At 36.0% G+C, this 144,179-nt stretch overlaps 1 protein-coding gene across 1 annotated transcript; it reads left to right on the top strand.

The window, feature by feature from the left end:
• The first annotated feature begins 23,393 nt into the window (after nt 1–23,393).
• Nucleotides 23,394–132,272, top strand: LOC149940616 (uncharacterized). Its single transcript, XM_090178963.1, has 3 exons — nt 23,394–24,957; nt 127,758–128,121; nt 130,039–132,272. Exons 1-3 carry the CDS (start codon nt 24,500–24,502, stop codon nt 131,182–131,184), a joined length of 1,968 nt encoding a protein of 655 aa, XP_090035089.1. The 5' UTR covers nt 23,394–24,499; the 3' UTR covers nt 131,185–132,272.
• Nucleotides 132,273–144,179: the final 11,907 nt, after the last annotated feature.

Below are 144,179 nucleotides of genomic sequence, written 5' to 3'. Positions count from 1 at the left end.
AAAACCCATCAAATTTCATATTTTTGGGATTTTTAATCGAAATAGTTATTGCATATTTGCTATTGATTTTCAGGATAATAGCGAGAACCAAAAATTTCCCAAGATATGCATGAACATTTTAAGATCATAGAAATCCAGGGGGGGGGCAATGCCCCCCCTTGCCCTACCCAAATGACGTCCCTGAAGTTTAGGTATTTGAATTAATTCTTGGTATTATAATAAGGTCCCCATAAGCAAAGGTCTACCATAGGGGTCCATGGTAACGGCGTTGTCTTGGAGAGAAGAAAATGAACGTATCACTATAGGGCAGAAGCGACATCTTTTTAAAAATTTCTATATCTAAAATATTCTCTTACTTGGTTAGGCAGCCACGCTCGGGTTGATAAATGCCACACAAAACGCGTCTAAATCTCACACTTGAAAAATAAATACTTTCAGAAACACAACTCTTATTTCTAATAGCCAGTTTTAGGTTCTGATGAATCATTTTGCAAAGATAAGTGTTCATTTTAAGTTTTAAAGCGATAAAATTGTGAATAAGCCTTTACTACAGTGCTGAGGGCTCGCGGCGGAGATTTTTCCCGCGTGGTCTAACAGCTTGTGCATAATGCATTTCGCGAAATTTATATCAGAAATGCATAGTTGAGGACGTAGCCACTAGGAGGTGCAGGTTTTGAATACCTATCTCTTAATAACGGGTATGTGATCGTCAAAAATGTGGGGATCTTATGATAGGCTTATGGTATTATTAACAATCTCTTCTGACACACTTACGGTTAATTCTTTGTGTTAACGGAAGTATATAATAACATTTTTACGACAGAAGTTGCACAAAAACGAATTCCCCTCATCTCTATAAAAATATCATATTAAAACCAAAAAGTTACACCTAGCAGGAAAATCTGGCAGAAAAGAAATATGGGAGTGCTCCCAATTTCAGGCACGGATTAAAGAAAGCTAAGTAGTAAGAAAAACCCAAAGTGACAGAAGCACGAATAGTGTGCCAATTTGAGTGTTTTTGAAATTACTCTTCGGATGGGAGGGAAACTTTCATTTAAATGCCGCTAATCCGGAATTTGCATTGCGCTGGTTCGCCAGACCCGATAACGAGTGATAAATCGAATCCCTGGGCGGTATTAGACATTCGACTTTTAAGTAAACCGTTTTGTATGCAAATTTGGTATCCTTTACCGCTCCGCCTTGTATTGGTTATAGGAAGGGTTGCTTAATCCCCGGTAATGACCCCTATAAATGAGGCTGGTAGCCATTAAAATTTAATTGACCCCCGCCCCACTGGTCATTAGGATATCGCGATAAAAGCCGTCTTAATACCGCGCTAATTAAGTTTAATTGTTGCAAATTGAGATAATAAACAATTTTTTCTAATATGTAAAGGGAATATAAAGAAATGGTTTTTATCCCAACATTTAAAAGGATTACAAATTAATATTTTTATCCGAATATTTAAAGGGAATATAACTAAATGTTCTTATCCGTATATTTAAAGTGAATATAAATAAAAGTTTTAATCGAATATTTAAAGGGAATATAATTAAATGTTCTTATCCGTATATTTAAAGTGAATATAAATAAATGTTTTAATCGAATATTTAAAGTGAATATAACTAAATGTTTTTAACTGAACATTTAAAGGGAATATAACTAAATGTTTTAACCTAATAATTAAAGGGAATATAAATAAATGTTCTTCTCCGAATATTTAAAGTGAATATAAATAAATATTTTTATCCGAATATTTAAAGGAAATATAACTAAATGTTTTAACCTAATAATTAAAGGGAATATAAATAAATGTTCTTCTCCGAATATTTAAAGGGAATATAACTAAATTTTCTTATCCGTATATTTAAAGTGAATATAATTAAATGTTTTAATCGAATATTTAAAGGGAATATAACTAAATGTTCTTATCAGTATATTTAAAGTGCATATAACTGAATGCTTTAACTCAATATTTAAAGGGAATATAACTACAATTTTCCGAATATTTAAAGGGGATATAACTACAATTTTTCCTAGAAAACGGAACGTCAAAACATCATTTTTCTGCAAGCCGTGGCCGAGGGGCTGATCACTCCCCGTAATCGGTGTACAGGCCTGTAGCTTTGACTGCACTAAAATGATTACGTAAATGAGTACAGATTTAGCACTACCAAAGGCTGTACTCAGTTTCATATTCCCCTAAAAGGTGTACAGATTATCAGAGAGTGGTTAGCCCCTCGGCCATGGCGTTAACTTTTTATAAGGTTTCATACTTATGGTGGATCACCTAATGTCACATTTAGGTCCAAAATAACGTGGAACTAAGGCACTGATCAGCTGCTTCTACGCCATCTAAAGGTTACGGTATGCAGGGAATAGAGCGCTTGATTAAAAGAGCGTTTTACAAAACAGCATTTTGTTAAAACAGCGGTTGTCGAAATAGTGTTTATCATTACAGCGGTTTGTCGAAAGAGCGTTTTGTTTAGTCAGCGTTTCTTGGTTAAGAGTTTCTCAGAAGAGCGGTTTGTCAAAATAACATTTAATATAAACAGCGTTTCTCAAATTAGCGATTTTGAAACAGTGATTTTTGTTAAGACAGGTTTCTCCAAATATCATTTAGTCAAAATAGTGGATTCTTAATACCGACATCTCCGGAAATTAGTGGAATACGAAAAAAAAAGCGCGTGAAACGTACGAATTTTTAGAACAAGCACCGTTTTTCTAAATATATTTATATTTGATTGGCTAGGTAGTCGAAAATCGTTCGGAAATGTCTAAGTTCCACAGTAAAAAATTAAAGAAAATGTTTTGTAATTTACTGCAAAATAGATTGGTACCACTTCTCGGCCATTCGGCTATGTATAGAATGTCGTATCTGTTGCGCTATGAAAAGGCTATGTATTTTATTCGATTTTTATACATAACACGTTAACAATTTTAATATTTTCCTATAATAACCCGCTCGGGTAGATGGTTCTAGGTACTTAGGTTAGGTTTTTTTTAATGATTTTTGAAAGCAATATTTTTGTACTTTTTACGTTGCTTTTTGATACGGCGTCATTGTATAATAGTAATGAATTTGTTTCTTAGTCAATAAATGTATGAATTCGAAATTTGAAATTTTATTTCAAAACCAATTTTCTAGTTAGCACTTTTAGCGCTATAGAAAGCAGCGCGGTTATGACAAAGCGCTGTTTCGACAAAATACTGTTTTGAAAACCGCCGGTTTGACAAAGCGCCGTTTGAACAATTTGTTGTTTTGAGAAATGCTGTATAGAGAAACGCTGTTATGACAAAGCGCTATTTCGATAAAAAGCTGATATGAAAAACGCTGTTTTGGAAAACGCTGATTAAACAAATGCTGTTTAGGAAAGCGCTGTAGTCCCTACAAATCAAAGGTTACAAAACTAGGATATTTTAAAGTTCGTCTGTTTTAAATTTTTTGTGACTTTCTTTCACACAAACCTCTATGTTTAGATTTTGTAACTAAAAAGGAGACGAACTTTCGCTACAAAGTAAGCACCAGAATGCATTTTCGGTAGTGAAATTAGGAAGCTTAAATTATCGTATGGCCCAAAAATTGTCTCGTAACTATCGTCGAGTACGATAATTATCGCGCATCTGGCAACGCTCCTAACTCTCAACTTTCCGTCTTCAGAAGAGCGAGATTTTGGATAAAATTATACTCGTTTGTCACTAAGGCTCATTTTAGTTGTTGACAAACTTGTCGCCCTCTTTTAATTAAAGATTAGGGTTCTTCGTTTAAATTTAATTCGAGGGGTTTAGTGCCATCTAGCCTTCAAATCTTGAACCGATAATGAGATAGACTGGAGTGAGGCTTCAGCACTGCCAAAACGCGTGAAGAATATAGCCTTAGTCGTACATTTCCTAAGCCTAACGTAAAATAACCCGCTTTTCTTTAGGCTTAGGAAATGTACCTACTAAAGGCAATAGGTTACGCGTTTTTCTCGAAGTGTTTGTTAGCTCTTAAACTCCCTAATAAAGTGCTTGGCCGTTTAACCGAGATAAGAGGTACTCCACTTATAATCCTATTCGATTATAGAGGCTTCATCACTCTGAAGAGACTGGCTGATGCTCGGCCGTTAAAATATCAACTCTCCGCTGCAAAATGAGGAACACTTGTCGTTATATGGCTTAAGATAGCTCCCACAGAATGAGTGGGCGTTTGATCCCATTTTAATTATATCGGCTTGCCTCGGAACCTATTGTTGTCAACCTTTCATATCTAGCCGTTCATTATATTTAGTTTTCTGCGGAAATCAATTTGAATTTTCCGTTCACCAAATAGGGTGGTTAATCTTCCCGAACAATAAAATGTGTAAAAAAACCGTAGGATAGAGCTTAAAGAGATTATAAAGTAACATATTTATGGAGGATCACTAAATCAACATTTCTGTCACCCGATTTATCAGAAACAAGGGTGATTAAGGTTTGCTACTTTAAAAATAAGTCATAGCAGATGATTTTTCGACTTAATGTATTCTACTTATAATATTAGACTCAGTAAATTAAAATTTTTCATCCTGCTGAGAGGTGTATAGAAATTTTTTTGGGAGATATTCGCTAGCGACAGAATTTACTATAACATTCTAGACTGTCGCGCCACGAGTTAATAATGGCGGAAGCTTGAACTTTCCTTCTAGGGTTCTATTTCTTTAAAAAAAAAATTTCGCTTAAAAATTAAAATATCTTCAATAAGTTCGATTAATTTACTTCCGAAATAAGCGCTTTGAGAAACAGGTTATTCATCTCGATAGTGGAATAAATTCGAGAATTGAAGAAACACTTTACAGGGGTAACGCCATTAAATTTTCAATTTTTAAATGTCTTACTAGATGGTGCCACCAAAGTGGAAAATATAATTTCTAAATTATTTAACAGTGAAAAAGTTCATGCTTTTTTATTGTAAAATATTTTAAGAGTTGAAAATGTTTCGATAAAATAGTTTTAGAAGTTATATTTTCTAAAAATGTTTTAATAATTTATGAATTTTCCACGAAAACGTATATATGAATCCAATCGTGGCGTCACTATAGTGAAGTAAATGTTTTAAGCAGAAAACATTTGAGAAATTCTATAGTTTTCTCCTTTGATGGTTTGGATCACTTTTTTGAAAATTATACAGTAAATACATTCTTGGTAGAAATAAACTCATTCGTGGTATAAATAACTACGTTCTTAGTACAAATAAACTCATTCGTGGTATTAATAACTACGTTCTTCGTACAAATAAATTAATCCTTGGTACAAATAAATAAATCCTTGGTATACATAAATTCAGACTTGGTACAAATAAATCCATTCTTGGTAAAGATAAATTGATTTTTGGTAGAGATAAACTGATTTTTGGTAGAGATAAATTGATTTTTGGTATAAATAAATTCATCCTTGGTACAATAAAATCCATTCTTGGTACAAATAAATCCATTCTTGGTAAAGATAAATTGATTTTTGGTATAAATAAATTCAACCTTGGTACAAATAAATTCATCCTTGGTACAAATAAATACATTCTAGTCCCTAACAAATAAATTATTTGTCCTAATAAATACATTCTTGGTACAAATAAATACATTCTTGGTAAAAATAATTTCATTCTTGGTCCTAATAAATAAAATCTTGGCAGAAATAAATACATACTTGGTATAGGTGCTAACTACAGTCTAAGGCCCCATATTCTTAAGTACCTGATTCTCTAAGAAAGAGCTAATTTCGCTTGTGTTTATTTCGACTCAGTTTTGGCGTCAACTGATGGATGAGACTTGCTTTCCTCGTGAAGGATTATCCCCATTTAAAATATGCTCTTCCCTTCTCGGATGAAATAATTTCGCAAATAGGCGCTCTTTCTGAGTGTCGACGAAGGTCCGCTTTTGTTTTGATTGTAAACGGTTTTCCTCTTCCAGACGTTTGCCTATGATTGATTTCGCTCAACTTTTTTAACGCGATAAATTTGGCTCACGACACTGCGACTTCGCGCCTCATAGCGGCAACGACTTTAAGGGGAATACGCAGTGACTGTGAAAATGGCGTTTTCTGATATATTCTAATCCAGAAGAATTAAGATAGAATTGGTTTGATGTTTGCAAGGCGAACTACAATAAGCTTTCTAGGTTTCAGTGCAGGCCCGTAACCAGCCGCAAAAACTCAAATTTTTGATAACGGTTACAATGCTAGTTTTTTTAAGTACTTTAGCCTTTACAACAACTAATATTTAAGACGATTAGCTAGTAGTTTTTTTTAATATAGTAGGATACACGTCGATGAAATAGTATGCATGAACGTTTAACCAATTTTGTAGTATAGTATTGTCCAATCACTTTTCTCTATTTCGTGTATCCTGGTGTAGCCCAAAAATACCAAGGCAATGTTATATCCGTTGAAACACTTTTGATTGGCTAGTTCGGTATTTCTTCAATTGAAATATTTAAACTTTTGGTGCAGTGAAAGGCGCGAATACAAATATTTTCGAAAACTATAGTAAAAAGGTTTGAAATATTTACTGAAATTCAATTGTGATGTATTTCCTTTTTGATTAAAATACAAATATTTTAGATCATATCTTTTGGTAGCTGAGCAATCGATTTTTTTGCGGTTGGTTGGGTTGGGGATGCTCAAGTATTCATTTGGGGGCGCTGAGCCACCCCTGCCCCCCCCCCCATATACGAACCTGTTTCAGTGAGAGATCTGCTTATCTAATTAAATATTTTGTTTAAGAATACCAAATACTCAAAAATGCCATACTTGTTACTTTTACGGACAACTTTGTGAGAGACTGATCTAAGAACGAAGGTTTTGTTAAATAGATATGACGGTGTTGGTCCATTTGATCGAAAAATATGTGATCGACAGTCGATCATTATACGTTGCAATTGATCGAAATTCCATTTGATCGAATCCCATTTGTCATTTGTTTCATAAGATCGAACCTTCAAATGATCGAATACTATTTGATCGAATTCAAAAGTATTTATAGTACCAGTTGGTATGTTTTTATTTTACCGAATGTCAATATGAAGTGCAGAAGGAATAATGATGGAATAATTCATTGCTTAAGTGCAGAAGTAATAATGATGGAACAATTCATTGCTTTAACTGTATTAAGCCACAAAGACGAAGAGATTTTTACTCTATGATGGAATTTTTTATGACATCGACGATAACGGCCCGTTGATTTTGATATATATAAATAGGGTCAGGTTAGGTTAGGTTGATGTACGCGCGCCGTAGGCGCGTATGCACCGTTGCCTTTTCGATTTACTCCCAAAAACTAGTAGTTTTACCCTACAGTAGCTTTCGATCAGATTTCGTTCGATCAAATGCCATTCGATCAAAAGGAAATTTGATCAAATGGGAACCGTTCGATCATTTGGGAATCGATCAAATAGACTCAAAGCGATATGACACTACAGGATCAAGAGGGTTTACATTTTAAAATTTATTATCTTAATAACTTATAAAATTTTAAATAGTCAGGCGTATATCGGCTGAAAAATATGTTTTGATACTACCTATAACGCTTTCAACACTTCTAAGCATGTTCCATGTAATAACATTATTTGAATTTACTTTCTTAGCGATGAAGATATGAATTATTTAATATTGAACAGATTTTAATTCATCCTAAGATGTCAATATTGCGCGAAGCTGAGGGAGTTCATACCCCATCTAGTGTCTGATATCAGTACTAACCATTCGAGGAAAATCACTAGGAGTGAGCGAAATAAGCGAGCAGTCCACGTATGAATGTTTTATTATGACATGGTAACTACATCTATATTTCTTCAAAAAGATAAAATTTTATGATCTTTTATGCGTTCCTTAGGTGTACAGGTTTTGGTATAATTCTGGAACATACTTTTTGAAAGACCGAAATGAAACATTGATTTGTAGATAGGCACCTTTAAATATTTCGTTTTGAACAAAATAGATGATTTCGTATAAATACAATTTTTGAAAAGATGAAAAGAAAAGATGAAAGATCTTTTCGCATCGGTTGTTAAATATATCTTAGCACGTCCACCATGGAAATTAGAACGGTCTTTACGATACCAAGTCACGTTACATGTTTTGGCACTGGGTGAGTACGCCGCCGTTCTCTCCCAGGGGTCCGATTCTATCCTTTTATCCGAAATTTCGTATTCTACTCTTACCTTTGAGAAAAATTGCCCTTAGTAAAGAGCGAAAATATTCCTTAAAGGGGAATGGTCAAGCTTTAACCAGTTAGATAGCCCTATAGCCCATTAAAAACTAAAATTTATGGCGAAAACCGCATCAAAAAATATTGAGTGGTTAATTTTTAATAAAATAAAGAAATTTCGGGAAATCGAAAAGCGCGCGTCCGCCACGACACCTGGTGAGAAGTCAGTGAGAGAGAAAACAACGTAAAAGCGCGCGCTGCTGAAGACGCAAAAAAATTGTTTTGCACGCGCGGCGCGTTCCAGATATAGAGTGTTGTCGTCTGAAACCCTACGACGTCATCATTGTAATTTGCCTATTGATAAAAAACGGTAACTGTCATGGCGGCCACTATTAACACTACAGCTGTGACGTTACAAGTTTTCAAAATCGTATCAGACGACAACACTCTATACGAGACCTAAGCCTAAATTGCGCGATTTTAAAAGTTAGGATAGTTCGCAAATCGCTCATACGGGGTTATTTTTCATTTCAACTTTTTGGGCCAAAAGCTATTTTTTGAAGACAAAAAAAGGTACGTGTTAGTATATTGAACGTCTTGTTAATCTTTTGATACGGAAATAAGGCCATATTTGGAAAAGCTTGGCCGTTCCCCGTTAAGATAAAGTGAGGGTAAAAACTCTCTTCAGCAGCGTAAAGACAAAAAATTATCTTTGATAAACATTGAAATTTTAAATATAGTGATTGTCAAAAAAGCACCTAACAGCGATTTTCAGATAAGAATAATATCATAATTATTCAATTAATGACTACACTTTTGAAAATATTAGTTCCCATTAATGGCTTTAAAAGCCACTGGATGACTTAGGTCTAAGGTGGTGCCTTCGGTATTAGCCTAGCTGATTATTAAAGGTATATTGTATCTAACAGTAATTAAATTTGTTGTAATATCTCCTCTAAAATAATCGAACTTTAAGAATTTCACTATACTCAATATTTATTTTCATAATATAATATAACTTAATTTAAATCTTAAATAATGAGGCCTACTTTTAAAATGAATATATAATCTAAGTTGCCTCCGTTATTTATCATTTTAATGTGTAATCGTTTTGTGGATAAACAGTCTATGACAAAACATGTACGTGTTTCATTTTAATGGCCTAGATCTTTTTATCGCAAGAAATATTATGCGTGAAGTTAACTAAGAATATGGGCTAACTTCGTATGGAAAGTTCGTCTGTTTTTTAGTAACGAAACTTAATTATAGATGGCGATTGCGTGTGTGAAAGAGTGTCAAGGTGATTCAAAAGCAGACAAGCTTTTGATACAGAGTATTTGTGAAGTGTTTGTAATCTCCGTAGTCCGATATTATTAGCTACCTGAATGCATTTTTTATATCAGTCACTATTTCGACTAAATGAATCACTTATGATAATTTAATATAAACTTATGGCATTAGTATTTGATGAGCTGCGGAAAGCGACATCAACAACCGTTTGGCAACATCTGGACAGCTTGTATCGACATGTGACTCGAGAATTTGAAACCTAAAGAGGCTCTCTCTCGGGATGTTTGCTATTGATGTTGCGACACTTCCAAATATGTTAAACTCGGCCGGAACATTGAATTGGGAATAATACTGCTAGAATTACAATTACGATTTCGGTTGCCATGGTTACGCGGGACCTGTTCTGATAAGACTGTACGAAATTCATCTTTATAATTAGGCGGTAGCGCCATCTATATTTTGTAAAGTTATATGGCTAAAAATAAATAATTATTAGCTAACTCCCCGTAACTTGAGTTAAAAAGGATCGTGTTGACAGAATAAAATTATTTTTAAACAACTTTAAAGGTTGTTTGTTACGAGTAATCATACATTTCAATTTCGCATCAGATTCGCGAAAAAATTCAATTGCAATATAGTGGACACCACTAGAGACAGATGCCGCCACGATAGAACGATAAAGTTGATAAAGACCAAGGGGTCCTCATGTACGAAAATAAATGCTATTGGCCGAACCAGGTGACGTCACTTGTAACTTTGAGAAGCCTAGCATTTTCCGAACCAGTGACGTCATGTACTACAGTAGAAGGCTGAGTAACAGACCTAGAATCAGACGACGGGTAAATCAAAGCCCCCTTTTCGAGGCAACCTTTTCTAGTCCAAATTTTATCAACCTTGGATAAAGACTCCTTATTGAAGGAAATTGGTCCCGCGCCAGCCAGATTTAGTTGTACCTCTATTTATTCCCAACTCAATGGGCCGGAAGATATGTATTTTTGGAACCTGAGAAAGAAACACGACTAAGGTAGGGGTGTCCAAATTTGAAATTTAATAAATCGCCATTTTGAAGATTGAGATTAAAGTTTTCAAGGTTAAGATTTTTTTATAAGATTTTCCAAATAAACATTTTAAAGGTCAAAATGGATATTTTGAAGGTCGATATCAATATTTTGAAGGTCGAGATACCCAATTTTAAAGTCGGAATTGCCATTTATACCCGTGATTTTGTATTATAAGATTTTATAATATTTTCACAATTAAAAATATTTCAAGGTCAAGATTACCATTTTTATAACTGTGATTTTGTATTATAAGATTTAAGTATATTTTCGCAATTAAAAATATTTCAAGGTCAAGATTGCCGTTTTTATAGCTGTTATTTTGCAAGGTTCGTAAAAATGCTTGCCGCACTATAGGTTATTTTGTATTATAAGATTTTAGAATATTTTCGCAATTAAAAATATTTCAAGGTCAAGATTGCCATTTTTATAGCTGTTATTTTGTATTATAAGATTTTAAAATATTTCCGCAATTAAAAATATTTCAAGGTGAAGATGGCGATTTTTATAGCTGTTATTTTGTATTATAAGATTTTAATATATTTTCGCAATTAAAAATATTTCAATGGCCCAAAGAACAATACCACCAAGAATCCTTTGCTCAGTTCGCTGAGGCTACTTTCATGGTCCTTAGGCTGCCGCTTGGAGTTGACGACTGGGCTTGGATAACGACGTAGCTTCAAGGCGGATGTCGTGTGCCATTCACTCCAGAAATCACTTGGATCGCCCAACTTTCAAGAGTTGGGATCGGAATTAAGACTTTTCAATATTACATTCGTTATGGAGAAGGGTCACGGTTCGTCGTAACTCTACACAGTCCCACGACCAACCCGCTTTCCCCACTCCTGCGCCTTTTTCTCGTCGAAGTCCTTCTCACGTGACCTTAGACAAGCTGTTAATATCCAACCAACCGCGTTAGAATATCCACCCAATTAAGCTTACAAGTCCAGCTCCACAAATTATATTTATGAATGATATTGTCTATGCCGACACCATGGGACACTCAAGAGTAGATGTTTTTAGAAGTATATTCCCAGACACGCAAATACTATATATATATATATATATATATATATATATTATTATCTTGTGGTATCAGAGATGGGCAAAAACCGATTTTTCCGAGCTCGCGCTCTTTAACATTGAGCTAAATGGCGGCGCTCGCGCTCGCGAACTTCTCTTTTTTGCTCAGAGCGCGCCCACCTCTGTGTGGTATTACTAATTTGCTAACAATAAAAAATTTGCAGACATTACTCAAATTAAAAAAATTACCTCCAGCAAAGGGTTAAGCCACTTCCTTGAAAACGTTAAAGAAGGAACTTATAGGAGCGTAGATTCTATAGAATAAAGCTACTCCTACAAGTTTCCCTTACACGTTTAAAGAGATAAGGCTTAACCTGTCTATTCTAACGATTTTCATAGTTTGATCATTTTGGCTGAGAAGTTAAAATCTTTTAGTTTTGCGAAACGAAACAAAAATAATTATCTCCTTCGCAACACGAGCCCCAATTTTTAATTTGGTTAATTATCGCTCTCTTAGGGGCAGAGAGGTCTTCTTACAGGGAGTATAAAGAGTTTTGAAAATTGGTTCGGGTTGTAATTGTGCGGGTAGTCATTTCATTGCAAATCCCCATAGCGCCGTCAGCACCATCTGCACTCCAGTACGATGGACGTTTTCCCCAAGTTTACGCAGTGAGTGGATATTAGAGAGGTTAAGCAAAGCGCTCTAGAAGTTTTAACAAACAACGTCGGGAGTACCTCGACGTTCGAGGAGAAATATCCTTTAAATCGGTTAAGCGCGCTTTCAGTTCGCGGGCTAATATAATCCAGTACGTTTGGAATCGAATTTTAACAAATTGCACGCCTTTCGTTTGAACAAACGTACTTATTTCGCCAAATTCGTTTTAATTGTACTGTTTTGTACAAGGCCTAGGCGTATTTCAATTCAAACAAGTATTTGCGCTTTTTAACGAGATAAATAATAAGTTTTCATAGCTCTGTCTCGATTTGTGGAGTGGGAAAATTATAATTACCAGTATATTCATTTAAACAATATAAATATATTACGACGTGTCACGTAAGCCAGACAGAAATATGGCGTCGTCTTGAAGCTGTTAAATATTCGACTCCGAAGTACCACGGCCAACTTTGATCTCGCGCTATAGCGGCCAGCCCATTCTCCGAAATTACGTGAGCAAGGTTTTTCCCGCTATAACGAGCGTGGTGCGGAACTCAAACCGTTTTTTATATTGGCTTCAATGCAAAAACTATTCTAAAAATAATATTCCGCTAGGGGCGCTCAACTCATACAGATATCTTTTTATCGTATATTTCAACGAATGGATTGGCCGCTATGACGCGAGATCAAAGTAGGCCGTGGAAGTACAAACGGAAAAAGTAGAACGTTGAAAAATGGTCACGTGACTTTTTGACGTTAAATATTTACGTTTTAAAAGTTAATCGATAATCTAATTAAAATAAAAGAAACACTTTCATTAAACTAGCAAGTACGTTTAATTATTCCAAAATAGCTATTACAGTTTCGATATCAATCTGAATCGCTATAAAATCAGCTGCATTTTATTGTAATAGAAATGCCCTCGGAACTCTATCCACCGCGCCACTCGGCGGAAGACGCAAAAACAAACTTGCGTAAGTTAATTCTGACTCGCTCGCTATTTCACGAACCAGATCGCATGATTGCCGAGTCGAAATGGTTACAGACTGCACTCGGGGGGCTCTTTTTAAAACTGTTCAAAGTTTCCGAAGAGGACGTTGCGGTCGATGTGATTTGAGAAAATCCAAATTTTAAAAATTAATTACAAAAAACCGCTGAAAAGTTCTTAAAAGCCAAAAATTTCCTCGTTTATTCGTGACCAGAACAAGTCTAGGTGGCGTAACAGCGCTAGCTTCTCCGAGGTAGCGCCTATGATCTAGCATCTGCTATATACAAATTAAAAAGCCATGGGAACGTTTTTCCTTAAATAACTGGGAGATGTTAGCTCTGGTCAGGTAGGGGCTGGAAACTGAGTTTCGGCTCAGGCTAACGGAGAGGTTCCGTGCAAACTGGCGCGGATTGGGTAGCCGGCTGTGGGGTGGCGGGCCTCCGTATGAGGGCACGACGGTCATGTTTCCCGGCCTTTTGGAGTCACACCCGGATCTCCGGTGCCAGCTGTGCCGGGTTATGTGGACCGCTGTGTGCCCGTCGTTCCCCTTTAGGAGCTCTCTCCAAAGGGTTTGACTCTTTACCTACGTAGGTAGGGTGTCGGCTGGAGTTGGTACAGCATCCACTCTTACTCCCACTGCTGTGTGCGAAGTGGGAATTGGTCCACCCATTGCTGTATCTTCTGCTGGGTTGAGTGACTTGCATCAAAGGTGCGACCATCAGTAGTAGGGTACTACTCTGCCCTACAGATCAGAAACGCATTATGTTCCATAGATTAGTTTCAGTATATATGGTACGAGTAGCGATAGTTATCTTAATTTTTATACAATGACTTTAGAAATAATAAAATTGATAAATATGAGTTTTTTATATGGTTATTGCCCATGGAAGTATAATATTCGTGTTTGTGAAAAGTTTGTGTAATTTTTTCGATTTGACAATCGCTACTCGTATCGAACATAATGCGTTTCTGATCTGTAGGGCAGTACTACCCATGCCGGATTTGTCACCTGTCCGGGCTAGGTGGACGCTGGTGTAGGGCACTATGATGATAGGCCTCCGGTGGTATGGTCTCTGTTACTAGGTACACCGGGTTATAAATTTTGACACACTGTCGCTGGAGGCGCTAATCTTTTTGGGTATGACGTCAATTCTACATCACTCCACACATTCCTATCAATAATTATTTAGAATAACTGACACACACTTAGGGATCATAATTATAGACTTATGGTGGTAAGAATGGAGTGTCCTACTCACGTTTTCACCCTAGTAGCAGACAAAAACGTGGCATTCATTGATCGAAAGCCTACTTTATACTCCCTTTAATATCATTACTTTGGTCTTTTGGTATTTGAACAAACAAAAACACTTGTATTGGTTTTTGGCTCTCTTTTAACTCGGGGATGGTGATAACACAAAGTCAGCTTTTTCTATCCTTTCTCATTAAGACGAGCTAAATACAATTAAGCACCTTTTTTATTAGCTTTACTAGTTTAATTCTTTGGGGACCTCGTAAAAAGAGTTTCCTTTAAGCGTTTCAGTAGGGTTTCTTTCAGAAATTCGAGTTAATTCGTACGGGTACAACCTCGGGTACAACACCTTAATCCGACCAAAGATAATATAGAACTCCGTACCTCAGATTCAAATTCTGAGAGCTTCCTGATCGACGGTTTTGCAACGAAGCGTTTACCCACTTCCTGCACGTGAACTCCGAAAAATCGGTTTCATCGGTCGGTGTTTGGTCCTATCACGGCGAAATTTGATCAAAGTTGGTTATCTTTGGTCGACTGAAAAATTAATCAACGCTACAGAGGGTACGTTCAGCAGAGCTCATCGGACTCACCGATTACTAATCGGTGACATCGGTTTCCTACTGTACGCTTTGTCGCGTTTCCGGTTTTGACGTCACGATAGTCATCGGTTACTCACCGAAGTCATCGGCTGGAGGAGTCAGTTTTTCCGATGACTGACGTCATTTCTGACGTAAAACTACTATAAAAGCTACGGCATTTTAAAAAACACCGATGACTGAATAAAAGCGTTCAGCAACTTACGACGTCAATATGATGAAAAAGCTCATCGGTGGAAAATATCAAATCCATCGGGTTTTTTTTCGTTGACTGCTGCTGAACGTAGCCAGAGTGTAAAATTGTGACGTCATCAGTTGAGAATCGTGACGTCTAAAATTTATCTTGCGCCGACATTTTCATTGATTAGGCGCTTTGACAGACGACAAACCCAAATAAAAATCAAGCTCCACGATCTTTCAACGTTTCACTTCGACGTTGAATTTGTTGAGCAACCGCTGAGAATCGTGACGTCAATACCAGAGTACAAAACATCGTTCAACAACTTTCAACTGTTCAACGCTGACTCCGTTGACTAGTTACTGAACGTACCCATGGTAACTATGGAGCTAAATTTTTCCGAGTTACAGCCGGAAGTGGGTAAACGCTATTGACTCAGCGCGAGGCAAATAATTCGAATCTAGGGTACGACGTTTATATTATCTTGGATCTGACCACCAAATGCCATTAGCACTTATATAGAGGTTAAGGGTGATAGTAAGTGTAGGGAGTTGTTGGCTCGCGTGGCCTGAAGGGCTTGCCACCACCTTCCTACGCATTGTAACCCGGCCACCTGTTTAAGGCATTAAAAGTCGCTAGCCTAACTGATAACTATAGAGCCATGTAGCGGCCAACTTTGGGATTTTCATCTACTAAGCGGATGATTTGCTTTTATAAAACACAAAGAGTTTGCTTAACAGACGAAAAACCAACAGTTTATGAGCAAAAGGGGAGGAACAGTCTATGCGGTGGACTGTGATAAATCCTAAGAATAGTATCAAGAATTCAAGATAGACATTCTTCCGACAGTTTAAATACTTCTTGGTCAAACTAAAGCTAAAAAAACTAATACATTCAACTATTTTATCTATACTGTATACAAGATCTTATCAACCATCCCCCAAAGGTTTGGCTGATTTTTTCCTTAGCTTACGTATATCTTTAATGTACACCTAACCAAATTTGCTATGTTGTACAGTTGCCCCTAAGGCCAACTTAGCCGCATATATGGCCACAGAAGTTCGGTTTGGAATGGGAAAAGAACGAACGAAAACAAGCGTAAAATGTCTAATATAAAATAAAAAAATATTTCGCGATTTTTTTTCTCTAACGAAAAAAAGTTAGGTCTTTTAGATTCTGCTCCTGGCATTCAGTCTTTCCGAACGCTATAAATCTATGAATGAATGAATGAATATTTATTCGCTCTTTGTAAATTTACAAATCCTTTTTACATCAGGGAAGAAACCATTAATGGGTTCCGCGAGTACGCTAAATAACATTTACTATTCATTTTCATTTACGGAAACATTTACTAACTATTTTAAAGGACACTTTGTTTGTCAAATTTTTGAGAAAAGTACAAAAATTAAAATTAAAAGAATTGTCTATTTACAATATAATACATAAATACACTTAAGGAAATTTAGCAAAAGGACCACTACGTTTCAAATTTCTTATTTATCAAATTTTAAAATAATTCAAAACCATATAGGAGGAACTTGCAGAAGTGTCTTTGTGTGTACAGCTTGGATCATGCACGTCCTACAAGTTTCTGGCCGTTTTCTGGGGCTGGCTTAACCTGTCTAATATTACATTTTAATCGTATTTTTTTATGACGTTAAATGAAATTATAGTTTATATTTTAAACATAAAACATCGCTTATAGTAAAGAAGTCAATGATTGTTTATTTCCATCCTGCCAAAAAGTTTAAATTTGGTGACAAAACAACAATAAGTATGAGAAAACGGCAAAAATTATCATGGAACTAACTTTCAGAGTTTTTACACAAGCATGGTTTAATTTAGCACAGAGCTACTAATGTCAATCCGAAATATACTACTACCAAAAGTGACATTTTTACCAAAAGTGTGACAATTCCTGTACTTTCGTATACATGCTAAAGGTTTAATGAATGCTCGACTCATCATAGGTAGATGGCGATAGCATCTCCACAGAAATAAAAACATACACTAACTTTGACCAGTGCTATTAGTTCCTCCGTTCCTCACTAGGAGGCGTTAATTGTTGGTTTTAACTTCCTTCCCTCCCCAAGGCATACTTTCCCTTCTCCCCTCCCAACTTGTATTTCGCTAGTAACATTCATTAAGAAATAGGTCCGATTGACACACTTCTGGTAATTATGGCACTTTTGCATTAGAATGGAACCTCTAATGGCTAGGCTCACAATACGCAAGCAATTTGTGAATCGGTTTACCCGAGGAAAGGTGTATAAATATAATTAGATTCGCAATATTGAATTTTTGGTTTCGGAAAAAAATGAATCACTTTTTTGCGTGTATTAAAAAATGTGATTAGTTATGCCGTTTTCTGGTCACCGGTTTTTATACATCTTTTGTTTCGTTTATTCTTATAGGAGTTAGGGAGCATAAGCCCTCGAACATAAAACTTGTAGGAAAAACGTCTATGAGTGTAGAACTGTACGTAATAAAGCTTCGATTAGTGGTTCTCATTATTCCAATGAATATCTGCTTTTCATATCTTGTTTTATACAGATAACACATTCACCCTCCTTTATCTTATCTTAAATCAATTGGCCTTATTTTTATTTTAATTTTCTAATTGCTCTGCTTTTTAATTAAAAAGTCCGTAAATAAAACACTGCTTTTTAATTAAAAAAATTCGTAAATAAAACACTGCTTTTTAATTAAAAAATCCGTAAATAAAACACAGCCTTAGTTTTAATTAAAATAATCCGTAAATAGAAAATAGCTTTTTAAATAAAAAAACAGTAAATAAAACACTGCTTTTTAATTAAAAAAATCCGTAAATAAAACACTGCCTTTTAATTAAAATAATCCGTAAATAAAACATTGCTTTTTAAATAAAAAAATCAGTAAATAAAACACTGCTTTTTAATTAAAAAAATCCGTAAATAAAACACTGCTTTTTAATTAAAATCCGTAAATAAAACACTGCCTTTTAATTAAAATAATCCGTAAATCAAACACTGCATTTTAGAATAATATTATGTTAACTGTCTTTAATTATATGTTTTTTTGCCGAAACATGGCCGCCGCTATTGCACCTCACTATATCCGCCATTCGCGCTCACCTAACAATGATTGTAGGTGATGATTTGGAAAAATTCCGCCAATTTTCCTACAATCAGAAGCCTGTATGCTTCTGCCTTTTAAGTATGAAGGGGCAAGAATATTTGGCTAGATTTTTAATGAGTGCGAAACCTAAATCATTTATCGGTTAACTTTTTTTAAACAAATCTTTGTATGTAACCTAGTTAAATAGCGATATTTCAAAGTTATGTTAATATTACATTTATAATATTCGTATATTTTGAGAAAAAACTACTCTATTCACGTAGGTCACCTTAGCAATATACACGGTGATACAAATTGTATGATCCGGGCATTTTTCTCAAAAACCACTTACTGTAGAAAATTGAAATTTTCAGGATTTACGTAGGGAATGCGTTATTTCGTAAATTTCAGGAAAGGATATGAGGTCTTGAAAAAAAACCATTTGTTAGTAGGAGGCAATAGGTATTTTGTCAGAAAACTGTAAGCATCATGGCCTATTCGTAAGAGTGATTGTTTGAAAAAATTAAATTGATGAAATTTATTTTGTTTATTTTTAAGCTTTAATTTTTCCTCACTGGCCACTGGCTGATATAACGTGCGCTTTTATGAATCCTCAAAGGAAAAAGTCGAGTGGTGTTAGGCCATCTTGCAGGACCATTTCTTCTAATCCATCGATCTGGAAATTCGGGGTTTAGATAATTCACAACATTTTGATGTTGATGAGATGGTGCACCATCGTGCTGGAACCATAGGCGTCTGAAATAGGTCAACGGAATTTGGTCCAATTCCTCCGCTAGCTCGTTTTGAAGGAAGGCTATAAGTCTATCGCCTACAAGACCTGCCCAAACATTTGATCAAAATTGATGCTGGTGGTGATTGGGAAATCCCCAGTGAGGGCTTACGTCATTCCATACGTGGTTGTTTTGGTAATTAAACGGCCCATCCCTCGAAAATGAACATTCGTCTGACACCAAGAGTTGACGATGAAAATCAGAGTATTCGTCGGACATGTCCATAATCCAGTTGCCGAATTCTAATCGGCATTCCATGTCTGCGGCATGCAGCATTTGGTGGAGGGTGGATCGGTACGAATGAAAACGGTTACGGTGAAGAACTTTCCAGATATAAGTCGTTCCTAGAACCAGGTCGATACTTGCACGTCTGATGCTCGCACGAGGGTACGCGACAAAGTACGCTCGGATAGTCTCTTCATTGTCGATATTGTGACAACCTTGTCCCCTGAACCTCGGATTAACGTTTCTTCTGTTTGCTCGAAGCACAGTCATGTGGCTAGGTCTGCTGTTTGGATACCACCTTCTAAATAACTGGCTAACTAAATTAGCGTTACGATTACCTTGGCCATAGAATAACTCCACCACGAAGGCGCACTGATTGCGAGAGTAAGGCATACTAGAATAGCGTTAACAATCTGTTTAAAGGCATTATAAATCGCTAGCTGACTTGGGCCTAAGGTGGTGCCTTGGGTATTAGCCTAGCTGATTATTATTATTATTATTTATGAATATTTGATAATATAGAAGTTATCACTTTATATACTACATAAAATAATGACGTTTGTTCGTAATAAAAATTAATCGAGGTCAAAAACGTTAAAGTGTTCTATTTTTACCGCTGTATTATAAGAGCTTTTAACGAACCTTATTGGTAACAATTATTTATTCATTTCGAAGCTTAGAAATAAACAACATTGTTTTCCTCAATTTATTTTTTCAAACAATAATTCTTAAGAACAGACCATCATGCTTACAGTGTTCTGACAAAATAGCTATTGCCTCCTCCTAAAACCAACTTGTTTTATTTACAAGACCGAAAAATTGGCCTTTTTCAACCGAACCAACGTTACTAGTAGGTTTTTGAGTAAGCTCTACAAGTTTCTCATTGAAACTTTTCAACTAGCACCTATCGGTAAAAAATTAAAATTTTCACAGTTTAAAAGTTAACGATTTTTCTGAAATTTACAAAATAACGCCTTCCATCTGTATATGTAAATACGGGAAATTTATTGTAGAATAAACCAGCCAGTTAGAAAACACCATATTAAATTGTACTTTTCTTGCGGTCCATTTATACACGCACGGATTGTATAAAATGGCGACGTGCACATTTTACCTCGAAACAAAGCCTATTAAAATATTTAGAGAAAGATGGATTTGGTTATTTTAGGCTAAAAGCATTATCTCACGTGAAGTAAACTCCGTTTACTTTCTGATCTGATACCAAGGGTAAAAAACAGTTGATATAAATTCGGTTAAAGAAAACATAAATTTTATTTCATTTTAGATGACTGTGAAACATCTAACTGTTATTTGCAGATGGTTAAAAAGTAGGTTAATCTGATTATGATACAGTTGAAAAAATGTATATGTTATCAGACCAAATAACAGATACGCTATGGCGTTTGGAACTTAGACCATTTATATTCGAAGGGACTAGTAACGTTACACTAAAAATATTCCTCACCCTAGTGGCGCCATCATTTGTTCGTTAATGTGAACTTTTAAGGTGTCTTTGAAATATAATTTTTCATAATAATATCTAAAATATTATTTAATAACAAGTTGGAAAGCCAAAATATACCTCTCCTCGGAAGAATTGTTCCTAGTGGTATTAATCTCTCGAGATAACCCTTAAAGATATATCTCCGCAATTCAGAGTTATTTACTAAAAACGTAATCCCGGTTCAATCCCGCACGGTATACAATTTAATTATAATTTAAATAATTGAGACGAAACAAAAGAGTTTAATTTATTCAGAATATCATAACTTAAGTGGTTACAACACAAATTTTAAGTCGATAATAATACGCATTAATAAATTACGAACTTTCGACCCAGTTATAATCAAACCGCGGAGCTTGAAAATACGACGTATACACTTTGAAGGTTCCATCAAAAATGATCCTTTCCGAAAACGTAAATGTTCTCAAAACATTAATAGACAAAAAATAAGTGACAAAAAGGTTCCTCCAAAAAAATGAACCATTTCGCAGAAGAAGTAAATAATTTTAAAAGAATAAAAGATAAAACAAATATACAACAGCAAAAATAAAACGTCAAATAATAGAAGAAAAACTCTTTAAAAAAAAAGATTAGGCCTTAAAAATTTCATTCGTAAAAAATTCAAGACTTTATTAACTATTATGCTTACGATAAGTCTCTTATTTGCAGTATAGGTAAAGAGTTATCGTTGGTTCTGTGGTAGAGCGCTCGATTGCCTGACTAAACGACCCGGGTTTAAAACCTGGGTGGCGCATTTGTTTTTAATCAATAGAGAAATCGCTAAATTAGAATTTCTTCGATGTAATAATTTAAATCTTACACGAAATCTTGTTCTATTTCAATTAAACCAAAATTTCATACTCTATTAAATACGCTTCCGATAAAGCTGAAGGTCTAATTTTCAATGAAGCGTATTAAGCGTCGGTGGTTATGTGGTAGAGCGCTCGACTGCCAAGCCCAACGGCCTAGGTTCGAAACCTGGGTGGCGCATTTGTTTTTAATCAATAGGGAAAACGCTAAATTAGAATTTCTTCGATGCAATAATTTCAATTTCAATTCTATTTCAATTAAACCAAAATTTCGTACTCTATTAAATACGCTTCCGATAAAGCTGAAGGTCTAATTTTCAATGAAGCGTAACAAGTGTTGGTGGTTCTGTGGTAGAACGTCCGCCTGTCAAGCAGGAGGTCTCGGGTTGAGGTCTCGGGTTCAAATCCCGCCCGATGCGATCGCAAATTAGTACTAAGACGAAAGCCGTAAACAATTGGTGGAAACCCTGCCATTGGAAGTTGAGAGGTTGCCATAACACTCAGCACTCGGTCCGTCCCAAAAGTCAATAAGAAGGAGTTGGAGAATACGCACCCATAACAAACGTAGCGACGGTGGGCGTCAACGAAAAAAAAAAATTCGATGCGGTCCAAAATTTATCCGTTAACGCTTACCGTCACGCGGTGGTTTTGCCAACCTTTAAACTGCTAAAACGGTTGTTCGACTGCGTACGCAGTGATTACCCTTTGCCCCGAAAATGCGAACGCGTTCGCAGGCCACACACACACACACACACACACACACACCCACACACCCACACACCCACACACCCACACACCCACACACCCACACACCCACACACCCACACACCCACACACCCACACACCCACACACCCACACACCCACACACCCACACACCCACACACCCACAGACGGACACGCTGGTTGTATAACCCCTCCTAGGGGAGGTAAAAACCTTCAAAGCTCTTATTATTTTCGTCAAATATTTCGCATTTTAACAAAATACTAATTTACTAAGCACAGCCAAAGCTTATGGAAACTTACAACAGATGTCGTATCCCTTCACTTTAAAAACTATCGGAGTATCTTCGAGGATAATATATTAATGGCAGCATTAATCCCGTTGGATGTAAGTGGTCTTGGATGCACTAGCTACGTCTACACGTTCATCCTATTCGTTCTTAACCTCTCCATTATTACAATTATTCCTTGGTTAGCCGATTTGAAGTTATATGTAGCCGAGCTGTAGTGTCATTCAATTTAGTGCGCAGTGTCTCCTTGTCAATACATGTTTTACGCGAGTTTGTTGTTGGCCCGTCACTTTTTATCGCGGAGGGTATTTATTCTTTACGCTCGAAAAATGGATAACAGGTCGGCAGAGATCTGCCCGCGTCATATCAATGTCGGCAGCTGGATTAGGCTTGTTTTCACTTGGGAAAAAACGGCGAACGTCGACGAAAAATTATTCGTTACATCGAAAGTAACGTAATAACGTAAGTACGACCGAGAATGTATTTATTCATACTATAAGTACCATAATAATCATAATTATGGCACTTCAACAGTGACACTCTCACCGAGCTCCGAATTGGACCTACAACCGAACTGAGTAGTATATTATGGTCCTTTGTAATATATTTGAACCTCGAATCTCACAAGGTGTGGAGTTTTTGCCCTAGTGAAATCCAGGCTTTAGGAATAACGTGGATTTTTTGCGTCGAAATTCGCCGTCGCGGCGTTTTTGGCCTGGTGAAAACCAGCCCTTAACCCTAGTGAAATCAAACCTTTTTATACTGCACTTTTCAAGCGCGCCGTTCAACTCAAAATCCACACTTTATCGCTCACTGGCGCTCGCTTCTCTGTTCTCTCTCTCCGTCTATCTCTGGCTGAGAGTACCGCCTACGGACTGTTCTAGCACGCTTCTAGCGCCTGTTGTGAGCTCCCCAGTGTGTTCGTTCTCTCAGTCTGCCTTTCATCCTCAGTCCTTCGTAGCGTACGGATCACATTCGTCCACTTTGCAGCGACTAAGCCCGTGTGTCCCTCTTTATCGCTCTGTCGTTGTCGCTCGGTTTGGAGATGAATCGAGTTTTAGTCCCGCGTCCTTTCACGAAGAAACTCCCGGAGTAAATATTTCGTTACAGTCCTTTTCATCGACAAAGCGGAAAAAATGTAATTTACCAAACCACTTTGTGACCCGCTCGATTCGGATATTTCAGGTACAGAAACTTTCCGAGTGTTTTATTATTTCCGATACGCGACTCGTATTACCAACCTTTTAACCGCTTCTGTATGCAAAATTAGAATTGTATTTTCTTCCTTGATACGTGTAAATTGAACCTAAGATTGGATCGAGTTTGGCTCTCAGTGCGCGTTGGATTTCGTAATAAGGTGGTTGAATTTGAACGGTATTTCGCTCTGACAAGTTACTAGATGTTTTTTGCGTTTCCACTTCGATGTTTGTCTTGAATGTGAATCTGCAGATAAATATTTAGCGGATATTGAAATCTTTTCGGTTCCCGACTTGAGGTATCTAGCTTGGACAAGTAACTTGATGGTTTTTGTGTCGCCACTCGGATGTTTTTCCTGAACGTAAATTTTAAGGCAAATATTTAAGAGGATATTTAAATCATTTTGGCTCCCGAGGAGCGGAATCTCGCTCGGACAAGTACTTGATGCTTTTTACGTCTCCAATTGGATGTTTGTTCCTAACGTAAATCTGACGATAAATATTTGTGTGGAAATTAAATCTGTATTCCACTGACGCGTACTAAGAAGCTCCGGGAGCGGATTATCTCTGACGACGATGGTAATCTTTTCATCTCCAGACTCTCAGAATCGGATTAAGAATGGCCCATCTCTCTGATAAATGAGTCGTAATCGGTAACCGCCAATGGAAACGTCAAGCGCATCCTCTGTGTTTTTTCACGGCACCAAGCTGGCTTACCGTTACGACAATGGCAATACCAGTACGAGAGATCCTCGCAATGTGACCTTCAACTTGTCAGCGATGGACGAATACCCGGACTTGACTCAAATTCCGGCCGTTTATTTCGTATTCATCGCGCTGTACTTCGTCGTGATGGTTCTGGCCTTGTCTGGCAACTTCATGGTCTGCTACGTGGTCTTCAGCAACAGGAAGATGCACACTGCGGTTAATTACTACATCGTCAACTTGGCCGTTTGCGACTTCATGGTCGGGGCTTTCGTCCTGCCCGTGAAACTTTTGGAGACGGCAGCCCCCGCTGACTGGGGGGCCCTCAACAACCGAATCTGCATCGTCATGTACTATCTTCAAACTGTCATCGTTTTCGCCAGCGTCCTCACTCTGGTCGCCACGTGTCTGGAAAGGTGAGATTATTTATTCTATTTTGTGTCCCCATGTCCCGTTCCGTAGAATGATGAGACACTTTGGTATTTATGACCGAGGCGGTCTCTAATTATAATTCCAGCAATACGCTTTTATTTTTGTATTTACACTCGAGATAGAGTGCTTAAAATTTTACCACAAATTTAAAAACAATTGCATCGTATTTGGGTAAAGTCGAATTTATTTCGGTAAAGTCGAATTTATTTCGGTAAAGTAGAATTTATTTCGGTAAAGTAGAATTTATCTCGGTAAAGTAGAATTTATCTCGGTAAAGTCGAATTTATTTCGGTAAAGTCGAATTTATTTCGGTAAAGTCGAATTTATTTCGGTAAAGTCGAATTTATTTCGGTAAAGTCGAATTTATTTCGGTAAAGTCGAATTTATTTCGGTAAAGTCGAATTTATGTCGGTAAAGTCGAATTTATTTCGGTAAAGTCGGATTTATTTCGGTAAAGTCGAATTTATTTCGGTAAAGACGAATTTATTTCGGTAAAGACGAATTTATTTCGGTAAAGACGAATTTATTTCGGTAAAGTCGAATTTATTTCGGTAAAGACGAATTTATTTCAGTAAAGTCGAATTTATTTCGGTAAAGTCGAATTTATTTCGGTAAAGTCGGATTTATTTCGGTAAAGTCGGATTTATTTCGGTAAAGTCGAATTTATTTCGGTAAAGTAGAATTTATCTCGGTAAAGTAGAATTTATCTCGGTAAAGTCGAATTTATTTCGGTAAAGTCGAATTTATTTCGGTAAAGTCGGATTTATTTCGGTAAAGTCGGATTTATTTCGGTAAAGTCGAATTTATTTCGGTAAAGTAGAATTTATTTCGGTAAAGTCGAATTTATGTCGGTAAAGTCGAATTTATTTCGGTAAAGTCGAATTTATTTCGGTAAAGTCGGATTTATTTGGGTAAAGTCGAATTTATTTCGGTAAAGTCGGATTTATTTGGGTAAAGTCGAATTTATTTGGGTAGAATAGAATTTATTTGGGTAAAAAAATAACGTGTTCGGTAAAACGGAAAATATTCAGGTAAAAAAAAAATTATTTAGTTATAATGGAACTCATTAAGAAAAAGTACATATTTAGGTAAAGTAAATATTTTTTTATGTTCGTAGTTTTCGACTAAGTCACGAGATTCCGTTTCCAAAACATCCGATAAGGCAATGCTACTTAAGCGATATTATTTTACTTATGGTGGTAGTAAAAAAACAAACAAAAGTCTCTTGTAGTTCGTCATACAGGACGTATGTAATACATCTCTTAGGAGAGAAATATCCATCGAGGCTATAAAAATGAACACGTACCGTCAGCCGGGCTAGGATTGGCGCGGTTCGGTTCCGGTTCCTTCGGTTCACGGCAACCCTAGGTAGGCCCGTGGCAGTTTGCAACGAGCGCGATTTTCCGGATGTGTTTAATCTTGGCGAGGTCGTATCGGAAGTATTAAATGAAAGATATGATACTTCTTTTTGACGTTGATTAGCTGTATTGAATCCTCATAAAGCCGCCTTGGGTATTCAATTGACGCTTCAATAAAAAATTATCTCTTTTTAATTCCCCCTAATTGGCTAAAAGGGTATCGCTGAATGAAATATCTCCGGTTGGTCGGTTACCAGATTCGCCTAGCTAGCCAAAGAAGCCAACTACAATACATTTTCAATGCTAAATAAGTCGACTTGATTTGAATTTCACTTTATACACGCAATTTTTTCGTTATTGCTGATTGAAATTTTTCTAAGTGCAAACGTTGACGCAAAAATTTCTGTTAGGCCTAACAATTTGGTTTTTCTCGTCGACGCAAAAATTTCCGTAAGGCCTAGCACAATTTTTTTGTGTCAACGCTCTCATCATCGCTGCGTTTTTGCCCTTTTGAAAACCAGCTTGCACGTCCAAGCTTTATGTATTTATACTAACTAGCGAATCGCTGAATGCGTTTAATTGAAACGTCTATTGAGCTGGGAATCAAATAATATGAGTATTTTAATAATAAACAAATCTCTTAAAATATTTTATTTTAGGAAGCACACAAATTTGTTCGGTCAACCTGAAATGTTGGCCGTTTAATCAGAAGTTTGCTCTCTTAAGAAAAAAGCATCCATCTATTAAAATGAAACATGTGCCTTCACAAGCTCGATGCGGATTACATTCAACCCAATTTTCCCGCTAAAACGCGAATTTGTATACACCATCGCGCATAAAATTTACCGCCGGTATTACCATTTTAAACTGTGTAAGAATATTTACTCATTTATAAACCATGTTTTCTTGATGAAATAGTTAAAGTCCTCGTCTTAGTGACATCTAAAATAGTGACAATTGAGCTGTAATAACCTACCCAAATTAACCTAACTATAGCTACAATTTCTTTTTCAGAACGTATTCTTTATACGCGATCTTTAAATACGTAATGCGTGTTATAAAGACATCCATTTATCTGAGCGGTATACATCAAAGGTTAAACAAATGCGCGTGGTAAAAAATTCTTCTAGCTCGTTGTAAAGACTCATCTAAAATAACGAAGGACCTTATACCGAAATTATATATGAATACACTTGGAATGTAAGAGATGATATCCATTGAAACGGGCGTGGTTTACAGTCGTGGCATATTAAACTCATCCCCGATTCGACTTTAAGACTCGAATACATGTTCATTCATTTGCTCTTCTTTAATCATCTAAATAAGTGACTAGAAGAATTCCCCAAAGAACATGATCAATTCTCCAAGCATTTCAGTGTGAGGACGAATCGGTATTTCTGCAACGGTTTTTATAGGGGTGGGCAAATAATGAATTTCAGAAACGAAATGAATCCGAATCGAATAGTATTCGCATATTGGAAATTCGATTTGGGTAATCGAAAAATCGAATATTATTCGTTTGAATTCGATTAATCGATTTTTAAGAGGTTATTATTCGAATTTCGGATTAATCGTTTTAAAATGATTATTCGTTTTCAAAGGTCTTTGAAAAGTTTAGAAATTATTTACAATCTTTTCCATCTTTGCTTTAGGAATCAGAATTAATCGGAATAATTTATTAAAATAATTATAAGTAAAAGTTAGACATTGAAACAATTTTTTTTATTTTATTTTATTTTAATTTGAAAACAATTAAATTTTTCTCTCTCGAAGTTTACAGAAAAAATAATTAAATAAACCTTGTATATACCTTTAAAACAGAATAAAAATCTGGCAAGAAAGCAAGACCCAAAATTACTCTGGCTTCTTGAAAATATTGTAGTGGCCGCGTACTAATTTTTCGTGTGAGAACACTAACATTTCAACGTCGTCACTACAGGAAGAAAAGTTTTACTTTCATTTTCAAACGATTATTCGGCTTTTATTCGTTTTCAAACGATTATTCGGTTTTTATTCGTTTTCAAACGATTATTCGGTTTTTATTCGTTTTCAAACGATTATTCGGTTTTTATTCGTTTTCAAACGATTATTCGGATTTTATTCGTTTTCAAACGATTATTCGGCTTTTATTCGTTTTCAAACGATTATTCGTTTTTTATTCGTTTTCAAAAAATTATTCGTAAAGATAAAAGGTATTCGATTTTTTTCGAGTAATCATTTAAAAATTCGCATAATCGTTTTTCACGAAATTTAAAATTTGATTCTTCGAAACAAACGAATACTATTCGAAAATTCGATTATTCGCCCAACCCTAGCAGCCTTTTTAGCTAATAATTTTCTGTTATACCCGGTAATATCGCGTTGAAACTAAACCCGGCTGAGCTAAAGAAACTGGAATCGTCGTCAGTCATTATATCTTATTAGTGGCTGTATGTAAAGCAAAAAGATCCCATTTTCGACACCATCGAACCATCCTAACGAAGAGAAACAATTAGCAAAGTCCACCCCTAAATTACTTGACCCCTCAGTCATTATAGTATCATAAACCTTAAATTTCATACATTTCTTTCAAATAAAAGCAAATTGTTTATTGTTTGACCTCTAGAAAACTGAGAAAGCATTGTACTAAACTATGACTAAGTTATAACAGTTGATAATTTAGGTTCCGTAATGGAATTATGATGTGTAACTTAGCATTCAGGCGACCCCACTTCTTCCCCCCTGTAACATTTAGTAACGCCTGTTCAAACACCTTTCACCCTTACTGCCCGAGGTTATTTGTGAACGACCCCTTATCTAATCGACTATCCGATAAAATTTATTTCCGTTTAGCAGTTTTTCAATTTTAGCTTTAGTATTTAGTAATACTTCCCTTTAAGCAATTTGAAGTACTTACTATTTCATTGAATTGTTTTTAGCTCAATTTTTTATTTAAATTTTAAATGTTAAGCTTAGTAACTAAAATCGTGTGCCGCCACGAAAGCATATCTTTCCGAAGTACTGGCAGTTTAATTATATTAAGAGCATGGTTTTCAAAAACATTTTTCCTGATATTTCTAAAGAAAAAGCAAACCTACTTTAAGCACGAGAGTATTAATATTTAATATATAGACTTCGTTTCGCAGCCAAACCGCCCCTATTGTGTGTGACTGTAGTTACGAGTGATTGAAGGCTACCACCATCTTTGATCTCTTTTGGTACTTTGATTAGATTGATTTCTAGTATAATGTATATCTTAAGTAACCTACATGACAGCAGTGTATTCCAAAACCGATCAATATTTTAAATGAAATATTTACTTTGACCATCAGATTTCGTTATGATATTGTTATTGTTTGGTTTGCTTAAGACAATAATAACAATAAATCAATAAAAATTAAGAAATAAGTGCAAAATTAAAATTGACAGTTAATTATGATTACCGAGGTGAGGCGAGATTTTTTTTAACCTTAACTAGGTGTAAATTAAATATACTACCCACTAACAAACTACAATGGTACAGTGTTGCCCGTCATGTGTTGATTAAAATGGAGGCGTCTTTGTTTTGGTGTCAAACATTTAATATCAGCGGTGAAAACCACAATTCATTTTCATCACAAATATTCGCCAAAATGAAACTTTTAAGAAAGTGCAAAAAGTTTTATTTGACTTTCAGGCGAAATAATTTATTGACGTATTGAAAATTGATTTTCCTAAAATCCCCTCGCGAATTTTTACGTAATGACTTTTTAATTTCTGAGCTTCTTTGAAAGAATTAATTTCTTAATTTCTGAGCTTCTTTGAAAGAATTAATTTATCAATTTCTGAGCTTTTTTGAAAGAATTAATTTATCAATTTCTGAGCTTCTTTGAAAGAATTAATTTATCAATTTCTGAGCTTCTTTGACAGAATTAATTTATCAATTTCTGAGCTTCTTTGAAAGAATTAATTTATCAATTTCTGAGCTTCTTTGAAAGAATTAATTTATCAATTTCTGAGCTTCTTTGAAAGAATTAATTTCTCAATTTCTGAGCTTCTTTGGAAGAATTAACTTCTTAATTTCTGAGCTTCTTTGAAAGAATTAATTTCCTTATTTCTGAGCTTCTTTGAAAGAATTAATTTCTTAATTTCTGAGCTTCTTTGAAAGAATTAACTTCTTAATTTCTGAGCTTCTTTGAAAGAATTAACTTCTTAATTTCTGAGCTTCTTTGAAAGAATTAATTACTTAATTTCTGAGCTTCTTTGAAATAATTAATTTCTTAATTCCTTCGAAAGAATTAATTTCTTAATTCCTTCGAAAGAATTAATTTCTTAATTTCTTCAAAAGAATTAATTTCTTAAATTCTTCGAAATAATTAATTTCTTAAATTCTTCGAAAGAATTAATTTCTTAGCTTCTTTGAAAGAATTAATTTCTTAAATTCTTCGAAAGAATTAATTTCTTAAATTCTTCGAGGTAATTAATTTCTTAAATTCTTCGAGATAATTAATTTCTTAAATTCTTCGAGATAATTAATTTCTTAAATTCTTCGAGAGAATTAATTTCTTAAATTCTTCGAGATAATTAATTTCTTAAATTCTTCGAGAGAATTAATTTCTTAAATTCTTCGAGAGAATTAATTTCTTAAATTCTTCGAAAGAATTAATTTCTTAAATTCTTCGAAAGAATTAATTAAATTCTTCGAAAGAATTAATTAAATTCTTCGAAAGAATTAATTTCTTAAATTCTTCGAAAGAATTAATTTCTTAAATTCTTTGAAAGAATTAATTTCTCTAACTCTAGTCGATTTTTCCATATAGACGACAATATGTTGATCGCGTGTGCGGTTTAGGCCTTGACATGGTGAATAGCGCAATATTTGCTGTTTAAGATCGACCATTTTTTGTTATCCATTGCGAAAAAATGTTTCTCCAATAAATCACACCGTTCCCAATTCACATTGCGATCGATTTGAATTTACAGTTAGGGTTTGTATACCAATTGCTATGTACAAGCTTTGTAAAAACCTACGAGATTGCGCTTAGACGCTCTTGAAGTCTTTGACACGTGTTGGTTTCCACTTAAAGGTAACTTTCCGTCAGACTCTAAAACGAATAAGGGCGCTCAACTGTGGTACGTATAGAAACGTTTCTAAGCGCGTAACGTAAAATGCACGATAGTGCACACTAAGCTTGTGCGTCGACGCTCGCCGTCGTACAGTTTTTGCCTTAGTGAAAATCAGCCTTTATACATTTTCCGTCAGACTCTAAAACGAAATATTTTCAAACGTTCATCAGGCTCTAAATATAAATAATTACAAACATAAAGTCAAAGACTCAAAGTGTAAAACGAAATATATTTAAACTTTCTTCAGATTCTAAGAAGAAAGGCTTTTAAAGTTTTCGTCAGACTCTGAAAAGAAATATTTCAAACTTTCCGTCAGCTGTATTCTTTAAGGACTTTTTAAACTAGGGCTAAAACGCCACGACGGTAAACGTTGACGCAAAAAATCCCCGTTAAGTTTGGTTTCCACTAGCGCGCGTGTAGACGCGTCACTCAACTCTGAAGCTTGTTTTCCACTAGCGCGCGTCATAATGTTATTTTCTTTACGCGCGTAAAAACGTTTGAACGTTTCAAAGCTGAGAAACGCGTCTTTGCGCGCGCCAGTGGAAAACAAGCATGAGACGTACAAACGTTTTGACGCGCGTAAAGAAAAATGTATTATGAGGCGATCTAGTGGAAACCAAGCATAATCCTAAACCATTTTTTTTTCGTCGACGCTCACCGTCACCGCGTTTTTGCCCAAATGTAAAACAGCCCTTTTGGCCTTATTCAATATTTTTGCATCGACACTCGCCGTCGTGCCGTTTTTGCACTAGTATAAAGCAGCCATCAGACTCTCCAGCGGACTCCAAAACAAAATATTTTCCGCATTTCAAACTTTCTATCAGATTCTAAGATGAAATATTTTAAACTTTCTGTCGGACTCTTCAACGAAATATTTTAAACTTAACGGTGTTTCCTAAGAGAAAGATCTTTATATATACAGTATATTTTAAAAACGAATTTAAATGAGACCATTTTAAGCCGTCAAATGCATGACTCAAAGATAAGCCGAGTCGCGAAGGTCAGTGATAATTTTCAGCCAAGTTCGCACCATAAGAATTCCGTACATGAATTTTGCATAGAAATTATTAAAAAAAATCCTTCAGATCTCCATAGAGACTTTAAGCTGCTCATATATCATTTACAGAGTTCTAGAGATATTTCTCTAGAACAAGCTCTTCCTGTAATGCAATATTTTATTACTTTTAGAAAAATGGCTATTTTAGTACGTAGTTATTTCTTTTTGTGAAAAATGTTCGTACGAGTTTTCTAACATATAGGTCCCAAGCGTGGCATGAAGGGCTCGACACCAGGCCCACCACCCTCCTACAAAATTTAACCCAAGTCATCTAGCGACTTTTATTGTCATGGATATTAGCCTAGCTGATTATTATTATTATTTTTAAAATTAAAACCGAACCGCTTACTACAAAATTTAAACTACGCCTGTTTTGTTCCCCATTTAATTGTGAAATGTGATAACGAAAATTGAGAAAAAGTGGAAAATTTATAAATTGTTTGCAGGGAAACAAAAATACAGACCGAAGCCATTAAAGGTTCGATTTTAATGCTTCAATTTACATTAAATGGCACCAATTTTAAAAAAAAAGTTACCAGGAAGGGAACAAATTTGAATTATTAAAACAAAGCCAATTTTTAACACAATTTTAAGGGATGTTTTATGTAAAAACACGGGCCATACGGTAAAACATCTGGTATTTAAAAATTTAAATCTAATGGCGTCGTAAAAAATATATCGGTCTATACCAAAAATATTTCAAACGTATTCCCTATTCTTTAGAATTACTACCATAAGTCTATAATATTTTCCATAAGTATGTCACATTATCACTTCCTATCGGTTATTTAAAAATCGCTCTAACTGGCGTTAAGCGCTATGATAGGATCGTATATGTTTAATTTTTTAATTTTTTTTGATAGGATCTTCTCCAATGTTTACAGAGAAAATTGGGCCACAATTGAATAATAATAATAATCGGCTAAGCTAATACTAAGGGAGTCTAAGGCACTAACATATGGCCAAATCCACTAGCGACGTTTAATGTCTTTATTTTAAGGTTAAATTGCTTATTAGTGTGGTGACATGCCCTTCATGCCACGCCAGCCAACAGCTCCCTACACTCGCTATTACCGTTAACCTCAAAACTTTTTATGGAACCGCGGAACTCGGGGGTAAAACACCCTTTAATCAGTTGGCAAAGAACTTGCGAAAAGTATAGTGTGAATCAAACTTAATTCCGGACTTTTAATCAAGATCAGAAAATTCGTAGAATCGCCTAAGTGGTATTTTCGCTAGAAATGGAAACGTTATCCACGTATTACTTTTAGTCCAAAGAATATCTGACGTTTTGCTCGGAGCGGCGTACGTCAAACGATCACTTTCGGTTGCTCGCGCCTATTCAGAAATGCTGGCCTCCTGTTGTTTTACTCGCTACAAATAACTTCGTCTTTCATCATTAAAAGGATCCCTTAAAAGAGAGTTGCGAAGGATTTTCTCCCTGAATGCTCAGAAACTTTACCAAAATCTTTCTGAAGAATGACAACCCTCCGATATTTGGGTCAAAATTTAATTTTTTTTTAAATATTTACCTTTTCTTTTTGATGAACAATGTAGAAGGGAATTGCGAAAACGTGTCCTTTAGTTTAGATAGCCAATCATTTTGTCTAAAAATTGGGCTGAATTTCATTTTCATCTGAAAATATTGAACGTTTTGTAAGTAACCATGTTTCAAACTGTTTTATTTATTGAACTTCATTTAAATAACCCTGTTTAGACTTAAGTGAAAGTAGTCCCCTTTCGAAATTCATTTATAAGTAGCCTCATTTCTAAATATTTCTCTCGCCGCCCTTGATCGTTTTTCGCAAGTGAGTCCCCCTTTAGAACTTGTTGTGCGCAAGTGAGTCCCCCTTTCAAACTTTTTGTCGCAAGTGAGTCCCCCTTTCGAACTTTTTGTCGCAAGTGAGTCCCCCTTTCGAACTTTTTGTCGCGAGTGAGTCCCCCTTTCGAACTTTTTGTCGCGAGTGAGTCCCCTTTCGAACTTTTTGTCGCGAGTGAGTCCCCCTTTCGAACTTTTTGTCGCGAGTGAGTCCCCCTTTCGAACTTTTTGTCGGGAGTGAGTCCCCCTTTCGAACTTTTTGTCGCGAGTGAGTCCCCCTTTCGAACTTTTGTGCGCGAGTGAGTCCCCCTTTCGAACTTTTTGTGCGCGAGTGAGTCCCCCTTTCGGACTTTTTGTGCGCGAGTGAGTCCCCCTTTCGAACTTTTTGTGCGCGAGTGAGTCCCCCTTTCGAACTTTTTGTGCGCGAGTGAGTCCCCCTTTCGAACTTTTTGTCGCAAGAGAGTCCCCCTTTCAAACGTTTTTCTCGCAAGTAACTCCTCTTTTCAAACGTTTTTGTCGCAAGTAACTCCCCTTTTCAAACGTTTTTGTCGCAAGTAACTCCCCTTTTCAAACGTTTTTGTCGCAAGTAACTCCCCTTTTCAAACGTTTTTATCGCATGTAACTCCCCTTTTCAAACGTTTTTGTCGGAAGTAACTCCCCTATTCAAACGTTTTTGTCGCAAGTAACTCCCCTTTTCAAACGTTTTTGTCGCAAGTAACTCCCCTTTTCAAACGTTTTTGTCGCAACTAACTCCCCTTTTCAAACGTTTTTGTCGCAAGTAACTCCCCTTTTCAAACGTTTGTCGCAAGTAACTCCCCTTTTCAAACGTTTTTGTCGCAAGTAACTCCCCTTTTCAAACGTTTTTGTCGCAAGTAACTCCCCTTTTCAAACGTTTTTGTCGCAAGTAACTCCCCTTTTTAAACGTTTTGATCGCAAGTAACTCCCCTTTTCAAACGTTTTTGTCGCAAGTAACTCCCCTTTTCAAACGTTTTTGTCGCAAGTAACTCCCCTTTTCAAACGTTTTTGTCGCAACTAACTCCCCTTTTCAAACGTTTTTGTCGCAAGTAACTCCCCTTTTCAAACGTTTGTCGCAAGTAACTCCCCTTTTCAAACGTTTTTGTCGCAAGTAACTCCCCTTTTCAAACGTTTTTGTCGCAAGTAACTCCCCTTTTCAAACGTTTTTGTCGCAAGTAACTCCCCTTTTTAAACGTTTTGATCGCAAGTAACTCCCCTTTTCAAACGTTTTTGTCGCAAGTAACTCCCCTTTTCAAACGTTTTTGTCGCAAGTAACTCCACTTTTTAAACGTTTGTCGCAAGTAACTCCCCTTTTCAAACGTTTTTGTCGCAAGTAACTCCCCTTTTCAAACGTTTTTGTCGCAAGTAACTCCCCTTTTCAAATGTTTTTGTCGCAAGTAACTCCCCTTTTCAAACGTTTTTGTCGCAAGTAACTCCCCTTTTCAAACGTTTTTGTCGCAAGTAACTCCCCTTATCAAACGTTTTTGTCGCAAGTAACTCCCCTTATCAAATGTTTATGTCGCAAGTAACTCCCCTTTTCCAACGTTTTTGTCGCAAGTAACTCCCCTTTTCAAACGTTTTTGTCGCAAGTAATTCCCCTTTTCAAACGTTTTTGTCGCAAGTAACTCCAATTTTTAAAAGTTTGTCGCAAGTAACTCCCCTTTTCAAACGTTTTTGTCGCAAGTAACTCCCCTTTTCAAACGTTTTTGTCGCAAGTAACTCCCCTTTTCATACGTTTTTGTCGCAAGTAACTCCCCTTTTCAAACGTTTTTGTCGCAAGTAACTCCCCTTTTCAAACGTTTTTGTCGCAAGTAACTCCCCTTTTCAAACGTTTTTGTCGCGAGTAACTCCCCTTATCAAATATTTTTGTCGCAAGTAACTCCCCTTTTCCAACGCTTTTGTCGCAAGTAACTCCCCTTTTCAAACGTTTTTGTCGAAAGTAACTCCCCTTTTCAAACGTTTTTGTCGCAAGTAACTCCCCTTTTTAAACGTTTGTCGCAAGTAACTCCCCTTTTTAAACGTTTGTCGCAAGTAACTCCCCTTTTCCAACGTTTTTGTCGCAAGTAACTCCCCTTTTCAAACGTTTTTATCGCATGTAACTCCCCTTTTCAAACGTTTTTGTCGCAAGTAACTCCCCCTTTCGAACTTTTTGTCGCAAGTGAGTCCCCCTTTCGAACTTTTTGTCGCGAGTGAGTCCCCTTTCGAACTTTTTGTCGCGAGTGAGTCCCCCTTTCGAACTTTTTGTCGCGAGTGAGTCCCCCTTTCGAACTTTTTGTCGCGAGTGAGTCCCCCTTTCGAACTTTTTGTCGCGAGTGAGTCCCCCTTTCGAACTTTTGTGCGCGAGTGAGTCCCCCTTTCGAACTTTTTGTGCGCGAGTGAGTCCCCCTTTCGAACTTTTTGTGCGCGAGTGAGTCCCCCTTTCGAACTTTTTGTGCGCGAGTGAGTCCCCCTTTCGAACTTTTTGTGCGCGAGTGAGACCCCCTTTCGAAATTTTTGTAAGCGAGTGAGTCCCCCTTTCGAACTTTTTGTCGCAAGAGAGTCCCCCTTTCAAACGTTTTTGTCGCAAGTAACTCCTCTTTTCAAACGTTTTTGTCGCAAGTAACTCCCCTTTTCAAACGTTTTTGTCGCAAGTAACTCCCCTTTTCAAACGTTTTTGTCGCAAGTAACTCCCCTTTTCAAACGTTTTTATCGCATGTAACTCCCCTTTTCAAACGTTTTTGTCGCAAGTAACTCCCCTATTCAAACGTTTTTGTCGCAAGTAACTCCCCTTTTCAAACGTTTTTGTCGCAAGTAACTCCCCTTTTCAAACGTTTTTGTCGCAACTAACTCCCCTTTTCAAACGTTTTTGTCGCAAGTAACTCCCCTTTTCAAACGTTTGTCGCAAGTAACTCCCCTTTTCAAACGTTTTTGTCGCAAGTAATTCCCCTTTTCAAACGTTTTTGTCGCAAGTAACTCCCCTTTTCAAACGTTTTTGTCGCAAGTAACTCCCCTTTTTAAACATTTGATCGCAAGTAACTCCCCTTTTCAAACGTTTTTGTCGCAAGTAACTCCCCTTTTCAAACGTTTTTGTCGCAAGTAACTCCCCTTTTCAAACGTTTTTGTCGCAAGTAACTCCCCTTTTCAAATGTTTTTGTCGCAAGTAACTCCCCTTTTCAAACGTTTTTGTCGCAAGTAACTCCCCTTTTCAAACGTTTTTGTCGCAAGTAACTCCCCTTATCAAACGTTTTTGTCGCAAGTAACTCCCCTTATCAAATGTTTATGTCGCAAGTAACTCCCCTTTTCCAACGTTTTTGTCGCAAGTAACTCCCCTTTTCAAACGTTTTTGTCGCAAGTAACTCCCCTTTTCAAACGTTTTTCTCGCAAGTAACTCCCCTTATCAAACGTTTTTGTCGCAAGTAACTCCCCTTATCAAATGTTTATGTCGCAAGTAACTCCCCTTTTCCAACGTTTTTGTCGCAAGTAACTCCCCTTTTCAAACGTTTTTGTCGCAAGTAACTCCCCTTTTTAAACGTTTGTCGCAAGTAACTTCCCTTTTTAAACGTTTGTCGCAAGTAACTCCCCTTTTCCAACGTTTTTGTCGCAAGTAACTCCCCTTTTCAAACGTTTTTATCGCATGTAACTCCCCTTTTCAAACGTTTTTGTCGCAAGTAACTCCCCCTTTCGAACTTTTTGTCGCAAGTGAGTCCCCCTTTCGAACTTTTTGTCGCGAGTGAGTCCCCTTTCGAACTTTTTGTCGCGAGTGAGTCCCCCTTTCGAACTTTTTGTCGCGAGTGAGTCCCCCTTTCGAACTTTTTGTCGCGAGTGAGTCCCCCTTTCGAACTTTTTGTCGCGAGTGAGTCCCCCTTTCGAACTTTTGTGCGCGAGTGAGTCCCCCTTTCGAACTTTTTGTGCGCGAGTGAGTCCCCCTTTCGAACTTTTTGTGCGCGAGTGAGTCCCCCTTTCGAACTTTTTGTGCGCGAGTGAGTCCCCCTTTCGAACTTTTTGTGCGCGAGTGAGACCCCCTTTCGAAATTTTTGTAAGCGAGTGAGTCCCCCTTTCGAACTTTTTGTCGCAAGAGAGTCCCCCTTTCAAACGTTTTTGTCGCAAGTAACTCCTCTTTTCAAACGTTTTTGTCGCAAGTAACTCCCCTTTTCAAACGTTTTTGTCGCAAGTAACTCCCCTTTTCAAACGTTTTTGTCGCAAGTAACTCCCCTTTTCAAACGTTTTTATCGCATGTAACTCCCCTTTTCAAACGTTTTTGTCGCAAGTAACTCCCCTATTCAAACGTTTTTGTCGCAAGTAACTCCCCTTTTCAAACGTTTTTGTCGCAAGTAACTCCCCTTTTCAAACGTTTTTGTCGCAACTAACTCCCCTTTTCAAACGTTTTTGTCGCAAGTAACTCCCCTTTTCAAACGTTTGTCGCAAGTAACTCCCCTTTTCAAACGTTTTTGTCGCAAGTAATTCCCCTTTTCAAACGTTTTTGTCGCAAGTAACTCCCCTTTTCAAACGTTTTTGTCGCAAGTAACTCCCCTTTTTAAACATTTGATCGCAAGTAACTCCCCTTTTCAAACGTTTTTGTCGCAAGTAACTCCCCTTTTCAAACGTTTTTGTCGCAAGTAACTCCCCTTTTCAAACGTTTTTGTCGCAAGTAACTCCCCTTTTCAAATGTTTTTGTCGCAAGTAACTCCCCTTTTCAAACGTTTTTGTCGCAAGTAACTCCCCTTTTCAAACGTTTTTGTCGCAAGTAACTCCCCTTATCAAACGTTTTTGTCGCAAGTAACTCCCCTTATCAAATGTTTATGTCGCAAGTAACTCCCCTTTTCCAACGTTTTTGTCGCAAGTAACTCCCCTTTTCAAACGTTTTTGTCGCAAGTAACTCCCCTTTTCAAACGTTTTTCTCGCAAGTAACTCCCCTTATCAAACGTTTTTGTCGCAAGTAACTCCCCTTATCAAATGTTTATGTCGCAAGTAACTCCCCTTTTCCAACGTTTTTGTCGCAAGTAACTCCCCTTTTCAAACGTTTTTGTCGCAAGTAACTCCCCTTTTCAAACGTTTTTGTCGCAAGTAACTCCCCTTTTTAAACGTTTGTCGCAAGTAACTCCCCTTTTCAAACGTTTTTGTCGCAAGTAACTCCCCTTTTCAAACGTTTTTGTCGCAAGTAACTCCCCTTTTCGAACGTTTTTGTCGCAAGTAACTCCCCTTTTCAAACGTTTTTGTCGCAAGTAACTCCCCTTTTCAAACGTTTTTGTCGCAAGTAACTCCCCTTTTCAAACGTTTTTGTCGCGAGTAACTCCCCTTATCAAATATTTTTGTCGCAAGTAACTCCCCTTTTCCAACGCTTTTGTCGCAAGTAACTCCCCTTTTCAAACGTTTTTGTCGCAAGTAACTCCCCTTTTCAAACGTTTTTGTCGCAAGTAACTCCCCTTTTTAAACGTTTGTCGCAAGTAACTCCCCTTTTTAAACGTTTGTCGCAAGTAACTCCCCTTTTCCAACGTTTTTGTCGCAAGTAACTCCCCTTTTCAAACGTTTTTATCGCATGTAACTCCCCTTTTCAAACGTTTTTGTCGCAAGTAACTCCCCTTTTCAAACGTTTTTGTCGCAAGTAACTCCCCTTTTCAAACGTTTTTGTCGCAGGTAACTCCCCTTTTCAAACGTTTTTGTCGCAACTAACTCCCCTTTTCAAACGTTTTTGTCGCAAGTAACTCCCCTTTTCAAACGTTTGTCGCAAGTAACTCCCCTTTTCAAACGTTTTTGTCGCAAGTAACTCCCCTTTTCAAACGTTTTTGTCGCAAGTAACTCCCCTTTTCAAACGTTTTTGTCGCAAGTAACTCCCCTTTTTAAACGTTTTGATCGCAAGTAACTCCCCTTTTCAAACGTTTTTGTCGCAAGTAACTCCCCTTTTCAAACGTTTTTGTCGCAAGTAACTCCCCTTTTCAAATGTTTTTGTCGCAAGTAACTCCCCTTTTCAAACGTTTTTGTCGCAAGTAACTCCCCTTTTCAAACGTTTTTGTCGCAAGTAACTCCCCTTATCAAACGTTTTTGTCGCAAGTAACTCCCCTTATCAAAAGTTTTTGTCGCAAGTAACTCCCCTTTTCCAACGTTTTTGTCGCAAGTAACTCCCCTTTTCAAACGTTTTTGTCGCAAGTAACTCCCCTTTTCAAACGTTTTTGTCGCAAGTAACTCCCCTTTTTAAACGTTTGTCGCAAGTAACTCCCCTTTTTAAACGTTTTTGTCGCAAGTAACTCCCCTTTTCAAACGTTTTTGTCGCAAGTAACTCCCCTTATCAAACGTTTTTGTCGCAAGTAACTCCCCTTATCAAATGTTTTTGTCGCAAGTAACTCCCCTTTTCCAACGTTTTTGTCGCAAGTAACTCCCCTTTTCAAACGTTTTTGTCGCAAGTAACTCCCCTTTTCAAACGTTTTTGTCGCAAGTAACTCCCCTTTTTAAACGTTTGTCGCAAGTAACTCCCCTTTTCAAACGTTTTTGTCGCAAGTAACTCCCCTTTTCAAACGTTTTTGTCGCAAGTAACTCCCCTTTTCAAACGTTTTTGTCGCAAGTAACTCCCCTTTTCAAACGTTTTCGTCGCAAGTAACTCCCCTTTTCAAACTTTTTTGTCGCAAGTAACTCCCCTTTTCAAACGTTTTTGTCGCGAGTAACTCCCCTTATCAAATATTTTTGTCGCAAGTAACTCCCCTTTTCCAACGCTTTTGTCGCAAGTAACTCCCCTTTTCAAACGTTTTTGTCGCAAGTAACTCCCCTTTTCAAAAGTTTTTGTCGCAAGTAACTCCCCTTTTTAAACGTTTGTCGCAAGTAACTCCCCTTTTTAAACGTTTGTCGCAAGTAACTCCCCTTTTCCAACGTTTTTGTCGTAAGTAACTCCCCTTTTCAAACGTTTTTATCGCATGTAACTCCCCTTTTCAAACGTTTTTGTCGCAAGTGACTCCCCTTTTCAAACGTTTTTGTCGCAAGTAACTCCCCTTTTCAAACGTTTTTGTCGCAAGTAACTCCCCTTTTCAAACGTTTGTCGCAAGTAACTCCCCTTTTCAAACGTTTTTGTCGCAAGTAACTCCCCTTTTCAAACGTTTTTGTCGCAAGTAACTCCCCTTTTCAAACGTTTTTGTCGCAAGTAACTCCCCTTTTTAAACGTTTTGATCGCAAGTAACTCCCCTTTTCAAACGTTTTTGTCGCAAGTAACTCCCCTTTTCAAACGTTTTTGTCGCAAGTAACTCCCCTTTTCAAATGTTTTTGTCGCAAGTAACTCCACTTTTCAAACGTTTTTGTCGCAAGTAACTCCCCTTTTCAAACGTTTTTGTCGCAAGTAACTCCCCTTATCAAACGTTTTTGTCGCAAGTAACTCCCCTTATCAAAAGTTTTTGTCGCAAGAAACTCCCCTTTTCCAACGTTTTTGTCGCAAGTAACTCCCCTTTTCAAACGTTTTTGTCGCAAGTAACTCCCCTTTTCAAACGTTTATGTCGCAAGTAACTCCCCTTTTTAAACGTTTGTCGCAAGTAACTCCCCTTTTCAAACGTTTTTGTCGCAAGTAACTCCCCTTTTTAAACGTTTGTCGCAAGTAACTCCCCTTTTCAAACGTTTTTGTCGCAAGTAACTCCCCTTTTCAAACGTTTTTGTCGCAAGTAACTCCCCTTTTCGAACGTTTTTGTCGCAAGTAACTCCCCTTTTCAAACGTTTTTGTCGCAAGTAACTCCCCTTTTCAAACGTTTTTGTCGCAAGTAACTCCCTTTTCAAACGTTTTTGTCGCGAGTAACTCCCCTTATCAAATATTTTTGTCGCAAGTAACTCCCCTTTTCCAACGCTTTTGTCGCAAGTAACTCCCCTTTTCAAACGTTTTTGTCGCAAGTAACTCCCCTTTTCAAACGTTTTTGTCGCAAGTAACTCCTCTTTTCAAACGTTTGTCGCAAGTAACTCCCCTTTTCAAACGTTTTTGTCGCAAGTAACTCCCTATTTCAAACGTTTTTGTCACAAGTAACTCCCCTTTTCAAACGTTTTTGTCGCAAGTAACTCCCCTTTTTAAACGTTTTGATCGCAAGTAACTCCCCTTTTCAAACGTTTTTGTCGCAAGTAACTCCCCTTTTTAAACGTTTGTCGCAAGTAACTCCCCTTTTCAAACGTTTTTGTCGCAAGTAACTCCCCTTTTCAAACGTTTTTGTCGCAAGTAACTCCCCTTTTTAAACGTTTTGATCGCAAGTAACTCCCCTTTTCAAACGTTTTTGTCGCAAGTAACTCCCCTTTTCAAACGTTTTTGTCGCAAGTAACTCCCCTTTTCAAATGTTTTTGTCGCAAGTAACTCCACTTTTCAAACGTTTTTGTCGCAAGTAACTCCCCTTTTCAAACGTTTTTGTCGCAAGTAACTCCCCTTATCAAACGTTTTTGTCGCAAGTAACTCCCCTTATCAAAAGTTTTTGTCGCAAGAAACTCCCCTTTTCCAACGTTTTTGTCGCAAGTAACTCCCCTTTTCAAACGTTTTTGTCGCAAGTAACTCCCCTTTTCAAACGTTTATGTCGCAAGTAACTCCCCTTTTTAAACGTTTGTCGCAAGTAACTCCCCTTTTCAAACGTTTTTGTCGCAAGTAACTCCCCTTTTTAAACGTTTGTCGCAAGTAACTCCCCTTTTCAAACGTTTTTGTCGCAAGTAACTCCCCTTTTCAAACGTTTTTGTCGCAAGTAACTCCCCTTTTCGAACGTTTTTGTCGCAAGTAACTCCCCTTTTCAAACGTTTTTGTCGCAAGTAACTCCCCTTTTCAAACGTTTTTGTCGCAAGTAACTCCCTTTTCAAACGTTTTTGTCGCGAGTAACTCCCCTTATCAAATATTTTTGTCGCAAGTAACTCCCCTTTTCAAACGTTTTTGTCGCAAGTAACTCCCCTTTTCAAGCGTTTTTGTCGCAAGTAACTCCCCTTATCAAACGTTTTTGTCGCAAGTAACTCCCCTTATCAAAAGTTTTTGTCGCAAGTAACTCCCCTTTTCCAACGTTTTTGTCACAAGTAACTCCCCTTTTCAAACGTTTTTGTCGGAAGTAACTCCCCTTTTTAAACGTTTGTCGCAAGTAACTCCCCTTTTTAAACGTTTTTGTCGCAAGTAACTCCCCTTATCAAACGTTTTTGTCGCAAGTAACTCCCCTTATCAAATGTTTTTGTCGCAAGTAACTCCCCTTTTCCAACGTTTTTGTCGCAAGTAACTCCCCTTTCAAACGTTTTTGTCGCAAGTAACTCCCCTTTTCAAACGTTTTTGTCGCAAGTAACTCCCCTTTTTAAACGTTTGTCGCAAGTAACTCCCCTTTTCAAACGTTTTTGTCGCAAGTAACTCCCCTTTTCAAACGTTTTTGTCGCAAGTAACTCCCCTTTTCAAACGTTTTTGTCGCAAGTAACTCCCCTTTTCAAACGTTTTTGTCGCAAGTAACTCCCCTTTTCAAACGTTTTTGTCGCAAGTAACTCCCCTTTTCCAACGCTTTTGTCGCAAGTAACTCCCCTTTTCAAACGTTTTTGTCGCAAGTAACTCCCCTTTTCAAACGTTTTTGTCGCAAGTAACTCCCCTTTTTAAACGTTTGTCGCAAGTAACTCCCCTTTTTAAACGTTTGTCGCAAGTAACTCCTATTTTCCAACGTTTTTGTCGCAAGTAACTCCCCTTTTCAAACGTTTTTATCGCATGTAACTCCCCTTTTCAAACGTTTTTGTCGCAAGTAACTCCCCTTTTCAAACGTTTTTGTCGCAAGTAACTCCTCTTTTCAAACGTTTGTCGCAAGTAACTCCCCTTTTCAAACGTTTTTGTCGCAAGTAACTCCCTATTTCAAACGTTTTTGTCACAAGTAACTCCCCTTTTCAAACGTTTTTGTCGCAAGTAACTCCCCTTTTTAAACGTTTTGATCGCAAGTAACTCCCCTTTTCAAACGTTTTTGTCGCAAGTAACTCCCCTTTTTAAACGTTTGTCGCAAGTAACTCCCCTTTTCAAACGTTTTTGTCGCAAGTAACTCCCCTTTTCAAACGTTTTTGTCGCAAGTAACTCCCCTTTTTAAACGTTTTGATCGCAAGTAACTCCCCTTTTCAAACGTTTTTGTCGCAAGTAACTCCCCTTTTCAAACGTTTTTGTCGCAAGTAACTCCCCTTTTCAAATGTTTTTGTCGCAAGTAACTCCACTTTTCAAACGTTTTTGTCGCAAGTAACTCCCCTTTTCAAACGTTTTTGTCGCAAGTAACTCCCCTTATCAAACGTTTTTGTCGCAAGTAACTCCCCTTATCAAAAGTTTTTGTCGCAAGAAACTCCCCTTTTCCAACGTTTTTGTCGCAAGTAACTCCCCTTTTCAAACGTTTTTGTCGCAAGTAACTCCCCTTTTCAAACGTTTATGTCGCAAGTAACTCCCCTTTTTAAACGTTTGTCGCAAGTAACTCCCCTTTTCAAACGTTTTTGTCGCAAGTAACTCCCCTTTTTAAACGTTTGTCGCAAGTAACTCCCCTTTTCAAACGTTTTTGTCGCAAGTAACTCCCCTTTTCAAACGTTTTTGTCGCAAGTAACTCCCCTTTTCGAACGTTTTTGTCGCAAGTAACTCCCCTTTTCAAACGTTTTTGTCGCAAGTAACTCCCCTTTTCAAACGTTTTTGTCGCAAGTAACTCCCTTTTCAAACGTTTTTGTCGCGAGTAACTCCCCTTATCAAATATTTTTGTCGCAAGTAACTCCCCTTTTCAAACGTTTTTGTCGCAAGTAACTCCCCTTTTCAAGCGTTTTTGTCGCAAGTAACTCCCCTTATCAAACGTTTTTGTCGCAAGTAACTCCCCTTATCAAAAGTTTTTGTCGCAAGTAACTCCCCTTTTCCAACGTTTTTGTCACAAGTAACTCCCCTTTTCAAACGTTTTTGTCGGAAGTAACTCCCCTTTTTAAACGTTTGTCGCAAGTAACTCCCCTTTTTAAACGTTTTTGTCGCAAGTAACTCCCCTTATCAAACGTTTTTGTCGCAAGTAACTCCCCTTATCAAATGTTTTTGTCGCAAGTAACTCCCCTTTTCCAACGTTTTTGTCGCAAGTAACTCCCCTTTCAAACGTTTTTGTCGCAAGTAACTCCCCTTTTCAAACGTTTTTGTCGCAAGTAACTCCCCTTTTTAAACGTTTGTCGCAAGTAACTCCCCTTTTCAAACGTTTTTGTCGCAAGTAACTCCCCTTTTCAAACGTTTTTGTCGCAAGTAACTCCCCTTTTCAAACGTTTTTGTCGCAAGTAACTCCCCTTTTCAAACGTTTTTGTCGCAAGTAACTCCCCTTTTCAAACGTTTTTGTCGCAAGTAACTCCCCTTTTCCAACGCTTTTGTCGCAAGTAACTCCCCTTTTCAAACGTTTTTGTCGCAAGTAACTCCCCTTTTCAAACGTTTTTGTCGCAAGTAACTCCCCTTTTTAAACGTTTGTCGCAAGTAACTCCCCTTTTTAAACGTTTGTCGCAAGTAACTCCTATTTTCCAACGTTTTTGTCGCAAGTAACTCCCCTTTTCAAACGTTTTTATCGCATGTAACTCCCCTTTTCAAACGTTTTTGTCGCAAGTAACTCCCCTTTTCAAACGTTTTTGTCGCAAGTAACTCCCCTTTTCAAACGTTTTTGTCGCAAGTAACTCCCCTTTTCAAACGTTTTTGTCGCAAGTAACTCCCTTTTTTAAACGTTTTGATCGCAAGTAACTCCCCTTTTCAAACGTTTTTGTCGCAAGTAACTCCCCTTTTCAAACGTTTTTGTCGCAAGTAACTCCCCTTTTCAAATGTTTTTGTCGCAAGTAACTCCACTTTTCAAACGTTTTTGTCGCAAGTAACTCCCCTTTTCAAACGTTTTTGTCGCAAGTAACTCCCCTTATCAAACGTTTTTGTCGCAAGTAACTCCCCTTATCAAATGTTTTTGTCGCAAGTAACTCCCCTTTTCCAACGTTTTTGTCGCAAGTAACTCCCCTTTTCAAACGTTTTTGTCGCAAGTAACTCCCCTTTTCAAACGTTTTTGTCGCAAGTAACTCCCCTTTTTAAACGTTTGTCGCAAGTAACTCCCCTTTTCAAACGTTTTTGTCGCAAGTAACTCCCCTTTTCAAACGTTTTTGTCGCAAGTAACTCCCCTTTTTAAACGTTTTGATCGCAAGTAACTCCCCTTTTCAAACGTTTTTGTCGCAAGTAACTCCCCTTTTCAAACGATTTTGTCGCAAGTAACTCCCCTTTTCAAATGTTTTTGTCGCAAGTAACTCCACTTTTCAAACGTTTGTCGCAAGTAACTCCCCTTTTTAAACGTTTTGATCGCAAGTAACTCCCCTTTTCAAACGTTTTTGTCGCAAGTAACTCCCCTTTTCAAACGTTTTTGTCGCAAGTAACTCCCCTTTTCAAATGTTTTTGTCGCAAGTAACTCCCCTTTTCAAACGTTTTTGTCGCAAGTAACTCCCCTTTTCAAACGTTTTTGTCGCAAGAAACTCCCCTTATCAAACGTTTTTGTCGCAAGTAACTCCCCTTATCAAAAGTTTTTGTCGCAAGTAACTCCCCTTTTCCAACGTTTTTGTCGCAAGTAACTCCCCTTTTCAAACGTTTTTGTCGCAAGTAACTCCCCTTTTTAAACGTTTGTCGTAAGTAACTCCCCTTTTTAAACGTTTTTGTCGCAAGTAACTCCCCTTATCAAACGTTTTTGTCGCAAGTAACTCCCCTTATCAAATGTTTTTGTCGCAAGTAACTCCCCTTTTCCAACGTTTTTGTCGCAAGTAACTCCCCTTTTCAAACGTTTTTGTCGCAAGTAACTCCCCTTTTCAAACGTTTTTGTCGCGAGTAACTCCCCTTATCAAATATTTTTGTCGCAAGTAACTCCCCTTTTCCAACGCTTTTGTCGCAAGTAACTCCCCTTTTCAAACGTTTTTGTCGCAAGTAACTCCCCTTTTCAAACGTTTTTGTCGCAAGTAACTCCCCTTTTTAAACGTTTGTCGCAAGTAACTCCCCTTTTTAAACGTTTGTCGCAAGTAACTCCCCTTTTCCAACGTTTTTGTCGCAAGTAACTCCCCTTTTCAAACGTTTTTATCGCATGTAACTCCCCTTTTCAAACGTTTTTGTCGCAAGTAACTCCCCTTTTCAAACGTTTTTGTCGCAAGTAACTCCCCTTTTCAAACGTTTTTGTCGCAAGTAACTCCCCTTTTCAAACGTTTGTCGCAAGTAACTCCCCTTTTCAAACGGTTTGTCGCAAGTAACTCCCCTTTTCAAACGTTTTTGTCGCAAGTAACTCCCCTTTTCAAACGTTTTTGTCGCAAGTAACTCCCCTTTTTAAACGTTTTGATCGCAAGTAACTCCCCTTTTCAAACGTTTTTGTCGCAAGTAACTCCCCTTTTCAAACGTTTTTGTCGCAAGTAACTCCCCTTTTCAAATGTTTTTGTCGCAAGTAACTCCACTTTTCAAACGTTTTTGTCGCAAGTAACTCCCCTTTTCAAACGTTTTTGTCGCAAGTAACTCCCCTTATCAAACGTTTTTGTCGCAAGTAACTCCCCTTATCAAATGTTTTTGTCGCAAGTAACTCCCCTTTTCCAACGTTTTTGTCGCAAGTAACTCCCCTTTTCAAACGTTTTTGTCGCAAGTAACTCCCCTTTTCAAACGTTTTTGTCGCAAGTAACTCCCCTTTTTAAACGTTTGTCGCAAGTAACTCCCCTTTTCAAACGTTTTTGTCGCAAGTAACTCCCCTTTTCAAACGTTTTTGTCGCAAGTAACTCCCCTTTTTAAACGTTTTGATCGCAAGTAACTCCCCTTTTCAAACGTTTTTGTCGCAAGTAACTCCCCTTTTCAAACGATTTTGTCGCAAGTAACTCCCCTTTTCAAATGTTTTTGTCGCAAGTAACTACACTTTTCAAACGTTTTTGTCGCAAGTAACTCCCCTTTTCAAACGTTTTTGTCGCAAGTAACTCCCCTTATCAAACGTTTTTGTCGCAAGTAACTCCCCTTATCAAAAGTTTTTGTCGCAAGTAACTCCCCTTTTCCAACGTTTTTGTCGCAAGTAACTCCCCTTTTCAAACGTTTTTGTCGCAAGTAACTCCCCTTTTCAAACGTTTTTGTCGCATGTAACTCCCCTTTTTAAACGTTTGTCGCAAGTAACTCCCCTTTTCAAACGTTTTTGTCGCAAGTAACTCCCCTTTTTAAACGTTTGTCGCAAGTAACTCCCCTTTTCAAACGTTTTTGTCGCAAGTAACTCCCCTTTTCAAACGTTTTTGTCGCAAGTAACTCCCCTTTTTAAACGTTTGTCGCAAGTAACTCCCCTTTTTAAACGTTTGTCGCAAGTAACTCCCCTTTTCAAACGTTTTTGTCGCGATTAACTCCCCTTTTCAAACGTTTTTGTCGCAAGTAACTCCCCTTATCAAATGTTTTTGTCGCAAGTAACTCCCCTTTTCAAACGTTTGTCGCAAGTAACTCCCCTTTTCAAACGTTTTTGTCGCAAGTAACTCCCCTTTTCAAACGTTTTTGTCGCAAGTAACTCCCCTTTTCAAACGTTTTTGTCGCAAGTAACTCCCCTTTTCAAACGTTTGTCGCAAGTGACTCCCCTTTTCCAACGCTTTTGTCGCAAGTAACTCCCCTTTTCAAACGTTTTTGTCGCAAGTAACTCCCCTTTTCAAACGTTTTTGTCGCAAGTAACTCCCCTTTTCAAACGTTTTTGTCGCAAGTAACTCCCCTTTTTAAACGTTTGTCGCAAGTAACTCCCCTTTTTAAACGTTTGTCGCAAGTAACTCCCCTTTTCAAACGTTTTTGTCGCGAGTAACTCCCCTTTTCAAACGTTTTTGTCGCAAGTAACTCCCCTTTTCAAACGTTTTTGTCGCAAGTAACTCCCCTTATCAAACGCTTTTGTCGCAAGTAACTCCCCTTTTCAAACGTTTTTGTCGCAAGTAACTCCCCTTTTCAAACGTTTTTGTCGCAAGTAACTCCCCTTTTTAAACGTTTGTCGCAAGTAACTCCCCTTTTTAAACGTTTGTCGCAAGTAACTCCCCTTTTCAAACGTTTTTGTCGCGAGTAACTCCCCTTTTCAAACGTTTTTGTCGCAAGTAACTCCCCTTTTCAAACGTTTTTGTCGCGAGTAACTCCCCTTTTCAAACGTTTTTGTCGCAATAAACTCCCCTTTTCAAATGTTTTTATCGCAAGTAACTCCCCTTTTCAAACGTTTTTATCATAAGTAACTCCCCTTTTCAAACGTTTTTATCGCAAGTAACTCCCCTTTTCAAACGTTTTTATCATAAGTAACTCCCCTTTTCAAACGTTTTTGTCGCGATTTACTCCCCTTTTCAAACGTTTTTGTCGCAAGTAACTCCCCTTATCAAATGATTTTGTCGCAAGTAACTCCCCTTTTCAAACGTTTTTGTCGCAAGTAACTCCCCTTTTCAAACGTTTTTGTCGCAAGTAACTCCCCTTTTTAAACGTTTGTCGCAAGTAACTCCCCTTTTTAAACGTTTGTCGCAAGTAACTCCCCTTTTCAAACGTTTTTGTCGCGAGTAACTCCCCTTTTCAAACGTTTTTGTCGCAAGTAACTCCCCTTTTCAAACGTTTTTGTCGCGAGTAACTGCCCTTTTTAAACGTTTTTGTTTTATAGGAAACCCATATGGAACGCACAGAAATTTACAGAATAATTCGAAAAGAGATCAACAAGGTTCAGTCCCACAACCGGTCCAGTTTTCGATTAATTTTCCAACTCGGCTCAAACTTTATAGAATCAATTAGCTATAGAACCGAGTGTAGGTATTTTGACGCCAAATATTTGCCGTTTTTATTACGCTAATGCGCAATTCCTTAACGTGTTCAGAGGTTTTTATTTATACTGTTTTCGACTTGCACGGCAAAGCGTGCGTAGATAGTTTACGATGACGCGCCGCGCGAGTAGCTTCCCCTCATTGTACGATATAAAAATGCCTATTAGCCTCGTTCCTTCAACGCGGGACACTAAATCACGCGTTTTTAGGCCCACAACGCGCACCCGAAACTCCGAAAAAATATATATCAAAACGCTCTCTTTTTTATCGTAAATTTTTATCTGACGAATGTATATATTTTGCGGCGCGCGACTTTGTTGGACAACTTGGTCGTGTCAAGGATCCTTTCAAGGACGCGTGACTGCTGATGTCCTGGTTACTCGATACTCGCTGGATTTAGTTTTCAACGCTAATGACTGTATTACCGCGATAAGGAACCTTCGCCGAGGGGTATTTTCTCCTTGTTGTCGCGCGCCCCTCTCGGCAATGGGCATTTTTTAGAAATCCACTCTCAGCTCACATATGCTCGTGTTAACCGGACGTAGTTTTCACTCGCGCTCTTCTCGAGTGCCGTTCCTCTTCTCATTGATGGGAAGTTTTAAAAATTAATTATCCGCTCAGGAGCAGCTCGTGTTAAACCGATATATTTCGAGTTCTTCTCAATAGTGGTTCAAATAATGTCTCTCTTTCAAACCCCTTTTTGGTTTAGGAAGCACTAACTTTCACAGATATTACCAAGAATGTATTCAGGTCTGTGAGAACACGAAGACAATATTTATATATATATTTATTTATATATCTGCATATAACGTCATTTAGAGGTGGAAAGCCTAATTATAGTATAATAATACTTTTAACAACACTATGATATTTTCTTTTTTGACTGACCCAGATAGAAATATCAACCGTGTTCAGAAATTGCATGATCTCTCATTCGATCAATCTCGAATTGATTACAGTGCTCGGCTCATTAAGAAAAATAATAGATAGGGCTCTCCACAAAAACTCACCGATCATGGATAATTAATTGTGGTTGTTTAAAACTTACTAATTGATCATATTATCTATTTTAGCAACAAAAAAATTATTAGAAATACCAAAACAAAATAAAATTGTGAAAATCAAAGCAAAAGCCATCTTTTTTTTTGTCTAATTATCATTCTCAGTTCGTCGACACTTTGAGACAGTGAAAAAGACAGCTCCACTCTTCGCTGACTTGATCCATTTCTAACTTGTAAGTGAAGCGCGGGTCTTTACGGCGCACTCACCCTCAGACTGAAAGAGAGACTCTTTACAGAGATCTTATATAGCTAGGCAAGATAAATATGCAAGTTTTTCGGGAGGCAATACACCGGTATCGTTGCGCCATCTAGTAGAATGAAGTAAAACTAACCAGAAACAAGTTATAAACGTTTTTACTCCCTGCTACTGAGGCGCTGGCGTAGCAAAGGGAAACAAAATGGGGTAGACACTGTACCGATTTTACCATTGCTCTAGTGTAATGTTTCAGATCTCTCTTTGCGTAGCTATATAGGATATCGGACTCGTTCGCTTGTGTCCAGCCCATCTAATACTCGATTATTTCATTAATAGCTAAATTCAAAGGCAGCTGCGCTCTTCTCCGACATTTTATCTCTATCATTTGAAAATGTCTCGCTCATTCCGTCTCCCAACACTCCGGAGTCACTCTAAAAAGGGTGGAGCGTGCCCATGACTGGGGATTGTTTTGCATGGAAGGCTTCGTCGGGCTCTGACGGAATTATCTCGGAAGCTGAGTTTTCGATAACCTTTCATTGTCGCCTTCTTGACACGCGAGAATAGAGTCCTAATGTGGTTCGTGTCATTACTTGTTGACTACCGCCTCGTCTAGGCTCTCTTTCCCCGATAAGCTCAAAGCGAAAGAGCCAATGCATTATTATTATGGTTTCTAAAAGCCTTAGCGAAATAGCCATTTACCCGCGTGTACGGTCTAACCCAATCATAGTTTGTTTTTTACCTAAATCGGATTAAATCACCCTAGGGATTAGGCCAATTAACTTGTTTGATTTCGATAAAGGTTAAAATTAGCTATACACTCTTTTATGCGGAATTTTGCTAGGCGTGTCCATGTAGAGTTTTCATCCCCTTTAACACTCATTCTCAAAGACCCGAGCCTAGATTCCTCGCCGATGGTCAGAGGTCATGACGGACGAGCGGAGGGCAAATAGAGGGCGTAAGGAAAGGCGAGAATACACAATCTATCGTAGTAGATGAAGGGAGACTTTCACAATTTCCGCCACCAGGTTTATCAGAAGCTAGAGCTAACTGGCGCTTGTAACTGTAAATGCTAGCAGGCAACTTTTTGATTAAGAATATACTTCTTTCTTGGATCAACTAAACAAATAATACCAAGAACGTATTTAGGTCCCTAAGAACATGATACCAATCAATGTTGGAACTATAATGTTCCATTTTTCACAGTGATAATCGGCATAAAAGTTTTACAAAACTAGGTTAACATCTTTATAGACTGACTCAAATCATTAGAGAGGTTAAGCAAAGCGCTTTAAAAGTTTTAACAAAAAAAGTCAGCTAGGCTAGGCTAATACCCAAGGCACCACCTTAGGCCTAAGTCGTCAAGCGACTTTTGAAGCCTTTAATTCAGGTGGCCGGGTTACAATGCGTAGGAGGGTGGTGGCAAGCCCTGCATGCCACGCGTTAGAGCCAACAGCTCCCTACACTAACTATTACCGTTAACCGCAACAAGTTTTTATGGAAGGGGAAACTGAAGATCTCGGGGGAAAACCCCTTAAACCAGTGGGGAGAGAACTTGCAAACTCAACGCAGAAGGAGTTGTTCCGAGTTTTCACCCAGTGCCACAAGCTGGGATCGAACCGGGCTCCTCTTGCTGCGAGGCGAAAGTGCTAACCACTCCGCCACCCCACCTTACTACTCCGCCACCCCACCTTACATTCTTTAAAATCGGTTAAGCGAGCTTTCAGTTCGCATGCTAACGCAATCAAGTACGTTTGCAATCGAATTTTAACAAATTGATCACCTTTCACTAACCCAAGATACACGAAGGATTAAAAACGTCGGTCGAACTATAATAAAACAGACGTCGAAATACAATTATTTGATTGTTCGTGTACTCTTCTTTGTATACTCGTACTTATTTCGCCAAATTCGTCTTAATTGTACAAGGCCTAGGCGTATTTCAATTCAAACAAGTAATTACGATTTTTAACGAGTACGCTGCTAGATAAATAATAGGTTGTCATAACTCTATCTCGATTTGTTGAGTTGGAAAATTATAATTATCAATATTTTTATTTAAATATAATATATATAATAATATATTACGACGTGTCACGGGAACTCGACAGAGATATGGCGTCGTCTTGAAGTTGTTAAATATTCAACTCCGAAGTACAAACGGGAAAGCAAAACGTGTAAGATGTTTACATGACTCCCTACGTTGTTGTTCATACTTCTAGAGTGCTCTGCTTAACCTCTCTATTGTCGAAAAAATACTTTTCTAAAATTTATAATAACGAATATATATATTTTTTGAAAATGACTACGTTTTTCCAATTTGTGGACATGATGTTCTAGTATCCCCCCGGCATGAGAGGGGGAAAGAAAAACGGAACGAGTGTGAGTTTCAATAACGTGGGAGGACTCAAGATTTAGCAAACCAATGAGATATAGTGTGAATTTGATTAAAATTGTCTCAACATAGTCATTATCGATGCCCACTTCTCGTTTGAACATGGTAATTATTGATGCCCACTTCTCGTTTGAACATGGTAATTATTGATGCCCACTTCTCGTTTGAACATGGTCATTATTGATGCTCGCCTCTCGTTGGAACGTGGTCATTATTGATGCCCGCCTCTCGTTGGAACATGGTCATTATTGATGCCCACTTCTCGTTTGAACATGGTCATTATTGATGCCCACTTCTCGTTTGAACGTGGTCATTATCGATGCCCACTTCTCGTTTGAACATGGTAATTATTGATGCCCACTTCTCGTTTGAACATGGTAATTATTGATGCCCACTTCTCGTTTGAACATGGTCATTATTGATGCCCGAATCTCGTTGGAACATGGTCATTATTGATGCCCGCCTCTCGTTGGAACATGGTCGTTATTGATGCTCGCCTCTCGTTGGAACGTGGTCATTATTGAGGCCCGCCTCTCGTTTGAACATTGTCATTATTGTTGCCCGCCTCTCGTTTGAACATGGTCATTCTGCAAAGGATAAATAAAAACATTCTTGATTTTACTTTATATTAACGAAAATCAAGAATTTTAAGTATTCAGTCAGGCTCGGAAAGATGTTTCAAAACGCCAGTTGATAAATAAAAACAACAGCTTTTTAGTTAGCTCCATCAACGAGCGGTAGATAAAATGGTGTAAGATTTCACAATTAAATTTTATAGTAATTTTTTTACTAAACATAAATACAGAAACGCTTTGTTGCCATGGTAGTTATTAATATATGACCTTTCTAAATTCTTCTCTCAACCCGACATCCTCCATTTTCTCAATTGTACCACGCCATCTTTTATTTGTTACGAAAAATTATATTTCACTCGTAATTTAGCGCAACTACTTCATAAATAGAAGAATAGTTTGTAGATTGAACCAAGACCATATAATTACTTTTTACGCCATGTGTTAATTCTTATATATATATATATATATATATATATATATATATATATATATATATATATAATGCTCTTAGTTTATAATTATACCTTGTCGTCGGTTCATTAAGGCTGGAATTGTTCATTTATCGCTTTACTAGGGTTGGTTGCGGTTCGGCCAGTCTCAAATTGGCGGCTCGAATGTCCGTGTCGTATGAAAGTTTTGGCGTCATCCCTGTTACGTCCCTTTGCGCGGGGAACACTGACCGAATTCCGCTTTTTTATTCTCAATTGAAATGCCAAGAATGTCAAGTGCCGGTGATTAAGGAGAAGCAAGGTCGGCCCATTGAGTGTCAACTCATTCCTATTAAGGCTAGTTCTCACTCGGGAAAAAACGCCGCGACGTCGCGCGTCGACGTAATAACGTTTTATTTAGGTTGGTTCTCACTAGGGCAAAATGAACTTCTAAAATCTCCGTTAGCCCTAATAAAATAGATCGATGCACAAATTGATTGCAGATAAAGAAAAATATAAAGCGAAACCATTAGAAGTTCGATTTTAAATTAATGTTTTTAGAAGGAATTAAATATTTTCTGATTTTTTTTAACACCGAGGGGGTAGTAACTTAAGTAATCAGGTGTACAAATCGTAGGTAAGCATAGGAAATTCCTTCAGAAAATTCTGGAAATCACCGCCTACGAGAGAAAAAATCCCCTCTGCGCGCGTTCCCCCTCACGTAGTTGTTTGTTAAGTTAACATAGTAACGTCAAAAAAACCGTCAGCCACATCGAGACGAAAATATGCCACGATAAACATTCCAAGTAGAGTTATGGATTATTGTACTAAATTAATGGAAATCACCGAATATTTTTCAAAAATCAGTACAAAGGTTTTACTACCACTTACAATAAATTGTGTAAAACCATAAGCGAATTGAGCTAAAAGTCGGCATAAACAGAAATTTAATTTATTTTCCCGTGGAAAATTAGAATATGGTGCCTGCGGATCGTATCGGTACAGTCCTTTTCCCCAAAAAATGTATTCTCATACTCACAACGAGACTACCCGAGGTGGTTATCACCAATTTTGTTGAAACTCGGGTGTTAGGTAGACCTTAAGGTAGTATGAAAATTCCAAAAGGGAAAAGTGGCAATGGGCTTTAGATTTCCTATGGCATCTGAAAATGTTTTTGATCTCTCCATTTAAAAAAGCATGAGAGTTTCTCGGTTACCCAAATTTTTTTAAATTTAACCAAAATTGATCAATTTTACCCAAAATAGGAGAAAATCTCATTCTTTTTTAAATGGAGTTTTTTTGGTTTTGAGAGATCAAAAACATTTTCGGTTGCCATGGGAAAACTAAAGGCCATTGCAACTTTTCTCTTTAGCAATTTTCATTCTACCATAATGTCAACAAAATCAGTGATAACCACCTCGGGTAGTCTCCTTGTCAGTTGCAGGTCAAGAAAGTTAAAATATCTAGTACATTTGGCGGAAGATATTAGCACGAAGTCCCGGTAAATCGGCGGTGGGAATTTAGAATTTGACCTGTTTACGGTTGAATTTCTAAGTATACCCGCTCACGCTATATAATTTTTGGCAAATACCGTCTATAGCGTTATATTTCCAAGTGATAATTAATTAATTAACATAGTTGTCATAATTTATTTTTAGTAATTCAAGTGAGGCGGAGTGGTTAGCACTTTCACCTCGCAGCAAGAGGAGCCGGGTTCGATCCCAGCTTGTGACACTGGGTGAAAACTCGGAACAACTCCTTCTGCGTTGAGTTTGCAAGTTCTTTCCCCACTGGTTTAAGGGGTTTCCCCCCGAGCTCTTCGGTTTCCCCTTCCATAAAAACTTGATGTTAACGGTAATAGTTAGTATAGGCAGGGCTTGCCACCACCCTCCTACGCATTGTAACCCAGCCACCTGAATTAAACGGCTTCAAAAGTCGCTTGATGACTTGGGCGTGCCTTGGGTATTAGCCTATCTGATTATTATTATGATTATTATTATTATTATTATTATTATTATTATTATTATTATTATTATTATTATTATTATTATTATTATTATTATTATTATTATTATTATTAAATAAGTCCAGGGCCAGGGTAAGTATAGAACAGGTAATTCCGAGATTACCACGTGGACGTACATAAACGTGCGATTTGATGATTGTTTAGGAGCATAATACTAAAACTACGCTATAATGAAACTTTAAAATAATAACCTACATTAAATATTTATTGATCACATTTAAATTTACGCACTAGACATTTCTAAAATGGATTGATATAACACGCGTAGGAACCCTTAGGAATTCAACAGAAAATAGGTGAAACTCTAAATTCCCGCCACCGATTTACCGGAACTTCATGTTAGTATCTTTCCGCCAAATGTGTTATATAGATATTTTGCCTTTCTTAACCTCGAGCTGAGTATAATAACAGATAGTAACAGAGCATTAACCATAGCCTCCGTTTTCACGATTTCCGGAAGACATTAACCGTTTACACGGAGACCGGCCCGGCAATCATACCGGAATATCTTCACCAATTACCGGGACAAAAGCGAAATATGACACGAGGGAAGGGAATCAAAAGGCGAACAAAGTGCTATCATATGTTCTCTGTTCGAATTAATACATTCTTGGTATAAACAAATACGTTCCTTCTGACACACATATGGGACGTTATTGTAGACTTATTCTTAAGCTTAACGAAGATTTTAAGTCGATGCGCGGTCGTGGAGATTTGGCCCTAGTGAAAACTAGCCCTGACATAATGGCTGTACTCTGGTGTCCTATAAACTTTTTCCTTACGGTTCCCCCTCAAGAAGCAGCTGCGCTTTACGTCCTATTATACAACATTCAGTTAAGGCAAAAAACCACCAGGCCACTATTGAGGTAGGGTCCTGTCTGACGTGCCCTGCGATTTGGCTATTAAGGGCCTCAACTGCCAACTCCAAACGAGAGTCAATCCTTCACAAGCGCTCCCATTAGCTCGATACTTTTCACCTATTCTGGAACTACAAGTGTACACCTTTCGCCTATTCTGGAACTAATAGTTCCGGGATTTCAACGTAGGCTAAACCAAAGAATATCCACTACCCATCTGGATAGAGGAACCCTATCGGTCACGGCTTTCCTCTTGACGTGGAAACATCCGGCAACGAAATTCAAATGAACACCAATGATCTCACTCCTCACATTCTGAGCGAAGCGCGACCACATTTGAGCAAAATTGATGCGTAAAATATCATTTAAATAGAACTGAAAATGAGAGGACAGTCAATTTCGCCCCTCGAAATGAGATTAAAAAAGAAGAGCTCAATTTCACTTCTCAAAAACGAGCAAAAAAAAGAGGAGGGCTAATTTCACCTCTCAAAAGCGAACGAAAAGAGAGGAGGGCTAATTTCATCTCTCAAAAACGAGTGAAAAGAGAGGAGGGCTAATTTCAACTCTCAAAAAAGAGCGAAAAGAAAGGAGGGCTAATTTCCCCTTTCAAACATTAGCGAACATGAATGGATAATACTAAATCGAGCCCGAGCTGAACGGGTCTATAAAGAAATTGCCCATCATTTGAATTCAAAAGATCCAATTTACACTAGAGGGAGTTACAGCTTCCATTTCTTCGCTGTAGAAACTTTATGTAGCCCTTTACGTCAATACTTAAAAAAGGTTTCGAAGTAATTTTTCCTAAGAAATAAATAATGATTTATGCATTTTTAACCAAAACATTTAAACTGGCACAATCTACAAAAGCATACTTTACTATTATTAAAATCGAACTTCAAAAGTCCTTCCTCTAAATGTTTGTTTCCCTGAAAGCAATTTGCGAATCGGTACGTACTTCTATTTTGACGAACTTTCGGAGACGCCAATGGTCCACAGTCCTAAAAATCGCTTTCAAACAGAGCGTCGAAAACCTATTTTCATAAGAAAATATTAGTGCCAGAAAATATTGAAGAAGGGTGGGAAGCTTTTGATGGCTCTGAGTGACCTCGAAGCCCCGCTGTGACTGTTGGGCCAAAACTCGATTGTCCAGTTCGATCACGTCATTTCACGCTTTGTTAATTTCCGAGCTGGACGTTGTTTAGTGCCACCCGCGGTGGTCTGCCTTCACCCTTTGTCACGGCCGTCCAAGCTAGGTCAAATTGGTTTCATAACCTAACTACCCCTCCTCTTTATCTCTCAACACGTATGCCAGGCACGTGGACGGATCCACGCTCCGAAGAAGCGCTGGCCGTGTGTTAACACAACAGGTGAACGGCAGCGAGATGGATACGGAGATTGCGATGAAATCGAGCGGATTCTAGTTCCTAAGCATGTCGAAACGGATCGTCCCCTGGTGCACGCAAAATCGTCTTTGAAGTGGATCAACGAATTTAACGATTTTAGCCCTAAGAGCGATGTTGATTATTTTATTAGGGTGAACGGTCTGTAGCAGCGTTGACTACGGACAAGGGGGTACATTTCTTTGCTTCTGATAAACAAAAGCTGGTTCTCTGATCTGATCTTTTAGGCTGTTCTGGAAAAATCAAAAATGACCAAAAAATACGCGTGTGTGGAAGAGGCTGCATTTTAAATAACAATCTTTCGATAGTATTGGTAAAATTCAAAATCATGGCGGTCTGTAAGTGATGTTAATGAAATGCTTCGACATACGGTCGATGGTGCCAAATTAAGTCTTGGGCACCAAAAATAAACAGGTATTTTACGTCCGCTTAAGCATTTAGTTTATGATTTGACTCAAAGTACGATCACTACTTAAAATTGAACTTATACAATCGATAGTTTGATATTTCGATATTCACCCCTTCTCCACACGCGCATTTCCATTTTTGACGGATCGAGATTTTTTTTTGTCATTTTTGATTTTTACAGAATAGCCTTCCTGGATCTCAAAAAAATGTATATTCAAACCATTTAAATTGATGAAAAATGTGTCCTATAGTAGCACGCCTTCCTTTTTCTTAAATTCGGCACATTAATCATCTTTAAAGAAGCTAAAGACTGTATATAAAAACAAATTTACAATAAATGTAATAGTTTACACTTTTCAACGCCATATTTTTCATTACTCTTCAAAGTTGATACCTTGCTGATGCCTAGACAACGGGGTCCATATACTAGTGAGCCTAATGGCGAGAATTGTCGAACTAAAATGCTAGAATTGAATAGGAAAAATTTCCCTTGCACGAGCCTTTATAATAATGTAGGCAACGGCACAAGCCACTAATGCTACCGCCTTATGCAAAATGGCGTACACTTGGGGAAAACGTCTTTCGTACTATACCTAAAATATACCTTGTAGCAGGCAAAATACTAAATAACTTTTCTTTCTGTAAATAGTTTCAAATGAAGTATACGGCCTACCAAATAAAACCATGTTAACAGGCTGGCGGATCACGGTTTGTTCAAAATAGCGGTGCCCGCATTTTAGCACTATACAAACACTGTAGGCAGACAATCATCTAAATTTAACAACCTAAACCAATGTGCTCTTTGATCTTTATATTTCACTAACAAACCAACGGGATAAAGACGAAACAAGTTGTTAGCAACCGTAGGTCCCTTTCAGCTTCATCCCTCCTTTATTTACATATTTAAAAAAATTTACGATGACGTGTAGCGTTGGCTAGGTCCCAGTAGGATGCTAATTATTATCAACACCGCACGTGGTAGCCGAAGTTTCTCCAAAAACGTTGAAACGGTAGCAAAGCATCAATTGATGTCTTCCTTTACTATAGTTTTGTGTCATTCTGTGAAAAAGGTAGGAATCCATACCTCTACTTGGAATGCTCATCCTGCCGTATCGCGTACGGTAAGATCGTTCTGACGGCTTTGGCCCCGCCTACGAGAGAAAAAAACCCCTTTGCGCGCGCTCTCCTTTCGCGTTGTTGTTCGCTAAGTTAATATAGTGACGTCAAAAAAACCGTCAGCCACATAGGGACGAAAATCTGCCGCGATAAGCATTCCAAGTAGAGGTATTGATTAATGAAAAAGGTAAATAAAAAACATTTGTGTAGTTTGAAACTTCTAAAACATTTCAAATGTACAAAATGGATAACCTTGTGGGCCTATAAAATATTTTTCCAAGTTAAATAATATGGTTCTTCACCGATTGGTTAAGATCAAAGTGCAGTATCTTATTGCTCGAAAAAAGAATAACTTCTTGCAAAATATTTTTTTAAATATACTGACTAATTACTTCCTTGTTTGTAGAAGATCAAAGTGTAATATCTTTTCGTACCAGCCGTGAAACAAAAATCGCCACGTATATTATCACTATAGAGTAATGGCACTGTGACGTCCTAGTACGTCACCCATGCTCTTTCCTATAGATAAAAAATTTGCGACCAAAATGGCGGTCATGGCCAAAGCTACGGCGTGCTACTACTCTATACCATACATATTCGCTCGGTTTAATAGCTGTGTCGTAAATGGTGTAGGGAGCTGGTGGCTCGCGTGGCATGAAGGGCTTGCCACCACCCTCCTACGCAATTTAACCCGTACACCTGAATTAAAGGCATTAAAACTCGATAGATGACTGGGGCGAGGGGTCGGTCATTTGGCCAAATCCCGTACAAAATTTGGAAAAAAATCCACAATTCCAAAATGAAAGAATTTAGCTCCCATAGACTTTGCCATAAAAAATCCTAGATATTTAAAAAATCCAAAATCCCGTACACAAAAGAGGCAAATGTCCGACCTCTCGGAATTGGGTCTAGGGTGGTGCCTATCTGATTATTATTATTAAACTAAACCGTATCTTGTAATTTATGAACTATTTATTATCAATCGCGTACTTTCGAAGCTGTATTTCTTAATGCAAATTATTTAGCCCGCTGATTTACCGTGCTCGCCTTTAATCGGAAATATAAATAAAAACACAGTGGCATTGTAATGCTTAAATTCGGGGCGGCCCCATAAAAACCATTTCCGCACTGCGTGTGACGCCTCACTTTTTTTACCGAAATATATTAAGCTCCAAACTTCTCCACCCCCCCCCCTCCTTCGCCGCACTTGGCAACAATACGGCGTAACGTAAATCAATAAACCAATATCTATAAAACTAACCGTCAGACGAACGTCGCCATTTCCTAACTTCGCCGTTTCAGCCGCGTTACGCCACACTCTTCATCGTCGAAAGAATCTTCGTAAAAACGTAAGTGAATAAAGTACTCTTTACGAGAGAAGTGTCCTATTAGGATGTAACAAGTATTCGACTTAGCGAGTATTTATGGTATGGATCTATCGACTTTTAATACTAACTTGCAAGCCTAAATACGTTTAACGGATGATTTACACTTTGGTTTTAGTCAAATGATCAAGAAGTGACAAGGGGTCACGTACTCGAAAGCTTGCAGAACATTGAAGTAATGTTTTTAAAACCATGAAGTATCCGTCGTGTTACTTAAATATTATTATCATTTTAACCATGGGCATGAAATTCCATTTATACAATCAAGAAGTGTATTACTCAATTAAAAATATATATATTTTATACTAAGTCACCTATTTTGTTGACGCAAAACGATACTAAACCTCGATCAATTATTTTATACTAGTTCATCGATTTTGTTCTATTTTTATTGATTTAAAAAAAAATGTTACAGAATGACACCAAAACTACAAACAGTATATCAATTGATGATTTTACTAAAAATGTCCACTTTTTCGGTGAAATTCAGAGATAGTTATCAAATAAGGACCAAACACGAAAATCAGCGGTAACTCGCGAAGGTACAAGCTTCAAGAAAATACGATCGGAAATGTATGGGCAGATGGGTACTTCTCAGAGAGGTATTTTATAAACTTCTGGTAGATGTTAGACCGTAGGCGTTACGTAGTTGAAACGGCCCGCCTCCGGAGAACCCATCATTAGCTTATAGTCCCCCCCCCCCCCTACATCCGCTGATATAGTAAATCATGGTTATAATATAGCCAACAGGGGTGTATACATATTTGATACAAAAACCGTCGACATATTTTATTTTTCTATTTTATCTCAACTAATAGTGAGTGGCATATTGATTAACCGTTGATTTAATGAAAATTAAATCAAGTTGTGTTTGTTTTGATATTTATTTAAATTGTAGACAGGCCCGTTCATACTTCTTCACTCTCAGTGCCGTATTTAGGACTAGGCCCACTAGGCACTGGCCTATGGGCCCCACCACTGATGAAATCAATGGATTTTTCACTGATTCGGTTTAAGATAAAAACATTGCTTTATTATTTGGAAAATCATTATTCTCGTGACATAAGTTCAACTTCGAAACACGCGAGCTTTGCGTTTTTATGCTTTCCTTATATAGGCCCCCACCAACTTACGAGGAGACTACCCGAGGTGATAATCACCGATTTTGTTGAAACTAGGTGGATACGTAGACCTTATGGTAACATGAAATTTCACCAAGGGAAAAGTTGCAATGGGCATTAGTTTTGCCATGGCAACCGAAAATGTTTTTGACAACACAGTCTGTATATTGGATAGTTCCGGAGTTATTTGGATCGTTGGAAAAGTCAGTTTATAATAAATATGAATAATAGTTTATTACAAATAATGATTGTGGTTTTTTCTTGACTTAATCGGGCAAACGTTTTTTGGCGCCTCTATGTTATGTTGCTAAAGGTAGCGTTGGATTTATAATATAGATTTCAACAGTACATAAACTGCTATACCTTTATTATATAACATTTGGTGTAATTTTGTTCGTAGTTAATTTAATTAAAATATTTAAGTGTAGATAGGTACCTCTAAAATATTTTGTTTTGAAAAATATAGATGAACTGGTTAAACGCATCTTCACCACTGAAACTAAATAAATGCACTCTCGGTCCAATGTTTCTATGATAAAATTTCTAATTGCCATTTTTGCAATATAAAATTACAAAGGCTTCGAAATAGAGCCTAACCACAAATTTCGATAACACCTAACCGTCACATTTCATTCATGAGCCTCAATTTAAAATTTACAATAGGAAATCAAATAGATGGCGCCATAATAGATTCTGAAGTGGAGTATAGTTGAAATACTTAAATCGCTATTTTAGAAACAAAAGGCGATATATCCTTCGTGAACTTCATCATTGTAAAGCCAAACATTTATACCGTTGAAATATTTCGAACTGTATAATTAAACAACGTTTTATCGTGGCTAGGATCCCTCGAGGTCCGGGAACAGCTCGTTAAGTGATTGTCGTATTAAACTTATATTTATAGTAGACTCTTTTAAAAATACGTGGAAAATTTTCGTGGTTAATGAGGCTTCCAATAGCGAGAATATAAGCAAAATTGGGTAAGCCTTTAAAGCGAAACTTCGAACTGTTTCATTAGAACTGACACGTTACCTTGACGAAACTTCTAAAAACCACCGTGAAATACTAACCGTTCCCGTTTATAACGTGAACTGCTTAGCCTCCACACGACGTTTTTCGAACGCCAACATGTAGGCTTCTACGGTGTTTCTCTGAGGTTTAGTCAAGCAGACTTGTCAGCTGTCGTCAAAGCGTTCCAAAGTTTGTCCTTCATGCTTTTCCAGGTTTTCGCTTCACCCCGCGCGCTGCCGTAACATTGTATGGATATAACCTTATCGTTTTAAACCATTTCGTCTGTTGCGTTTCAAGGAAGAGAGGGCTTTGTAATTAAAACTGTGATTAGTTTCCCCTAATTAAAAGTTAGAGTGGCAAACTAATTAAAGTGGTTCGTAAATTGATATTTCCGCGTAACCGATGAATATGATAAAGTAGTGGACCCCGTCCGTAGATTTAAAAGTGCCATCTACTTTTCAAAAGCCAGTTGCTCTTAGCGTTTAACCAATGACTTGGGCCTAAGGTGGTGCCTTGGGTATTAGCCTAGCTGATTATTATTATTATTATTATTAACGTTTTCATCATAATAGCTCGGAAAGTGGGCTAAAGCTTAGTTTTTACGATTTTTCACTTTCACTCTCATTATTTAATTTCTGAAAACGTAAAATCGTATGCTGACACTCAGCTAGCACCAATCACCTGTTAAACCTGGTGGCAGAATTTTGAAATTCTTTGATCTACCAGAAATACGGAACTTCTTACTCCCTTTAAAATACGGAACTTCCTACTCCCTTTAAAATACGGAACTTCCTACTCCCTTTAAAATACGGAACTTCCTACTCCCTTTAAAATACGGAACTTCCTACTCCCTTTAAAATACGGAACTTCCTACTCCCTTTAAAATACGGAACTTCCTACTCCCTTTAAAATACGGAACTTCCTACTCCCTTTAAAATACGGAACTTCCTACTCCCTTTAAAATACGGAACTTCCTACTCCCTTTAAAATACGGAACTTCCTAAGTACTCCCTTTCAAATACGGAACTTCCTACTCCCTTTAAAATACGGAACTTCCTACTCCCTTTAAAATGCGGAACTTCCTACTCCCTTTAAAATGCGGAACTTCCTACTCCCTTTAAAATACGGAACTTCCTACTCCCTTTAAAATAGGAACTTCCTACTCCCTTTAAAATACGGAACTTCCTACTCCCTTTAAAATACGGAACTTCCTACTCCCTTTAAAATACGGAACTTCCTACTCCCTTTAAAATACGGAACTTCCTACTCCTTTTCAAATACGGAACTTCCTACTCCCTTTAAAATACGGAACTTCCTACTCCTTTTCAAATACGGAACTTCCTAAGTACTCCCTTTCAAATACGGAACTTCCTACTCCCTTTCAAATACGGAATTTCTTACTCCCTTTCAAATATGGTGGATCACCTAATTTCACATTTCTGGAACAAGTTTTAACAGCAAATAGAGGTGATTGGCGCAAAAATCCAAGTATATTACCACCTTCATTTAGTCGAAATAATTGAAGATATATTGACGTAGAACGGAAATATTTACGGTGGATCATGATATAACATTTCTGCCACCAGGTTAAACATGCGTTTAGGGTAACTGGCTCTAGTTACGTAAACAACAATTATGTATCAAACATTTGTCTCCTAATATATTTATTTTCGCATCAGATTCTGCACGCCAGGCATAGTATTATAGGTATTATAGGCTTAATGACTTGATCTGAAGTATCCCTGAAATAAGCGTGCATTCTAGAAATGGCCCTTGCAACACTTACGTTTAACATTAGTTCATAAATTTATAAACATTTTATCGGGGCCCATGCAGCCTGGGACCCGAGTTTCAACCTTTCTCCCACGTTACTTCCCTGAAATGGTATAGTTATTTCCAATAATAACTTTTTTTTTGGGGACCCTATTTTTTTTACCGGGCCCGTGCAGGGGGGATATGAACCTTTCTTCCCATTAATCCCTGAAAAGTAGTTATTTGCAATAATAACGTCTCTCTTAGAGCCTGAATTTTTAACTAGGGCCGAATCCTGATTGTCCGGGTTTGAACATTTATCGCCAGCTACTGCCTGAAAACGTGTACCTAATATCGGCTCTACTGGGGCCCACATATATTTACCAGGGCCCGTTTCGTTTCGCATAACTATAATTAGATTTCTAAAAAGAACTGTAATATCATCATTGGCGGTCGAAAGTCGTCGGTGGCATCTCTTTTTAATTAGGCTTTCGTGGGATCATTTCTAATTAGAAAGTTCAATAAAGTCTCCCTCCCTGCGAGAGTAATTGCGAATGTTTGTAAAGGAATGGGCATTTTCTCGAAATCCGTACTCAGCCCACAAACCGCTGACATTCTTTTTCTCGCACTCCAAAAATTAATGATATCGTTCATCTCATCGAAAAACTTGCCAAATAGAGAAAATTTATTACAGGTCACTGAAAATTACGATACATTTTATAGCCTAGAAAACCGTGTTTTTAGTCTAATTATCATTCGCGCATGTCAGTTCGTCGAGTGTGAGAGATTTAAAAGACAGCATCGCTGTCATCTTGCTCAATGTGAAGCGCTCGTCTCTAACTAAGGTTCACTCGCCTTCAGACCGAAAGAGACACTACTCTCTTAGTCTATTCCGCTCATTTAATCAATCTAATATTCGGATTCTCCGTCATCTCGCTCATTAATAGCTAAATATACAAACAGCTTAAATCAGCGGCGGATTAACCATTAAGCTGAGTAGGCTTAAGCCTTGGACCGCGGAACTTGCCAAAACCTAGAAAGGGGCGGGGGAGAGTAGGCTAGAGCAAGTTCGGGAGGAAGCAGAGGGGGCGTAATTTTTCAACCGAGCTATCCATGGAAATAGGTAGAGGAGAGAGAGACTGAAATTTGGTGTATATTGAGAGGGGCCCTTAACGGGTCAGAATGTGCAATAACTGGTGGCTTTACCGGGGAGTCGGGGTCCGGCTCTTGTAACCCATAAGGGCGGTGGCGCACTGGGAGATGTAAGCTCTGGTCAAATGTTCCTATCTCCACCTTCGACTTCGGTCAGGTAGGGGCTGGAAACTGAGTTTCGGCTCAGGCTAACGGAGAGGTTCCGTGCAAACTGGCCGCCTCGGCGGATTGGGTAGCCGGCTGTGGGGCGGCGGGCCTCCGTATGAGGGCACGGCGGTCCTGTTTCCCGGCCTTTTGGAGTCACACCCGGATCTCCGGTGCCAGCTGCGCCGGGTTATGTGGACCGCTGTGTGCCCGTCGTTCCCCTTTAGGAGCTCTCTCCAAAGGGTTTGACTCTTTACCTACGTAGGTAGGGTGTTGGTTAGAGTTGCTACAGCATCCACTCTTAATCCCACTGCTGTGTGCGAAGTGGGAAATGGTCCACCCATTTCTGCTTGAGTGGCTTGCGTCAAAGGTGCGACCGTCAATAGTAGGGTACTACTACCCGTGCTAGATTTGTCACCTGTCCGGGCTAGGTGGACGCTGGCGTAGGGCACTATGATGATAGACCTCCGGTGGTATGGTCTCTGTTACTAGGTACACCGGGCTATAAATTCTGACACACTGTATATTGAGAGGGGCGGCTAACACTGAGACCACCCTGGGTGACGAAAGGTCTAGCCAGGTCCGCCGTGAGCGAGCCCGGGCCCAAATAAAATAATAATTTAGGGCCCTAAAAGAGCCGCTTCTTCTGAAGAAAGCAATACTTTTCAGTTAGAAACCCGATAAAAGTATACCGGGTCCGGGTCTAGCTACGCCACTGGAGGAGATAAGGCTAGAGTAAGTTCGGGTGGGGGGTCAGACTAAACTTGTTAAAAGCTAGGGGTCCTAAAAGAGACTAGAGGAAGATCAGGGGAGCCCCAAAAATGCTCAAGCCTAGGAGAGCCGTCGAGGGGCTAATCATTATCCGTAATCGGTGTACAAGCCTTGAAGCCTGTAGCTTTGATTGTACTAAAGTGATTACGTAATCGATTACAGACTTTGTACAACCAAAGCCAATAATCGGTGTACAGAATTTAAGGAAGTGGTTAATCCGCTTTTATTAATTAATTGAATCTCAAATATTTATTTCTTAAATGTATTTAGAAACTAAACTTTTTTAACAAAATATTTTAATGAAAATGTTTATTTTGCCTACTGGTTTTTCATCTATACTCCTGGAGCAAAAGTCGCTTGCTGACTTAGCCTTAGTCGTCTATCTGTAATATATTAAATTGAACTTCTTGAAACTTGAAATTAGCAGCTCTGCTCTTCTCCAGTTTACCTTAAACTGTTAACAATTAACTCATTCTAACCGCAAAAGCTCCGTACCCACTCTAAAAAGAGCGGATCGCGCCCATCGCAGCTTCCAAGACGATTCCTCATTAACGACCTTGCAGCGTCGGACGGCAACGCTCGGATTCGTGAAAAACCTTTTCTATTTATAGGGAGATTTGGCGCTAATGTTCCGTGGTTAATCCCCTTTGAGACTAATCCTGTCGCTTTGTCGGTGCCCGCATTTCAACGGCTTGTTTCGAAGGCCGGCGTAAGATCGCTATTCCCGTGTCTAGTTTAGGAAAGGAATGGATTCATTTTAGTTTTATTTAAAGACTATTTTTCGAACTAATGCTTCTCCCGGTTTAATATTTTACGAATGTTTTCTAGGATTTATCGTGGAAGTTTAGTACGGACCTAAAAATACATTTTCTGAAAAGACGGATACTTTTTACAAGGAACCAGATTCTTTCCACAAGGGTAACGACATCAGAGGACGACTTTTAATATCCGACCTCTTTCCAGATGGCGCCAGCACTTAGAAACGTAGAAATTTTAAACAATCCAAAAACTACGAAAAATATAAATTGTTTTTCGTATTGCTTTTATGCAAAATTCTACCCGATTTTAGCTTTTGATTATAGTTTCTACACGAAGCACCTCTTAAAGGTTTGAAGTTGTAATATATCAGTAAGCATTCATTCAAAATCTTTAAATTGGCGCCATCTACTATAAATAAAATCATTAAAATCGTACCTCTAAGGGCTTCTGTCAAAATGAATGTTTCTCAAAGAGAAAATTGTGAATTGTCTATCAGATCGAAATTGGTTTCGGAACCTTGATGAGAAGGGCTGATCACAACTCGATTAGATTAGTGAACGTTATGATTGTAACCATAAAATAACACTTTTACCTTGATATTATGTATCAGTTATAATGAGATAGATAAATATGGCTAGCAGAAGTATATAATATACCTCTAACGAGATACGTATTCTTCTACCTATATTGCTAATGTGAAATTCGTGAAGACCGTCATATCATGATTTTTACTTTATTAATAGGGAAATATCTCTACGCGGTGTAATTTTTAACATTTTATACCTTTAAGCGAAGTAATAGAATAGGGCCGTGATGCGATTTGGCGGGAAATTAACAGCCAACGGAATATCCGTCGAGCCGGCGAAGGTACATGTTCCATTTTAATGACTTAGATGGATACTTATCTCCTAAGAAATACATTATAAACTTTTGGTAATAGTTAATATTAGGCGGTAGCTTATTTGGCTTTTAAACATTATATTTTTTAATTATAATTTTATAATCCACAATTATAATTGTAATTGTAATTATAAATTTTATAATTATAAGATAAATCTTAATAATAGATAATAATTTCGGGGATAATTTTGTTAACTTTTCATTAACAAATATAATAATAATAATAATATTAATAATAATAATAATAATAATAATAATAATAATAAGCATATTATACAAACAACCATTGAAACGTTCTAGGTTTTATCACTCTAGGGGGAAATCGAAAACGTGTTTTCCAATACAGCCAATATAAAACCTTACAAAAATCCTTTTAGTTGCAATAGAGAAAGCCCCCAAATATCATTCTTTTGAGGCTCGAAGATTTTCTTTTCAAGATTCGTCTTCAGCCCACCTAATAAAAGTGTTGCATTGTTGTTAACAAAAATATATGTCAGCCATAGAAACCTGATTTAGTCCGGCGCATCATAGATGGCGCCCGAATTATAGTTTGATAAAGGGTCAAATTTCCAAAATTTAGTTTTGATTGACACCATTTCTAAAGGTACAGCAGTCCTTGGATATCTGTAAACAAGCTGACAATGTGTAGAGGGATATGGTTAATAGAAACAAATTGAAATTATTATTAAACGAATTGAAATTATTATTAAACGAATTGAAATTAATATTAAACGAATTTAAATTAATATTATTACTTGAGCGCCGAACTACATTTCCCCTTTCGTTTTAACTTGTTTTTTCCAACCCTAGAAAGTTGGTTGAAAAATTGAAAGATTTGTCCTGGAATTTTTTAATCTTCTTCCGTGGAAATCCCCGCATCTCAATTTTATTTCGAATTATCGCAAATCCAATTTCGTGGGTATTTCGTCTTCTTTTCGACTGAAAGAAAATTGGTTTTGTTTCGGTGGGGGTCACATATTAAAAAGTGTCACTGGTTTTCCGCGTTTAACTCGACTAAAAATAGAAATGGAATCTTTCTCATCCTCTTGAAAGGAATTGTCCTGTTTGAAGTTGTTAACGTCATTAATTTAAATTGTCCGGACGTTTGGGAGCGTCTTTTGAACGTTATTTATCGGTTGTAACAGTTCTCGAATTCCATTTCTTGGAAATGGCTCGAAATCTTACCATTTAAATCAGAACGTCAGGCTCCAAAGATTTAAACTAGGTTGCCGCTAGCCGCGACTAATACAATAAAAGCACTATAAAGCTCGTATGCATAGACGAAATACTATATTACAGTTGACTACCAGGTTGTTTCGATGGTGAAAACGCTTGTTTGACCTCAAATTTTAAATTGATTACCTTCGAAAACGAACCGAGTGTTTATAATAGTCAATATTATGTATTGATTTAATAATTCGTCAATATTTCGCCAAAGTAAGCGTCAGTTTCCATTATTGAAAGCGTTTTAATTTCCAATAAGCCCAGTGGCGTATTAACAACCACCCGAGGTTTATTAGGGCCATCTGGGGCCAACTACCTTTTGGAAATCCCTAGGCCTATTCAGCTTATTGGTTAATCTATTATTGAATAGGACTTGGTTTCTGGCAAAAATGAGCTGGTGAGAGAGAGAGTTCACAGTTCTTCTTTACCCGAAACTTATACACAGTGCCAAGTTAGCTCGCGGCGTAGGTGTTAACTCCGTAATCAGGTCGGTATTTTAAGTCAACGAGGTCTAAAACACCTTTAATATGACCTAACTGCCGGCTGCGACATCAATTGAGCAATCGAGGTACCAAAGTCGCCACGCCACTCGCTTCAAAATTGCACAGAAAAATAGGTTTGTGAAATGGTTTAATTTTAAAGACATCTTAATGACCTTTCTGTCCTACATACGCGCTAGCCCGTATCAGTGGGCATGAAGCTCTTTTGTCTTCCACGCAGGATGGGCTCTTCCCGATCCGCCAAGAATGATATCCCTCTAAGGACGCTAAACGAATCCGCGAGTTAAAAGAGTTCCTTTAGCGTTCAATGATTTAAATTAGCATCTTAGCTTGATAGCCTCGGCTGGTGGGTGGTAATCACTCGCTTTTGAAGCGGCCAAACTCTCTAAAACGGCTTTTGACTTGAAGATAGAGGATTACTTGGCGCTTTAGTTCGAGGCCTCAAAGATTAAAAACAATAATGGCCCAGAACTCTCCTTTTTTATCTTCCATTCTTAAGCCTCATTCGCCGCTTCGACTCTTTAGGTAATATCTCAATGTTGGGTGCGTCTCCCCCACCACATCTTTTTATATAGTTTAAGTACGCACGAGCGCTCAGATGAGGGGCATCAGATCAAAGTGAGTCCTTAAACCATTTTTGAACTTGAGCCGCTCATTATAAGTTACTCCTGGCGTAGGTACTGAAACTACGCCGTTGTCTAGCGAGAAGTCGGGGGTCATCTCTAATTCACTAAATAATAATTCAAGTTCCCACAACGTATTACGTATATTGCAAATTTACTAAAATCTCCGAGCGTTAATTAAAATTTGAAATTAAATTAAACTAAGAAACATTCTAATAATCCGAGAGAAAACATATTCAAATAATCCGAGAGAAAACATATTCAAATAATCCGAGAGAAAACATATTCAAATAATCCGAGAGAAAACATATTCAAATAATCCGAGAGAAAACATATTCAAATAATCCGAGAGAAAACATATTCAAATAATCCGAGAGAAAACATATTCAAATAATCCGAGAGAAAACATATTCAAATAATCCGAGAGAAAACATATTCAAATAATCCGAGAGAAAACATATTCAAATAATCCGAGAGAAAACATATTCAAATAATCCGAGATAAAACATATTCAAATAATCCGAGATAAAACATATTCAAATAATCCGAGATAAAACATTTTCAAATAACCCTATAGAAAAATATTCAAATAATCCTATATAAAAATATTCTAATAATCCTATAGAAAACATATTCAAATAATCCGAGAGAAAACATATTCAAATAATCCGAGAGAAAACATATTCAAATAATCCCATAGGAAACATATTCAAATAATCCGAGATAAAACATATTCAAATAACCCCAGAGAAAACATATTCAAATAACCCCAGAGAAAACATATTCAAATAACCCTATAAAAAAATATTCAAATAACCCCAGTGAAAACATATTCAAATAATCCTATAGAAAACATATTCTAATAATCCTATAGAAAACATATTCTAATAATCATAGAGAAAACATATTCTAATAATCCTATAGAAAACATATTCTAGTAATCATATAGAAAACATATTCTAATAATCCTATAGAAAACATATTCTAATAATCCTATAGAAAACATATTCTAATAGTCCTATAGAAAACATATTCTAATAGTCCTATAGAAAACATATTCTAATAATCCTATAGAAAACATATTCTAATAATCCTATAGAAAACATATTCTAATAATCCTATAGAAAACATATTCTAATAATCATAGAGGAAACATATTCTAATAATCATAGAGAAAACATATTCTAATAATCATAGAGAAAACATATTCTAATAATCATAGAGAAAACATATTCAAATAATCCGAGATAAAACATATTCAAATAATCCGAGATAAAACATTTTCAAATAACCCTATAGAAAAATTATTCAAATAATCCTATAGAAAAAATATTCTAATAATCCTATAGAAAACATATTCTAATAATCCTATAGAAAACATATTCTAATAATCCTATAGAAAACATATTCAAATAATCCGAGAGAAAACATATTCAAATAATCCGAGAGAAAACATATTCAAATAATCCCATAGGAAACATATTCAAATAATCCGAGATAAAACATATTCAAATAACCCCAGAGAAAACATATTCAAATAACCCCAGAGAAAACATATTCAAATAACCCTATAAAAAATATTCAAATAACCCCAGTGAAAACATATTCAAATAATCCTATAGAAAACATATTCTAATAATCCTATAGAAAACATATTCTAATAATCATAGAGAAAACATATTCTAATAATCCTATAGAAAACATATTCTAGTAATCATATAGAAAACATATTCTAATAATCCTATAGAAAACATATTCTAATAATCCTATAGAAAACATATTCTAATAGTCCTATAGAAAACATATTCTAATAGTCCTATAGAAAACATTCTAATAATCCTATAGAAAACATATTATAATAATCCTATGGAAAACATATTCTAATAATCCTATAGAAAACATATTCTAATAATCATAGAGAAAACATATTCTAATAATCATAGAGAAAACATATTCTAATAATCATAGAGAAAACATATTCTAATAATCATAGAGAAAACATATTCTAATAATCATAGAGAAAACATATTCTAATAATCATAGAGAAAACATATTCAATTAATTCCTCCGGAAACATATTCAAATAATACCAGAGAAAACATATTCCAATAATCCGAGATAAACCATATTCAAATAATCCGAGAGAAAACATATTCAAATAATCCGAGAGAAAACATATTCTAATAATCCGAGAGAAAACATATTCTAATAATCCCAGAGAAAACATATTCTAATAATCCCAGAGAAAACATTGAAATAATTCCAGCGAAAACATTCAAATAATTCCAGCGAAAACATATTCTAATAATCATAGAGAAAACATATTCAATTAATTCCTCCGGAAACATATTCAAATAATCCGAGAGAAAACATATTCAAATAATCCGAGAGAAAACATATTCAAATAATCCGAGAGAAAACATATTCAAATAATCCGAGAGAAAACATATTCAAATAATCCGAGAGAAAACATATTCAAATAATCCGAGAGAAAACATATTCAAATAATCCGAGAGAAAACATATTCAAATAATCCGAGAGAAAACATATTCAAATAATCCTATAGAAAACATATTCAAATAATCCTATAGAAAACATATTCTAATAATCCTATAGAAAACATATTCTAATAATCCTAGAGAAACACTTTCTAATAATCCTAGAGAAAACATATTCAATTAATTCCAGTGAAAATATTTTAAAATAATCCTAGAGAAAACATTCAAATAAGCCGAGAGAAAACATAAAAACTTGGAACTCAATTTCTAACGAAAATATATGAAATTCGTTAGATTTAAAAACCTAATTAGGTTACTGAGAACGCACGAGTCTACTTTTCACGTTAGTGTGCTCCTCCTCCTCTCAAAACGGAAACCATTTTCCATACCTGTACAGCGCCATCTAGTATCGATCGTTACTATTCGTTAGAGCGTGTTTTCCTTATGTTTCAAGAAAACGAGTGGACTGTGCAAAGGATGATAAAATACGCGAATAAGTAGATTAGTCCATAATTAAAAGGGATAAAATAGCTAAACCCTAAACAAATTTGAAGATATTTTAAAACTTACAAATAATTCGTACCAAAAGGTCAAATTTCTCCACCACACTCCCCCTTTTTCGGCTTTCCGTTGCTATGCAACGCGTTTTGAAATTTTTAATGTTTAGGCTTAGTTTCTCTTTTCGATATAACAGTCGCCAGCCAGATTTCCCGCACGGTACTAATGAGTTCCAAATAGAACGAAACCGGTCTACCGTTAGAATTTCTGGCTATTTTATTTAGTTTTTATGTAGGTTTTTACTCGAAGATCTATTTGATCCGAGATTCGCGTCTTTTTGTTTGCTCGAAGACCTATTGGTACGAGTTATTTCAACTTATTTGTAAGTTTTTAAATATCTTCAAATTTGTTTAGGGTTTAGCTATTTCATCCCTTTAATTATGGACTAATCTACTTATTCACGTATTTTATCAAGAAAACGAGTACAGTTTAGTTCGTGCAAACTCTCTTAAAATCTGAAGTTGAGTATTTAATATGAAAAATCACAAATAGCGAACCACTTTAATATATTATCAATTATCGTGTCAAGAAATATTATTTAAAAAAGTATCTGACAGATGAAGAAACTGTTTCAATTGGTTTCCGATAGGTTCTCGACAATTTAAATACGTTCTTCGTAGCAATTTCCTATCGCAGAGCATCATTGTCATTGTGACTAGCCCATCTTGTTCGGTTTGCTTTAGTCCTTAGCTAAGAAGCGCGTAAAAGCGAAGGATTGGAGCCGAGAAAGGTGGTCGCGCGGGTGAAGGGTCAATTTATGAGCGTAAAGGTCTCTTCGACGATAGCAATTAACCTTGCCCTACCGCTTGCCGCCCCCCCAGTCTATCTCTTTGTTTTCTTATAATATATTGCCTTCAAAAGGAAAATTGGGAAAATTATATGGTGCCCCCCCCCCTCCCTGGGCGGTCTCCTTTGATCGTTGTGGCGTCTTTGCACAATGTTTCCATTCTCGCTCTCTTGATAATTTGTAACTTTCCCATATCGATATCCCAAATTTCGAGGTTAAATAGACCGATTCTCAAATGGCTTTCAGAAAAAGGAATATTTAGAGCACAGCCCTTAAAAGTTAAATTTTAACGCTTATATCGTAAGTAATATAGCACTTCTAAGTATGACTCTGAACTTTTATGTTAATGATGATTAAATTGGCAATTTTATGATCCGATTAAAAAATTTATCATAATTTTTGCTAAATCAAAAGCTGATTTTACTTTTTTAAGCGTTTCAATTTTAAGTAGGGTTGGCCGATATCGTAATTTAACCGATTCCGATACCGATACCGATTTCATGTTTCAACCGATACCGATACCGATTTTTTTACCGATATGGCAAATCGGTACCGATACCGATTTTCCCGATTTTTTACCGATTTTCACCGATACCGATTTTACAATTCATTATCAATGGTCCAATACTAATGTTACCGATTTAAAAAAATATCGATCTATGAAAATGGCGTCTCTTCCTCTCCACCGCCATTTCTCCATGCCGCAACTGAAGTTTGAACTTCAAATGGTCAAGGTTAGTGGCGCCATCTACCAGGACTTTAAGAATATTGGTTTTAAATAATCGGAAAAAAATCGGTTAAAATCGGTATCGGAAGGTTTTTTTTTATCGGGTAAAATCGGTATTTGAGACGCGAACCGCTTAATCGGGAAATCGCGATATCGGTGACCGATACCGATTTCATATCGGTTAGGGCCCAACACTAATTTTAAGTAAGCAAATGTTGGTTGTTGGGGACGAAATTCCGTGAGCAAGGAATTTCCCCCTATAAACTGTAGGAGTTCAGCGCCACGCTCGTTTTTATATTGGCTTCAATGCAAAAACTATTCTAAAAATAATATTCCGCTAGTGGCGCTCAAACCATACAGATATATTTTGCTCATAGTTTAACATAGAAACTTCAACGAATGGGTTGGCACCTGTAGCGCGAACAGCTAACAGCTTTCAGCCACGTAATGATTTATAAGGTCTTTGGCAAAACAGACTATCATTAAAAAATAAACTTCGGGAGAATAATAACTGCTACACTAATTTGTTATGCTATTTATGCTTTTATTTATATTAGATGACTCAAAACCCAACTTCTAACACTATTTTAAACGATGTTTAATGCAAAAGTTATGAACAAAAGTTCAAAACCAAGTTTATAATATGCTAGCTCCCTTATAGAGCTTATAAACTTATGATAATTTACAATGTCAATGTTTTATACGTTGGCGCCATCTGAAAATAGTGCTGGTATTTAAATATATCACCAATTATAGATTATTTTAATTCATTCATCAAAATATTAATGGCCCTTTTGAAAATAAATTATTTAATAGCGTAACAAATATTAACACTAGACGTACACTCTGTTTAAAAAGTCTTCGACAGGTGAAATTTTTGCCCTCTTTTTAATTCTGCTAGAAAACTATAATAGATAGATCGATGAAACCAATTGCAACTATTATTTTATTTTCCATTATCTTTCGTTATTTATCGGTTTCGTCCCCCAAAAATTAATAGTTTGGCGGGAGCCGTCAAAACTCATTTTTGACAACTTTCTAAATATTGGCTGAGCTCAACGGTCAGCGGTTTTTTACTGAACGGGTTTTTTGACTTCCGGTTTTGACGTCGCGTTGATCATCGGAGACTCAGCGGAAACATCGGCTGAGCGAGATGGTTTTTCCGTTGCTCATCGGTATAGTGACGTCATTCGACAAAGTTAAAGGAGGGGTAGCAGACGATATTTTGTTCATTACGACAATTTTAAGTTTTCTCCGTTGATAGTTGTTGAACGCAGCCCGTGGCTCTCTCGGCGTACGTTAGTTAGTCCCGTGGCCTTTATGCATCTGCCATTGGATACCGGGGGTTTAAAGGGGTACAGGGGGATTTGGTACGACTGCGAGTTTGAGTTATTTTTGCGGGGAAAAGGGTACCACGGAAATTCTCGCATGGAGAAAAGGGGGAGAGGGTACCACGGTAATTATCATATGGGAAAAAGGGGGAGGTGGGTACCACGGTAATTATCACATGGGGAAAAGGGGAAGGTGGGTACCACGGTAATTATCACATGGGAAAAAGGGGGAGGTGGCTACCACGGTAATTATCACATTGGAAAAAGGGGGAGGAGGGTACCACGGTAATTATCACATGGGAAAATGGGGGAGGAAGGGCCTAACTGGGGTACCCCGGTAATTATCACATGGGGAAAAGTGGGAGGTGGGTACCACGTTAATTATCACATGGGGAAAAAGGGGAGGAAGGGCCTAAATGGGGTACCCCGGTAATTATCACATGGGGAAAAGTGGGAGGTGGGTACCCCGGTAATTATCACATGGGGAAAAGGGGGAGGAAGGGCCTTACTAGGGGTACCCCGGTAATAATCACATGGGGAAAAGGGGGAGGTGGGTACCCCGGTAATTATCACATGGGGAAAAAGGGGAGGAAGGGCCTTACTGGGGTGGTTCGACTATGGGGAAAAGGGTGCCACGGAAATTCTCGCATGCGTAAAAGGGGGAGGTTGCCTTACTGCGGTGGTACGACTATTGGGAAAAGGGTGGCACGGAAATTATCCCATGGGAAAAAAGGGTTGGGGGGGCGTACTGGGGTGGAGTTCCTCGAAACACGCAACTAGCCGAGAAGCCCGCCTTACGGGCTTCTCGGCTAGTTATAATTAGAAGGGTTGTTCAAAATGAATTTTGAAAATGAAAAATGCAAAATATCATACCATTTTGCGTTAGAAAAGTATTTTAAATTTTACATTTTGAATTTTAAGTTTCTAGGACACTATTTTGCTTTTTACATTTTTCATTTTGTGGGTTTGATATGTGGAAAAACATTTTCAAAATATTTTTACTCTGGTACCATCATCGCAGCTCTTGTAGAGAAAGTTCGTCTGCTATTTACTTCCAAGTAATCATAGATGGCGATACTCAGTTACTAACTCAGAAGCAGAAGAGCATTCCATTCGTACAGTGCCACCGCTTTATTTCCCACGCTGCTAAAACATTTTGCATTTTTATTTTGAGCTGCTAAAACCATTTTACATTTTGCGTTTAGAAAAAATAATGTTCAAAATGCATTTTTTAGTTTGCATTTTGAGTTATGGAGAAAGTATTTTGCATTTAAAAAAAAGCATTTTGAACGACCCTGATAATTAGTAGTAGTTAGTAGGTTCTCATCGTAGATATATAGATGAAATTTTGCATATAATAAGGTCTAACCAAGACCGGTGGTCTGAGTTATCTGATGTCAAAGCTTATCCAAACTCCAGTTTATGGAAACCTTCGGCCGCGTAAAGTTTAGTAATTTTTTTAGGTAACTTTTTATTATAAATGAATTTTAAATTGGGAGTTAATGTGAAGAACTGTAGGACTGTATCAATATCCACCTTTTTTAAATAACTCTAATTTCCACCGTTTTTATTATTTTTATTTGAATTATCGACTGACTGAATCAATGTCAACTTTTTTTTAGTTTATTTTAATTTTAATCTTTTCTACTATCCTATTTTTTAAAGAGGCCTATTTTCATTTTACAAGAGACCAAAAAAATAGTAAAAGTGGTAAAAGTTGATAGCTTCATTAAACAATAGGTCTATTTCGTTTAAAAAGTTAAAAATTTAGAAAATTGCCGTTTATAAATAAGAAAATATTTAAAATGTTTTATGAAGTTTCAGTGTATATATTTATTACAAAAAATAGTCGGGGATTTGTTTTTAATATTTTATTAAAGGGAATATAACCTCCAACTCGTTCTTTATGGAAGACCCCATCAGTTTCCTTTATTCCGTTCACAATCAGCGGTTATCAGCGCCGCAGTTGTGAAAAGCCATCGGAGGCAACGGAAAATATTGGAACATTCGGAGGGCGACAGAAATAACAGAGGTTATATTCCCTTTAAGGGAAACCTACCTCAGTGATTGTCACGGCTTTTGTCATTTTGATCCCTGCCGTTTTGTTTTTGGAGAATATTTGAAGATAAAATTTGTTAAAAACATGTTTTTGATTAAAACCCAGTTCACACTATACAATTAATTGGGCCACATAATTCTATCAAACATTGTAAACAAGAAAATTGTATAATCATAAATATTTAATTTTATAACCATGGTGGAAGTTCTATACTAAATTTACAAAATTATTGCACGACGGATACTTCATGGTTCAATATTTTATTAAAATTAAAGGTTTTAGAATCATTGTAAACAGAACGCCTGAAGAGGGGTTTCGACCCGAAAGCTAGCGTAAACCTTTAATTTTAATAAAATATTGAACCATGAATTATCCGTCGTGCAATAATTTTGTAAATTTAGTAAGAAAATTGTATAGTGTGAACTGAAATATTGTAACAATAATTCCCTCTTTTTCTGTTCACACTATACACTTTTCTTTGCTAATTGTATAGTGTGACTCGGCTATTTAATTAATCTTGAACTTGGTGAACTAACTCAAACCAAACATATTGATAATTTTTAAATCAGTTTATATATAACAATTTAAAAATCTGTTTAGAGGACATTTCCAATTAGTTATTTTCGAGGATCTGATCACTCTTCGTAATGGGTGTACAAGATTGTAGCATTAACTGTACTAAATTGATTACGTAACTGATTACAGATTTAGCATTACCAAAGGCTGTACTGAGATTCAATTGCTTGTAATCGGTGTACAGATTTTTTTAGTGGTTAACCCTTAGGTTATTTTATAGAAATTATTTAAAAATAATCTTTTAACCATCGAGCTTATAGATTTGGTTTTCTATAGTTTTATAACAGTTTCCACGTAACAACTCTTATTTTAAAATTGTTATTTTGCGGACGAGATATTAATTAATTAAAAGGCGATGTTTCAAAGCAAGCAGAATCTTACTCCCCTCTGCTTAGATACAATTTATTTGAGTATTAGTCTATCAACGCAGCGATATACTGAGGGAGTCTTTACCCCATCTTGTGGCAGAAAACATTACTAAAGTTTCACTGGGTTTCCCCTTAATGAAATCATTGAAATCACCTTTTAATAATAATAATAATAATAATAATAATAATTATAATAATTATAATTATAATAATTATAATAATAATAATTATAATAATAATAATTATAATAATAATAATAATTATAATAATAATAATTATAATCAGCTAGGCTAATACCCAAAACACCACCATAATTAGGCCTAAGTCATCGAGCGACTTTTAAAGCCATTAATCCAGGTGGCCGGGTTATTTATTAAACCGTTAGTTACCTAATTTTATTAGTTTTCTCGAAAGATAATGAGTGATATTATAAGTAACATACTGATATTTGTATGAAAATTAACAGAAATGAACAAATTTTCAGAGGTATTGCGCAATCAAGGTTTAATTCAGGACAGACCATCTTCGTATCTAAAATGTATCTAAGCAGAATTATACAGCTACCAAGGATAACAATATCGAGCTATGTAGAGGCGTGTCCGTGTGGAAAAACTTCGTGTTAATGACACTAGATGGGTGAAAACTCGTAACCACTCCTGAGAGGGGAGTAGCTTACGTAGTAGATCATGTTAACGGGCCTCGAATGTACATTTGTATATTCTCATTAACCTAAATACGTTTTTGGATAAAAGTATCGACAGTAATCACTGGAACTAGCCCGGTTTTGGGTCGGCGAACGAGGAGGGGGGGGGGGGGAATTCATTAATGATTAATTGCAAGCCCGCTTTGATTAACAGCGCTTGTTGCTACAATATCCGGGTTCGTTGGACCGCCAGTAAATCCAACGCTGACCTTTGTATTCCGAATGGGCCGTCTTGCACCGCGTCGGAGAAGCTGAACAAACACCAGTCCGAGTGTACACTGTCCGAGAAAATAAACGGATGCGGAGGTCAGCAGGTTGTCGTCGCCATAGAAAAATCGAGACTTTTGAAAGATAAATTTATTTGTATTGTTGAGGATCGATAATAATTTACTTTCAATCGACTTCTATACACACGAGCTGAAAGGGTCCGAGTCAGATTAAAACGGAATAGTTCTACAAGCGGGTAAATATATTTATTTGTAAAGGATGATAAAATTAGCGAATAAGTAGATTAGTCCATTATGAAAAGGGATAATAAAGCTAAACCCTAAACAAATTTGAAGAAATTTAAAAACTTACTAATAGCTCGTACGGATAGGTCTTCGAGCAAACAAAATAAACGCGAAACTCGGACCAAATAGATCTTCGAGTGAAAAATTCAATTAAATTAAATAAAATATCCAGAAATTCCAACGGGAGACCGGTTTCGTCCTATTTGGGACTCGTCAGTGCCGTGCGGGAAATCTCGCTTGCGACTATAAGACCGAATAGAGAAACTAAGCCAAAATATTAAAATTGTGTTTCTACTTAGGTAGGATGGCTTATTGACACGATTTTCAGCGTTACTCCCAATCCCCATCATGCTTGAAGAATAATCTCCTCCCCCTAAAAACAATCAAATCTCATTGGTTCCCTAAAACGCGATTGAAGCGCGCATCGGTGTCGTTTACCTCCCCCCTCCATCTCCCCTCGTGCCGGGAATATTCGATCATGATGTCAAAGAATCGTCTCCCCAACAGTATAAATAAATTCTTGGTTCTTCCGTAAGTTTATAATTTCACATATAAGCCACAGTGTCACATTCAAATTCAAATTCAAAAACGTTTTATTAATTTAAATCATTAATGTGGAGTGGAGGGCCAAGTCGTCAAGCGATTTATAGCCCTCTTGTGTACATTTGCATATAACAAAACCAAAAAAAAACTACAATAACACAACAACAAAAAATATTAAAAAAAATATTAAAAAAAATTAACTAACAAACAATACTATAAAAAATGATTTTTGTTTTAACATATCGTAATCACTGATAAGAAAACCAAAAGATCAATTTAGTTACTTTAAAAACGTTATTTTTAAATAAAATAAATAATAATCAGCTAAGCTAATACCCAAGGCACCACTTTAGGCCTAAGTCATCAAGCGACTTTTAAAGCCATTATTTCAGATGGCCAGGTTACAATGCGTAGGAGGGTGGTGGCAAGCCCTTCATGCCACGCAGGCCAACAGCTCCCTACACTTACTATTGCCGTTAACCTCAACAAGTTTTTATGGAAGGGGAAACCGAAGAGCTTGGGGGAAAACCCCTTTAACCAGTGCAAACTCGGCGCCGAAAGAGTAGCTCCGAGTTTTCACTCAGTGCCACAAGTTGGGATCGAACCCGGCTTCTCTTGCTGCGAGGCGAAAGTGCTAACCACTCCGCCACCCCAAATTACTTTTGAAATTTTAAAACCTTTTAAATCCATGCCATTTCCATGGTGTGAAAATTAATACTAATGAAGTCTTTAAAGAAATTATCTGATGGATAATATAAAACTTTTTATTACTAAAAAGTGGTCTTCGTCAGTTAGTTTTACTGAGAGCTATTTCAAGAATGACAACGTATTTTTGTAGGACTTCAATTTCAATTTTATTTTCTAGAAAGTGTACATTTTTTTGGTATTAAGGGCCAAGTCGTCTAGTGACTTATAGCCCTCTTTTGTAAGATTTCAGAGCATTATACTAGCACTGGATTGAAAATATTTGAAACAATATAACAGGTATAAAAAAATAAAATAAAAAAATAAAAAGTTAACAGTATAAAAAAGAAATAAAAACATTAGATTAAAGTTTATTATTAAAACATCTCGTTTTTCAGAATTTCGGTTGCCATGGCAAATCGAATGGGTAGTGCAACGTCTCCTTTTGTGATTTCATATCTCATATATGTCTACATTACGGCCGACTTTAAACTAAATCGGCAATAAACACCTCGGGTACTCTCCTTGTAGGTAATTAGGCCTAGAAAGAGCTTTTTGTCTTGGCAGTTTCGAGACATAGCCCCGTCGCGTGATAATTTGGTTTTTAAATTGCGTATTTTTATCGCTAGATGCGCTTATCCCTTTTTGGGTAGGTCGTCAAATCTACGTCACTTCACACGATCTGGTTATCATTAATTATTTACAATTAACTGACTTATGGGTCAAATCTTCTTGAAAATTATTTAAATTTGAGTATCAAAAATAGTTTACTTACATTAGACTTCTTTATACACTGTAACAGTGTCGTAGCCACAAATCCTCCAAAGGAGGAGTTTAACCCATGTAAAATACCTGAGAGGGGTCGAGAATGGGGTTACATTTTAATACAGCCAAAGTTACACGGAAACCCTCCCCTGGTCTAAGCCACTGCACTGTAAAGACGAGATGGAAACTTAATAGTTGAAAAGTATTATCATTTAAGTTGCAAAATTATCATTATCATAATTATTGTATTATCTTTTTATTCATAAAATTATCTTAGTATCATTATCTTCTTATTTTCTAAGTTGCAAAATTATTCTATTATCTTTTTAATATTTTTATTATTTTTCAGTTGCAAAATTATCGTAGTATGGGTTTAGTTAAAAATTATGGTATTATTTTTTTAGTTACAAAATTGTCGTATTATCTTCTTAGTTACAAAATTGTCGTATTAACTTCTTAGTTACAAAATGGTCGTATTATCTTCTTAGTTGCAAAATGGTCGTAGTATACCTATTCAGTTCTTCATAGTATTTAGTTACAAAATTATTTCCTTATCTTTTTAATAAAAATATTTTAATATTATCTTTTTCGTTATATAATTGTTGTATCTTTTCAGTTGGAAAATTATCATATTATCCTTTCAGTTGGAAAATTATCATATTATCCTTTCAGTTGGAAAATTATCATATTATCCTTTCAGTTGAAAAATTATCTAATTACCTTTTTAGTTGCAAAATTATTGTATTTCCTTTTTAGTTTTTTTTAAAGAGCTAGTGAAAATATTTATTCACTTTAAGCACTTAAACAAAGTTACATAGAATGTTATGGTGAACCAAAATAAAATAAAATAAAATAAATTAGCACAAGGTTGCCAGGTAATCGGCAAGCGAAGCACCCGGGGGGAACGAATTAAGAACTGATGCTGCGTTCCCTCTTTGAACCGCAATAGCATTTCTTGTAAAATTATCGAATTTTTTCATTTGCAAATTGTCTTACTATATTTTCAGTGGCAAAAGTATCGAATTAATTTTAATGGGCTCTTCTTGATAACGATAAAGAAAATACGTTTCATATAGAATGCACGAAAGTAAATGGAACTTTTATTTTAATAAACTGTACATAACATCATATGTTAAATCTAAATTGATTACCACCACAGAAGAAACTGATTTTATCGAATCTTGACGGCGAGATTGCGCCGCTGTTTCAATGGAAAATCAATGTGAAAGCGGGAAAGGTCAAACCGCGTCGAGGTCAAGATCAGATCTCGTTTAGCACTTTCGCCAGTATATAAACGCATCTGCAGGCCTAATCATTTCCAAATCAAGACATCGCTCTTCGCCGCTGGACTGTGGGAGGGTTTGAGGCGTCACAAATATTAGAATCAGTCAGGGATCCTTCGGAAAAGTGATGAACGACCTTTTCCGCGAGTCCGTCATCTGTATCTTCGTAGGACAGAAACTACTTAATGTTGCAACGGTTTCCAATTTCATCGCTTGGGTATTAAGTCGTCAGGTTTCTCTACGGAATCTTGAAAATTGCTGAATCTAATACTAGGCCTAGTTTTTCGACTTAAAGGGAGTAGAACCATCCTTGTTTGGTAGGGTGCGCCATAGCTTCTCTCTTTTCTCGCTCATGGCGCTAGTCTAGAACGATAGTAGAAATACCCAATTCTTCTATTAGAGCAAGCATGCCCTCCCTGAAGAGGTTTTCTCACTTGAAACCTTTATTGTTTCGTATTTAGTGTTTATGTTTTAAATGTACCCTTAATTAACATATAAACAACAATATCCGAGCTATAAATTAATGATTTTCATTATAGTTTGGGTATTTATTAAAATATAATTTCTTAATAATGAGGTACGTGGTTTTAGATTCACGAAAGCCGTTCCAGTAGATATGAGAAATTAAAGCACTAACAAAGCGGGGATACTTTTAGTGGGATAATTCCTCAAAAACTACTGTATTGCATATTACGTATAACACGTGGTTAGAAAAATGAGGGGAGGGAATTATGTATTGCCCCAAATTCCTGAAAAGGTTATACTCCCTTTAAGGTTAAGATGAGATCATGAGGATAGGGTTAGCATTCGACGAAAAACTTTATAATTAAATTATTTAATAGAAATATTTTTTAGGAAGTCTAAGCGAAAGATACTACACTTTGATCTTAGCCAAACGAAGTAAAATTGTATAATTCAATTTTGAAAATATTATTTTATAGGTAGTTTTATATTTTAATGATGCGATGAGATACTACACTTTGATCATAGCCAAAAAAATGTCTTATACGAAGTCATCGTTTTTGTCGATGCAAAAAATACTGCACTTTGATCTTAGCTAACCGACGTAGAAGCGTATTATTAAGAAATATTATTTTATAAACAATTATTTATTTAAATGATGCGATGAGATACTACATTTTAATCATAGCCAATAAAAAGTAGTTTATTATAAAAAAAATTAATGCGATAAGATACTAAATTTTGATCTTCGACAAACGACGAAAAAGTATACTATTCAATTAAAAATATTTATAAAGTCATCTATTTGCTACACAACAAAATATTTTAGAGGCGCCTATCTACACATTTTTCAGTTTTCCAAAAACATTATACAGATTTACACTAAAAACTATACAGCAAAAAAATAGCCTTTTCAATTAACATAGAGTCACCTAGAGGGCAATTCGAAAAGTTTACCAAGCATAACGAAAATGGTTAATTGATGTACCACTAAATTTGTAAGCCTTGTTAGGTATAAATTTTAGTGATAAATTTCGTTTTGTACCTTAGATATGATGATATCTGTAAACTGACTCTTAGGGTACAGAGGGAGAGTATGTATATAGTGAGCTTTTCGATGTCTGCTCTAGGATTGTTGCCCTCTATCTAGTGGCGCTGGAGGCTAATCTTAAAAGCGTAATGTTTAATTAAATTAAAATTATAAATTAAATTAATTTGAACTAAATTAATTTGAACTAAATTAATTTAAACTAAATTAATTTAAACTAAATTAATTTAAACTAAATTAATTTAAACTAAATTAATTTAAACTAAATTAATTTAAACTAAATTAATTTAAACTAAATTAATTTAAACTAAATTAATTTAAACTAAATTAATTTAAACTAAATTAATTTAAACTAAATTAATTTAAACTAAATTAATTTAAACTAAATTAATTTAAACTAAATTAATTTGAACTAAATTAATTTGCATTAAATTAATTTGAACTAAATTAATTTGAAATAAAATTAATAATTTTATTTATATAAAATGAAAATTAGGAATTAAATTAATATGAATTAATATGAATAATTATATTTATATAAAGTGAACATTAAGAATTAAATCAGTATAAAATGAAAATTAAGAATTAAATTAATGTAAAATTAAAATTAAGAATTAAATGAATGTAAAATTAAAATGTAGAATTAAATGAATAAAAAATTATAATTAAGAATTGAATGAATATAAAATTAAAATTAAGAATTAAATGAATATAAAATTAAAATTAAGAATTAAATGAATATAAAATTAAAATTAAGAATTAAATGAATATAAATTAAAATTAAGAACTAAATTAATATAAAAATAAAAATAAAGAAGAAATTAATTATAAAATAATTAGAATGTAGATGGCGACTTAAGTCCTGGACTATGTATTGCCATTTGACAAAGTTCTTGCTTTGAGAAATCAAGCGTTAGTTATCGCGTCACGAAACAACACACAAACACGCAAATAAAATAGTTCGAGTCTACTAGTAGTCCTGGCTCGTTTCGCTCTCTGGACCAATGGCCACCGCTCCGGCAAACGAGGAAGCAATAAGTGGAATTCCGGCGCGAACATAGCCGTTTCTTGAGGCCGAAGATCTTTATTCGTCTGGCCGTTGATATGAATTCTCTTAGTTATAGCGTTATCGGTATTTGGTCTTCTGACAAACGGCGCACCATCAATCTCCTCGAGCGAGGTTCCAGATAAGAATTACCAGCCAACCAACCAGGAATATCTCGCTCGAATTTTTGCTCTTTGGCTTTTCGATATTATTCTACCGCGGAATTCCTGACTGTTCACTACCGCGGCCGAGAAGTTCGTATTTGTTTAGGGTTGCGTCTCGTCTCGGTAGCAAAGCGGGCCCCTCGCTCGAATTAATGTCCGAATTTGTCCCTCGTAAACACGATGTATGGGTTCGAGATCTCTCGCCTAAACTCTTTTTTACGGCTTTTGCCCCGTCTATATTTCAGCTTTTCTCGCTGGGAGTTGGAATAATAAAAGCATTATTTCCGCGCTTTGGTGCGACGCCTGTATAGCGCGGGTGGGTGCGCTCAGCTCATTTTGGAGCGGGACATTTTCAAATGATTGAGAGAAGAAGATCTGAGGCCGGGAATCTATATTTAGCTATTAATGAGCGAGATGACAGATAATCCAAATGTTAGATTAATTAAATGAGCGCGCCTTAAGAGTATAGCCCTTTTCTTAGTATTACTTTCAGCAAGAGAAGAGTGGAGCCGTCTTATTCACTCTCTGAAACTCTCGACAAACGGAGACAAGCGAATGATAATTTGCCTAAAAACCGGGTTTCTGAGTTTTAACACTTTCGATTATATTTTGATTTTTTCAAAATTTCTTCGTTCATTTAGTAGATTGACAATTTTATTGTTGATTCAAATATATGATAAAATTAGTTTTCAGTATTTTTGAAGAACTGTTATTAGTTTACTATTTTCGATGAAAGTTGTTTGATGAGACAAGTTGGAATCTATTATCTTTATTGAACGGAGCGCGAGGAAACTTTAGCCGCTATCCATTCGAAATTTAGATAATGAGAGATCCCGCACTTTCCTTAGTAAATTGGGCTATCGGAAAAGACATTTGATCCGAGTGGAGGATGAGAGAGTGGCACGTTATCTGAGCCGCTCTTGAAACTTGAGAAAATATGTCCGGCTAGCGCGAGAGCCTGGCGAGTTGCGAATGGATTTTGTAAAAATGCCCATCACCGCTGAATAGAAAGTGTATTATATTGCGCTTGTTTCTGACATCGCAATGATTGGTTCCAGCGATATTGTTTAATGGTACGGCGATAAAGAGGCGACGGTTTTACGTTTGTTTATCTGTCTTTTACCACGTTTTAAGTAATGACGCGACTTCGGGCGGAAGATCACCCCAGGAGAATTCAAATAGATGGCGCCTGTTTATGACTCCCACTACGAGATGGCGATTTAAAGGGCAACTCATTTTGGCTGGCGGATGTCACGTGAAGCTAGTTTTTGTAGCGGACCTAATACACCCCATTTCAATCAGATATCCGCCAGTAAAGTCGCATTTGCCTTTTTACTAGAAACGAGTCGGGTACCCGATTTAGTAGGGCTTTTTAGACCCGATCCGAGCCCATTTCGGGCCTGGTTGGGCCCAAACAAATTCAACGCGGAAGGAGTGGTTACAAGTTTTTCACTAAGTGCCACAAAGCTGGGATCGAATCCGGCTCCGCTTGCTAACTGCTTCGCCACCCCACTCACTTAATGCTTCCAATGGCTAGAGGTCGGTGACGGTTAATCATTATCCATGATTAAATTGATTTTGTTCGGGGGGAAAATGTAAACAAAGAAATTTACCGGTTAATATTTCGGAAAATGATTAAAAAACATGTATTATGCCTAAAATTAGAGCTTTTTATCGAAAAAAACGTCGTTTTTCCGATTAATTTTACAAATTTATCAAAAAATTAATCGTAAAATACAGAAATATAAATTACTTGATCAAAAAGTTTTACGAATAATTTTGAAAGCTTTATCTATTGAATAAAAGTTAACCATCCCCGACCTCTACCAATGGCTTACTGAACACTTTATTCCGCTCGTATTTCTCTGATATCTGAAGAAAATTAGTTATTTAGCAAGATTAATCGTTTCCTCTCGCCCCGAAATGTCATCACAAATTGTATCTTATTCAGCATCCCCAATAATCAATTTGAAACTGATCTGCGTTTATTCATCTGACCAAATTCAGTTATCGGGAACTGCTAAAACACGTGCAAAGGTAGTAGTATTTGACTAATACGTCAAGTATGAAATATTCTGGAAATAAAATTTAAAATAAACAGTAATGGTAGAATTAATCTCATTAAAATTTCTAAAAAAATGGTACAGGTGGGATATGCAAATTTGGTAACGGTCAGGTATCAGAAATCGGTTCACGTTCTGTCTGTCAGTTTACAATGAATTCATACTAATTTCGGGCTTAACTGATTTTAAAATACCTGGAAATATCGTAATTATTTTCTGGGTTAGATAAAGCAACTGCTTATATGAAAATAGGTTGGAAGCACCAAAAACAATTTACTATATTTTAGCCTAAAATAACATCGCTTAAACGCTAAAAAAGGTTGGGTCAAATTTTACCCAAATTTAGTCAAAAATTACCCAAAATTTGGGTCCGTATTGCACCAGTCCAAAAAATGGGTAAACATAAAACAACCCAATTTGAGTAAGAAAACTTACCCAACCATGGGTTAAACCACCTTTACCCAAATGATTGAGTACAAAATAAAACCCAAACATTGGGTCACCCTAATACCCAAAAAAGGGTTAGCTATTTTTAACCCAAATGATTTGGTAATAATTTTAACCCAAAAAATTGAGTTTCTTAAAACCTTTACCCAAATGGTTGAGTAAACAATATAACCCAAAAATTGGTTAACTCTATTTTTTAGACCAAATTATTTGGTAGTGATTTTTACCCATTATTTTAGTAATTGAAAACATTTACCCTGGAAAAGGGGTAAAATTTTAGATTTTAACTCGAGAATTTATTTAAGTTTTAATAATTTAAGGAAAAAAATTAAACCTACAAAACTGGGTAATTCTTAAAATTTTGCTTAATTCTCAAAATTTTAAAACTTTGCTGGTTTAAGAAATGCTAAATAACCTATAAATTTGTATTAACTAATTCCGTCTTCACTTTGCAAGATTCAACTAAGTTTACCTTTTTAATATAAATACTTTCAAAGGTTAATTTTTGAGACAAAGAAATTACCATTTAAATTTTTTTTATAAGACAAATTTATTTCATACAATCTTTTTACATCTACAGAGCTTTTTAGATATTACAAATGAAAATCTTTTTAAATTTAGTGAGATCTTTCACACTAATTTAACTAAGGGATAATTTTTCCCCTTAACTCGTTAAGGTCAAAATTCCACCAATTCCTCTCAACCTATCCATAGCTTCAATAAAAAAGCCCAAATATGTTTTGAAAAATAGGTACATTTATCTGATTCTCTAAACTAACGAGGAGACTACCCGAGGTGATAATCACAGATTTTGTTGAAACTAGGTGGGTATGTAGACCTTATGGTAACATGAAATTTCAACAAGGGAAAAGTTGCAATGGGCATTAGTTTTGCCATGGCAACCGAAAATGTTTTTGACAACACAGTCTATATATTGTCCCATTGAAAATAACAATTGATCAATTTTTACATATTTTGATCAAATTGACCAAAATTCATCAAAATATCATAAAATTAATTTCATTTGTCAATTTTGATCAATTTATTTTTATTTTGAAATTTGAAATTTTTTTAAAATTTTTCACTGGGGGTACCCTTAGAAGTGCTCAGATTCCCATGTTATTTTCAATGAGAAAATATACATACTGTGTTGTTAAAAACATTTTCGGTTGCCATGGCAAAACTAATGCCCATTGCAACTTTTCCCTTGGTTAAATTTCATGTTACCATAAGGTCTACCTAGTTTCAACAAAATCGGTGATTATCACCTCGGGTAGTCTCCTCGTAAGTGTTAATTGTTTATTAAGTTCCAGAAATATGTTATACATTAACTAGTTATGGTCAAAATTCCACCAATTCCACAACCATATTTCTTTCCAGACAAAAATATGTTTTGCCTTACCCTGAAATTTTCATCTTGCCAAATGCATGAAATGTCAAACAATCAAAGGTTACTCTCCACTGACAAGAACTTTGTTTATCAATTCCAAGTTTAAAAAAGTGCTTATAGCATGAAATTCATTGAGTTAAGAGCAATTGCTGTCATTAATTCCAAGAACCATTTCACATTTTGTATTCATATAAGCTTATGTTTTAACACAACTAGACCTAACTAAAACTTTACCAATGTTGGGAAGTATAAAATTATGTTCACAACTCAACAGTAAACACAATAAAAAGCTTAGATTACCCAGCCTTAACCTAATCTAGCTTAGATTACCCAGCCTTAACCTAATCTAGCTTAGATTACCCAGCCTTAACCTAATCTAGCGATTACCCAGCCTTAACCTAATCTAGCGATTACCCAGCCTTAACCTAATCTAGCTTAAAGATAACCCAGCATTCACCTAATCTAGCTTAAAGATAACCCAGCCTTCACCTAATCTAGCTTAGCGTTAACCTAACCTAATCTAACTTAACCTTAACACATAGTCACATATTAACCAAATTTTGACCAAATATTAACTAAAACACTACGAAAAACTACAGACCGAACAATTGATTGACGAATTTTACGTTCAGTCGTATCTGTTTGTGAAATACCCCTGTAGGTCGTCTCTGTCCTTTAAACGGACCGAAAACTCCAGCCACGAATTTAAGTCTTCACTTTCTTAAGTTGTCACCAAAATGAAACTTTATAAAATTAAAAAAAGTATGTAAAGAATCAAAGGAAGTTATGTCTCTGTTTTGTTCACTAACCCGATAACGGCTTTCCTATATGGTTGAATCCCATTTTCCCAAACGCGGAAAACTTTTATTGAAAGTAGGACAACGTTTAAAATGACGAAAGCTTTCCAATTTTTGTCCCTTTTTGCAGGTTAGAGGCCAGAAAAGGCCGTCAATGTCTTTAGTATAATTTGTCCCTTAACGAAGGGCTATTCACGGCGCTTTCCAATACCTCTATAACGGCCAGGGACGAGGGCGACCCTCGCTTTTCAGCCATGCCAGTCAGGGCTGTCTTAATTAAAGATCCCTTCAAAAGATGTCGATGTTGGGCGAAGAATCTCTGGAGGAACCAAGATATAAATAAACGATAAACTTTCGAATGAAACTTTGTTTCATTATAAGTATTGCCAGTCCTCATTTGGGCCCTGGTGTTTTGTTGGAACGAACTTTCCCTTTCACCGTTCGAATGGCGAAATGTTTGTCATCGTCGTAGGCGTATGAAAGTTGTCCGATTTGAATGAAATTGTTTGCGTAACTAGAGCTACCGTGGTACGAGTTATTCGACGTCAAAGTTTATAACACGCGAATCTTTGGGAACCTACCACGGCGTCAAAATGAAATTAAGTACGTCAATCAACTAGCGTGGAATTTGTACATTAATTTTAAGACTGATATCAGATCTCTTCGAAATGATCAGACTGATATCAGATCCCTTCGAAATGGTCATAATGGTATCAGATCTCTTCGAAATGGTCATAATGGTATCAGATCTCTTCGAAATGGTCATAATGGTATCAGATCTCTTCGAAATGGTCTGACTGATATCAGATCTCTTTGAAATGATCAGACTGATATCAGATCTCTTTGAAATGATCAGAATGATATCAGATCTCTTCGAAATGATCAGACTGATATCAGATCTCTTCGAAATGATCAGACTGACATCAGATCTCTTCGAAATGGTCATAATGGTATCAGATCTCTTTGAAATGGTCATAATGGTATCAGATCTCTTCGAAATGGTCTGACTTATATCAGATTTCTTTGAAATGATCAGACTGATATCAGATCTCTTCGAAATGATCAGCCTGATATCAGATATCTCCGAAATGATCAGCCTGAAATCAGATATCTTCGAACTGATCAGCCTGATATTTTATTTTAAATACTTTTCCCGAATGTATTTAGTATTTTATTTTAAATACTTTTCCCGAATGTATTTAGTATTTTATTTTAAATACTTTTCCCGAATGTATTTAGTATTTTATTTTAAATACTTTTCCCGAATGTATTTAGTATTCTATTTTAAATACTTTTCCCGAATGTATTTAGTATTTTATTTTAAATACTTTTCCCGAATGTATTTAGTATTCTATTTTAAATACTTTTCCCGAATGTATTTAGTATTTTATTTTAAATACTTTTCCCGAATGTATTTAGTATTTTAATTTAAATACTTTTCCCGAATGTATTTAGTATTCTATTTTAAATACTTTTCCCGAATGTATTTAGTATTTTATTTTACATATAAAGAATGAACTATTTTACCCACCACATATATAAGGATCGACAGCTCTCCGCTACTAGTAACAACAGCCGTCGTCATTGTAAACATCTTTAACCAATCAAATAAAGCTTACTGAAAATTGAAGCGCTTTTAAAAATAGAAAAATTATACTGTGCGGAAATATGATGAATTATTGAATTAGATCATAAAATATGCTATTATTCACACTTTCTTCGTTTTTGAAGGTAATTATTCTCGAATTTGCTCCCCATCAATCTATCCGGGCATTAATTTTACCAACCAAGGGATTGGACCAGAAAGTAAAGAGTTTTGAGTTCCGAAACCTCCGATTACGCAGTCGAACTTCTACGGCAGACTATCATTTTTGCAAATCTTTAAGCGTCACACTTATGAGTATTATGTTACAAAAAAATCGAGCAACGTTTAATGCCATAAATTCAGGTGGTCGGCTTGCAAAGCCCTCTAAGCCATCAAGCCCTACACTAACTATACCGTTAACCTCAACAAGCTGTGGTGGAACGCGAGTCTCTCTTTATTCGCTTTTTGTTTTTGGCGAACTATTAACGAAATAAAGAAACCTCCGCAAGAAACCCGTGCTGGAAGGTGTGAACGCGGCCCGTTAAGGTTTTGATATTTTCGGAGTAAACGTTAGACCTATATCGATATCGACGGTATTTACCGAATTTTGATATCGACCTTTGGCCTCTCTGTTTTCGAAATGATCCCACGGAGACTCGGCGCGCGGGGGATATAATATATACGACGCTTAACGGAAGTACTTCTGGTCCGTGGGCGTCTTTCGTATCCCCAATAAGAGAAATTATCACTTATCCCCCCGAGGCTGCCAGCGACCGACTCGACTTGACGCCTAGCTATGTTTTGTAATATCCAGAAAAGAAGCCTTTGCTCTCTTTATTTTTGCCGCGTTGCCGTTTTAGCGATTCAATAGAGCTTTCTATCAATTCCTCCGCGAATGATTTCTTTCCCTTTTGCGCATGAAGGCACGAAGCCAGATTTTTCTAGAACCAGGGATTCTCGCTTATCTGGCGAGCCTGCGATCCTAGTTGCTTAACGGTGATAGTAAATGTAGGGAGCTGTTGGTTATCGTGTCGTGTAGGGCTTGCCACCATCCTCCTACGCATTGTAACTCTGTTTAAAGCATTAAAAGTCGCTAGAGGACTTGGGCTTAAAGTGGTGCCTTGGGTATAGACTCTTAAACGCGCCTTCCCAATCGACCGCCATTACCTTACAGTCTACGGGGAGGGTGATGAAAAAACCCGGTTTTGGGGGATGAAATTTCTGCGGTAGAGGGCTTGCTCGTTGGTTGTCTGTACGATAATGGCGGCGCCCAGTAAACGTTTCTAAAAAGAGTGTATTGACCTAGCTGATTATTATTGTATGAGTGCTAAGCCTTACTCATTTACCGGTTAATTTTTTTAAACACACTATTGTATATGGTATTGATTATGTTAATATTCAATTTTTAATATTACGGTTTTGAAGTATACTATCTTCATATAGGTTACCTTAACTAAACAAGCGATCTTCTGGTTGGCAGTTGAGATAATACCTACAGATTGAACAAAAGCTCAGTATTGAAGAAGGACATGTCCTAAGAGCGAGGAAATGTTTGAGTAAATATCCCAGTTGTAATATTCCTTTTTTTTAAAATTAGCTACAAGAGGCTTCGAGCTTAGGAAATATAGCGCCATCTGCCTTAATATCCGTCAACTAAATATGTCAAGAAATAGCAGACGACTTTTGAGCCTCTCGCTTTTACCACTACGTGGCTCTGAGTAAACTGCAATGGACAATTTCTTTCAAAAGTCCCGTATCCGAGGTAGCGCTTTTTGGAGCCATAGACTTATCCTATCTCGACAGGGGTAGGCAAAAAAGATATAAGGCCGAGGTTATAGCCCGCGCAGTCAAACTTCACCTTGACGTGTCTTTTCCCGCTATTACGTAATACGTTGGTTCTACTCTATACTCCGTACTAAGCGACAGTCGAACGACATTCTGCTGTGTCAACACGCGGAATTCGAGCGCGTGTGTCTCGATATCTCCGAGGGCGGTGGAATAAATCCCTTCCCGCAACCACGCTGCCAGGAATTTAAGCTAGTCTTTCCGCTATTATTTGACGTATCTCTGTCCAAACATGGCCAGAAGCGTCCGTGGGATGGCGGCAGAAAGCTCTTTTGTTCGGCTTTCCCCTCTTTTAAAAGACGACTGGAGATGAACTGCCTGTCAATCCGAGAAGGGCCTCCAAAGCGCTGTCTGCTATTCCTCTCAGCCTGGGCCCTGATTGCCAGCGTTCGCGGAGAAGTGTATTAGATTAGGAGTGTAATAATCAGCCTCGCTACGTCGTCGGCTCTCATTTCGGATGAAAAATGAAACCTCGGGGTAAAGTTCGTCTATTATATCTTGTTCATAGATCGATACGCGTTTGATAAACTGGGAAGATCCTTTTTGTGGTGTAGCCTAGTTGATTTTTAAATAGCCGAAATCTAACCACATGGCGCCAGCAGGTGAAATCGTCGAAATTTTAAATTATTTAAAAGGCGTGAAACGTATTTTCTAAATTTATGCCGTCTCTTTTTCTTCCCTAGCTAGGAGTAACAAACACAAGGAGAACGCAACTAGCCTTTAAACACGCTAACGAAGGGTTGTGTACGAATTTCATTGGACGAGCGTCACGAGCCTTTAAGCTGAACGTTTTACGGGCGGGGGGAAGACAATTTCCGAATTTTCCCCTTCCGACGGCAGCAGGCGCTAAAGCGTCTAGCCAATGAAAAACGTACACAAGAAAATCCACGACTTTTGACGGGTTGCGTTCTCCTTGTGTGGGGTGTTGTGTTTGTTGCTCCTAGTTCCCTAGTATGCGCTAGCCGCCGAATAAAATAGTCACATGTTGATGTTAGTTTTATTTGTAAGGCTAAAGTTGATAGGGCGCGCGCATTTTTTTTTTCAAGAGGCGCGTGCGAAATTGAACGAGCCCTTCGAACTTTTTATATTGAAATATTAAACAGCGCTTTAAAATATAACGCATCGAGTACGTTCAGTAACAGTCAACGAAAAAAAACCCCGATGGATTTATATTTTCCACCGATGAGCTTTTTCGTCATAATGACGTCGTAAGTTGCTGAGTTGCTGAACGCTTTTATTCAGTCATCAGTGTTTTTTTTAAATTGCGTTGAATTTATAGTAGTTATACGTCAGTAATGACGTCAGTAATGACGTCAGTCATCGGAAAAACCGGCTCTTCCAACCGAAGACTTCGGTGAATAACAGATGACCATCGTGACGTCAAAACCGGAAACGCGAAAAAGCGTACAGTAGGAAACCGAGGTCACCGATTACTAATCGGTGAGTCCGATGAGCGCTGCTGAACGAACCCTTCGACGTCTGCGCGTTCTGTGTTACCAAAAGTCTATAATATTGTTGAAGGCAAAACGTCTATTAGCCTTTTTAATTTTACTTCTAAAGGTCCAATAAGTTCATAAGCTTCTGGATTTTCGTGTGCTAAATAGACGATAGCACGCAAAGCGTCTGCTTAGCCGACGAAAGTCCAGCCGTTTATGAATTTATCATGTTGGCAGCAACGTGACTTTATGTAAACTCAAAGGACTAATTTTTTTTATTTCAATTTCCGTTTATGGATTTTACATAAAACATCGCTTATATAGTTTTCGAAATTGGATTTTGTAATCAATCAGGGAGATACTTTCACAGGGGTAACGCCTATATATGGACGATTTATAAATAGCCGAAATCTTACCAGATGGCGCCAGCAAAGTGAAACGTGGAAATTTTAATTTACCTAAAACTTTTAAAAATATAAAATTTTTAATATTTATTTTTTTAAGACCAATTTATCTTTAGTTGAAATTTTACTTATAACATACTTAAAATGGTGTTGTAAGTAGTTTTTTTTAATAAACCAGTATTTATTCCGTTCACGTTTAAATTGGCGCCGTCTAGTATTAAAATTATTTTCCTGTAATCAATTTGTATTCGTTTTTGCTGGAAGTAACAAATTTGTGACGCATAATTGTTACCATCAATCTATAATATTGTTTCTTAAGTATGTTTCTTTGGGAAATATTTAACTGATAATTATTCGCAAAGTTATGTCTTTACGGTGAGCCGTTAGATGCTTCTTGAGACGTGAAATCCAGTGGAAGCAAAACGGAGCGGAAGCCTACTATAGAGTTTGTGTCGCCAATAGCTCTCAGTAAACGTTGTGCGTGTATTGAATAATAAGTTTTATTCTTAAGGAAGAATTTCATAGAATTAATTATGATCTTACGCAACATTTTATAAATGTTTACTAATAGGAAATGATAGCTTAAACTTAAAGATACCAAATATAATCTGCGATTTCAAAGCTAAGCTCGAAATTGCCCGCCGGTACTACTCCGCCTAGCATAAGTCAAATCTGACAATAACATTGCATAAGGATTCAATTTTTTCCCTATTTAAAAGTTTTCAAAAGTCAGAATAATGACGTAATTTGGCCAGCACCATATTTTCTTTCAAAACGTATTTCAATGCAATCAGCGGGAGCCTGCTAAGGTACAGATTTCGAGCTTGTAAAATTATCAGTACTTATAGAGATGGATATATATATATATTATAAACGTCTGCTATTTGTTAAAGACATTTTTGTGAAGCTTTCCCGTTATATAGTACTGAAAATACATTTTTCAATAGACACATAATATTTTTATTATATTTACTATAAATATTTTCAATTTGAATATATTTTTTTATTCACAGTCACATAACGAGTTTACATTTGTTCGAATTTCAATCGTCCGAACGGTGGAACAAATGTTCGAATTTCATTCGTCCGAACCGCCGAAATAACCAATGTTTCAATTGATCGAATTGGACAACTTGTTTGTTTCATTTGTTCGAATCGGTAGCATCACAATTCTGTCGCTAAATTAGTATTTCTTATTGATGTTTTTTTTTGGTCCGGATTTTTTTTAGAGCAAGAATTAAAATTAAAAAACTACATTGTAAATATCGTAATTTGTTCAAGTTGTTTTTTTCTTAATTGCTGCTATATCTATTAATTGTATATTTTACTTCATATTCATATTGCGTTGAATGTTGTGGATATTTTAGGTTAGGTTAGGTTCACGTTAATGTTACTATTTTCTTATATTAACAATATTTAAAAAAAAAACAACCAATCCCTAATGTTTGAAAAAACGGACAAACGATTATTCGAAAAAATGAAATTCGCAAGTAAAGTTAACATAAATTAAACGACTAAATCACCAACAAAAGTTGTGATAAATTTTTCGGGCAAATGAAATACGTTTTCGGACATACGATCCTGTTTTCCGGCATTCGGACAAATGATCATTCGGACATTTGTACCACCGTTCGAACGAATGAAATTCGAACAAATGTACCCAAATCCATAACGGACCCTTTGAAAAAGTCTTGTACACGTACATTATTTGAAATAACGTGAAAATAACTCGGTTAGTAATGTAAACGTTACATACGCGCAAACTGCCGTAGTATTTAGCTGATTTGCTGAAATGCTTTGTCATTTTGTCATACGACATCTTGGAATATGGCGAATCTCATTTTCTCTGTCGTTGGTTTTATCCGATTTGACTTAAATGTTTTGAATCGGTTGTCACTGGTCACACGCAGTAATTGAGATGAGTTTTTTTTTAAATCCGACGCCATCATGGAAAATGGCGGATAAAATTATTCTCTTTAAGCGTTAACTGCCGTGGCTTTGAGCCAATTTGACTTAAGCTACGTGTAATAGTTGGTCACACTCAGTAGCGGGGACCAATTATTTTTTAATTAAATCCAACGCCAAAAACGGCGTTAATCATTAGCGATAACTATACCAGTTTCTATCGGATGGCATCCAAGAATAGCCTAACTGAATTTTAATTTTCTTAAAATTAGACCAAAAAATAAAGTTTATAAAAAAAAGCCTTTCTGTACGAAGTTGTCCAAAAAAAAAACGATTACTCCAAACCCGAACAAAAAATATGTCTCTTAAAGTCAAAACTAAAAAAAAAAAATTTTTTTTTGCATTAAATAGAATTTAGTAGAACCCAAAGCAATTTCAATGAGGTTCGTTCGGCCAATTTTGTATCAAATAAATCCTAGTTGATGTTAAAAGGAACCGTTCAATCTGAAAAAAAAGCTCTTTTTGCCATTAGAAAGACCCAGAAAAAAAATAAATAATAAATGCAATTACAATTTTGTTTCGATCAAATCGCGACCGAAACGAGTCTAGGTGGCGCTGCGGCGCCGACGTTTGTGTAGCTGTGAAAGAGAAAATTCAAAATCTGCGAGTCAATGTTGCTTCGTGTTTCATTGTAACAATATAGCGAGTCACTTCAAGAAAAAGAAACCTGTGTTCGTAACTTTCCGCTTTAGGAGTCAGCTTTGAAATTTGTTTTTCACGTATTTTGGAAAAAGTTACTTAAAATTTCGCCTATCGTCGTGTACCCTGCTTTATCGAATTAGCACGAAATCTTGATTGCGCGAAAACCACTAATAACAACTTATTTATTTCATAATATGTTTGCAAATAATCATTTGAATTATTGATACATATGAAATATTTCAATGTAAAATGTTTTCGTCTCAAATGATTAGTGGTTTTTACGCATTGGGAAATAAGGATACTCTCTTCGTCTTATTGGGTAATATCTGTCGAATATCTAAGCAATATTTATGTTTATTAATCATTATCTAAGAATTATTAGCACTAACAAGGAGACGACTCGAGGTGATAATCAACGATTTGGTTCAAACTCGGGTATAGTGTACACCTCCATGTACCTTAAAAAACCTGCAAGGGAAAAGTTGCGACGGGCTTTCTTTTTGCCATGGCAACCGAAAACGTTTTTGACAACATGATTTGGGATTTTTCCATTGAAAATAACATGGGAATCTGAAGGATTTTAAGGGTCCCCCCTGTGAAACCTTTTAAAAAATGAAAATTTTTGAAAATTTCAAAAACGTTAAATTTTTTTTATTGATTTTAAAAATTAAATTTAATCAAGTTTAAATGCAATTTGGTCAATTGGGGGACCCTTAAAATCCTTCAGATTCCCATGTTATTTTCAATGGAAATAATTCATGTTGTCAAAAACGTTTTCGGTTGCCATGGCAAAACGAAAGCCCGTCGCAACTTTTCCCTCGCAGGTTTTTCAATTTACATGGAGGTGTACATTATACCCGACTTTGAACAAAATCGGTGATTATCACCTCGGGTCGTTTCCTAGTAAGTCTACTAGACTAGAAATAGTATTTGTTTATTTTTGACGCAATAAGAAACTCTAGATTTTGTTTGACATTTTAGTAATAAAAAAGCTACAAAAGTGTTAGGAAAGATAGTATAATAATATCTAGAGTAGCAGCGCTAGTGATCTTCGTTCCAATTGAAGAAACGTCCTTTTATTCTAGTAATAATCTTAACCAAATTAATCGCGAAATCGTTTGGAGAAGGAAAACAATCGGTTTTCGTTAAATCGATGCGGGGGGAGCGATTTCTCACAATGCTCTGTCCTTGCAATCTGCCTAGCATTTCTTCGTCTTTGAGACTTGATCCGAAACGTATTTACCTCCGACGCGGTGCCAAATGAAACTCCCAGGCGTGTATTTTATCAGAGACTCGACCTCAATTCCGGCGACGTCGTTATAGGTCTTAAATAATAACTAACGATTTCGAGGGAATCGTCGCGGTTGGTGGAATCCTGGAAGATGGAGAGTGTCTCTTCCGAAATAGACGAGGCCTTTCCAGAGCGTCACCCATCAACCCTCGATGGCTATTACTATTCTTATAAGGAGACATCACGGATTAGGAGTCTTAGACTCTCCAGAGTTTTCAGAGTCTTCTAAATCCTCGAGTCCTTCATCACCTTGTCGCCCCAATATCTTTTCAATACCCACTATCTCTTAAAATCGCTATTTATATGTATATACTAGCTGAATCCGGCAGATGTTGTCCTGCCAGTGTATATTTGTTTGTTAATGTGGAAAAATGAAAGATAGCTACTACTTATAAGGTTTCATTATTTTTATTGGTATAAATTGAAAATGAACTATATACATTTTTTTAATAATAATTCACGTGAATGATCTATATTTTTCACCGTTCTATTCGCTAGTTAATCGAACTAACTTAAAATTTTGATTTGGTGTATAGATATATAGATTGAACGGTATAGAAGTTGATGCGCTGCAGCGCCATCTAGTGGCGAATTAAAGTGAAAAGGATAGCAAGCGCCATCTAGTGGTGAATTATAGCAAAATGGATGGCGTGAAAATATTATTCGTGTTCAAATATCTATGTATACCAATTTTCATGGCGATCGGTTGTACGGTATAGAAGTTGATGCACTGCAGCGCCATCTAGTGGCGAGTTAAAGTGAAATGGATAGCATAAAAACCTTCTCTATGAAAAAACACTTAGATGTGCCAGCTTTCATGGTGATCGGTCAAACAATGTTGGAGTTTATCAATCTTATACATAATACCACCATCCATTTTTATATATAGGCCTATAGATTAAATCAATCTTTGTTCAAAAAGCGATTTGCAATATTTTGTTTTTCACGCCCTTCGAGTTTTTTATTCATTTGAAACGTGCTTAATATGGACACACACATATTTATATACGAAAGTTTTGTATACTTACGTATAAATGAGTCAATTATAAAACACCCCTAGAGACATATATTTTCTTTATGAATGTATGTGTATTTCCCTCCCCGCCCCAGGAATCCAACAGGCACACACCAGGTTTATTGTAATTTCCAATACCTGATGTATGTTTAACGTTAAGTGTCTTCCTAATTGTAACAAATAAGGTGTTACTTGATTTTCAGTATGCCCACAACATTCGCGCCTCCAGTACCGCAACTGTATCTTTTTCATGAAGCCAGATACTACACTTTGATCGTAGCCAAAGATCTGAGAAGTTCAAATATCTCAGTCCACAGGGTCTAAATTCAAAATTTGGCTTTAGTTAAGGCCGATTGTCCTTAAAATTAGAAACAACGTTATTAAAAATCATCTAGGCTAAAACCCAAATCATCTAGCGACTTTTAAAACCATTAATTCAGGTGGACGGCCCGGGTTACAACGCGTAGGAGGGCTAACTATTACCGTTAACCTCAACAAGTTTTTATGGGAAGGGGAAACCGAAGATCTCGGGGCAAAACCCCTTTAACCAGTGGGGAAATAACTTGCAAACTCAACGACACCACTCCGCGCAGAAAGCCATTTGCGTATCTATTAAGGGATGTACAATAAGCAATTTTACATTTCTTCTCATGTTACTTTATAGAAAAGCCTATTAATAATTCATCGTTGTTTCGCCAAATGATGATTTTTCATTTTAAGGCGGTCCAAATTTCGCTTAGCCTCGACCTCAAATTGTAAACAAGCGAGATGAGACAGATACACTGTGAAGAAAGATGTAATAAAAAATATTAAAAGGTGTTATACTTACTCATTGCAACATTTGTTATCAGTAAAAAAACACCGTACAGCCTAGGAGCAACAAACACAAGGAGAACGCAGCTAGCCTTTAAACACACTAACGCATAGTTGTGTACAAATTTCGTTGGACGAGCCTTTACGCTGAACGGGCGGGGGGGGGGGAAGACAGTTTCCAAATTTTACCCTTCCGACGGCAGCAGGTGCTAAGCCAATGAAATATAAATATATATATATATATATTTTTTTAAATCGATTGTAACGTGTGGGACAGTTCAGTCCTCTCGTCCATCAGATTAATCAGGGCAAGATATGTGTAACGGCCACGCCAACGGGGGATCCGTGGGGACAGGGGTGGGGACACCCCTGGCGGAAGTATTCCGACTACCCGTTGGGGGATTGGTGGTCGTCCTCACACGGCCATCCACAAACGCTGTCTCCCGGACGCTTGGGATTACAGGAGTGAGCCACTACAGTACTCCCGGCAAGTATATATTTATTTCTACTTAGTGGGAATGACTACTGAGAAGACCCGCGGGCTTTACGGTTAGCTCCCTTCCGGCACGAAATAGGGGGAAAGAAACCATCATCAGTGTGTGCTTCAAACGCGTTAATATAAATAAATAAATACTGAAAAACTTGTGCGTTCGCTCGAGTGTGTTTTTGGAAAGCCGACCAAGGCGTATTTTTTAGGAAGCTGTATTAAGCCTACTGTCATACCAAGAGTGTATTTATTTAGAGATAGAATAGCTAACAAGTAAGTTGAGACAATTTTTAGCGTTACTGACAAATCCCTCAAATCAGCCCAGTATCTCATTGGTAATATAAGCCTGACGTCTTTCGGCGCGCTTAAAGCGCACCCCAGTGACGTTGCCTCTCTCGTGCCGGGATAAAATATGACCATCATACGCGGCCATCGTCTCAATGTAATCATTCATTCTCCATAAGTATAAATAACTACATTTTAGGTCATACCTCAGTAGCAAATTACAGTCGGAAAATGGCCTACCAGAAAATAACTAAAGTCAGATAGTAGGCGACCGAGATACGGTTCAACGCTTTACCGACTTCGAGCCGACTTATATGAAACGGCTTTAACGCCAGGCCTGGACTGACCCGGGTCAGAGGCGTAGTGAGGGGGCAGGGGGGCATACGCCCCGGGCGCCGACGGTCAGAGGGGCGCCAAAAAGGCGCCTAAAGTATTAAAGCGGATATTGGAAGCTGGAAATTTTTTTAATATATCAATTAAATTGTAATATATTAATACTGATTTTGTTATTGATAATCATTAGGTTTCGTTTAAAATCAAGGAATTTTACGGCGGAAATTGGGGCCGGCGTAGGTGGGGGGGGGGGTCTCAAATTTTGGAGTTTGGCCCTGGGTGCCAAATAACCTCACTACGCCACTGATCGGGGCCTACTCAAATTGGGGGCCATAGAGGGAATATTTTGAATTAATGGTAAATGGGGCCTACACGATTGCATAGCCGGTGGGGCCAACTTCTAGTCAGTCCGGCCCTGCTGATGACTCCTAGCAAAATTGTACATCACTGCTCATAAATAAGTAGGATAAGGAGCGCTGTTGACTCCCAACCAACTCAAAAGTTACTGCCTCTATACTGGTATTTTACAAAGAGGAAACTCAACTGTGTCTCCTTTTTTGCAAAAATATGGCACCTACCTCTCATTTTATCTCATTCAGTTTAAAATCTAATATTTAAATTGTTAATATATTGAATCAACATATAATATCTCGCTAAAGTCAGCCGTTACATTTTTCCGAAGATATAAATATAAATATACCGTTTTTAAAAAAGCTACTGATAGGTTTGAAATATGTTAACTGTCGGTTACTGTCGTTTCTTTAAATATTTTAAAATTATTAACAAACTATAATTTAATCACTGCTAATAAAACACTATATAAATAACATATTTTATTATATTAAGATATAATGTAAATTAATATACATCCAGGGTGCCTTATATGTGAGAAGTCCATTATATCAAAAGTATGAGAATTACGTTTCTTATGAGAATTACGTTTCTTATGAGAATTACGTTTCTTATGAGAATTACGTTTCTTATGAGAATTACGTTTCTTATGAGAATTACGTTACTTATGAGAATTACGTTTCTTATGAGAATTACGTTTCTTATGAGAATTACGTTACTTATGAGAATTACGTTTCTTATGAGAATTACGTTTCTTATGAGAATTACGTTTCTTATGAGAATTACGTTTCTTATGAGAATTACGTTACTTATGAGAATTACGTTTCTTATGAGAATTACGTTTCTTATGAGAATTACGTTTCTTATGAGAATTACGTTTCTTATGAGAATTACGTTTCTTATGAGAATTACGTTTCTTATGAGAATTACGTTTCTTATGAGAATTACGTTTCTTATGAGAATTACGTTTCTTATGAGAATTACGTTTCTTATGAGAATTACGTTTCTTATGAGAATTACGTTTCTTATGAGAATTACGTTTCTTATGAGAATTACGTTTCTTATGAGAATTACGTTTCTTATGAGAATTACGTTTCTTATGAGAATTACGTTTCTTATGAGAATTACGTTTCTTATGAGAATTACGTTTCTTATGAGAATTACGTTTCTTATGAGAATTACGTTTCTTATGAGAATTACGTTTCTTATGAGAATTACGTTTCTTATGAGAATTACGTTTCTTATGAGAATTACGTTTCTTATGAGAATTACGTTTCTTATGAGAATTACGTTTCTTATGAGAATTACGTTTCTTATGAGAATTACGTTTCTTATGAGAATTACGTTTCTTATGAGAATTACGTTTCTTATGAGAATTACGTTTCTTATGAGAATTACGTTTCTTATGAGAATTACGTTTCTTATGAGAATTACGTTTCTTATGAGAATTACGTTTCTTATGCGAATTACGTTTCTTATGCGAATTACGTTTCTTATGCGAATTACGTTTCTTATGAGAATTACGTTTCTTATGAGAATTACGTTTCTTATGAGAATTACGTTTCTTATGAGAATTACGTTTCTTATGCGAATTACGTTTCTTATGAGAATTACGTTTCTTATGCGAATTACGTTTCTTATGAGAATTACGTTTCTTATGAGAATTACGTTTCTTATGAGAATTACGTTTCTTATGAGAATTACGTTTCTTATGCGAATTACGTTTCTTATGAGAATTACGTTTCTTATGAGAATTACGTTTCTTATGAGAATTACGTTTCTTATGAGAATTACGTTTCTTATGAGAATTACGTTTCTTATGAGAATTACGTTTCTTATGAGAATTACGTTTCTTATGAGAATTACGTTTCTTATGAGAATTACGTTTCTTATGAGAATTACGTTTCTTATGCGAATTACGTTTCTTATGAGAATTACGTTTCTTATGAGAATTACGTTTCTTATGAGAATTACGTTTCTTATGAGAATTACGTTTCTTATGAGAATTACGTTTCTTATGAGAATTACGTTTCTTATGAGAATTACGTTTCTTATGAGAATTACGTTTCTTATGAGAATTACGTTTCTTATGAGAATTACGTTTCTTATGAGAATTACGTTTCTTATGAGAATTACGTTTCTTATGATAATTACGTTTCTTATGAGAATTACGTTTCTTATGAGAATTACGTTTCTTATGAGAATTACGTTTCTTATGAGAATTACGTTTCTTATGAGAATTACGTTTCTTATGAGAATTACGTTTCTTATGAGAATTACGTTTCTTATGCGAATTACGTTTCTTATGAGAATTACGTTTCTTATGAGAATTACGTTTCTTATGAGAATTACGTTTCTTATGAGAATTACGTTTCTTATGAGAATTACGTTTCTTATGAGAATTACGTTTCTTATGAGAATTACGTTTCTTATGAGAATTACGTTTCTTATGCGAATTACGTTTCTTATGAGAATTACGTTTCTTATGAGAATTACGTTTCTTATGAGAATTACGTTTCTTATGAGAATTACGTTTCTTATGAGAATTACGTTTCTTATGAGAATTACGTTTCTTATGAGAATTACGTTTCTTATGAGAATTACGTTTCTTATGAGAATTACGTTTCTTATGAGAATTACGTTTCTTATGATAATTACGTTTCTTATGAGAATTACGTTTCTTATGAGAATTACGTTTCTTATGAGAATTACGTTTCTTATGAGAATTACGTTTCTTATGAGAATTACGTTTCTTATGAGAATTACGTTTCTTATGAGAATTACGTTTCTTATGAGAATTACGTTTCTTATGAGAATTACGTTTCTTATGAGAATTACGTTTCTTATGAGAATTACGTTTCTTATGAGAATTACGTTTCTTATGAGAATTACGTTTCTTATGAGAATTACGTTTCTTATGAGAATTACGTTTCTTATGAGAATTACGTTTCTTATGAGAATTACGTTTCTTATGAGAATTACGTTTCTTATGAGAATTACGTTTCTTATGAGAATTACGTTTCTTATGAGAATTACGTTTCTTATGAGAATTACGTTTCTTATGAGAATTACGTTTCTTATGATAATTACGTTTCTTATGAGAATTACGTTTCTTATGAGAATTACGTTTCTTATGAGAATTACGTTTCTTATGAGAATTACGTTTCTTATGAGAATTACGTTTCTTATGAGAATTACGTTTCTTATGAGAATTACGTTTCTTATGAGAATTACGTTTCTTATGAGAATTACGTTTCTTATGAGAATTACGTTTCTTATGAGAATTACGTTTCTTATGAGAATTACGTTTCTTATGAGAATTACGTTTCTTATGAGAATTACGTTTCTTATGATAATTACGTTTCTTATGAGAATTACGTTTCTTATGAGAATTACGTTTCTTATGAGAATTACGTTTCTTATGAGAATTACGTTTCTTATGAGAATTACGTTTCTTATGAGAATTACTTTTCTTATGAGAATTACGTTTCTTATGAGAATTACGTTTCTTATGAGAATTACGTTTCTTATGAGAATTACGTTTCTTATGAGAATTACGTTTCTTATGCGAATTACGTTTCTTATGAGAATTACGTTTCTTATGAGAATTACGTTTCTTATGAGAATTACGTTTCTTATGAGAATTACGTTTCTTATGAGAATTACGTTTCTTATGAGAATTACGTTTCTTATGAGAATTACGTTTCTTATGAGAATTACGTTTCTTATGATAATTACGTTTCTTATGAGAATTACGTTTCTTATGAGAATTACGTTTCTTATGAGAATTACGTTTCTTATGAGAATTACGTTTCTTATGAGAATTACGTTTCTTACGAGAATTACGTTTCTTACGAGAATTACGTTTCTTACGAGAATTACGTTTCTTACGAGAATTACGTTTCTTACGAGAATTACGTTTCTTATGAGAATTACGTTTCTTATGAGAATTACGTTTCTTATGAGAATTACGTTTCTTATGAGAATTACGTTTCTTATGAGAATTACGTTTCTTATGAGAATTACGTTTCTTATGAGAATTACGTTTCTTATGAGAATTACGTTTCTTATGAGAATTACGTTTCTTATGAGAATTACGTTTCTTATGAGAATTACGTTTCTTATGAGAATTACGTTTCTTATGAGAATTACGTTTCTTATGAGAATTACGTTTCTTATGAGAATTACGTTTCTTATGAGAATTACGTTTCTTATGAGAATTACGTTTCTTATGAGAATTACGTTTCTTATGAGAATTACGTTTCTTATGAGAATTACGTTTCTTATGAGAATTACGTTTCTTATGAGAATTACGTTTCTTATGAGAATTACGTTTCTTATGAGAATTACGTTTCTTATGAGAATTACGTTTCTTATGAGAATTACGTTTCTTATGAGAATTACGTTTCTTATGAGAATTACGTTTCTTATGAGAATTACGTTTCTTATGAGAATTACGTTTCTTATGAGAATTACGTTTCTTATGAGAATTACGTTTCTTATGAGAATTACGTTTCTTATGAGAATTACGTTTCTTATGAGAATTACGTTTCTTATGATAATTACGTTTCTTATGAGAATTACGTTTCTTATGAGAATTACGTTTCTTATGAGAATTACGTTTCTTATGAGAATTACGTTTCTTATGAGAATTACGTTTCTTATGAGAATTACGTTTCTTATGAGAATTACGTTTCTTATGAGAATTACGTTTCTTATGCGAATTACGTTTCTTATGAGAATTACGTTTCTTATGAGAATTACGTTTCTTATGAGAATTACGTTTCTTATGAGAATTACGTTTCTTATGAGAATTACGTTTCTTATGAGAATTACGTTTCTTATGAGAATTACGTTTCTTATGAGAATTACGTTTCTTATGAGAATTACGTTTCTTATGAGAATTACGTTTCTTATGATAATTACGTTTCTTATGAGAATTACGTTTCTTATGAGAATTACGTTTCTTATGAGAATTACGTTTCTTATGAGAATTACGTTTCTTATGAGAATTACGTTTCTTATGAGAATTACGTTTCTTATGAGAATTACGTTTCTTATGAGAATTACGTTTCTTATGAGAATTACGTTTCTTATGAGAATTACGTTTCTTATGAGAATTACGTTTCTTATGAGAATTACGTTTCTTATGAGAATTACGTTTCTTATGAGAATTACGTTTCTTATGAGAATTACGTTTCTTATGAGAATTACGTTTCTTATGAGAATTACGTTTCTTATGAGAATTACGTTTCTTATGAGAATTACGTTTCTTATGAGAATTACGTTTCTTATGAGAATTACGTTTCTTATGAGAATTACGTTTCTTATGAGAATTACGTTTCTTATGAGAATTACGTTTCTTATGAGAATTACGTTTCTTATGAGAATTACGTTTCTTATGAGAATTACGTTTCTTATGAGAATTACGTTTCTTATGAGAATTACGTTTCTTATGAGAATTACGTTTCTTATGAGAATTACGTTTCTTATGAGAATTACGTTTCTTATGAGAATTACGTTTCTTATGAGAATTACGTTTCTTATGAGAATTACGTTTCTTATGTCATTAATTATTAAGTATTTTCCATCGCTCTAAAGTCTCGGCCCTCATAAACGCTGCGTGTTTTTACGCTCACTATTCTTAGAATGGATAAATATAATTGTATATTTTTTAAACTTTTTCCATCTTTGAAAGCTGAGCGTTAGGAAGCCCGGAAGTGGTTTTTAGGAATTGGAGAAGCTTTTTAATGTCCTTGTATATCCCATATTATTCAACCGGTGGCGGTGCTGCTTCAAAAGGATGTATGTATATGAAATTGTGGAAATTCCTTTCAAAGAGCGATCTCTCCCAGAAACGCGACTCTCTTCGGCTTCCCTCTCACTTTTCAGGGATTCTTTTCGGCCCGTTCCTTAGCAACGGCTCTTTCCCCCAGCCTTGCCCCCTCCTTATTTCCAAGACTTAGCGAGGCAGGTCATTTCCGAACTGACCCCTCAACGTCAATTTATTTTTTAAAACTGCCGGGGGAGTCTTTTTTGAATATATTAGCCTGAGTGGTTCTCGAATGCGCGGCTTTCCTTTTCCGAAGAAGTCGCGAACCTAATAAGATTAAAAAGATGTCCAATTATTCAATTATTTTTTACTTTTTATAGTTTAAAGCCGAGCTGTCATGTTTCATTTTTTTTCCTTTACTTTTTATAATTTAGACGTTTTTTAGTTGGCCTGCTTCAATGGGTTTTTATTTTTATATTTAGGCGTTTTTTAGTTGTACTGCTTCAATTTTTGTTTACTTTTTTTATATTTTAGACGTTTTTTTAGTTGTCCGGCTTCAATGATTTTTATATTTTTATATTTAGACGTTTTTAAGTTGTCTTGCTTCAATTGTGGTTTACTGTTCAATATTTTAGACGTTCTTTAGTTGTTCTACTTGAATTGTTTTTTATAATTTTATATTTTAAACGTTTTTTAGTGGTCCTGCTTCAATGGTTTATATTAATTTTTAGAAATAATTTTAAATATTTTTCCAATTTTTTACGAATTAATTTGAATAATTATAACCTTATAATTTTAGCCTAATATTATCCATTGTCATCTTTAATTTTAAATCGATTTCAAGTCATGGCGTTATAATTATACTATTAAAATAATAAAGAGTCAGGATACTTCATGAAGTATCCTTACTCTTTACTATTTTAATAGTATAATTATCCATTGTCGTAAATTAAAGAATATTTTTAGGGTGGCGTTACGAGTTAGTTTGGTTGTAAGTGGTCTGACGTTCATTGAAAGCTATAGGTAACTCACGCTAGTTAAGATAAAAACATGTCGTTGCTAGTGTTAGCCCATTTATATATATATATATATATATATTCCCTTTAAATCTCTCGTCCCATTGTCCGAACCACCACTCTTATAATTTCGACCGCAAACGCGCCGTGAACATTGAAATAAAGGCTGTCTCGGGCTGTCTTCTGATTGCGTTTTATTTAATCAGGGCTTTCCGCATTCTCAAAGGTTTCGTTGCGAATTTTTTCCAGATGCAAAGTCTCTAGACGGTCCTGAAGTCGAGAATTCTGAGCGGTCTTTTGACTAGATTAATTAGGTAAATAGTTCAAAGAATGTACGTATTCTTAAGCCCTAATTATCTACGTTTTCGGGAAGGGAAATTAAGCGGGAAATATACCGCTTTTACGCCAAAAGTCAAGGCGACCTGTCAAGCGATTTTAATTAAATACTTGAAAACTAGGTTAAAATCGAGCGCCGCTCTTCGTTTTCTTCGACGGTTTCTTCGCGTTGCGTTATTAAAAATGGGCGCCATGGGGCCATATGACTCGCTAGTTATGGCCAAGGTGAAGACCGCGCTAGAGTTAATTTTCCGCGTGTTTTTTTTTCTTCATACGGTCAAGATGCGGAAATAAATTTTCGTAAGTCAACTGGATGAGTTGCCATGGTTGCTAATGCTTGCGTCAAACGCGCTCGTTAATATTTTAGTGTTTTCGAAAGAGCCTAATTAAATCGCAACGTCTTCCAGTTAGCCCACGTATTCATTTTTAAAATATATAATATTATACGCTACCAAATTACGCTTAAAATTTAAAGCTATTGCAAATGAGGAAGAAACTCGAGGATTGCCTATATAATTCGATTAAATTTAATTAGTCAAAATAGCTATGAATCGAAATCTTCCGCGTGTTTTGTCCCCCGAAAAGGTTGACATTTCAGTAATACAAACAACATAGATATAACTTTCCGAGATTTAACATAAATAATAATAAAACATTTACATAGGCTTGCCACCGGTCAGGTTTTAAGTAACCCAAACCTAACCCGACCCGAAACGCGACAAACATAAGGTGATATGAAACTATTTTTAGAAATAAATTAAAATAAAGAGAAATAATAAACTTTTATTTAAAATATACAGGATGTTTCAAAAGGTTATGCAAAAATTTTAAGGAGTTGTAGTTGGTGAGTTGAGAATTATGCCTGTTTTTTCCCATTTTCCTACGATGGGTTAAAAGAGCGCCAGAGAGCTTCAAAGTTTGGCCTACTAGCCCCTGGAAGTAGGCTGCAACAAGCGCAAAACCAACCAATAAGTCTTTTCTGTGGCTGCAAAAAAGAGCTGTCGGGCATATAGTCATTGGCGAAGCGAGGATATTTGGCACCCGGGGCCAAACACCCAAATTACCCCCCTCCCCCCCGTTGCCTCTGGAAAACCACATTATTTCGTTTTATTTAAAAAGATTATACTTTTCATGTTTCAAGAAAAATGAGTTTAATATATAATCCAACAAAACAATTTTACATATACTCAGTCAATCGATGTAAATTATAAAAATTACAATCAGTAATGTATTTACTTATTTTGTCCATATTTTTGCTCGAACTTGTATGTGTTTAGTAATCATAAAAATTAAAAACCACTTTTACGAAGTGAAAACTGTTTTCACTTCGTAAAAGTGTTTTTTAATTTTTATGATTACTAGTTTTAGTTAGTATCCTAGATTTTTTGTATGTGTTTCACCAATCACCATACAGCGTTTGGTATGGAACGTCAACACTTCAAATTTCTAACGCATACCTTTTGGGAGGGTTGCCAGCCGGTGTTGAATGTTGGTGTGATCGCAAATTAGATTTTAACGGGGTCGAAATTAAAAAATCGTAGTCGAATGAAATATTTAAAAACGGAACGTTAATATTAAATTAGATGAAATAATAATAGCAGAATCGGGAGATGGATGAAATATAAATGATGTAATTGATATAATAATAAAATAGAATAGCATGTTTTATGTGCACATCAACAGCACAGATTTTCAAGAATATACACAGTAATTGGAAAATATTTAGAAATTCATAGATGGTACAATATCACAATATTTAAACATTCATAAATTACAAATAAATTAACTTGTTTATATATACACTGTTAAAAATAAAGATTTTATTTTAGACCTCTAAAGTGGTTAAAACTTTGTCCAATATTTAAGACCATTCAGCATTTAATCATAAAATATATTGAAACCTTCTGCTCCCCCAATTTTGTCCTTTTTGTGGAGTGTTTAAGTACTTGTTTTACACTCTTTTATCCATTTTACTTCATAAACAGTAAGAAGTCAATCCTTTTTAACTTTATTTTCAGTTCTTTATAGGCGTTTATTTCATTAATTTTTGTTATTATTCAATACGACTCAATATATTAACCAGTAACATGGCGAGATTAGGCTGGTTTTCGCTCGGGAGAAATAGCCGAATGAGCGTCCCTGAAGCAATGTTGCCAATGTTCGAAAGTTGAAATTCCCATTGCTGGGTAGTAAATTTCCCACAAATTCCCACACCCCTATATTTAGCACCGCCCCCAACGAAAACTCAACGGAAAACATGCCATAATTTACAAAATGTTTGAAAAATTAACTTTAAAAATTAAATTTGATTGAAATTACAATCTTTAAACATTTTGGTTGTTAGGCCTATGCATTGATTGATTGTAGTATTAGGAGGCACCTCATTTATATTATTTATTCGCTAGCGAAACGGGTATAGGCGGCGCCACAGTCGCTACCCCTGCAGCTTGGTTTGTCTGCGTACTTTGTTGATCAAAACAAACGATTAATATGGCGGATTGTAGGCGCAGAGGTGGCATAAATTGCCTTTTTGTAGTAATACTGCCTTTAAAAATATTACAATTCGAGTAAATGGTGAAAAAAGAACGTTGGAGTTATCGTTTCACAATTTTCCGAAATGCAAAAATCTTTTTAATGTGTGGTTAACTAATATAAAATCAGGGAAGATGCACAGATTTGCAGCGCCCATTTTAAAGATAAAGACTTTTTAGAAAGAAATGGTGAGACACAAATTTTACTTGTTATTACTGATTTTTAAGTTAATATTATTAAATATATATCATAATAACTATCATTTAGATGAAGAGAATTCAAGAGACGCATGAAATGCAGTGCCATTCCAAGCAATAATAATAAGACTTATTACAAATCCAATGTAACTAAATAAAAAGAGAGGACCCTACGTTTTGTGAATCGTTTTAAAGGTGATCTGTTTTATTATATACTGCAAAATAAGGAAATGCTAATGAATTAAATTAATTTTAGGTCAAGCCGTTCGATTGTCATTATCGCTGGAAAATATTACATTGAGGCCCACAAAATTATGCGTTAAAAGGGCATATTTTTCTATTTTGTATTGGACCCCAATTTTCCTATCTTTGCCACCCTGATGGTTCGGTATGAGTTTTCGAGTTGATTAATAACATTTCGAGCTATTGCCGCAGATCCCAATATGATTAAAAATAATACTGTAAATTCAAATGGTTTTTATTTTTAATACTTATTTGCATATCTTAACATTTTATTCACTTCTATTGTAATTTCTAATTAAGTGGTTTCTTCAATGAATTTAATTGCTTTTAACTTTGAATTAATTCTATAATACATTTGTTTTTCCCTTTTTAGTTAACATGGCTTTGAGTAGAAAATTCATAACATAAATAGTTCAGTTCATTTGTTATACTAATTGGCCAAAATTGAAAATAGGAACTAATTTAACATATTAAAAATATAACTTACTTTTCTTTAACTAAAATCTAAAATAAAAATTATATATTTGGACAACGTTTTTCTTCAAATATTGTCAGTCTCTCTTAATATCAATTAAAAATAGCCCTTGAGAGAATAGACAAAAAAAGAAAAGGCCTAGCTGAATTTTTCCATAGTAGCCTCTACAGTCGTTAGCCAGTAGATTCCTTCCTTTCCAACTTAGTTATTTTGTGCCACTGCCTCTTCAATTGATATTATCTTCGCTACAAATGGACTCTCCACAAATATTTCATCCCGACTAAAAGCTAGAAATAAATTTTTGAGACTAACTAAGTGACCAAATAAGAGTACATAAACCTTTTTGAGCCAGCCAAATTTAACCCTCACAACTCTAACCATTTTATTACCGTACAAAACCGAAGGCACAGTTAGTTCTTTTCCTTCATTTTACACCACTTCTAAAGTCAGAAAGTTGGGATAGCTCTCAGTATCTTTATATATAAAATAGACCAGCAATTTACTGCATGTTTGCAAAAGCCTGAATTTCTAGAATAATAAGTAAAACAGGTTACATTAAAGAATTGGGTTTTAATAAAAAATATATTTACCCACTATTGCATGAACAATGGACACTTTCAATGCTGTGTTTTCCATCACCAACTTCAAATTTTAACTTTTGTTTTAAGCATCCGCACACCTTATTCTATGGATCAAGAGTAGATTACTCTCCAATATACTTAAAAATTTCAAGCATGGAGCGATTCACTAATATACCAAATAAAATTATTTAAAATACATTATACATTATACAAAATGCTGAAGCTACTAGTCTATGAAATTAGAACAATCTGGGCTTGTTCTAATGTGAAGATAATAATAAATTTCCTACATACCTTTAAAACTTACAAACTGATCCCGTGTATGAATTCTCCAAGGCCTACTCATAGTGTTATTAAACTCGAATATTTATACTTATATTTACGAATTCAATACCTATTGACAGTTCAAAATTAATAAAGAAATGTCGTATATACACCTTTGTTAATACAAAACATTCGAACACGCTTTAAAAAATATGCTAAAATCGTTAGTAAAATGTTTTAATTGATGTTATAAAACGCGCATTTTCGCATAACGCCATTACCCGTATCACCCAAATATAGTTCTAGGCAGTGTGACTAGGTGGCGCAGCTGTAGTTTTCGGTGGCGAATAAAATCCAAGATTCACGAAAATTCACTGCTCTAGATAATTCTGGGCTTTCTATTGATAGTTAAAAACCCGCAGACATGAAAATTCCCACAAAATCAAAAATTACCTTTTTCCCACAGAGGCAAAATGGACCCCATCAATTCCCACAATATGGGAAATTTCCCATAATCTGGCAACACTGCCCTGAAGTCGTTGAACGAAGGGAATTGGTCACGTAAAATGTCATTTAATACTTTTAGTTTTTGTTATACATATAGCAAGACTGCTTTCATGCCGATATTTGGGTTATCATAGTTTGACGCCTTTATCAATATCCCCTATATTTAAAATCTGTTATAAATTTTTGAAAGACTTAACCTTAGTTAAATACTCCTGTTGATTGGAATTTCTTCGCATTATGTTATTTTAAAGAAAATATTAAAAAAAGAAATAACGTAGTATTCAAATACTAGTCTCGAAATTGGTCCATATAATTTTTTTCTTCGTTTAAGGGAATTAAATGGGTATTCAAAAGTACTAAATGTTAGAACATAACTTTTTTATACCTTTACCACCAGGACTGGAAAAGGTTTATTCTTAGGGCTCGTTCCCTTTCAATACACCAAAAGGTATTGTATTCAACACGAAAGAGTAAAATGGGTCTAAAATAATTGATTAGACCGTTTTTACCTCTCCTAGGAGGGGTTATACAACCACCGTGTCTGTCTGTCTGTGGGTCTGTCTGTCTGTCTGTCTGTCAGGTCTGCGAACGCGTTCGCATTTTCGAGGCAAAGGGTAATCACTGCGTACGCAGTTTCTTAGAATCAGGGAAAAGGTTTTTCCAAGCGCCCTCTTTTTGTCATTGGGTGTAGTATAACTTTTTAATTAGCCGGGATTCGAACCCGAGCCCTCTTGAACGACAGGTGAGCGTTCTACCGCAGAACCACGGATACAGTTACGCTTCACTGAAAATTAAAAACTCTTCCGAGGAGAGGTATATTTTGGCTTACCAACTTGTTAATAACCAATTTTGGTCGTTTTATAAACCTTTATTTTTAACAGTGTATACATTTTAAACATCTATCAGGAGAAAATAAATTTTTTACCGTTGAGGTTAACGGTAATAGTTAGTGTAGTGAGCTGTTGGCTCGCGTGGCTTGCGGGGCTTGCCACCACCCTCCTACGCATTGTAACCCGGCCGCCTGAATTAAAAAAGGCTTTAAAAGTCACTCGATGACTTAGGCCTAAGGTGGTGCCTTGGGTATTAGCCTAGCTGATTATTATTATTATTATAGTTACAGATCATTTGGAATCTCGTTAAATTAGATGAAGTGTTATTTTTGGAAAATGTTATCTTTTGCCTCATTTTTATAGAGGGTACGTGAAATTTGAGAGATTATGTTAAGTCGGAATTGTTGAAATATTTTTTTTTAGAAATATTGATTGTCGTTTTTTAGCATAAGTGATCGAGTACACTCAAGGTGGGTAATTTAGGAAATGAGTGTGGGCGAGTTCAATGTTATTATTTTGCACATTGTTGATTTTAATTAGTAAATTCTAGGCGCAGCCTCTCCAGGAAAGCATATCGAAAGTAATCATACTAAGCTGAGATAGAGCGTTTTGAAGCAGTTGACTGAGTTGAGTTCCTTGGCTTATAATATTAATAATAATAATCACCTAAGCTAATGCCCAAGGCACCACCATAGCCCTAAGTCAACTAGCGACTTGCAAGCCAATATACTTCTGGTCATACTTATGTCTATAAACCAGGGTGCCCAGATGGGCTATCTGTACTAAATAGCTATCTCGACTTTAAAAATGGTAATCTCGACTTTCAAATGCTATGCTCGAAAGTCTATTAAAATATTACCATAAAATATAACTACTAAAAACAGGGCGGCCTTGACCTTGAAAATGGTCATCTCGACCTTCGAAAGGTTTTTCTAGAAACTTATAATAAAAATTAAATATTATAAACAGGGCGGCCATGACCTTGAAATTGACAATCACGACCTTCATTTTTTAAATAGGGAATTTGGGATTAAGGAGCCTTTTAATACTTCTGGTCACACTTAAGTCTATAAATGTTACTTACGCCGCAACGTGGCTCAGTAAATTTTTTATTGGATGAAAAGACCACAAGATACTTAATTAAGGTTCTCCGAGTCATGAAGTCTTGGAACAACGGTGGGAAATACCCATTTGACCTTCTCGCCAAGTCTTTCTTAACAAAGTTTTGTTTTTGGCACGTTGTCGCGGTTGACTTACGCGAAAGGTATTTTCATAGCGTTCGTTGGAGGCCTCACGTACCCAAGACAAACAATGAATATAAATTGAGGCATCAGGAATAAATGCATAGGAAATCCTTAAAATACAAACATGATATTTGCATGAAAACCGTTAAAAAAAATTACATATTTTTTTTAATGGCAGCGGCGTACGTGACACGTAGCACGTTCCTATTAAAATTATTTGCCTACTGAGCCGCCAGGGGGTGCCACTTCTATTCAATTGACAGTAAAATTTCCATATTATAACGGACCTATAACAGGCGTGGAAAGTTTCGTTTATTTGTATTCCTAAAATGACACCGCAATATTTTCGTAACTACTTGTCGTACCAAAGCGTTTTGCCATAAGTTTATAATTACGAGTAATATAAATTGCTCAGTTCTTATCTCGCTCGTGCTAGCACCGGCGGCTATTCTATACTCATGCCCCCGAGATAGAGCAGGGCACATGAAATCAAACTTTCATTTTGGTCTATACTAATCAAAAACAAAAAAAAGAAAATGTTGGTGTAGTAGATCTCGGGAAGAGTTTTAATATTAAACATCATTATACTATACATATTTAAAATATATGTACCTCAATTAATTTAGTTTTCCGCGTTTTGAATCCCCTATTTATAGCCCTGTATTTTGCTTTTGAAATTACCATTTATTAAAATGTTTATTTATGAAACATTCGTTGTATTTAACACCAACATATAGAAATGCCGTAATTTAGCGTAAATTCAGTAAATCCCATTCCAATAGTCTTAGATGGTGGATTGAAAATATACGGCTATAATATAGATCCACAATACTTAAAAGAGTAAAGTAGTATAGTCTACACGCGCATTTCTACGTCATGTAATCTACTACAACTAAAAATGTCTTTTTCAGTATTACTCCTTAGTGCACACCAAAAATAAATTTTGATTTCACGTGCATAAGTTTAAAATTATGTGAGACATAAGCTTGTTCAGTTATTATATTGTTAAAGTTAATTTAGCCTCTAATGACGTTACCCCTTTGAAATGATTTTCCCCTGGACTAATTATATCGGTCTGTAGTGTATGCACTAATGGTTTAAATACTGTTGACAATTTAAAATTTAATAGTTCATTAGTTATATTAAAATTATGTTACACATACGTCTGTCAATTCTTACGCGTATTAAATGTTAACTGAAAGCCATTTTAAGAATGGATTGGAAATTAATAGGGTAATTTATTTTTAAGTAGCGTAATGTTCAGTCTAGAGGCTCTGTTTCTATGTATGACGTCAATTCTACGTCATTCGTCACTTTGAAATCAGTAATTATGTCGACTGACTTACAAACTTATGGAAAATAATTATAGACTTATGATTTTATTTTTACGATACCAAAATATTTCCGAGGCTTTTTAAATCTGATATATTGTTTTAAATCGGCGCGTATCAACTGTATTTAAAGTGGTTTTTGTTGGCGAGTCTCCTTCTGAGTAAATAGTGCCTTTAATTTAAGCCGAAAAAGCCCTCTTTTGAACTTGAGACGTTTATTTGCGTAACCCTTAAAAGATTTGTTGATTTTGAAGTTTGTCAGCCTCGCCGACTCCGTTGGGGAATTTCCAACACTTTGACGCGCATACAAAGAGGTAAATGGAATTTACGTTTCAGTGAAATTCTTGAATGGCCTCCCTTTTAAAACTTATACAACTTAAAGGAACTGCATTTTAAAAAATATCTGCTGACTTGCTCTATAACTCGTTTTTACATACAACGGGACTAGTAATAAATATTCGTCACCTTACGCCACCGATTAAAGATTCGTGGCGCCATCATTTGTCCGTTCATTTAAACTTTTAAGGCATTTAAATATAATTAATTAAATATTAATTAAAAACAAATAGCTTACGAAGTAGCGTCAAATCTTACAGAAACTGACAAAAGATGTCGCACTACTCGACTTGTAAAAATTATCCGCGTTTCTACGAGGATAACTATAGTCAGTTGCAGCCTAAGAAAGGCAAAGTATATAGTACAATCGGCGCAAGGATGCCTCAGATCGTTTCCGGGCATTCCACCGCGCGAAATTTGAATTTGGCTCTTTTCGTCGTCTTTTAGCGCCATCTAGAAACCAAAATTGGAATCTTTATTTTTAAATTTCATAATTGTGGTGGCGAGCAAATTTAAAAGATAAGGCATTCCTATCATTCTTAAATTTAAAATAGTATGTATAATTATTTAATTTTGTAAATTTATTTCTACGTCTTACCATGGTCTTACCAGTTAAATCGGCAGTTTATTTTAAAATAGTTACCACGGTTTCTTGGGGCTTAATGAACTATAGACGTTTAAAATTATGTTTTTCTCTTTACTTGTTAACAATAAACCTTTATCGTGCTTTTTATAGTAACCTCTTGGGCTATTTAAAATATTTGGAGCTTCCATTATCGAACTTTCTTTAGCAAAATAATTCGGCTGTATTCAGTAATTAAACTCATGACAACATGAAATTAAAAAATAGATTCCAATTTCGGTTCCTAGATGGCGTGAAAATACGATGAAAATCACGAAATTTTAAATTAACCGTAAAGTGGTCAAATTCAAATTTCGCGCGGTCGACTGGCCGGAAATGGTCTGAGGTATCCTTGCGCCGACTGTACTATATATTTTGTCTTTCTTAGCCTGCAACTGACTATACTCTAAGCCGCCATTTAATAGCATTACGAGTCCCTTTGGAATTGAGTTCTTTTTGTAAGTGGACTGAGTTTTAACGACTCTAGTACCAGTTACCGCCAGATTCTGTTACATTGTGAAATTACTCCGAATAAGGATCCTTTAACGATAACTGCAGTATGCTGAATATTTCTGTGTTTGCTGGTCACACCTGGCAGATGAGACTTGTTTAGGGCTGTGACAGTAGTTGTTTAGGCAATCGAGTTGGGTATCGAGTACCAAATTGTTTTTTATCGAGTATTCGAGTCGAGTTATATTGAAGTCTAGTTGAGTAATCGAATACTTGATTAATTGGAAATTTTATCTTAATCGAGTCGAGTAATTAAGAAAAAAACTCGATTAACATTTTTAACGAATCGGATGATCGAGTACTTGATTAGGAGCTGGTTATATTCGAGGTATTAGGAAATTAAATTTAAAATAAGTATAAACTAACTTTTAATGCTGAAAAATATTCCTTTAACTTAAACGAACCACAGTTTCCACAACTTAAGTAGCATTATAGTGACTAGTAGGATATAAAAGACTATTATACTAGGCTACTAGCCTAATTATAGTAATTAATAGTAAAATAACAGTACAATATAATTTTTTTAAACTATTAATCGTCTATCCGTATATTGCTTAGGATTCAGGAAGTTAAGACTCCGGAGTCCTAACGCCGCCCGACATTCGAACTCGAGAAGAGTCACCAAATCAAATTCAAATCTTAATCAAATATTGTTTGAAGAAAAACCGGGTCGGAGCACTACGTATAATCCCCAACTTCATTCGGGTCTGTACGTCTGGTACGCGCCGTTCATTGCCACCCCAAAAAGTTGCAAAAACTCCACTTTGAATGAACGTGGATAAAAAAAAAACAAATACTCGACGAGTTTAGAGAGCAGCTTATTCGAGTAATCGGGTAACCGACTATGCATTTTTTCGGTACTCGATAATCGACGAGTATTTTCGAATTACGTATTCGAGGTCGAGGTCGAGTTCGAGTACTCGACCTCAAAAAATGCCGATGATGTTTAGTTCTTTATTTAAACGCGCGTTTCGCACGTGGACTTCAAATTCCAAAAACTTTATCGAGTCCAGAGCGTGCTCTCTATCTTCAATAGCTATAGCTAGTGACGTAGAGAAACATTTACACGTGACGTCCCGTGTTTTAAATACTCAAAATATGATCTTCTGAAAGTTCGTTTCTGTGGACAGTAGAAAATCTCTGTAGAAGAAGTTTGATTAAAGTGCCGCAGAATCTTTGAAATTTCACTAGTTTCACGCAGAGTAGGCCAGGAAAAATTTCAAATTATGATTGGTCATATCTGCTAACACTAGGTACGAAAAGGAAAGGGCGATACTATAAATTAAATTTGGTCTTAACCAACTTGTTAAAATAGGAAAACAAAATCACGTGACTACCTTTTCACAGCCAACTTCAATTCGGTAACTCGTGTAAATAGTTGGCCGTGCGACGTTAAAGAAAAAAATTATTCCTTCCAGATACTGCAGACAGCTAATTAACTTACACTTTTCTATTACAAAATGTTTTAAATAATTATAATAAATAGATAATTTAGACGAATCGATCAAATTTTAAACCGCCATTAGCCAAATAAAATGAATAATAGTTCGTATTTCTTAGGATAGATGGCGCTGCAGTTCTCCACAAAGTCACGTGACTACTATCTTTTCAGCCCCCCTGGATTTTATAGTTTCGTCTATTTAACTGAAATTCGGGCTGAAACATTGAAATGATTCCACCGCGAATGTATTTATTTATAATTAGGGAGAATAACTATGCTAAGACGATCCGCGGGCATCAAATTCAAATTATTTATAAATAATTTCTTAATAAATTGGTTTTACATTGAGATCAGAGGGCCAAGTCATCAAGCGACTTATATCCCTCTTTTTAAGGTCGAATAGCTCTTTGGCACGAGAGGGTGGGAAGGATAAACGTCAATCGCGTCGGAAGACGTCAATTTGAGAGGACCAATGACTGATTTGATTTGGTTCAGGGGAAGGAGCTTACTCTCCGTGGATGCGGGAGTATCGCTAAAAATGGTCCAAGTAGAAATAAATACATTTTCCGTTCCACGTTGCGCCGGTAAAATTGGAAATGCATCAAGCCGGCGTTTCATTTTTATAGCCTAGCTTATGACTACTTATCTCGTAATATTATCTACTTCTGTTAATACATTTTTAATAGTGTTGTTAATTTTCCGGTAAAATTAAATGCGGAAAAATTTCAGAAAATTCCGTAAATCGGAAAAATTAAAAATTGAAACAAATTACTTTTTAAGGGTTTTTAATTTTTTTTACTTTTTATCGATATAAAATTTCTAATAACAGTAAACTTACTACAAAATATAAGTAGTGTTACATTGTTTAATTATACATTTAGATTCGAAAAAATGAGGTGAAAATGCCGCTTTATTTAAATTTGCAAACAATATTAGACTAATCATGGAATGAAAACGTTTTTTATTTTTTTTTCGGAAAAATACGGAAAATTTTCCGGAAAAAAGGCCTCGGTCATTTTCCGGAACATTTTCCGACTTATAACACTACTTTTTAACGAGGATTTTTTCAACGAAGTTAGAGAGCTTTTTGATCTTGTACTGGTTTCTCTCAACCATTTCACGAAGCACTCCTTTTAAACAAGGAAGAAAAAAAAATCTTTCGTGGAATGCAAGAGTTGTAAAAAACCTTTTACCATCTTCGTTTTTATCCCAAATTTCGAGAGCGTATATAATTTAATTTCCAAAAGAGGATCTCGTATTGAGCAATTTTCATTTGGAGTTTAAGCTCTTTCTCGTGATGTCCTCCGGAAACCTTAGCTTTTTCATACGGCTATAAAATCTTTGGAAGTATCTTCAAACGGAACTAAAATGTTATGAAAATTGGGAGCAGAAATTTCATTTCAAATCCTCATTTCACACGCAGCCAAATCTGCACTCTGGTAAATACTGCAATAGGAATTTTCCCCGAGTTTACGTAGTTAGTTGCTTCCCGGAATCTTCTTTGAACGAATCATTTAGACTTAATGCCTGCGGGAAAGGCCCACGCATAAGACGTTATTAATAGCATGGACTAACTTAACGCGTAGCTTTACTTAAAAGGAGCTCTGAAAGACTTGTTAAACGCCGACCATCTTAGCCAGAATTTTACTCCTACCGCCAGCTGAAGAAATTATTTTCTATACAGTAGCAGACGCTTTTATCACCCTATTTACAATAGATTATTTTTTGTGGGCGCGATATAATTGTTTTAACAATTTCTTACGTTTTTTTAATTTTTTTTAATAATAAAATCGTTTTTTTAATTTTTTTTAATAATAAAATCGTTTTTTTAATTTTTTTTAATAATAAAAATACATTGTGTTTGTAAGTCACGTGCATGAGTGGTATTTTTTATACCATTCCTCAAACATAAGAGAGACCTGGCATGTTAAATGTCAAAATTGGATTAGTTTATTAGTCAATGGTTCATGCTCCTACAAAATAGTGAAATTCGTTGAACATGCTACTTTATACTTCCTATACCAACACTGTTTGAAATAGAAGTACAGATAAATATAATTAAAAGTGGGGAATTTTATTAAAAAGATGCTTCGAATTAGCGAAAGTCGATAAGCCTAAAGCACATGTGGAAGCTCCCGTTTTTGGATCAAGGTGTTATTTCAAAATCAACCACCAATAACCTCGTATAAGCATAAGGAATATAATATCCATAAGTAGGACATGTCACATTCTTCCGGTGCATATTTTTTATTGATAGTCTGTATCTCCAATGACAACATACTTAAATCGCAAATACCGACATCTCTTTGCGATTTCTTATTATCTTTGAAACTGTCATTCAACGATGCTATAGAGAAACCTACCTATTTTTGAGATAAACGATTCATTATTGAAGTGTAACATAAAAAACACTTTTCAACCAGGCAGCGTCAATAAGGTTGGGCTATATTTAGCTTTGAATAACTCGTGAATTAATTTTTAAATGCTCTGGTTCATAGACAAACACTGAAATATCGGGGAGTTAGATGGTTGTCCAAAACAGGGATATATTAGTGAATTTGATGGTAGTTCATCATCAGGGAAAGGGTTTTCCTTTTAAAAATGGCAAATTATCTGCTTAGCAAACGAAAATCCAGCATTTTTTAAGCTTTTCGAATTGCCCGAGATTTGGCTCTATGGAGACTGAAAAGGATGTTTAGATTAAATTATGGACATATCAGGATATCCGATTAGATGGTAAAATATCCAAGTGTCGCGTCGCGCAATCTAAGAATCACTAGTGGCACTAATACGAATTTTAGAGCGCGAATTACGGTTAACTGAATAAGGTTGTACATTACAATGCGCTATCGACATTTTATTATAATTCTATATTTTCAGTTTAAATATGATTACAAATAATTAAAAATACAATTATATGGTGTAGGTACATTTGTTCGAATTTCAATCGTCCGAACGGTGGAACAAATGTTCGAATTTAATTCGTCCGAACCGCCGAAATAACAAATGTTTCAATTGTTCGAATTGGACAACTTGTTTTTTTCATTCGTCCGAATCGGTAGCATCACTTGTCCGAATTCTGTCGCTAAATTAGTATTTCTTATTGCTGTTTTTTGTGGGAATTGCGTTGAATGTTGTGGATAGGTTACGTTAGGTTAGGTTCACGTTAATGTTACTATTTTTAATATTTAAAAAAAAACAATTCCTAATGTTCGAAAAAACGGACAAACGATTATTCGAACAAATGAAATTCGCAAGTAAAGTTAACATAAATTGAACGCCTAAATCATTGTGATAAATTTTTCGGTCAAATGAAATACGTTTTCGGACATACGATCCTGTTTTCCGGCATTCGGACAAATGATCATTCGGACATTTGTACCACCGTTCGAACAAATGTACCCAAATCAATTATATGAGGGGATATTTTTTCGGGGTGTGAAATGGACTAGTTAATGAGTTTCCCAAAAACCCGGAAGTGCGCTAACCTCTCCATGAAAAGATCGTTATGATTAATTTTCGCTTTTTTAAATGGATTTCTTAATTTAAAAAAGGTAAATAAATGTTCATTCATTAGCGATTCCTTTAATTAATTAAATAATTAATTTACGCGTGAAATAAGTCATTTAGGTTCCTGCTAGACTCGAAAACTTTCGCAATAAATCTGAGTCATCATATAGTACGATAACTGGAGTAAATATTTCCTATGCCGTTGGCTTTAGATAGTAAAGCCGAGTTCCCACTTGACGAATTTTCGAGACTTTCACGACGAATTTAATTTTCGTCGTAGCTAATTTGAGCTTCACTATATTTCACTCGCATGCGTCAATTCGAAGTGGGAACTAGCCTTAAAATAGAATGTTTTTATTCTGCGTCACCCAATAACCAAAAGGCGCTAAAATCGCCACAATCTATATAATGCCAAAACCACCCAAAATTTTACAAAACCACACATTATTCCAAAGAAATACCCAAAATTAAAAAAGGTTGAAATCGCATAAAATTTACTAAAAAAAATAGCCCAACATTCCAAAAAACCGCCAAAACCACCAAAAATTATAAAACAAGCCCAAGCCGTTAACACAAGACAATAACTAAAACCTTCCAATATTCCAAAGAATCGCTGAAAATTAAAAAAACACCAAAAGTCCCCTAATATTTAAATAAAAATAACTAAATTTTAAAGCAAGCAAAACAAAATGGCTTAATACTTAAAATCGCCACAACCAACAAAGCACCCCCAAATTTTCGAACCAATAGCCAAAAAACCATAAAAAATAAAGAAATAAGCTAATTATAAACAAATCTCCAAAACCGACCAATATTCCAAATAAAAATTATTCCGCCTAAAATTCCAAATAAAAGAAATTTCGTTGGGATTTAAAGTAACATCGCGGATTCCGACAAAATCCTAGTGAATAAATTGATAATTATTCCTTGAATCGTTTCTTAGATACGCCGCCATCCTGCACCCGTTGAAATCACGCATCCACCAGAGCGAGAAGAGGGCCAAGATCATCCTGGTGGTCGTCTGGATGACCCCCTGCGTGGCCGCCCTGCCCTTCTTCTTCTCCAACGCTCACGCCCGAGTCGACAAACTGTCTAGTCACTACGGTTCCATCCACCGACTGAGCTGCCAAACCAATTTCCCCGAGAATTTCATCCGCATCTATTACACCTTTCTCTTCGTCTTCTTCTACTTAATTCCGCTGATATTCATCGGAGGAACTTGCTTCCTGATCGCCCGATGTCTGGTTCGGGGGATCTCCTTTCAGCGACAAGGCAGCGTCCGACAACAGGAGGCCAATCGCAGGAAGGTACTTATCGATTATTCGCCTTCTAGATCGTAATCCGAACGTATTTCGGTTTTATTGTGAACACACGTTTCATTAAACGTAGCAACGGTTCTAAATTTTCATTAGTCCAAAAACCTCTCAATATCCGATACTTTATTTGTATTATAGTAAGCTAACGTAACCCAAACCTAACTTTAACTTAAGTAATCTTTACTTAAACTGAAACAAACTTAACCTAACGTAACCCAAACCTAACTTTAACTTAAGTAATCTTTACTTAAACTGAAACAAACTTAAATTAACGTAACCCAAACCTAACTTTAACTTAAGTAATCTTTACTTAAACTGAAACAAACTTAACCTAACGTAACCCAAACCTAACTTTAACTTAAGTAATCTTTACTTAAACTGAAACAAACTTAACCTAACGTAACCCAAACCTAACTTTAACTTAAGTAATCTTTACTTAAACTGAAACAAACTTAACCTAACGTAACCCAAACCTAACTTTAACTTAAGTAATCTTTACTTAAACTGAAACAAACTTAACCTAACGTAACCCAAACCTAACTTTAACTTAAGTAATCTTTACTTAAACTGAAACAAACTTAACCTAACGTAACCCAAACCTAACTTTAACTTAAGTAATCTTTACTTAAACTGAAACAAACTTAACCTAACGTAACCCAAACCTAACTTTAACTTAAGTAATCTTTACTTAAACTGAAACAAACTTAACCTAAACCTAACCTAACGTAACCCAAACCTAACTTTAACTTAAGTAATCTTTACTTAAACTGAAACAAACTTAACCTAAACCTAACCTAACGTAACCCAAACCTAACTTTAACTTAAGTAATCTTTACTTAAACTGAAACAAACTTAACCTAAACCTAACATGAGAAGCCACCAACGGTCGAACATTTACAAAATACACATAAACTTGGTAGAAATAACCGTTTTTTAATAAGAGAAAACCGCGGTACTTCGGTAATATATGCCTTCAAGGCGGGTACAAGATTTAACCTAAACCTAACCTAACCTAACCTAACGTAACCCAAACCTAACTTAAACTTAAGTAATCTTTACTTAAACTGAAACTAACCTAACCCTAAGCCAAACCTAACTTTAACTTAAGTAATCTTTACATCAACTAGACCTAGCCTAACCCAAACCTAACTTTATAACTTACCTAATCTAAACTAAACCTAGCCTAAACCTAGCCGTAAACAACTTTAATCGATCTTTAACCTCACTTTAACCTAACTTTTAATATATCATTAATCTAACTTTAATTTAACCTAAACCTAAGCTTGACCTAACCTTTACCTAAACTAACTTAACCTACTTGGGAACCGTTGCTATGTTCAGTCTGAGTACAGGCCCTCTAGCATGATTTATATCTAAAGCAAACCTTCCATTTTCCCCCAACAGTAGGTCATCTGGTACCGTTCGTTAGACCGTTTTCTATTATCTTTCGTCAAAACGAGCATCCTATGCAACGTTAATTAAAGCTAATCTTAACAATTTCATTATTTAATGATAAATAATTATTTCAATAGAAAAATATTAATCTAAATACGTTCTTTAAACTTAACGGTCCTATTATTTTACCATTGTTTTAGTTTGTTCTGGATTCTATGGACTGGTTTTTATTCGGTCAAAACCTCCATGACAGGAAGATTCAACGCCAAAAAAATGTTTTAAGCTTAGTTTCCACTAGGGTGCGCGTAATAATGTAATTTTCTTTACGCGCGGAAAAACGTTTGTATGTGCTCAAGTTGAGATTCACGCCGTTACGGGCGCTAGCGGAAACTAACCATTAGACCTAACGATGATTTTTTCCGCCAAAGTGGTTTTGCGCTTATCAAAACGAGTCTTTAAAACGAACGATTTCGAGGTTTTTTTGAAGTTGTTGTTGTTTTCATTCGCCCTCAGGTAGCCAAGATGATAATGGTCGTGGTTTTGGCCTTCGGTATCTCCTGGACGCCGTACTTCCTCATTACCATGATAACGATTTACCACACGGAGAACTACTTCGAGAAGCACAATTTCTTCTTCACGATGATGTGCATCAACCTGTTCGGTTTCATCAACTCTTGCGTCAACCCGTTCATCTACGCCGCCATGAGTTCGCGATTTCGCAAGGGTTTCCTCCGATTTCTACGACTCGTGACTTGCGCGCGCGCCGCCCGAAGGAGTGGCTCCCTGTCCAGCACCAAACTGCCCCGTTCCAACGGAGGCCGATACTCGCGCAACTACAACAGGCAGGTTCTGCTCTATCCCAACGAGTACAGTCAAAATAACTCCGAGGCCAGCGGTTCCCAGAGCGATTCCGGGAGTGCGCTTCAAAGTACGGCCGCCATTCGCGTGGACAGTCTGCGCAGCATTCGCAGTTTCGTCAGTCGTTTCTCGTTGAAGAGAGTGCCCGCCGCTTTCGAAGGCGGCAAGTCGAACGGAATCTGCTTGAGCGGAAATGGCAAGTTCGTCTTTTCCGAGTTAGCTCCCATTCCCGGCAGCCCCGTCGGCGCGATTGGCGCCACCGAGAATAAACTCAAGTACGGCGAAGGGGTGGTTGATTCTCTGACCCGAGCCATCGTTACTACCACCAGCACCACCGTCAAGGAAACGGCCGAAGAAGGGTCCGCGTTGGCTACGGAAAACGGACTTCAAACCATTACTCGGGGTGTAGATGAAGAGGTTCGGGCTCAAGACGTAGATAATCCAGTATTGGCGCTAGCCACAACGGGTAACGACGGAGAGGGTCTTACCATCTCCGAGTTGGACAAAGAGGACCATTGTAACGGGGTACTTAATTTTGAGCGAAACCTTCCCTCGGGTAGTCCTCGTTCCGTCAAGACTGATTCTGTGATAAAGATGTCCCAGTCGGTGACACTGACGAGCCTCGATAGTCCACGGACCCACGTTCGAAGGCATTCCATTGAGAAGACAATGTTGGACTTCCGCTATTCCGGCGTGGACAAGAAGACCGTTCATCGTTCCGCCTCGGCGCCAACCTCCCTCCTCCACTGCGCCCTCAAGGCGCTTCTGCCGTCGAGCGAGCTTCGGATTGACAATCTCTAAAAGGCCATATTTATTTAACGGGTTTAAATTATCATTTACGGCAGCTGATTATAAAGTGATGTCTTTTATATAAATACGAATACTGTCCATGTACTGATATATATTATTCGATTACTTCGTCATGTTGACGTATTTAATGCTACATTATAAAATATATATTGGCTGTCCATCACGGACTAATAAGTCAAAATCTTAAACTCGCATGACCTTGAACTATGTCCTCAAGGTCATTCCAATGTATATCCGTGATTATTAGATTTAGAAACTCTGTGACAATTAGAAAAGGGGGATCAAGACATTTTACGTTCAAATGACTTGGACCCGATAAAATTGGCCAAAATCAAGTCGAGAAATAGTGATATTAGCCCATGATGGTTTTTAGGCGTCCATATGTGTATTAACAGATGATAAAAAACTCATAAACTCCAGTTTTCAAACTAATTGATCTCTCTCATATTTAAATCTCAGCTACAATACGTTAATCTAGTCCTCTGAGCTTCACTCGTGAAATTTTAGAATATCTCTGTGAAGAACTATATAAATTATACGTTGTATTTTAGTCGATGTCAAATATTCAAACGAACACTAAAATCGCACTTAAATTAACAACAAAAATGTATTTAAAATCCGTCTCATATTACCATAAATCTATATCAATGTTACGGAAGCGCGTCAGTTAATCGGAAATAATTACTGATATGTATCTGTGGAGTGAAGTAGAATTTACGCGATAAGCCAGAAAAAGACACCGCTTCCACGTAAATTATCCCTAACTACCAAAAATAATTGTGGTGATTCTAGAAACTACATGTTCTGTAAAAATTTAACATCTGGAGAATATATGGAACTATCACACTTATATGAAAGATAATTATAAACTTATGATATTAATATTTTATTATGTGTAACTTAAAACAAACTGAAAGTAATACTCTGGTCAATGCTATTTTTCACCAAAGATTCCATTGATAACTATATAATATATCGTGTATATATGTGTCTAAAGATCTTAATTTCCTAGATTGGAGTAATTAACCTAATTACCCGATACTATTGTACCAGTAAAATTTGGAAGATTGTTAAAAGATAAAAAAAGGAAAGCGTATCGATCTAAATCGCTCGTTATTTCGTTGTTCTTAATTTCAAATACGTTACAATGAAAGCAGAAATGTTCACCACTTGTGGCGTGACCGAGCTAAAGGTTATTTAAGCAGACGGCGCGTGTTTTCTGTTTAAAGAACGCGAATCGACAACGCTACCGATGGAATAAATACTGGTTGTCAATTCTATCAATGGATTAATCAGGCATCGTCTGCTTAGAATATCTCTGGCTCAGTCACGCCATTAGCGGATAGAGTATCTTCTTAGATCGCCATTGGATCCACCTTTTTGGGGATTCCCGAAAGAACACAATTTTCTTTTCGAATACCTTCCCCTCCTAAGAAAATAATTAATTGGAAAGATCCCCAACAAACTTACTTAAATAATAATAATAATAATAATAATAATAATAATAATAATAATAATAATAATCAACTAGGCTAATACTAAAAAAATACCTTGAGCTTCGTAAATTATATAAGGAGTTTATTTACACTTAAGGACCCAAAAAAATACCTGAAACGACGTAAATTATAAAAGGAGTTTATTTACACTTAAATGCTCAGGTTTTCTTCTGCCTGTCACCCTTTAAATTTACCTTCCTTCCAAACAAATACCCTGGTGGTAGGCCAACGTGTTCTAGGCTTTTAAGGAGACGATTTTTGGGGTTTCTGCCAATCCACCTCAAGGTCTGACAATATGCTCCTCCCCTTAAAAGTCAATCATAAAATAATAATCAGCTAGGCTAATACCCAAGGCACTTATAATGCCTTTAACAGGTGGCCGGGTTACAATGCGTAGGAGGTTGGTGGTAAGCCCTTCATACTACGCGAGCCAACAGCTCCCTACACTTACTATTACCGTTAACCTCAACAAGTTTTCATATCGACCCGGCATCTGATAGGTGCCCTCAGACTGACATCTTCCGACGCCATTGACACATGAGAGTGACGTTAAAGCTATGACCACCCCCTTTTTCTTCCCCCTAGTGATGTGGGGATCGTCTCTTTAAATATAAATATTTTTTTTTTATTATATTAAAAACGGTAACCTAAACGTGATTCAATAGACAAGTTGCATATACTACGTCGTCATCTTCGGACTTCACGAGAAGAATTATTTCATTAAATTACTCAAGAATATATTTATTTTATATTTAGGGAGAATGACTGTGTTGAGACGATTTTTAGGGTTACTTATTATTCCCCTCTTCCTCGAACCAAAAGCTCCTTTTCCCTAAAAAAACGTTAAATCCGTCAGGTATCTCATCGGTTCTCCGCAAGTGTCGACTTCCGACACGACTCAAGGACTCACACTGCCCCCCCCCCCTTTCGTGAGGAGAGTGAAATTCGGCCATGATGAACGCAGATTTTCTCAACATAGTTATAGTATAAATAAATACATTCTTGATTTAATTTAATTAATTAATTAATTACATTGAATACACTGGTTAATATAAATTTGGTCTCGGACTATGAAATGTTAAAAACTATTTTTTATTGAAAACTTTTTTATTAAAAACTATTTATTAAAAACTATTTTTTATTAAAAACTATTTTTTATTAAAAACTTTATTAAAAACTATTTTTTATTAAAAACTATTTATTAAAAACTTTTTTATTAAAAACTATTTATTAAAAACTATTTTTTATTAAAAACTATTTTTTATTAAAAACTATTTTTTATTAAAAACTATTTTTTATTAAAAACTATTTATTAAAAACTATTTTTTATTAAAAACTATTTATTAAAAACTATTTTTTATTAAAAACTATTTATTAAAAACTATTTATTAAAAACTTTTTTATTAAAAACTTTTTTATTTTTATTAAAAACTATTTTTTATTAAAAACTTTTTTATTAAAAACTTTTTTATTTTTATTAAAAACTGTTTTTTATTAAAAACTGTTTTTTATTAAAAACTGTTTTTTATTAAAAACTGTTTTTTATTAAAAAATATTTTTTTATTAAAATCTATTTTTTATCAGGGGGACGTGTAGACGTAGCCTTACTGTCTACAATCTACACTCCTACAATCTCCTTCTACATGTGTCTATTACATACATCAGTAAACCCTTACACTTACTACCTTCCTGAACGGCCCCCTTTGGAAATTTCACAACGAAATTTAAATGAAATATAGACGATAAATTTAATGAATTCGCGCTCTCGTTACTGCCAGCTTTGAAAGGGGCTTTTCATTAATAAGTTCCTTCTCTAAACGTTCTACTTCAGCCTCCTGAAGAGGTACCCACTCGAAACCCGTTAAGACTGAGGAGAAGGGGGCTTGATTTTAATTAGGTACCCATTTAGGGAACCCATCCACCCTTAACCCGTCAACCTTGAACCAACCCTTAATAACCGTGAAGCAGATTTTTATATATACATTTTTTAATAAAGGGTTCTCGTTGTAAGGTAAAACGCGTGTGGGGAACTTTGCTTTACTTAATTAGTCAGCTATAAATAACTATCAAATGGCTCCTTCTTTATCCTAGCGCTAGACACGTATTAAAAGTGTACGCTGATTAAGATCTTTCTTTGCTTGAGAATCTCGCTTCTTTTAAATACGAGTTGGAGCGACCAGTCAGCCTCGAGCGACGTTGCTAAGGATACTTCGATCCGTACAGACATACCACCTACTTCGATCCAAACCGTAGTCTGTACTGATTCGTCACCTACGAGAAAACTTGGACGCAGCTCACCGATAACGAAGTTAGAGAAGTTGAATCTGCGGCGCAATTACTAGGCCGAGCGACTATGTCTCGTTTGATGCGAAACGATACTACACTTTGGTCGAAGTCAAACAACGAATAAGCTTATTTTTAAATAAAAAATAATTATACCAAGCTCCTTATTTGGTTGATATGAAAATATACTGCAATTTGTTCTTAGTTATATGGCCAAGAAGCTTGTTATTAAACTTCAAAAAGATCATTTATACTAAGATATTTATTTTGTCAAAAATATTTTTAAGGGTACCTATACTTTAAAAACTCGCAAAAGACTGGGGCTTCGTCGAATTAAAACGAACTATTATTTATTTACATTTACAAATTATACCAATTAAAACTATTTACAAATAAAGATAATGAGAGCGAATATTTTATACATTTATCACATTGAGGAAATCGTCAACTAGTCAAATAAACGTCGTTAGTTTTATCAAACAGGTTGTTATAAAAGCTCAAATTTATTTTTGTATTTTTACCGCGATATTTATTTAAATTAGATCAATTGATCTACTTCCAGATTTTTAGGGTTTTTTAACTCTAACGTTAAAGCCTATATTTATTCACGGGTTTTTTTAGATAAAATTTTAACTTTTTTATTAGACCATATTCTACCTATACATATGTATGTCACTGAAATCCGGCAAACACAGTACAGCAAACGAAGTGGATATCTCAATGGACGTATTTGGTAAAATGTCAAAACACACACAGACGCTAAAAAATAATTAGAGTTTACTAGTCCTCGCACGCTTAGTCAATAAGTATGGGGTAAAATCGATAGGATCAGCTCACTGGTAATATTTTAAAAATATCGGAAATATTTTTAAAAAAATCGGAAATATTTTAAAAATGTCGGAAATATTTTAAAAATGTCGGAAATATTTTAAAAATGTCGGAAATATTTTAAAAATATCGGAAATATTTTTAAAATGTCGGAAATATTTTTAAAATGTCGGAAATATTTTAAAAATATCGGAAATATTTTTAAAATGTCGGAAATATTTTTTAAATGTCGGAAATATTTTTAAAATGTCGGAAATATTTTAAAAATGTCGGAAATATTTTAAATATATCGTTTCAAATATCGGAAATATTGGAAATGCCTAGAAATCGTAAGCCTTTCAACAAAACAAATGAACGACTCTGAAAAGAATACATACATGTACATGTTTTATTTCAACGATCTACGCTAACTACAAAAATTATTCCTGATCCCCACCCTGACTATTATTTTTCCGAAATACGTTGATTGAAATGTCTATTTAAACTGAAATTACTGCCTAAATAAGCCCTTTGATAAAATCATCCCTGACTGCCGCGTCGTGCTGCCAGAACTTTGAAGAAGAAAAACTTCCAGATTTGGCAGTATTAAGGGAAACCTTACTGTAGAGGAACACGTTGTACCGTAGGCCCAAACTATAGACTTTGACGGAGGATTTTATCGAAGCCTCTATTTGGTACGAGGAGATTTCCGAAGATTTACTACTTAATCTTGATTCTCGGTTTCGGTTTTTGGAGTGCGCCGATAACCCTAATTCGAGTCATTTCCCGCGTCCTCGTATTATTTCTGGTAGAACAACTTTTCAGTGTCAAATCCGGAGAGATCTTTTTTCGTGGACTGATCGCGCGGGAAATTAGGGTAAGAGTGTTTCCTTTTTTCGCATTTCCAATGGAGCGTATAGTACGTTCCTGGTTTTGCTTGGAGTTTAACCACGGTGAAGAAGAGTAATGTACCGCTCAAAGGCTTAGGGCAACACCCAACGGGCCGCTCTCTGGTACCCTATCCATTCCTTTTGAAGCAAATGTTGGAGACTTAAGGGCATATCTGTCGGTTGACGCAGACACGCTCGAAATAGTAGTGAGGGAGGATTTAAAAACCTTAGGCTCTGCAATACGTAATAGGTTTTCCTTTCGTCTCTATCCTGCCGACCGATAAGTAGACATAAAAGACCTCTATATCAAATCGAATGAGGATGCTTGTATTTTTTTCAGTGGCGGGCATTTTTCTGAAACAGACGCTCGGCTCACTAGCTCGATATTCCCTCAGGCTCTCACTCATTTCAGAGGTCACTTCAACGCTCATCTCATTTTGGGCTCATTTGAGAGAGGAAATTGGCGATCCTTTTATAGTACCCTCTTTTGAGGGGCCAAATCCGCTCACATAACACTCATTTGAGAGGCAAGATTGGTGCTCCATTCACATCATCCTCATTCGAGAGGCAAAATCGGCACTCCGCTCACATTACACTCATTCGAGAGGCGAAATTGGCACTCCACTCACATAACACTCATTTGAGAGGTGAAATTGGTGCTCCACTCACATCATCCTCATTCGAGAGAAGAAATCGGCACTCCGCTCACATTACACTCATTCGTGAGGCGAAATCAACACTGTTTAAAAGAATAGTTCTTGAGACTGAGTAGACCCAACTCCTAATTTGTACTTTTTTCAGTTTTAACTTAGTTTTATTTATTTTATGTACGGTTCCTTTTTAAATTGCTTTATTTTGAATTGTTTTATTTTACATTGTTACTTTGTTAATTAATATTGTAGTAGTTAGACCAAAACTGTATTATTTAATATTGTAAGAGGGCTATAAGTCGCAAGTTGATTTGGCCCTCTAACCAAAAATACTAAAAACTTAAAAAATAAAATATATTTGAATTTGAATTTGAATTTAACACTCATTTGAGAGGCAAGATTGATGCTCCACTCACATCATCCACATTCGAGAGGCGAAATTGGCACTCCACTCACATTACACTTATTTGACAGGCCAAATCAGTGTTCTTTTTTTTCTGTTTCTTAAAAAACTAATTTACCACCTAAAAATCGGTAAATTTATTAAACATTTACTGGAAACATATCTGTTCATTTGAGGTGAAAAACCGTAAAATTTGCGCTTTTCTATTTTCGCACTCTCTACGCTCCTGTCTTTTGAGGTTCATTTGACAAGCTAAATCGGCGCTCCTCTCTATTTTCGCTCATATTGAAATATGACTTGTGAAATTGGCGCTCATATTATTTCCAGCTCAATTTGGCTCAAACTGACGAAAACTTCTCAAATGAGTTGGGCGTTGCCCATCACTGATTTTAACTTTTCGCGTCCAGTATCTAGGAGGGCGATTTTCTACTCTTTTTTTCTCTCTTCGGTTTTTGATAGCGCCTCATTTGGCCCCTTTTAAAGAAACCCAAAATTGGTTTTTCCGCTCCGACTCGCTCGAAATTTAGCCCTACTTTTTAATAGCTTGTAAAACCCTGAGTTTATAGGAAACCTCTGTTATACTTCAGATAAAATATTCCCTAGTGCTTCAAATATTTTAGATCATATTGGAAGTACTACAATTTTGACCCACATTTCATAATACCCTATGGAGCTCTAAAAGAGAGTACCTTTTAAGATATTTTATTAGCAGTGAGGTTAAGCAAAATCCTGAAGAACGTCAAAAGTACCAAGACGTTGACGAAGAAAAAGTCTTTAAAATCGGTTAGAAGCGCTTTCAACGGCTAGAAAAAATTATTTTATTGCTCACTATTGTGAGAGAAGTAGGTCTTATGGTAATTTCCAGCTGTTGAGCGATAAGGTTGATTTCCAGTTAACACTAATGGCGGTATATTCCAAAAACCAAACGATATTTTAAGTTTAATATTTAATCTGTCCCTCAAATTTCTGTATTTAATTGTTATACTTCGATTTATTTTAAAACAATTCTGATAAAAATTAACAAATAAGTAAAATATAAAAAATTACAGTTCAATATGATTACAGAGATGATATTTTGTTCTGTAACAAGGTGTATATTAAATATACTGCCTACTAACCAATTACACGAATACAGTGTTGTCCGAAGTGTTTTGTTTAAAAGGTTTTAACACATTTTAGTCATTTTGTTAAACCAAGAGGAGAAGAAAAAGTAGCAATAATACTAAAACGAGCCTGTAAGGATTGTCTAAACGCAAAACTTTGTTTTCGTGTATCTTGGATTACCGCAAATATCACTTTTTCACTCGTAACGACTTCTCTTTCATAGTACAAGACTTAGAGGCTTAATACATTTTATCTATTTTTTTCAATATTGTAACACGAATTCCGTTTTAAATAGAACAATTTACCATAACTCAATTTCGACTTATTGAGCTGGAAATTATAATATTAAGTATTTTTATTTAAATACTATAAGTATTCTACGACGTGCCACGAAAGCAAGATTCAAGATTCAAAATTTGTTTATTGGATTGTAAAAACGTTTTTGTAACAGGGCTACTCACCAAATCTAGGAGTATACTGTCGCCAGTAATTAAAAAAATGGGAAATGGTACAAATAATATAACCTCGACAGAAGTACGGTGTCATCTTCAATTTTTAAAATGTTCGACTCTGAAATATAAACTCGACGTTGTCGTACAAACGTCCGCTTAACCTCGCTACTGTGAGACAATATTATATGAGACAATATTTGAGCAGAATTTAATCTAAGGCTTCGTCTCTGTACTCGTGTACTTCTGGGATTTTATAAGTTTTACGCGTAGTTGTCGTACCATAAGTACGAAACGATTTATATAAATAACGCTAGTTACTTTTGTTATTACTCGCCGACGTTGTATATTTTTATAGTAGCGAACGTTGTAAAAGTGTGCTCGTTTTTACGGTCGCTTTCCAGAAAATTGGACAACGAAAATATTTAAAAATTCCACAAGGAGAACTCGAGGCCTCCAAGAAGCTGCTAAAAGAGTTATTGTTTCTCTTTAGCTTGCGTAAACATTGTTTTATCCTCCCGTCTTTGTTTAAAATCGCGTGGCCTAGAGGTAACGATGCTGTGATAAAACAATACCTTCGCGATTACAGGCGCTGTGTGTAGATTTCAAAAGCGCCATCTAGTTTTCAAAACATAAGGTAGTGGTTCTTACCGGTTACCCAAATCGGTACCTTAATTTAAAAAGTTTTAAAAGCTAAAATTACAATTATTTTGTTCACTAACGTAAAGAAATTTGGTTTCCATTTTCTACACTACGGACGCCAAAATTTATAATATCAAAGATTGTTATATTGAAGGTAAGATCGCTATGTTCAAAGTCGAAATTTCCCCGTTTATAGTAATTATTAAGATCACTCATAGAAACGGCCATGATTTACAACCGAGATTTTCACGACGGCCAATGATTTTGAAACTACGCGGAACGTCTTACATTTCTCTACTCGAAAACAAAAGTCAAGCGAGTCGAGATACGTGATTTTTCAAAGAGATTCGAAATAAGAATCTTCAAGCTTTCCTACAGTAGTCTAAGACAATAATTAATTATTATTAAGTATTTAAACCTTCTTTTCGTGCCCGTTTATTTTAATTATCTTTGATCATTGCGGATTTAAAATAAAAGCACGTTTTTCCCCAATAGGGGTTTATTAGAAAACCACTATTATACAATAAAAACATTTATTAAAAACGCTAAGGTCGTTTCGACGCTCTGCCTAGCGTAGAATAGTGGTTTTTCAATAAAAATATAGGTTATAAAATTGTACATACAAGTCGGTCCGTAAACAATTCTAAATTCTTTAACGTTTGCTCTCCCACCCGTTTCTCCAGACGCCAATGGTACATTTGACATTCCAGGTGTGATTTGTGTGAACGTATAAATTCGTCATATTACATTAGTTCCAGTTAGTGAGCCGCTGTGAAAAGGTTTGTTTTTATTTTCTACGATAGCCGCCGATTTATCAGGAATGGCTCGGAATCAGATTGTTTGCATCAACAGCTTGGAAATGATAAGCTAAAATATCAAATTGGTCGATTTCTCTCATGTTTCACCGAAAAAGAACGTCATGTTTTGTGAATGCTTAAAATTGTCGGCTTATATATTTAAACCATGTAGTTAATTTCCTCAGAAAGTCCATCATCATGTAACCATAACAATAATTAGCTAGGTTAATACCAAGGCATGAGCATCGGCCCAAGTTGGAGAATTATTTCCATTAATTCAGGTGGCCGCGTTATACTGTGGAGGGGAGTTGGTGGCACCTAGGAGCAACAAACACAGCAACCCACACAAGAATAACGCAACCCGTCAAAAGTCGTGCATTTTCTTGTGTACAATTTTCATTGGTTAGACGCTTTAGCGCCTGTTGCCGTCGGAAGGGTAAAATTCGGAAATTGGCTTCCCCCTTTTCGTAAAACGTTCAGCGTAAAGGCTCGTCCAATGAAATTTGTACACAAAACTGCTCCGTACACTCACTATTTAAACCATTAACATCAACAAGTTTTTATGGAAATGGGAAACCGAAGAACTATTGGCAAAACCATTTTAAACCGTGAAGAGAGAACTTGCAAAATCAACTTCTCGATGTGAAATTAATACTACGGCACGGTCTACGTGTTTATTATTACATTTTGAGAGCTATCTGGGAGCGTTCTGGGGTCGATCTCGGATAACTTTGATAATTTTGAGAGCGTTAAAAGGAATTCGGCATTAGAACATGCCTGGAGCGCTAGAATTTAAGAACCGTCGACGTAAAAAAAAGACTTATCAGGTCTTTGGTTTTCATGTTGCCCCCTGACTCCATTTCCTGCTTTACTTTTTATTACGCTCATTAATTTTAATGATGCGCCAAGGGCTATTCCTTCTCAGCAGTTTCGCTGACGACCACGGATTAGGAGCCCATCTCGGGATCATCGAATTTACAGAGGCAATGAAGAAGGTGAAACTTATTCGTACACCTTAAGCTGTCCGGAAACTTTTTACGTTAAACACCAAAAATTTACGACAATTTAGGCCAAACGTATTTACGTATCTAAACTGACTTAAAAACGTAGCTGACAAAACTTTTAGGCGCTTTAATCCTTAGAAATTATGACATAATTAGGTGCAATATTGTCATGTCATGCTCTCCCTTACCACAATTTCATGGCTGCAACTTGGATACCGAACAGGTAGCTTGCCGTAAATTTTTCATTCTGGCAGAATGGGGTTCAAAGTCAGCTATTCTACAGCACCATCACACTGCAATTGTAGAAAAAAAATAAAGTTCCCTCCCACCCAGAAAGTACTTTTTTCAGAAGCTAATAAGCTTTGTTATAAACCGCTTACAGCTTATTTCAGTGTAGTCGCAGTGCAATTACAATTCGTGCCTTTATAGATTCCTGCAGTCCCACTCCAGTCTCAATTTATTAACCTTATGTTTTCAATTCCAAGTTCTGCTATTTATTTAGTCTTAAAGTAGGCTTCAGAAGTTCCTCTTCATTTTTGTAGATATGTATGTTATGTTATTGTAGGCTTATATACTGTATATTTTAGTTAGTAAAACCTTCATATAGCCCAACCTTTTTGAAATTATAGTTCACGCTAAAAGTTCAATAAAAGTTATGATTTTTAACTATTTCACATTAAAAACATAATAATAAATATTAAATAACAAGGACTTGAAATGACCGTTTCATAGATGAAATACAGAAGGGTCTGCTAAACAAATTTTAAGCTCTCCGGGGTGACAAGCGTAATCACTGCGTACGCTGTTTCTCGAAATCACTGCGGTCGCAGTTGCTTGGAATTAGGGAAAAGGTTTCTCCAAAAACCCCTCTTTTCGTCATTGGGTGTTGTATAACCTCGCCTTCGTCTGCATATTGTAATTGTGCGTGACGTGTTTGGTTACGTCAGAATCCAGATGGCAGGGTTTCCCCCAAATGTTCACGGTATACGTCTGGTTATCAATTTGCGCCGGGCGGGATTCGAACCCGGGTCGCCTGCATTGAAAGACGGGCGCTCTACTAAGTGTGCTATCGACGCTTGTAGCCTTGCGATGTTTTTCAAAAACTGCTTTGGCGAAAGTCATTTACGCTGTTATAAAGTTAAATTTAGATTAAATTTATAATTATAATTAATTTATAATTTAAATTACGATCCTGTTCAAGAATCGAACCCGGGCAGTAGGGTTACTACGCGGATGTTTTACCGCCGAGCCATTGAATACCCTGAAAATAAAAGACATCACAGGCAAAATATTGAAGTAAATTAACCATTATGATAAGGCGAGTTTTTTATTTTTGTGAACTTGTTATTAATTCGTGGAGAATTAAAACGGGAGCGCGTAGTTAAAGTACTATGAGACGACGCGTGGGGAATGAACTAAATTCCCTCCGAGGAGAGGTAATATTACGGGATTGACCGACTTATATTGTTCTGTACTGCAAAAAGAACTCAAGTATTTTGGTCATTGTGTGTGCTTAAAGCTTTGCTGAATTAGTAGTCGAATTGTAGCTAAATTTAGAGCTCGGGGAAACGAATAAATTAACTTCCAAAATTTCAATGAATCATAAAAAACTCGATTAACTGTTTATTTATTGATATAATTAACGACTTTATACGATTTCCTATGCAACAAGTAAGTTTTTATTCGGATAATTTTCGGATATTGATATAAAAGCAATGAACGGAAAATTTCCTATCCGAACGCCGAGACCTAGCTAAATTGTAGCAATTTTTACTGGATACAATGTTTGTGCGTTTGTAGTAGTAATGTATCCAATACTCCATCCGCAACTCCGTCCAATAAACATGTGTAATGCAGATCCGCTTAGATGCAGCTATTTAATTGAGGTTTATTGACAACAATTCACTTTGTAGTCATTATGTGACCTGTTTTTTACAGCTACCTAGCAGAGGAGATACAATTGACTACATTTTTAAACACGCAATTACGTCGCTGCAGCCGTAAAGCTACACTATGAGCGACATTTCAGTCGGTGAGAAACGGCTTGTAGACAATTGGCTTGCGATTAAGACAAATTCACAAAATTTCTCACCACTACCAATGTGGTTTTATCACAACTTGCTTACAGAGAAACCAACATTTCGCCACTACCCATGTGGTTGTATCACAACTTGCTTACAAAGAAACCAACATTTCGCCACTACCAATGTGGTTGTATCACAACTTGCTTACAGAGAAACCAACATTTCGCCACTACCAATGTGGTTGTATCACAACTTGCTTACAGAGAAACCAACATTTCGCCACTACCAATGTGGTTGTATCACAACTTGCTTACAAAGAAACCAACATTTCGCCACTACCAATGTGGTTGTATCACAACTTGCTTACAAAGAAACCAACATTTCGCCACTACCAATGTGGTTGTATCACAACTTGCTTACGAAGAAACCAACATTTC

The sequence above is a fragment of the Leiobunum rupestre genome, chromosome 6 (assembly GCF_980474605.1).
Source record: "Leiobunum rupestre chromosome 6, qqLeiRupe1.1.hap1, whole genome shotgun sequence".
In the NCBI taxonomy this organism is placed as follows: Eukaryota; Metazoa; Arthropoda; class Arachnida; order Opiliones; family Sclerosomatidae; genus Leiobunum; species Leiobunum rupestre.
The sequence above is the reverse complement of the archived record's forward strand: the minus strand, read 5'-3'. Positions and strand labels throughout refer to the sequence as shown.

Excerpts from the sequence above, each read along its gene's own strand:
- LOC149940616 (XM_090178963.1), top strand. The coding sequence starts at position 24,500 with ATGGAAACGTCAAGCGCATCCTCTGTGTTTTTTCACGGCACCAAGCTG. Across the intron at positions 24,958-127,757 it reads GTCGCCACGTGTCTGGAAAG|ATACGCCGCCATCCTGCACC; the intron begins GTGAGATTATTT and ends ATCGTTTCTTAG. Across the intron at positions 128,122-130,038 it reads AGGAGGCCAATCGCAGGAAG|GTAGCCAAGATGATAATGGT; the intron begins GTACTTATCGAT and ends ATTCGCCCTCAG.